The sequence below is a fragment of the Neovison vison genome, chromosome 3 (assembly GCF_020171115.1).
Source record: "Neovison vison isolate M4711 chromosome 3, ASM_NN_V1, whole genome shotgun sequence".
Taxonomy (NCBI): Eukaryota; Metazoa; Chordata; class Mammalia; order Carnivora; family Mustelidae; genus Neogale; species Neogale vison.
Genome location: NC_058093.1, coordinates 110,474,687 through 110,618,865, shown reverse-complemented (window position 1 = coordinate 110,618,865; position 144,179 = coordinate 110,474,687). Strand labels below are relative to the sequence as shown.

Here is a 144,179-nt window from a genome sequence, read left to right as displayed (position 1 = left end):
TGCTGAGGCTAGGACTTCTAGTATTATGTTGAATAGCAGTGGTGATAATAGACATCCCTGCAGTATTCCTGACCTTAGTGGAAAAGCTTTCAGTTTTTCTCCATTGAGAATGATATTTGCAGTGGGTTTTTCATAGATGGCTTTGATGATATTGAGGTATGTGCCCTCTATCCCTACACTTTGAAGACTTTTGATCAGGAAGGGATGCTGTCCTTTGTCAAATGCTTTTTCAGCATCTATTGAGAGTATCATATGGTTCTTGTTCTTTCTTTTATTAATGTCGTTGTATCACATTGATTGATTTGCGGATGTTGAACCAACCTTGCAGCCCTGGAATAAATCTCACTTGGTCGTGGTGAATAATCCTTTTAATGTACTGTTGAATCCTATTGGCTAGTATTTGGTGAGAATTTTTACATCTGTGTTCATCAAGGATATTGGTCTGTAGTTCTCTTTTTTGATGGGATTCTTCTCTGGTTTTGGGATCAAGGTGATGCTGGCCTCATAAGATGAGTTTGGAAGTTTTCCTTCCATTTATATTTTTTGGAACAGTTTCAGGAGACTAGGAATTAGTTCTTTAAATGTTTGGTAGAATTTCCCTGGGAAGCCATCTGGCCCTGGGCTTTTGTTTGTTTGGAGATTTTTGATGACTGTTTCAATCTCCTTACTGGTTATGGGTCTGTTCAGGTTTTCTATTTCTTCCTTGTTCAGTTTTGGCAGTTTATATGTCTCTAGGAAAGCATCCATTTCATCCAGATTATCAAATTTATTGGCGTAGAGCTGCTCATAGTATGTTCTTATACTTGTCTGTATTTCTTTGGTGTTAGTTCTGATCTCTCCTCTTTCATTCATGATTTTATTTATTTGGGTCCTTTCTCTTTTCTTTTGGATAAGTCTGGTCAGGGTTTATCAATCTTATTAATTCTTTCAAAGAAACAGCTCTGAGTTTCATTGATTTGCTCTGTTGTTTTCTTGGTTTCTATTTCATTGATTTCTGCTCTGATCTTTATGATTTCTTTTTTTCTGCTGGGTTAAGGGTTTCTTTCTTGTTCTTTCTCCATCTCCTTTAGGTGTAGGGTTAGGTTGTGTACCTAAGACCTTTCTTGTTTCTTGAGAAAGGCTTGAACCGCTATATATTTTCCTCTCAGGACGGCCTTTGTTGTGTCCCACAGATTTTGAAACATTGTTTTACATTATCCTTTGTTTCCATGAATTTTTTCAATTCTTCTTTAATTTCTTGGTTGACCCATTCATTCTTTAGAAGGATGCTGTTTAGTCTCCATGTATTTGGATTCTTTCCAATTTCCTCTTGTAATTAAGTTCTAGCTTCAGAGCATTGTGGTCTGAAAATATGCAGGGAATGATCCCAATCTTTTGATAGCAGTTGAGGCCTGATTTAGGACCGAGGATGTCATCTGTTCTGGAGAATATTCCATGTGCACTAGAGAAGAATGTGTATTCTGTTGCTTTGGGATGAAATGTTTTGAATATATCTGTGATGTCCATCTGGCCCAGTGTGTCATTTAAGGCCTTTATTTTTTTGTTGATCTTTTGCTTGGATGATCTGTCCATTTCAGTGAGGGGAGTGTGAATGTCCCCTACTATTATTGTATTATTGTTGATGTGTTTCTTTGATTTTGTTATTAATTGGTTTATATAGTTGGCTGCTCCCACGTTAGGGGCATACATATTTAAAATTGTTAGATCTTCTTGTTGAACAGATCTTTTGAGTATGATATAGTGTCCTTCTTCATCTCTTATTATAGTCTGTGGATTAAAATCTAATTGATCTGATATAAGGATTGCCACCCCAGCTTTCTTCTGATGTCCATTAGCTTGGTAAATTGTTTTCCACCCCCTTACTTTAAATCTGGAGGTGTCTTCGGGTCTAAAATGAGTTTCTTCTAGGCAACATTTTGTTTTTTTATCCATTCTGATACCCTGTGTCTTTTGATTGGGGCATTTAGCCCATTAACATTCAGGGTAACTATGGAGAGATATGAATTTAGTGCCATTGTATTGCCTGTAAGGTGACTGTTACTGTATATTGTCACTGTTCTTTTCTGATCTACTACTTTTAGGCTCTCTCTTTGCTTAAAGGACCCCTTTCAATATTTCCTGTAGAGCTGGTTTGGTTTTTGCAAATTCTTGCTCCAAGCTCCCCGAGCCTGTGACTGATCAAGGTAACCCCGAGCTGTGAGTTCACTCCTTGGCTCTCTCTCTGTAGCCAGCTTCCCCGTTCTAATACCTGCAAGCTCTGTGACACTCAGCCACCCCCGATCCTTCTGTGACCCTGTGGGACATGAGGCCATGCTGATCCCGCGTGGGCTTAACCTCGGTTTAGCCTCTGGAGCGATGTCCCTTAGTGGAACAGATTTTTAAAAGTCTTGATTTTGTGCTCCGTTGCTCCACTGCTTGCCAGGAGCTGGCCCCTCCCCCCGTGGTCTACTTCCCATCACTTTGGATTCACTTCTCTGCCAGTCCTACCTTTCAGAAAGTGGTTGATTTTCTGTTTCTAGAATTTCTGTTATTTTTCTCTTTGATCTCCCATTGGATTTGTAGGTGTTTGCAATCTTTAGATACGCTATCTAGCTGATCTCCTGCTACCTGAAGTAGTCTCAGCCTGCTACTTCTCTGCCATCTTGACTCCTATTCTCCCTACCCCATTTTAAACTTAACTTCACAGCCATCACAAATAAAGAAATGTGGCAGTCAGATTACATTTCTGTTAAATAAAAAGTAGCACTCTATTTCTTCTTTCAGAATGTAGAAAATAACACCATGGAAATTTGGATCCCAAGACAGAAAAAAGAGGGTGACATCACTAAGAAGGAGGGTGACATCACTAAGATGGCAATAATATACTTTGTTCCTGACTTCAGTTCCCCTCACAAGAAGACCAACTTACAACTATCCTTAAACAAGTCAAATGAAAATTCCAGAGTATGGGGATGAGACTGAAGCACACCCTTGGACAACCAAGACAAAGAAAGACTACATTGTAAGGGTAAAAGGAATGGTTGCACTCTGACCACATTCTTCCTCTACCAGGTTATCACAGGATTGCACAAAGAGGGCTCACAGGGCCTCTGGTTCTTCAGTGGAAAAACAATCCAAAGTGGACATCTAGCTCCCCTATCATTTTGGGTCACTTCCTGGGAATTTGTCACTTCCCACTCAAGTCTTGCCCTAAAGAGACAGTGGGAAAATTCTGCATGGTTTGACCACTCGAGATCAGATTGTGATGGAGAAGGGGTTTGGGGTTTTCACCAACCAATGTTCCAGTTTTGGCAAACTGAGTTCTTTCTTACAGTGGTGCCCAAGTAGAGACCCAGCAAGATGTTTTGCCCATTTTCAGAGCCAATCCAGTGATCCTGTCTGGCTAGGAAATATGGCATATAGTTCTCCTTGACTCAGGACCCCAAACGACAAGCCATGCCAGCCCTGGGAACTGTTATGCCACTCTGTATAGGCAGGAAAGGTAATTTGTAACTCCATCTGTTGCTAACTACTCTGTCCAGCCCTGCCTCATCAGGAAACCTAACTAGAATACCTGGAAAGCTGCATAGATCATCCTACCACTTCACGGACAGTATCCCTTGAGCAAAGAGCCCGGTCAGCAGCTCTGCCTTTTCCCAGAGCTAAGCTGGTGACCTTATCTGGCCAGCAAACACAATGTGCATTTTCTGATTTGGATCCACAAACAATGAGCCATGCCAGCCTTGGGGATTGTTTTGCCACTCCACCTAGGCATGATAGTGAATTCATATCCCACCCATCCCCTACTAAATACAGTTCTCAGCTCTTCCTGACCAGGAAAACTAACCAGAGTACAGCACCAGGGAAGCCCTGGAACACATCCTACAACCTGCTTATACTGGAATCTGAGCAGAGAGGTCAGCCAGTGGCTGTCCATTTGAAGACCCAAAGAAGGCCAGATCTTGGTGGACAGCTCTGCTACTTTTGGATCCATAATGATTAAGGTGTAACAGCTTAAGAGAACAGCTATAGAGCCTGTTCAGTGGTTTCTCTCAAGTAGGGAAACAAATTTTCACTCCTGTCCTGCTGCTGAGAAATAGCACTCAATCCTACTTAATTAGGAAACCTGACCAGAGAATCCAGGCAACCATGCTATAGCTGTCCTTGATAAAAAACCAACTCAGCAGTACTTTCCAACTGTTCTTAACCAGTACCATGCTCAGATATCAGTTTTCCTTTATATGTTTATATGTAAGAGATTACATTTTTTACTGTAATCAAGAAAAATCATTTCTTCCAGTAACCATTCAGATTGTAATTTCACCAAACAAATTATCCCACTTAGATTAACTCACTTTTTGGCTTTTTTTTTTAATTGAAAGAGAATACATACAAAGAAGTATGCAAAACATAGATGTATAGTGCAATTACCATAGAGATCAAGAAGTAGAATACCAGCTAGTCAAAAGACACCCTTGCCCCAATCCAATTGCCATTCCTTTCCATATTGCAAATGATAATGCCGTTCTGGCTCCTAATGTAATAGAGTGTGCCTATCTTTGAACTCCATATAAATAGAATTTTACTGTATTTATTCATTGGTGTTTATAGCTTTTCCCTCAGTGATACTTTTATAAAATTTAACTACATTTCTTATTAAGAATAGTTCATTGAATAAGCATAGCATTTTTTGTTCATTAGAGCATTATTTGTTCATTCTAACATTGATATACTTTTTTCAGCTTTTATATTGCCAATAATGCTACTACAAAGACATTTATACATTTATTGGTATACTTACTCATATATTTTATTGAATATTTCCCAGCAGTGGAATTACTGGATTATTAGTACATAATTGTTCATTTTTAGTAAACAGTATTCTGAAGTGGATAAATCACCTTATACTTCCACCAGCAAAAAGAGTTATTCATCACTTCTTATCCTCACTCACACTTTGTATTTTCAGTCTTTTGAAATATTGTCCATTCTATGGTGTATATCAGTATCTCATTGTAGATAATTCATCTTTTTTTTTGATAATAAAGTAAGCATTTTTTTCATAGAATAAGTGACTAAGAGGACATATTCTGTTGCAAGATAACTATTCAGGATTCTTCCCCATTTTTATGTTAGGTTGTTTCTTTTTGTAAGTACTCATATCTCGATGGCATTTTCAGTTATATGTTTCAAATATCATTTTTACACTCTATAGTATTCCTTTTTTTAATTTTTTTAGGAAAAACGATTTTTATTTTTATTTTAATTTTTTCAATGTATTTATTTTCAGAAAAACAGTATTCATTATTTTTTCACCACACCCAGTGCCCTATGCAATCCGTGCCCTCCATAATACCCACCACCTGGTACCCCAACCTCCCACCCCCCACCACTTCAAACCCCTCAGATTATTTTTCAGAGTCCATAGTCTCTTGTGATTCACCTCCCCTTCCAATTTCCCCCAACTCCCTTCTCCTCTCTAACACCCCTTGTCCTCCATGCTATTTGTTATGCTCCACAAATAAGTGAAACCATATGATAATTGACTCTCTCTGCTTGACTTATTTCACTCAGCATAATCTCTTCCAGTCCCGTCCATGTTGCTACAAAAGTTGGGTATTCATCCTTTCTGATGGAGGCATAATACTCCATAGTGTATATGGACACATGTGTTGGAGAGGATGTGGAGAAAGGGGAACCCTCTTACACTGTTGGTGGGAATGCAAGTTGGTGCAGCCTCTTTGGAGAACAGTGTGGAGATTCCTCAAGAAATTAAAAATAGATCTTCCCTATGACCCTGCCATCGCACTCCTGGGTATTTACCCCAAGGATACAGATGTCGTGAAAAGAAGGGCCATCTGTACCCCAATGTTTATAGCAGCAATGGCCACGGTCGCCAAACTATGGAAAGAACCAAGATGCCCTTCAACGGATGAATGGATAAGGAAGATGTGGTCCATATAGTATTCCTTTTTGTTTGGATGACATGATTTTCTAATTTGAGGAACCAATGTAGCAATATTAATCCAACTTTCATTGTTTTCATCTCATTTTAAAAATTATTCCATATTTGTGGCACCTGGGTGACTCAGTCAGTTAAGCATCTGCCTGTGGCTCAGGTCATGATCGCAGAATCCCCAGGATTGAGCCCTGCATAGGGGCTGAGCAGGAAATCTGCTTCTCCCTTTCCCTCTGCTCCTCCCCCAACTTGTACCCGCTTGCTCTCTTGTATCAATATATAAAATATTTTTAAAAATTATTCCATATTCTAAATTCTTGACTATTTTATTTTCTTTTTTCAAAGTGTTATTGTTTTGACTTTTTAAATTTTGAACTACATTACATGTGGAATTAAGTTTTGTATGCCATGGATGGATGTCAATTTATTTTTCCATATGGATATAGAAATTTCCCAGGACTGTCCCAGACTGCCTTTCCATCACTGTTTATGTTACCATCAATGTCATCAATTCAGTGTCCCTATATGTGTTTACACTTATTTCTGGCTCATTCTTATGTTATTGTATATCTCTATTTCAATCAGTTTTAGCCCCACTACTACAATGTCTTAAGAACAGTAACTTTATGGGACACCTGGGTGACTCAGTGGGTAAAGCCTCTGCCTTCAGTCCAGGTCATGATCTCAGGGTCCTGGGATCCAGCCCTGCATCAGGCTCTCTGTTCAGCAGGAAGCCTGCTTCTCTATCTGTCTGCTTCTCTATCTGCTTGTGATCTCTCTCTCTAGGTCAAATAAATAAATAAAATATTTTTTTAAAAGAAATAGCAACTTTATAAAAGATGACTTTTAGAATCTTGCTTTTATATATACATGTTATAATTAATTTTTTAATCATCAAACTCATGTACACAAAAATAAAGCCTGGGATACTAATTAAGATTGCATTGAATTTATAAATCCATTTAAGAAAATAATTCATAATTTTACACTTGTCCTTGCAATATGTGAACATAATGTCCTCCATGTGCATGTCTTCAACAATTTTTATCAAAAAATGTTGGAAGTCAAAAGTAATGTAGTGAGGGGGGACAAGATGGCGGGGTACTAGGAAGAGGCGTCTTTTCAGCTGGTACCCCAAAGTGAGCTGATTACCTACCAAAGAACTCTGATCACCCATGAAATCAGCCTGAGATCAGAATTATACACGTCTGGATCTCTACAGGGGCAGAAGACGCCAGTGAGCAGGTAAAGCGGAATGGGAACAGCGGACTGATAACAGAAGATAAACAAAAGGGGGAGGGAGCCACCAGAGGCGACCGGTGCAAAAGTAATACCCTGATACGAGCGAGAGTGCCCTGCGTCTGGGGACCAGCATTAACTCGGAGACTGGTTGAAAGCACTCCAAAAGAGCAAAGGATCGCGGGGGCAAACTGTGGGAATCGGGGCGGCTAGGGACAGGGGCTTGAGTCCCCGGTCCCAGACGGCCTCCCCGGCGCGGAGGCAGAGAGAGTGCGGCGGGGAAACCGGCTCCTGGTCCCTAAGCCGCCAGCGTGCCCCAGAGCGCGGGGTTCCGGCTCCTGTGAGGGGATGGGAGCCGGTCTGCAGAACGCGCGCTAGCCCTACCACAAAGCTTGAGATGCGCGTGCACGTCGCTCCAGCTCTCCTGGGTTTCTAAGGCCCTGGGGCGCTTCTTGACCCGGGCCATTGTTTCAAAGTCTAAGCCTCGCACCCGCGAAACTCTTCCCCGGACAGAGGCGCGCAAAAGCCCAGCCTGCGGCTTACGGACCAGCGCCCCGTTCTCAGTGCCCCAGACGCGCGCCCGACCCACAGCCGCCTCTGAAAAGAGGTGCGCGCAAGCTGGGCACTCCCAGCCCCGGCCAGCGGCAAAATCTCAGTGTGCGATCGCTGCTTGGAACTTCTCTGGCGGTCAGGAGCTCCCAGACAGCCGCCACTGCCTTGGCTTTGGGGACGAGCAAAAGATCCTGCACCCCCAGGGTCTTTAACTTGGAACCTGCACTGCCAGCATCCAAGGGGGAATTTATTCAGCTTCTGCACCCAGACTGAGGCTTCTGAGACGGAGATCAGGAAGTGTTCCAGGGTGCACCTTGACTGCACCAGAGTTGATACATCCAGCTACATCTGTTCAGTCTTCTCCCACCAAAATGACTAGGAGGAGGAATGCCCAACAGAAGAAAAATACAGAGGATGGACCTTCCGCAACAGAGCTAACGGCTATCAACATAGACAATATGTCGGAAAGAGAATTCAGGCTAACAATTATCCAGGCAATAGCTAGGTTGGAGAAAGCCATGGATGACCAAACAGAATTGATTAGAGCCGAACTGAAAGCGACCAGACAGGATGTTCACAATGTTAGGGCGGAGCTTAAAGCTACCAGGGAGGAGGTCCACAATGCTCTCAATGAGTTCCAATCCAATCTAAACTCTCTGAAAGCTAGGGTAACTGAGACAGAAGATAGAATTAGTGATCTGGAAGACAATCAGATAGGGAGAAAGGATCAGGAGGAAGCCTGGAACAAACAGCTTAGATCCCACGAAAGCAGAATTAGGGAAATAAGTGATGCCATGAAGCGTTCCAACGTCAGAATTATTGGAATTCCTGAAGGGGAGGAGAAAGAAAGAAGTCTAGAAGATGTCGTGGAACAAGTCCTTCATGAAAATTTTCCGAATCTCGCGAATGAAACCAGCGTTCATGTACTAGAGGCTGAACGGTCTCCACCCAAGATTATACACTCCAAAAAAACATCACGACACCTGATAGTCAAATTGAGAAATTATAATTGTAGGTATAATCTCTTGAAAGCTGCCAGGGCAAAGAGGCTCCTTACTTACAGAGGGAAGCCCATCAGAATAACGTCAGACCTGTCCACAGAGACCTGGCAAGCCAGAAGAGGCTGGCAAGATATATTCAGGGCACTAAATGAGAAGAACATGCAGCCAAGAATACTTTATCCAGCAAGACTGACATTCAAAATGGATGGAGAGATAAAGAGTTTCCAAGACCGGCAAGACTTAAAAGACTATGCAACCACCAAGCTGATACTGCAGGAAATATTAAGGGGGGTTCTATAAAAGAGGAAAAATCCCAAGAATAGCATTGAACAGAAATATAGAGACAGTCTACAGAAAGAAAGACTTCAAAGGTAACTCGATGTCAATAAAAACGTATCTATCAATAATCACTCTCAATGTGAATGGCCTCAATGCACCCATAAAACGGCACAGGGTTGCAGATTGGATAAAACGACAGGACCCATCCATATGCTGTCTACAAGAGACCCATTTTGAACCTAAAGATACACGCAGACTGAAAGTGAAGGGGTGGAGAAGCATCTTTCATGCCAATGGGACTCAAAAGAAGGCTGGGGTAGCGATTCTCATATCAGATAAATTAGACTTCAAACTAAAGACTGTAGTCAGAGATACAGAAGGACACTACATAATCCTTAAAGGGACTATCCACCAAGATGATCTAACAATTGTAAATATCTATGCTCCCAATATGGGAGCAGCCAATTACTTAAGAAAACTGTTAATCAAGATAAAGAGTCATATTGATATGAATACACTAATCGTAGGTGATCTTAACACGCCTCTTTCAGAATTAGACAGATCATCGAAGCAGAAAATCAATAAAGAAACAAGAGCATTGAACGACACATTGGACCAGATGGACCTCATAGATATATACAGAACATTCCACCCTAAAACAGCAGAATACTCATTCTTCTCAAGTGCACATGGAACCTTCTCCAGAATAGACCACATACTGGGTCACAAATCAGGACTCAGCCGATACCAAAAGACTGAGATTATTCCCTGCATATTCTCAGATCACAATGCTTTGAAACTGGAGCTCAATCACAAGGAAAAGTTCCGAAGGAAATCAAACACCTGGAAGCTAAAGACCACCTTGCTTAAGAATGCTTGGATCAACCAGGAGATCAAAGAAGAACTGAAACAATTCATGGAAACCAATGAGAATGAAGACACTTCGGTCCAAAACCTATGGGATACAGCAAAGGCGGTCCTAAGGGGAAAATATATAGCCATCCAAGCCTTGCTCAAAAAAATTGAAAAATCCAGAACACACCAGCTGTCTCTGCACCTTAAAGAACTGGAGGATCAACAACAAATCAAACCAACTCCACACATAAGAAGGGAAATCATCAAGATTAGAGCTGAGATCAATGAGGGAGAAACCAGAGATACAGTAGAACGTATCAATGAAACTAGAAGCTGGTTTTTTGAAAGAATCAATAAGATCGATAAGCCACTGGCTACACTAATCCAAAAGAAAAGAGAGAAATCCCAAATTCATAAAATTATGAATGAAAGGGGAGAGATCACAACTAACACCAAGGAAGTAGAAACAATCATCAGAAGTTACTACGAACAGTTATATGCCAATAAGCTTAGCAACCTTGATGAAATGGATGCATTCCTGGAAAAATATAAACTACCAAAATTGAACCAGGAAGAAATCGACAACCTGAATAGACCGATATCTAATAACGAGATTGAAGCAGTGATCAAAAATCTCCCAAAAAACAAGAGCCCAGGACCTGACGGATTCCCTGGGGAATTCTACCAAACCTTCCAAGAAGAAATAACACCTATTCTCCTGAAGCTGTTTCAAAAAATTGAAGCAGAAGGAAAGCTTCCAGACTCTTTCTATGAAGCCAGCATTACCCTGATCCCCAAACCAGGCAAGGACCATACCAAAAAGGAGAATTTCAGACCAATATCACTGATGAATATGGATGCTAAGATTCTCAACAAGATCCTAGCCAACAGGATCCAACAACACATTAAAAAGATTATCCACCATGATCAGGTGGGATTCATCCCTGGGCTACAAGGATGGTTCAACATTCGTAAATCAATCAATGTGATACAACAAATTAATAGGAGAAGAGAGAAGAACCACATGGTCCTCTCAATTGATGCAGAAAAAGCATTTGACAAAATCCAACATCCGTTCCTGATTAAAACGCTTCAAAGTATAGGGATAGAGGGAACATTCCTGAACCTCATCAAATCTATCTATGAAAGACCCACAGCAAATATCATCCTCAATGGGAAAAAGCTTGCAGCCTTCCCGTTGAGATCAGGAACAAGACAAGGATGCCCACTTTCACCACTCTTGTTCAACATAGTATTAGAAGTCCTAGCAACAGCAATCAGACAACAGAGAGAAATAAAAGGTATCCAAATTGGTAATGAAGAAGTCAAACTCTCTCTCTTCGCAGATGACATGATTCTTTATATGGAAAACCCAAAAGACTCCACCCCCAAACTACTAGAACTCATACAGCAATTCAGCAGCGTGGCAGGATACAAAGTCAATGTGCAGAAATCAGTGGCTTTCTTATACACTAACAAGGAAAATACAGAAAGGGAAATTAGAGAATCGATTCCATTTACTATAGCACCAAGAACCATAAGATACCTGGGAATAAACCTAACTAAAGAGGTAAAGGATCTATACTTGAGGAACTATAGAACACTCATGAAAGAAATTGAAGAAGACACAAAAAGATGGAAGACCATTCCATGCTCTTGGATCGGAAGAATAAACATCGTTAAAATGTCTATACTGCCTAGAGCAATCTATACTTTTAATGCCATTCCGATCAAAATTCCACCGGCATTCTTCAAAGAGCTGGAGCAAATAATCCAAAAATTTGTATGGAATCAGAAGAGACCCCGAATCGCTAAGGAAATGTTGAAAAACAAAAATAAAGCTGGCGGCATCACCTTACCTGATTTCAAGCTTTATTACAAAGCTGTGATCACCAAGACAGCATGGTACTGGCATAAAAACAGACACATAGACCAGTGGAACAGAGTAGAGAGCCCTGATATGGACCCTCAACTCTATGGTCAATTAATCTTCGACAAAACAGGAAAAAATATACAGTGGAAAAAAGACAGTCTCTTCAATAAATGGTGCTGGGAAAACTGGACAGCTATATGTAGAAGAATGAAACTCGACCATTCTCTTACACCGTACACAAAGATCAACTCAAAATGGATAAAAGACCTCAACGTGAGACAGGAATCTATCAGAATCTTAGAGGAGAACATAGGCAGTAATCTCTTCGATATCAGCCACAGCAACTTCTTTCAAGATACGTCTCCAAAGGCAAAGGAAACAAAAACGAAAATAGACTTCTGGGACTTCATCAAAATCAAAAGCTTCTGCACAGCAAAGGAAACAGTCAAAAAAACAAAGAGGCAACCCACGGAATGGGAGAAGATATTTGCAAATGACAGTACAGACAAAAGGTTGATATCCAGGATCTATAATGAACTCCTCAAACTCAACCCACACGAAACAGACAAACACATCAAAAAATGGGCAGAAGATATGAACAGACACTTCTCCAATCAAGAAATACAAATGGCTATCAGACACATGAAAAAATGCTCATCATCATTAGCCCTCAGGGAGATTCAAATTAAAACCACATTGAGATATCACCTTACACCAGTTAGAATGGCCAAAATTAACAAAACAGGAAACAACATGTGTTGGAGAGGATGTGGAGAAAGGGGAACCCTCTTACACTGTTGGTGGGAATGCAAGTTGGTGCAGCCTCTTTGGAGAACAGTGTGGAGATTCCTCAAGAAATTAAAAATAGAGCTTCCCTACGACCCTGCAATTGCACTCCTGGGTATTTACCCCAAAGATACAGATGTCGTGAAAAGAAGGGCCATCTGTACCCCAATGTTTATAGCAGCAATGGCCACAGTCGCCAAACTATGGAAAGAACCAAGATGCCCTTCAACGGATGAATGGATAAGGAAGATGTGGTCCATATACACTATGGAGTATTATGCCTCCATCAGAAAGGACGAATATCCAACTTTTGTAGCAACATGGACGGGACTGGAAGAGATTATGCTGAGTGAAATCAGTCAAGCAGAGAGAGTCAATTATCATATGGTTTCACTCATTTGTGGAGCATAACCAATAGCATGGAGGACAAGGGGCGTTAGAGAGTAGTAGGGAATTTAGGTAAATTGGAAGGGGAGGTGAACCATGAGAGACTATGGACTCTGAAAAACAGTCTGAGGGGTTTGAAGTGGCGGGGGGGTGGGAGGTTGGGGTACCAGGTGGTGGGTATTATAGAGGGCACAGCTTGCATGGAGCACTGGGTGTGGTGAAAAAATAATGAATACTGTTTTTCTGAAAATAAATAAATTGGGAAAAAAAAAAAAAAGTAATGTAGTAAAGCAAGAAAAAGAAAGAAAACCTGTATAGATTGGGAAGTAAAACATGAAAAATTTTTTTTAATTAGCAGGTGATACAATTGTCTAGGTAGAAAATCTGAAAGAATCAAAACAACAGTAAAAAAACTACAGGAACTAATAAGAAATTATGAGTAGGTTGCAGGATACTAGATTAGTATACAAAAGTCAATCACTTTCCAATATACCAAAAATGAATAAGTGGGATTTTCAATTAAAAATGCAATACCATTTAAATTAACATCCTCCAAAATGAAATACTTAGGTATAAATCTAACAAAATACGTGTGAGATTTATATGAGGAAAATTATAAAACTCTCATAAAAGGAATAAAAAAACTAAATAAATTGGTATTCCATATTCATGGATACAAAGACTCATTAATGTCAAGATGTTAGTTCTTTCCAATTTAATCTGTAGAGTCAACCCAAACCCAATCAAATTCCTAGCACATTATTCAGTGGATATTAAATTAATTCTAAAATATCTATGAAGAGGTAAAAAACAAACTAACAAAACCAAACAAAACAGAATAACCAACAATGCAAGATGAACAAAGAGGATTGACACTACCCAACTTCAAGATTTACCATATAACTACAGTAATCAAAATGGTGTATTATTAGAAAAATAATGGACAAAAAAAGAGAACCAAGAGCCCATAAATATTGTCAAATAGTCTTTGACAAAGAAGAAAAGATAACACAATGGTGACAAGATAATTTCTTCAACAAATGGTACTAGAGCTACCTATTGGATATCTGTACACCAAAAAAAAAAAAAAAAAGAAGAAGAAGAAAGGAAAAAATATAAACAAGAAAATAATCTTGATGCATAATTTACATGTTTCACAAAACTTAACTCAGAATAGATCATAGACCTAAATGTAAAAAGAAAAATTATAAACCCCCTAAGGGCAATAGAGGAGAAAGCTAGATTACCATGGATATGGCAATAACTTTAGACACAATACCAAAGGATTGTTCCAGAAGATAAATAATTGATGTTGAAATTTATTACAGTTAAAATTTTCTGCTCTGTAAAAAACCAGTGGAAAGAGAATGAGAGGATAAGGCCCAGGCTGGAAGAAAATATTTGCAAAATAAATAACTGATGGGGACGCCTGGGTGGCTCAGTCAGTTAAGCATCTGCCTTTGGCTCAGGTCATAATCCCAGCCTCCTGAGATGGAGTTCTGCATTAGGCTCCTTGCTCAGCCAAGAGCCTGCTTCTCCTTCTGTCTACTACTCTCCCTGCCTGTACTCTCTCTCTCTTTTAAATAAATATCTGGTGAAAGACTGATATCCAAAATGTATAAAGAACTTTTAGAACTCAATATTAAGAAACAAACCAATTATAAAATTGACTTAAGACCTGAAGAGACACTTCATTAAAGAAGTTTATGTTACCATCAATGTCATCAATTCAGTGATGTAAAATATGAAATGAAAAGATGCTCCATATTGTATGTCATCAGAGGAATACAAATTAAAATAATGAATATTTCTACCATCTATTAGAATGGCCAAAGTTGGAAGTGGCGGGGGGGTGGGAGGTTGGGGTACCAGTGGTGGGTATTATAGAGGGCACAGCTTGCATGGAGCACTGGGTGTGGTGAAAAAATAATGAATACTGTTTTTCTGAAAATAAATAAATTGGAAAAAAAAAAAAAGAATGGCCAAAGTTGGAACAACACCAAATGTTGGTAAGGATGTAGAGCAACAAGAATTCCCATTTATTGCTAATGGGAATGCAACTGGTATAGGCTGGCAATTTCTTAAAAACAAACAAACAAACAATATTCTTACTATATCCTTCAGGAATTGTATTCCTTAGTATTTACCCAAATGAATTAAAAACTATGTTCAAGGAGAAACACACACACACACACACACACACACACATTTTGTCCATAGCTGTTTACAGCAGCTTCATTCATAATTGTCAAATCTTGGAACAACCAAGATGTCCTTCAGTAGGTGAATGGATAAATAAAATGTGGTGCACCCAGACAATGGGATATTATTTATCAGTAAAAAAGAAATGATCTATCAAGCATGAAAACATATGGAGAAAACTTAAATGCATATTACTAAACAATAGAAGCCAAACAGAAAAGGCTACATACTGTATGATTCTAATTATATGATATTTGGGAAAAGCCAAAACAGTAAAGTGATCAGAGGTTGCCAGGAATTAGGGGGCAAGGAAAAAGAATCTGTGAAGCACAGAGCATTTCTAGAATAGGGAAACTATTCTGTATGATGCTATCAGATAGGTGGATATGACACTATTCATTTGTCAAACCCATAGGATAAACCCGCATGCAAATTATATATTTTGAGTAATAATGATGTGTCAGTGTAACATCAGTTGTAACAAATATGCCACTCAGGTTGGGGGATGTTGAGATGAGCAATGTTAACATGGCTTGGGCTAAAGGGTAAATGGGAACTCTGTTTCTCACTCAATTTTTCTGTGAACCTTAAACTGCACTAAAAAAATGTTTATTAAAAATTGTGTATTACAGCTTTCTGAAGGGAGGAAGTCTCATCCACTTTCTGTTAGGTCTCTTCCCTGGTCTGTAATATTTTTGTTACTCTTATTTCTAACCAGTGATGGCTAATACAGAAAAACAAATTTTGCGTATTATTCTTTAAGTCAACAAAATTGCTGACCCATTGTATTAAATTAATTGGTTAAAAAATAGTAGTGCTTGTATTTCTTCTTTTTAAATCTTAAATAAATATTTATTTCATTTTATCTTACTTCGGCTTATTCCACTGGCTAGTACCTCTAGTACAATGATGAAGACAAGTAGCATGTTATGAAATCCTCCCTTCTTTCTAATCCCACAAGGGAAGATTTATTTCCTCATTAAACACTAAGCATGCTATCTTTTGTTTTTGTTTTTGGTAAATTAAGGATACCCTTTATTTTCAGCTTGAAAAGTGATATTTTTAAAACTCAAGGGAAAAGATATATCATCAAATGCTTTTTTACTTCATTTATGGAAATGATCACATAAATTTTCCATATATATCAATGTTGTGTCTCTGTAACAAACCTAAATGATTCATCATGTATTATTCTTTATACATATTGTTAGTTTTTGTTTGCTCACATTTTCATGTCTATGTTCTTGGATAATACTGACTTGAAATTTTCTGTTGTAATGTTCTTGTCAAGTCTTAGACTTAAAAATACGCTGACCTTATAAAATGTGTTCTTTTGTTTTCTATCCTTGGGAAAATTTTGCGTAAGATTGATATTTTTCTTTCTTAAGCATTTAATAGTATTTGCTCATAAAGAAAAAAGAGCCTAGGGTTTCCTTTGAGAGAAGATTTTGATTACAGATTATTTTTTAAAAATAAGATAATTCTGATTTTATATTTCTTTTTATACCAAGCTTGGTAAGCAAAATTTTGTATAAATTAACCCATTTCTATTAAGTTTCAAATTTGCTGGAGCATGTTTATAATATATGCATCTGTATTTAAATAGATGGGTAAAAAGACAGATGTAGGAATAAAGGTATATTTCAAAGTTATTTGTCAGTCTATTTCTTCAAATAACTCTAGATATGTTTTTAAACATTTTTTAATGGAGGGAAACATGCATATAGAAATTGCATAAATCATAAATGTTTAGTTTAATAAGCATCTCAAAATGAAGATACTCTTGGGCGCCTGGGTGGCTCAGTGGGTTAAGCCACTGCTCAGGTCATGATCTCAGGGTCCTGGGATCGAGTCCCGCATCGGGCTCTCTGCTCAGCAGGGAGCCTGCTTCATCCTCTCTCTCTGCCTGCCTCTCTGCCTACTTGTGATCTCTCTCTGTCAAATAAATAAATAAAATCAAAAAAAAAAAAAAGAAGATACTCTTGTAACTATCAACTCTGAGAAGGAGAAAATTTCATTTCTAAAAGAACCTCTCCTCCTGACATTTTTTTTTTAGTTTTTTCCTATTATAATTTCCTCATTTTTTTCCAATTTATTTATTTTCAGAAAAACAGTATTCATTATTTTTTCACCACACCCAGTGCTCCATGCAAGCCGTGCCCTCTATAATACCCACCACCTGGTATACCAACCTCCCACCCCCCCCCCCCGCCACTTCAAACCCCTCAGATTGTTTTTCAGAGTCCATAGTCTCTCATGGTTCACATCCCCTTCCAATTTACCCAAAAGCACATACCCTCCCCAATGTCCATAACCCTACCCCCCTTTTACCAACCCCCCTCCCCCTAGCAACCCACAGTTTGTTTCGTGAGATTAAGAGTCACTTATGGTTTGTCTCCCTCCCTATCCCGTCTTGTTTCATGGATTCTTCTCCTACCCACTTAAGCCCCCATGTTGCATCACCACTCCCTCATATCAGGGAGATCATATGATAGTTGTCTTTCTCCACTTGACTTATTTCGCTAAGCATGATACCCTCTAGTTCCATCCATGTTGTCGCAAATGGCAAGATTTCGATTCCTTTGATGGCTGCATAGTATGCCATTGTGTATATATACCACTTCTTCTTTATCCATTCATCTGTTGATGGACATCTAGGTTCTTTCCATAGTTTGGCTATTGTGGACATTGCTGCTATAAACATTCGGGTGCATGTGCCCCTTTGGATCACTACGTTTGTATCTTTAGGGTAAATTCCCAGTAGTGCAATTGCTGGGTCATAGGGCAGTTCTATTTTCAACACTTTGAGGAACCTCCATGCTGTTTTCCAGAGTGGTTGCACCAGCTTGCATTTCCACCAACAGTGTAGGAGGGTTCCCCTTTCTCCGCATCCTCGCCAGCATCTGTCATTTCCTGACTTGTTGATTTTAGCCATTCTGACTGGTGTGAGGTGATATCTCATTGTGGTTTTGATTTGTATTTCCCTGATGCCAAGTGATATGGAGCACTTTTTCATGTGTCTGTTGGCCATCTGGATGTCTTCTTTGCAGAAACATCTGTTCATGTCCTCTGCCCATTTCTTGATTGGATTATTTGTTCTTTGGGTGTTGAATTTGTTAAGTTCTTTATAGATTTTGGACACTAGTCCTTTCCTGACTTCTAACAATAAATAGTGCCTCAGATCTCACCAAAGGTAATCAGCAGCCTGGATTCTAATATTGTATTATTTGTCATGGATTTTCCCTCCTTTAATGGTGCCATTTTATGAACAGAATACATTTGTAGTTCATTTTAATTTCTATAAATTTTTTTATTTCACAAATAAAAATGATTTATGAATCCATTCTAATGTTGATAGACATTTGGGTTGTTTCTAGTTTGGGACTATTATTTAAATTACGCTATGTATGTTTTTGTAGATTTTGGTGCACTCTTGTACATATAGATTGGTTATATACCCAAGAATGTAATTGGTGGTTACAAGGATAGTGTCTGTTCAATTTCAGTCAATTTTTGCAAAAAGGTTTGTAAGGTAATGGTCCTTATGTCTATTCCTATCAGCAGTAAGGGGGAAAGCTATAGGATAGCTTTACTTCCTCACCAAAAGTTGGTCTTACATACATATTAGCATTAGCCATTCTGTTGGATTTTTATTGTATCTCATTGTAGACTTAGTTTTTGTTTCCTTGATTTTTAATGGGTTTATTGGCTATTTGGATACTGTCATTTTTCATTTTCCTATAATGTTTGGAACAATTATTTATGTATACGATGTATGAACCCTATTTCAACTATATCTGTCTCAAACACATTTTTCTGCACTTTGGTTTGCCTTTTCACTTTCCCAATGGTGCTTTTATTAAGAGTTCCTTATATTAATGTGCTATAATTTATCAATTCTTTCCTTTCAGGATTAATACTTTTTAAATCTTCTTAAAGAAGTCCCTCTCTGCCTGAAATATATGAAGTTACTATCCTATGTCATCTTGCAGATGTTTTTTCTTTCAGAGTTAACTCCATAATCTCTCTGGAATTGATTAATACATAGGGCATTAAGTAGATTATCAATATCTATATTTCTTTTTAATTGAGATATAATTAATTTATAACATTATATCAGGTGTATAATGTGATAATTTGATAATTGTATATATAGCAAAATAATCATCACAGTAAGTCTAGTTAACATCTATCATCATGCATTTAACAACTTTATTCCTTATGATGAAGGCTTTAAGGTTCTAGCCTCTTAGTGTCTTTCAAATATGCAATGCAATATTATTAGCTACAGTCATTATGCTGTGCATTAAATCCCTATAACAATTATTTAATTTATTTTACAACTGTTAAGTTTGTATTTTTTGACCCTCTTAACCATTTCACCCACCTCTAACCCCCACCTTTGCCCCCCACCTATCTGTTTCCTGCATCTATGAAGTGATTTTTTTTTAATTCCACATATAGTGAGATTATATGTTTTTCTGACTTATTTCACTTTGCAGTGCCCTCAAGGTCCACCCATGATGTAAAGAAGATAAAATTTCCATTTTTTATGGTTGACTATGTATGACATATATATGTGTGTGTGTGTGTATATATATATATATATATATATATATATATATATATATATACTGGAAATATATTTTAAATATAAATATAAATACACATATATACATACCACAATTCCTTTATCCATTTATTTGTCAGTGGACACTTGGGTTGCTTCCATATCTTGGCTTCTGTAAATAATGGTGCAACAAATATGGTAGTGCATGTATTTCATTGACATACTGTTTTCATTTTCCTTGGATATACTAATTCTATTTTTATTTCTTTGAGGAACCTCCATATATTTTCCATAGTGGCTGGAACGATATACATTCCAACAGTGCACCAGGGGTTCTTTTCCTTCATATCCTCACCAGGACTTATTTCTTATCTTTCTTTTTTTTTAAGATTTATTTATTTTTTTTAGAGAGAAGGAGAGAGAAAACAGGGGGAGGTAGAGAGGAAGAGCGAGATAGAAAGAAAGAATTTCCAGCAGACTTCCCACTGAGTGTGGAGCCAGATGCAGGGCTTGATCCCATTTCCCTGGCATCACAACCTGGGCCAAAATCAAGAGTTGAAACTTTAACTGACTGAGCCACCCAGGCGTCCCTCTTGTCTTTTTGAAACTAGCCATTGTAACAGGTGTGAGGTGGTATCCCACTGTGATTTTGATTATATTTCCCTGTTGATTAGTGCTGCTGAGCATCTTTTCCTGTCTTTGTTAGCCACCTGTATATCTTTTTTGAAAAATACTAATTTTAGATTCCCTACTCATTTTTTTTCCCCCTGTGGGCCATAATGTTTTTTTTTTAATTTTTTCAATTTATTTATTTTCAGAAAAACAGTATTCATTATTTTTTCACCACACCCAGTGCTCCATGCAATCCATGCCCTCTATAATACCCACCACCTGGTACCCCAACCTCCCACCCCCCCACCACTTCAAACCCCTCAGATTGTTTTTCAGAGTCCATAGTCTTTCATGTTTCACCTCCCCTTCCAATTTCCCCCAACTCCCTTCTCCTTTCTAACTCCCCATGTCCTCCATGCTATTTGTTATGCTCCACAAATAAGTGAAACCGTATGATAATTGACTCTCTCTGCTTGACTTATTTCACTCAGCATAATCTCTTCCAGCCCCATCCATGCTGCTACAAAAGTTGGGTATTCGTCCTTTCTGATGGAGGCATAATACTCCATAATATACATCATCATTAGCCCTCAGGGAGATTCAAATTAAAACCACATTGAGATATCACCTTACACCAGTTAGAATGGCCAAAATCAACAAGACAGGAAACAACATGTGTTGGAGAAGATGTGGAGAAAGGGGAACCCTCTTCCACTGTTGGTGGGAATGCAAGTTGGTGCAGCCTCTTTGGAGAACAGTGTGGAGATTCCTCAAGAAATTAAAAATAGAGCTTCCCTATGACCCTGTCATTGCACTCCTGGGTATTTACCCCAAGGATACAGATGTCATGAAAAGAAGGGCCATCTGTACCCCAATGTTTATAGCAGCAATGGCCACGGTCGCCAAACTATGGAAAGAACCAAGATGCCCTTCAACGGAAAAATGGATAAGGAAGATGTGGTCCCTACTCATTTTTTTTTTCCCCTTATCTTTTTTTTTTTCTTCAGGATTTTCTGGCTCTTCTTGCTGACTTTTTTTTTTCCCAATTTATTTATTTTCAGAAAAACATTATTCATTATTTTTTCACCACACCCAGTGCTCCATGCAAGCCGTGCCCTCTATAATACCCACCACCTGGTACCCCTACCTCCCACCCCCCCGCCACTTCAAACCCCTCAGACTGTTTTTCAGAGTCCATAGTCTCTCATGGTTCAGACTATGGACTCTGAAAAACAGTCCCTACTCATTTTTAATCGTATTTTTTCTCTATTATCTTTTTGACATAGATCTGCAAATTACTGAGCAACATTTTTAAAAGATCACATATTTAAGTGTTTTAAAATTTCTGTTCATGATACTTTTTGACAGTTTCCATGGGGAGGATTTGCACATCTTTCATTAAATTTTGTCCTAGGTACTTAATATTATTTACACTAATTTAAATATATATAGTCTTATTTTCTGAATTTCAGCTTTCATTTATTGCTGAAATGTATATATGGTGATATTTAATCAAGTAATCTTCCCAATCAAGTAACCAAGTAATCTTGTTGATTCTACTAGCAAGTGTCTATATTCTTGTATTATTGTTTACACAATGTACTGCTGTTCAGATTTTTAGTTTTATTAATACATGACTGAACAGTGTAATAGGGAATAGATCCTGATACCTATTTCTGACTCTTTTCCAGACTCATAGGGAAAGGTTAACAATATTTCACCATAAAATGGGATGTTGCTGTGTTACATGGTATCCAATTTAAAGAAATTATGTTCTTTCTAGTTTTCTGAAAGTTTTTTTTTAATTTTTAATATATTTGTATATATTAAATCTGTCTTTGTATCTATTAACCTATTTTCCTTATTTTATTTTATATGTATTTATGATTTTCCAATGATTTTTAAGTAAGCTTCATTGAAATATACAATAAAAAGAAATGTACACAAGTCATAAATATACAGGTTACCTGGTGCTCATTACAAGAGCTTTTTCTCTCTTGGTTTCTCTCTCTCTCTCTCTCTATATATATATATATAGATATATATGACCTCCATATTGCTTTCCACAATGGCTGCACCAGCTTGCATTCCCACCAACAGTGGGAAAGTGGGAACAGGGTTTCTTTTTCTCCAAGTCCTCACCAATACCTTCTGTTTCTTGTGTTTTTAATTTAGCCATTTAGAAAGCTATGACTGGCTTTCACATGGCAGTTTTGATTTATAGGTCCCTGATGATGAGTGATAATGATTATATTTTCATGTGTCTGTTAACCATCTGTATGTCTTTTTTGGAGGAATGTCTGTTCATGTTGTTTGCCTATTTTTAATTGGATTATTTGTTTTTTGGGGGGGTATTGAGTTGTGTAAGTTCTTTATGTTTTGGATAGTAACCCTTTATCAAATATGTTATCTGCAAATATCTTCTCCCACTCCATAGGTTGCCTGTTAGTTTTATTGAGGGTTTCTTTCACTGTGTAGAAGGTATTATTTTGATGAAGTCTCAATAATTTATTTTTACTTGTGTTTCCCTTGCTTTAGAGGAACTATCTAGAAAGAATTTGCCATGGTTGATGTCAAGTAGTTACTGCCTGTGTTCTCTTCTAGGACTTTTATGTTTTCAGGTCTTACATTTAGAACTCTCATCCATTGTGCATTTATTTGGGGGAATGGTGTAAGAAAGTTGTCCAGTTTCATTCTTTTGCATGGTGCTGTCTAGTTTTCCCAATATCATTGGTTGAAGACACTGTCTTTTTTTTCCATTGGATATTTTTTTCCTGCTCTTTTGAAAATAATTGAGCATATAATTGTGGGTTTATTTCTGTGTTTTCTATTCTGTTCTGTGGATCTTTGTGTCTATATTTGTGCAGCATCATGCCATTTTAATTATTACGACTTTGTAGAATTACTTGAAATCTTGAATTGTGATGCCTCCAACTTTGTTTTCTACTTTTCTACTTTTTTAAAGATTCCTTTGGCTATTCAGGGGCTTTTGTGGTTCCACACAAATTTTAGGACTTTCTGTTCTACTTCTGTAAAAATTGATGTTGGTATTTTGATAGGGATTGCCTTAAGTATGTAGACTGCTTTGGGTAGTATATACATTTTTTTTTCCAATTTATTTATTTTCAGAAAAACAGTATTCATTATTTTTTCACCACACCCAGTGCTCCATGCAAGCTGTGCCCTCTATAATACCCACCACCTGGTACCCCTACCTCCCACCCCCCCGCCACTTCAAACCCCTCAGATTGTTTTTCAGAGTCCATAGTCTCTCATGGTTCATCTCCCCTTCCAATTTACCCAAAAGCACATACCCTCCCCAATGTCCATAACCCTACCCCCCTTCTCCCAACCCCCCTCCCCCCCAGCAACCCACAGTTTGTTTCGTGAGATTAAGAGTCACTTATGGTTTGTCTTCCTCCCTATCCCATCTTGTTTCATGGATTCTTCTCCTACCCACTTAAGCCCCCATGTTGCATCACCACTCCCTCATATCAGGGAGATCATATGATAGTTGTCTTTCTCCGCTTGACTTATTTCGCTAAGCATGATACGCTCTAGTTCCATCCATGTTGTCGCAAATGGCAAGATTTCGTTTCTTTTGATGGCTGCATAGTATTCCATTGTGTATATATACCACATCTTCTTGATCCATTCATCTGTTGATGGACACATAGACCAATGGAACAGAATAGAGAGCCCAGAAATAGACCCTCAACTCTATGGTCAACTAATCTTCGACAAAGCAGGAAAGAATGTCCAATGGAAAAAAGACAGCCTCTTCAATAAATGGTGTTGGGGAAATTGGACAGCCACGTGCAGAAAAATGAAATTGGACCATTTCCTTACACCACACACAAAAATAGATTCAAAATGGATTAAGGACCTCAATGTGAGAAAGGAATCCATCAAAATCCTTGAGGAGAACACAGGCAGCAACCTCTTCGACCTCAGCCGCAGCAACATCTTCCTAGGAACATCGCCAAAGGCAAGGGAAGCAAGGGCAAAAATGAACTTTTGGGATTTCATCAAAATCAAAAGCTTTTGCACAGCAAAGGAAACAGTTAACAAAACCAAAAGACAACTGACAGAATGGGAGAAGATATTTGCAAACGACATATCAGATAAAGGACTAGTGTCCAAAATCTATAAAGAACTTAACAAACTCAACACCCAAAGAACAAGTAATCCAATCAAGAAATGGGCAGAGGACATGAACAGACGTTTCTGCAAAGAAGACATCCAGATGGCCAACAGACACATGAAAAAGTGCTCCATATCACTCGGCATCAGGGAAATACAAATCAAAACCACAATGAGATATCACCTCACACCAGTCAGAATGGCTAAAATCAACAAGTCAGGAAATGACAGATGCTGGCGAGGATGCGGAGAAAGGGGAACCCTCCTACACTGTTGGTGGAAATGCAAGCTGGTGCAACCACTCTGGAAAACAGCATGGAGGTTCCTCAAAATGTTGAAAATAGAACTGCCCTATGACCCAGCAATTGCACTACTGGGAATTTACCCTAAAGATACAAACGTAGTGATCCAAAGGGGCACGTGCACCCGAATGTTTATAGCAGCAATGTCCACAATAGCCAAACTATGGAAAGAACCTAGATGTCCATCAACAGATGAGTGGATCAGGTAGTATATACATTTTAGCAATATTTTTTCTTCCAATCCATGAGCATGGAATATCTTTCCATTTCTTTGTGTTATCTTCAATTTCTTTCATCAGTGTTTTATAGTTTTCAGAATATAGGTTTTTCACCTCTTCTGTTAGGTTTATTCCTAGGTATTTCGTTATTTTTGATGCAATTGTAATTGGGATTCTTAATTTCTCTTTCTGCTGCTTTATTATTTATGTATAGAAACCCAACTGTATAAATGAAATTGCCAATGCATAGATTTATTTACATTGATTTTGTATCCTGAGACTTTACTGAATTGTCTTTCCAAACCATATAACAATTACTTCTTTTTCTTGCTGTTTTTGTTGTCCTTCTCCTCCTCCTTCTCCTTTTTCTCTTTCTCTTTTTCTCCTCCTCCTCTTACTCCTACTTCTCTTCCTCTTCTTCCTTTTTCTTCATCATTGCCTGTAACCTCTTATTCGATATTGAATAGAAGTGGTAGTAATTCAGATTTTTTCCTGTACCAGATTTTTTCTTTTTTTGAGACTTTAGCGTCTCACCTTTATTGGTTGCTTGTTTTCTCAAAACCAGCATTTAAAAAAAAAAAAAGTCACCTGAGGTGGTAGCTTTGTCACCGGTGGAGGTGGGGGCAGGCCAGTGGTCACTCGGGAGGAAGGCGCCAACGTGGTATGATGGTTCCTTCACATGTAGTACCAGACCAGGAGGCCAGCAACCAGGGCCACACCAGTGACCAGAATGAACTGCAGGCTGGGCTTACTCAGCATCAGTCAGGGCTATTTGGAAGGGGCAGCTGCTGCCCTCCAGGGCACCTCTGGTTTAGTAGCATAGTACGGGCATTTGCACACCTCTCCTTTCCCATCGTGCACGGGGAGCCTATCCTCCCGGGTCTCCCTGGCCAACACGGAGCCAGCCTGGTCCATTTCATCCAATATCTGCATGCTGTACTCAAAGGCCTTATTGTCCTCCTCCATAATTCTCTCTTTGGTCTTCAGGTTCAGGTCCAAGGCATTCATTCTGGCCCAGTACAACTGCTTGAACTGTTGTTCATTGTCCACATTCTCAAACAGATAGAACTGGGTCCCTTCTCCTGTGCTGGGAAGTTTCAGGGCCCACTGGGCCACCTTCTTCAGCACGTGTCCCCCTGAGAGGTCCCCCCATATAGCAGGTGTAGGCATGGGCCACCAGTAGCTCTGGCTCATTCTGCCCCACGTAATGGATCCATTTCACGTACTTTTGGGAAGCCTCAGAGCACCGCTCCTTCTCCTCCCAGTCCTCACCAAAGAAATACTCCATGTCCTTGGTCAGTGCCTCCTTCCGGTGTAGCTCCATGGGGAAGCACAAGGGAGCAAAGGCTGGGTGGTCTTTGTTGCACTCCATTTCCTCCTCGAGGGCTGAATATGTGAAGTAAAGTGCGGTAGAGACCAGCTTAAACAGTTCCTTCCTGATGTTGCCTTTCAAGAAGTCCTTGACAAACTGGGTTTGTTCCTCATCTTAAGAAGAAAGATTTTTAGGGGCTCCTGGGTGGTTCAGTGGGTTAAGCCACTGCCTTCGGCTCAGGTCATTATCTGGGGGTCCTGGGATCGAGCCCCACATCGGGCTCGCTGCTCAGTGGGGAGCCTGCTTCCCTCTCTCTGTCTCTCTGCCTGCCTCTCTGCTTTCTTGAAAAAAAAAAAGAAAAGAAAAAAGATTTTTAATATTTAAATACTGTGAATAATGTCTGTTATAGTTTTTATAAAAATTTTATGAGAATAAATAAGATTCCCTTTATCAGTTCGCTAATAGTTTCCTATTATTAAAAACCTATTTCTTTTCAATAACATGTGGAATTATACAATACTGTTTTTCTTGGCATTACCGAGATTATCATAAATGTTTTTTAATCCTTTATTCTTTCAAATACAAGGGAATATATTGAATGGTTTTTGAATATTAAAATAATCTTGCATTTCTGGGAATAGCTTAGCTTTCACAAGATAATGTGATTTTTATACACTGCAGGGTTAAATATGCTAAAATTTCATGGAATTTTTGAGTATAGATTTATGAGAGAATTTCACCATTGTTTACCTTTCTTATATTCTTATTAGCAGATTTTTTTGTATCAGCTTCTTTCTTTTTTAAAGTTTAGTAAAATTTAGTGAAACCAACTGGGTATAAATGTTATTTTCTTTTTATGAAATGAAAGTGGTGTCAGTGGACATTTGTAGTTATTATAATTTTTTTAAATATTATATGCTTTTCATTTTTTTCCTTTCTGATTAGATCACTTTTGATAAGCTGTACATTTCAAAATATTTCTTTAATTTGTCTACATTTTTGAGTTTTTTGAAATAAATTTATATTTAGTGTAAGTTTTTAATGTCTGTAGTATCTAAAATATGAGGTTATGACCTCCTTTTCATTTCTGATATGGGGTATTTATGCCTTCTCTTTCTCTCTCATGCATTTTTACCAGGTTTCATAAATTGTATTAGCTTTTCTGTGCAACCAACTTTTGGCTTTGTTTGTCTAGTCTATTTTGTTATTTATTTTTCTATTTATATTTATTTTCTGAGTAACTATTTCAAATTTCTTTATATTAAACCTTCTGTTTAAGTACCATTCTTTTTCTAACTTCTTCAGGTGGATATTAAAAGTATGCATTTTTAAACATACTTTAAGAAATACACAGGTCATCTGGGTAGCTCAGTTAAGGGTCTGACTTCAGCTCAAGTCATGACACCAGGGTCCTGAGACTGATCCCTATGTCCAGCTCCCTGCTCAACAGGGAGTCTTCTTTTCTCCCTCTGCCTCTCCCCTGCTCCTTCTCTCTGTCACTCTCTCTCTTTCTCAAATAAATAAATGAGATCCTAAAACAAACAAACAAACAAACAAACACACTCACACATATTTAAAATTATACATTTTCTTGGAAATGAAGCTTTGTTATATAGCTCTGTGTGTGTGTTTGTGTGTGTGTGCGTACATATTTGAAACACATACTAATTCCCATTCTAATATCTTCTTTGACTTATAGTTCATTATGAAGGTTGTTTCCTAACTTTTAAACCATAGACATTTTCTAGATACGCTTTGGCTATTTTTTTTTTTTTGCTTCCTTATTCTGTGATCAGAGAATATATCCTTTATGATTTAAATCATTTGGTATTTGTTAAGTCTTGCTTTGCAGCCTAGTACATAGTTAACTTTGATAAATATTCTATCCTTGACTTATTTATGGTTTACTTGTTTTGAGTAAAATAAAATAAAATGTTTTTTGTTTACTTGTTTTGAGTAAATAAAATAAAATGTTTGCAGGTATATATACATTAATACTATCATTAATACTGTCATTTTAGAATTTATATCTATAAATTTTATGCTATGTTATTAATTGTATAAATTAAAATTGTCATATTTTGACTTTGAGTTAAACTTTTTTGTTCTTTTATCCAGTTAGACAATGTGTATGTTTTAATTTGAGCTTAGTCTGCATACATTAGTTTAAATAATGGCATATGTGGACTTAAATACTCCTACTTTTTGCTCTCTGTTTGCTCCAGTTATTCTAGATTCTTCTTGATGTTTTTTCCTGCCACTTTTTTATTGATTAGAATTTTATCATTTTGTATTTCTCCTCTATTCACTTTTTAATACCTTAATTGCATTCATTCACTTTATTTAATTCACCTAATGGTTATGCTAGATATTGCAACATAGAAACCTCACTGATTAAAGTCTAATAAAATCTGTTAATATTCTCTTGTATCACATGTAAACAGTTTATGTTTTTATCATGTCTTCATTTGGAATGCAATTCTTTATGGTTATATAATTTTAAGTTGACAATCTTTAAAAAATATATTTTGAATATCCTTAAGAGACTTATGACTTGTTTAGTTTTCTGTAATTAGTGTTCCTTATTATGTATGCTTAATTTTTTTCTTTTTCTTTTTAGTTTTCAACAGATTTAACATAATTTTCTTAAATATGATTTTCTTTGAATTCATCCTAGGAGCAGCTAATAGTTTTTTGTTTGTTTTTGTTTTGTTTTCTTTATATCAGTTCTGTGAAACTTTTATCCAGTTTCTCTTCAAATACGGGATCTTCATTTATATTTGCTCTCTAGTTAACATTACTCTTTTCATTCTGTTTGTTTCTATCTCCTCTGTGCTTTATTCTATATATTTTCTTATGACCTATTTTTCATTTTAGTAATTCACTTAATCTATGTCACTTATGCTGCCAAACTTATCTTTTGAATCCTTAATTTTAGTAAGTTTATCTTTTTTTGCTAATTTTAGAATTTGAGTTGGATTAATTTTTATATTGCTTCCAGTCCTCTACAGAAATTCTCAATCTTTTCTTTAGTTTTCCTTAACATATGAAATCTAGTTATCTTAACTGATTTAGATAACTTCATTGCCTGTACTCTGGGAATCTATCTTTACTTAGAATTTATTTTCAAAGTTTACAGTCACATTATATCTTGTCTCATTATTTGTCTGTTTACTTTGATGCTGTCAAAACTGTAGGAGTAATTTAAGAACCAGAATGGTATTGTGTTCTTCTGGAGATAATTCAACTTTGGACTTAAAAACATGAAGGTAGTAACATTCCATGATCATCTTTTTTTTTTTTTTTTAAATAAGATTTTTAAAGATTTTATTTATGTATTTGACAGACTGAGATCACAAGTAGGCAGAGAGGCAGGCAGAGAGAGGTGGGGAAAGCAGAGAGCCCAATACGGGGCTCAATCCCAGGACCCTGAGCCGAAGGCAGAGGCTCAACCCACTGAGCCACCAGGCGCCCCTCCATGATCATCTGAATCTAATTTTTAGTTACTTAGTTTATTTAAAACTGGGTTTAATTATTTTATTTTTATAAGATAGTTTAATTTTCAATTTTTCAATTTTTATTCTAATTTAACATTATCCATGGGCTGCCTCTTAAAGATTTGTCAGAGCATATCCCCCTTTTTTGTATTTCCTGAGTTCTAATTTTTGTTTCTATCCCATGGGCTTCTCAAATGCTTTGTTTAAGTTTTAATTTTCTCAGAGTCTCAGTAGATTTTTCCAGATTTGACAGATGCCTCTAAAGTTAAAGGGATCCCAAATGATAGCTTATGTCTCCAAGATATTTTTTTTCCTAAAACTTGTCCAGTAATATTTCAATCTAATTTTGATTTGAAAAAATTTACTCTTGTTTTTCTTTTGGGTTAGTTGTTTTCACCAAGAGGATTGAGTCAACTTCTATAGTAAGCTATTACTGGAGCATCTGACTTTGTTAAGGATATTAGCAGAGTGTCTATATGGTCCTCTATGAAAACCCAAGTGATTAGGCTCATCAAAATCGAAGAACTCATTTTTGCAATAACTTATTTTTTTTAATTTCAAATTATTTATGATTTATTTTCTAGACAGGATCCAAAATTCCAGTCTATCACTAATTAATAAGGCAGTCAATCAGACATAAGTATTTCACTATCCTCTCAGACATACTAAAAATATACTATTACTTTTGGAAAAAGGGAGTTATTTTTTACTGGCTGAGTTACTCAGTCTTTAATTTATGATTATATTTTCATAAAATATATCTCTTTTGACAGATTTATATTTGCCACATTCAGTAGATAAACTAAAAAATGGCTAGTACATCTAAAAAGTCAGGAGAAAATATAACAGAACTTGATAGTTTTGTGCGCATATTTATGTGTATTTGTGTAGTTTTTTTTATAAGAAGTACATCAGCTGTTACAAATTTATGCATCTTGCCCAAAGATAAGAGAATCAATGCATAAATAAATAAGATTTTGAATACATTTTAGGGAAGAGGAAAGCACCAAAATACGAAATATTCAATTCTGCCTAACTATTTGAAGTGGCAATTATTTGGAATTCTAATTATGAAGCTAAAGCATCATTTTTAAATAAATTTACTTAGGAATTTTAGTGTTTCCTGTGATAACCGGAATGCAATGCAATATGTTAACTGTTATTGGCTCACAGTCCTGCAACATTTGATTGAGATTTTGAAAGAATATAAATTAATTGAAATCCAACATAATTTAAAGATATTCCAAGAGTTTTAGTGAAATTCCAGACCAGATTTTATTACTTATTTCTTTGTTTCGTCATACATCTGTTCTATAAAATAAAGTTCAAAGTTCTAATATGAATAAATGGCGAATATATGTCCTTTGTTGTATCCGGTTGTTTTTCTCTTTAATCTCACTAAGATACACAATGAGGCATTTATTATGTCGTTAATTTTATATTTTTCATAGAATGATCTGTGTGAGGCTTTATATAACAAGCCTGTTGTTTTATCTCAGTGTTCTCTCCTCTGCCATAGTTTACATAGAAACCTCAGAGTTTAATGGAATAGCATGAATTTTGTAGCTCAAGTCTTACATCTGACTCATGACTGTAGGGATTTCTTAAGTTTTCTGTTTCTTGAGAATTACCATTTGATAGAGCGTAGTAGGGTTAAACAAGTCAGTAGACACTGAAAAAACTTCTAATTCTCTATGGTTTTCCTGTCCCTAAAATCCATTCTTTTTTTTTTTTTTAATAAATATATAATATATTTTTATCCCCCGTAGTACAGGTCTGTGAATTGCCAGGTTTACACGATTCTAAGCACTCATAGATCCCTTTTTAAAAATACATTTTCTTTCTGTAAATGTATTTATTTTTTTATTTTTCATGTTTTTCTTTTTTTTTTAATTTTTATTTGCAGCCTAAAATCCATTCTTATTCTAAAATAGATGACCCCTCATTTTATTCTTTAATGAACATTTTAAAATCATTTCCTATACTTTTTGTTGCCTAAAGATTTTTGACTCTTCCAAAAGGTAAACATGGTATTACAAAAGACAGTGCTGGACTTGGAGTCAAAAAGATTAAAAAAAAAATGACTCTTCCCTCTGATACTTCTTAATTGTCTGACCTTGCACAAGTTACTTTACCTTCTTACTCTTCTGCACCTCATCTGTAAATGTGGTTGAAGATGTTTATCTAATGGGATGGCTACAAAGATTAAATGAGACACCATGTAAAGAATCTTTAACCTAGTTCCTGGAAGATTTATGAGTTCCATGAGTCCTGCTTTCCTGCCTTTCTCTCTTAAGGTCAGGGTTTATATCTTTTCCCTAAATATAATATTTGTTACTGACTTAGTCTAGATGGATTCTATCCATGGCTGATCAGGAAGAGTACCTGGTTTTTCAAATATAAATTGATAGTCAATATGTTCTTTTCCTGTTGTTTTCCTCATCTCTCATTTCACCTAAATGTTTTGAGAACATATTGCACACCATACACAACTGTGGATGCTTAGACCAGAGTGAAGAAAAACCAAAATAAAAATACTTCTCTGCCAGAACTTGAGAGTCATCTGATTAACGTATGATTTATTCATACATTTTTTCTGTAGAATAACAGACTCCAAAACTTTTTTTTTCTCAATTTATTTATTTTCAGAAAAACAGTATTCATTATTTTTTCACCACACCCAGTACTCCTTGCAATCCGTGCCCTCTATAATACCCACCACCTGGTACCCCAACCTCCCACCCCCCCACCACTTCAAACCCCTCAGATTGTTCTTCAGAGTCACTTATTTGTGGAGCATAACAAATAGCATGGAGGACAAGGGGTGTTAAAGAGGAGAAGGGAGTTGGGGTAAATTGGAAGGGGAGGTGAACCACGAGAGACTATGGACTCAGACTTCAAAACTTTAATATGAAGACATGCTCAATATATCTCTTTTGTTGTATCTGATTGTTTTTCCCTTTAATCTGAAATTTGTGGTATTTTTAAGCCACGTTGCTTCTATATGGTTGAAATGAGCATGTAGTCTTCACCCTATTAAGCATATGCATAAGTGCAGATACACAGATACACAAAATGAAAACAGAAAATAAAGCCATAGCAGTGAGCAATCTTCACATAGGTATATGTTATACTCTTCCTTTATACCCACAACCCAGTCGTGTCTCACCCTCTGAGAGAGTGATATTTTCCTTTGGATGGGTCACAGCAACAGGAAGTACTTGTTTATTTCATAGTTGGTAGAAGAGTTAGGCATAGAGATGAGATATACTTCTTAGAATGGTATACAAGACCCTTTTTCTGTGACACTCTTAGTATTATCTGTACCCCAGATGCATCCTGAACTCCATATGAAGTACTTATTATTATTCTGCATATCTGCACATGTGCGTACAATTGATGGGGTGAAGACTAAACACTTATTTCAATCACTTAGAAGCAATATGGCTTACAGATACCAGAAATCTCATACGAAACCTCAAAAAAAAAAAAAAACCACACACACACACACACACACAAAAACTTGGAAAAGAAAAACAAACCCAAAGAAAATGAAAAAACCTCACACTTTCTATTTTGAAAACTCACTACAGAGCTACAGTAATTAAAGCAATGTATTACTGGCATAAACATTAACATATAGACTAATGGAATAGAATAGACAGCTCAAAAATAAACAGAGACATGGTAAAATAATTTTTGACAAAAATTTCAAGACTTTTCAATGGGGGAAGGGCAGTCTTTGCCATAAATGGTGCTGAAAAAAGTGGATAAGAATCATGCTGACTCTTACCTAACAACACATACAAAATCTAAAAATACATTGAAGATCTGAATGTCAGACTTAAAACTATAGAATTCTTTAAAAACATAGGGAAAAAGCTATATAATATTTGATTTGGCAACAATTTCTTAAAAATGGGACTGATCGTACAGGCAACAAAAGAAAAAATAGGCAAATTGGATTTGATAAAAATTTTAAAAATTTGTACATCAAAAGACAATACAGGGCAAAAAGGTAACCCAGCATGTGGGAGAAAATAAGTGAAGATCATACATATGAATAGGGATTAATATCCAGAGAACAAAGAGAACTCCTAAAATTTACCACCAACGGGGGGAAAAAAAAAAAAACTCAATTCAAAAATGGACAAAAATTTGGATAGACATTTCTCCAAAGAAGATATACAAAAGATCAAAAGCAGATGAAAATCTGCTAAAAGTCACTGATTATTAGGAAATTAGAAATCAAAACTATGAGATACTACTTCATATCCATTAAGATTGCTATCGAAATGAACAAGGAAAAAACAAAATATCAAGTATTGGAAAGGATGTGGAGAAATTGTAACTCTTGAGCACTGTTAGAGGGAATGCAAAATGGTACAACTACAATGGAAAACCATATGGTGGGTCCTCAAAAAATTAAAAATATAATTATCACATGATCTAGTCATTCTACTTCTGGGTACATATCCACAAGAATTGAAAGAACGGATATCTGTACACCCATGTTTATAGCAAGATTCACTGTAGCTAAAACATGTAAGCAACACAACTGTCCATCAACAGGTGAAAGAATAAAAATTATGTGGTATATACATGCAATGGAATGTTATTCAAACTTTAAAAAGAAGGAATTTTTGGTTTATGATGCTACAGGGGCTATCCTCTAAGACATCATGCTAAGTAAAGTAAGCCAATCAAAAAGATAAATACTGTATGAGTGCATGTATATGAGTTATTTAGAGTAATCATATCATAGAGACCAGGAATAGAATTGTAGTTGCCAGAAACTAGAGCAAGGTGGATAGGGAGTTACAATTTTAATGAGCATAGCATTGCAGTTTTACAAGGTGAAAAGTTATGGAAATGGATGTTGGTGATGGTTGCATAACATTAGAGACAAATATAGTACCACTGAACTGTACACTTAAAAATGTTAAAATAGTAAATTTTATGTTTTGTGTATTTTACCATGATAAAAAATAGGGAGAAAATACAAGGGATTTGACTGATTGGCTCACTTTTGTATTGGTTGTATTAATGAAATTTAGATCCAGACTTGAACAATCATATATAAACAAAATATAAATTGTACCCATATTGGTCTATGGAAACTTTCTATTTCACCACCAGAGTCTACTCTAATTAACTATAAAAATAATCATATGGTTTATGTTTCAAAAAGAAAAAGTGAGCATTCTTCTTTGAAAGTTTATGTTAATGAAGTTGTTATGCCCTGAACTTCTGAGTCTAAAAAATGAAATGATATTCACTATTCTGTATATAAATCAAAACACACATTACCATGTTTTTTTTCCATGTTTTACATTTATTAACATATAATATATTATTTGCTTCAGGGGTACAGGTCAGAGAATCATCATTCTTCCACAATTCACAACATTGTACATCAAGTTACATTGTACACCAAATGTACGTAGCACATACCCTCCCCAATGTCCATCACCCAGCCACCCCATCCGATCCCTCTATCCCCCAGCAACCCTCAGTTTATTTCTTGAGATTAAGAGTCTCTTATGGTTTGTTTCCCTCCCCAGTTATATCTTGTTTCATTTTTCCCCTCCCTACCCCCCATGACACCCTGCCCTACCTCTCAAATTCCTTATATCAGATACATCATATGATAATTATCTTTCTCTGATTGACTTATTTCACTCAGCGCAATACCCTCTAGTTCTATCCATGTCGTCATTGCAAATGGCAGGATTTCATTATTCAACCTTTATTATGAATACTTGCTAAAATTTTGGGCTTGTTTGTTTAGTTTTTTTTTTTTAACTTGTTTGTTTAGTTTTGATGCTCCTTCTAATATGTTAAGATAGGTGTGTCTCTGTCATTTTCTGAAATGTGATATTGTATCGTGACAATTCTCGTGCATGTTAATTAAGTTATTCCAAATACAATTAAAACTAATGACAGGTGTTTTTATTATTATTATGACCATTTATTAAACTGCTGCATTTGTGTAATATGATCCTTTGAATAGTCTTTTGAGATAGAAAAAATAGTATTATAATCAACAATTTATATACAAGGCCCATTTGAGGATATTTATCTCTTGGCTACTTGTGCCAGACTTGAGGCTGGGTCTTTCAGCCTTTCACCTGATTTTCTTTATGGCTCATAGTTTTCACATTTTTCTTCCCCATTCTCAGAAACAAAGGATGTAAGTGTGACCCACAACATATTCTTTCCTAAGAGGTTTTGGGTAAAAATAGATATAGAAATGTCCTTAAATGTAGGTTAAGGACCTTAATAGTTCCTTTACCCCTTCCAAAGGTTAAGATTATTGTTGAAGTCTATTTCTTAACATTGTGGTTTCATTCAGTTTTGGAATGTTTCCATTAGATTTATCTTCTGGTTCTCATCCACTTTGGCCAAACTTTTATCCACTTTAAAAGTGGGGAAATACCACTTTATCTGATGCTTTGAAAAAAGTTTTTCTAATTCCTCCTCTGAGCAGGGGAGATAATGGCTTTAAGGAACGCTCAGGTCTTCATAAAAAGATATAGTATCTTCACTCTGCCTTTGCTTTATACCAGTTCCTTCCTTTGACTCTTTAGATACCCAGTCTTTACTTTCACTCTTTCTTTGCTTGACTGGAATTTTTGGAGAGGTGGTAAAATTGGAATACTTGTTTCCTGCTCAGGTATTCTGGCAGCGCTTAGATAATCTTGTCTATTTTTGAAAAGCAAGCAAACAAATAAATTAGAAATACAATTCTTTTGCAGGATTTTCTTTTTCTTTCTTTCTTTTTTTAAAGTTTCCTGATTTTGGGGCACCTGGGTGGTTCAGTCATTAAGCATCTGCCTTCAGCTAAGATCATGATACCAGAGTCCTGGGATTCAGCCCTGTATTGGACTCCCTACTCCACGGGAAGCCTGCTTCTCCCCTCCCACACCCCCTGCTTGTGTTCCCTCTCTTGCTGTCTCTCTCTCAAATAAATAAATAAAATCTTTTTTAAAAAGTTTACTTACTCTATTTATAGACCTTCTCAACATGCTCGTCCCCTTCCCCTCACCACCACATACATAGATTGGAAGCTCCCTGAGAAGAGTCTCTGTATTCTCTTCACAGACATATCCTACATGCTCCCACAGTGCCTGGCACAGAAGAGACAGAAAGGAAGTCATTTAACTCATTCAAAACATATTTGTTTGCCTCGGGGACATTCTTCGTGGAGACACCCAATCACAGGAACAGCCCCAGGTCAAGTTGTGAAAGAGGCTACCTGTGTCTGGCTGCCTCCATTCCTGAACCCCATCCTGTCCTGGCAGGCTTTTCTTGATTAGAACAACTTTTGCTTTTCTATCCTTACTCCACACTCTGATGACTTAGCACTGCTTGCCTTTGGAGTGCTGGTATATGAAATACCATGTAAGTATTTAGATCCTTGAGGTGGCAGAGGACCCTGGAAAAGAACTGCACATTTTTTAAAATATGTGTATAAAGTTCATTACTATAGTATTTACTTTGCTTAATCTCCCCAACTTGAGGGAGACATGATTTCCTGAGCCTTGGGAACAGAAAATATTTCCTTCCTCCTCTCATATTGAATGTACTGTTGTTGTGGTTCATCCTCTGTCCAGGGTCTTTCTAAACTTTGTGTCCTCTGTCTCTAGATCTGAGGTATAAAGTCACATGCAGCTTTTCCATGAGATACAGCAGTAGATGGGAACTGAAAGTAAAATAAATATATCCAAATAAATATGGAACTACCACCAATTAACCTGCATTTCAGAGGTTTCATATGATCTAAGCATTTATTTGAATATTTTCATTTTTATGAACTAAAGATCCTGAGATCCAGTGAAGTAAGGAAATTTAGCCAATTGAAAAATTAATGGAACATTCTGTAGTTGGCCTCAGGCTCATTTTGCACCAGAGTCCCCTTTCTTTTGCTCTGATACATTGCCCTGAACACACAGGGAAGATAGCATGATGAGCACGAACACATTGTTAAATCAAGATAGCCCTGGTTTAGAAAAAGAGACATCTAGATTTCAAACTCAAGTTTTGACATTACCACCTCAGTTTTCTCAAATTTTGTAATCTCTAGGGACCTCAAATATTGTCAGCTATAAAATGGGGCTAGTAGCACATTCCTGAAAGAGCTATCCTGTGGAAAAATATGAGTGAAAGCATTTTTTATGGCCTAGAAAGTGCTATAAGACCTTAAACAAGTCTTTGAGATGCAAGTTTTTCATTTTAAAACTGAAAGAACTTCTAGTTACTATTTGCCTCATACCATCCAGCTCTTAGACACCATAATTCTTTTTTATGAACCTTTGCAATGGATCCCTTTACAACTTTCTTATTCTCTGTGCTTAATTTAACTTAATCCAGGGGAAGGTGCATTATGGTGACATGTGCAGGTATATCCTCAGCCCTTGAGAACAAAGTACAGCCAGGAAACAATGGCATGCTCCTACGGGCCGGCCCCTACCAAATCTGGGAGTTGTGCAGTGACACGAAGCACTACCCACATCCTATCTCTACCAGTAACAGCTGGTAGCAGGACCAGGAGGGCCATGAGGGTCCCATGACGGTTCTGTACCACATGAGTACATAAGAAGTCAGTATTCTGAGGCATGTCATAGCAGGCTCTTGACTCCCACTGCTTGGACTCATGGTCTTATGTGGCCATTTTCTAGTTATATGACTAGGGGGAAAGTTACTTAATGCAACTTCCCCATTCGTACAATGGGCATAATAATAGTATCAACCTCACGGGATTTGGGCAAGTATTAAGTAATATAATAAATAAATACCACTCAGAAAAACATCTGGCAAATAATAAACATTGAACTTTTCTTATTTTATCTTCAAAACGATGCTAGAAGATGAGTATTACAATAGGCAAAGTGAGGATCAGAGAGGTAAAATAATATTTCCCATATTACACCACTAGTAAGAGGCATATTTAGCGTTCAAGTCCTGGTAGTCTGTTATTTAAAGCCTGGGACTATCCACTTAATCATAACACCATCTGGGCTTAATGAAATGACTCTGTATATACAGTTACATGTTTGGAAAGAGACAATCTACATGGCACAGACACCCCATTTCAAAAAATCCTCAAGAGTAAAATGTCAAAAATAAGGAATATATTCAGTAAAACCCAGACATGCCTGAGAAACAACTCTTGAGGTTGAACAAAGCCAAAGAAAATAATATCCTAACAAGTTTTCTAACTATCAGGGAGCAGAATAATATAAACACTTAACTGCTAATGGCAAGGATTATAAAATCAATGGAGTATTTCATGGCCTTCAGTGTAATGCATACACAATGGGGTAATGCTTTCTCAACTTTTCAAAGTGAACTAAGAGTGAAGTTTGCACATCATTTTATAATTAAAGACTTTGAGGAGCAATGCACATTTTGGTACCCATCTCTCATTTATGTTAGCATATTGACTGATGTCTGTGAAAGACAAATAGTTTTAGTGGTAGTAAATCATCAAGTAATAACAATTTAATGTTATTTGATGGATGAGGTTCCTGAATTAAACAAACACCCACAATGAATTAAAAAATCATCTAAGAGAAAATCCATTAGTTAATTAGTTAATGTTAGGTAAAAAGGGGTGTGACCTAACATTAACTATCTGCTCAATGTTCTAGGCTTCTTGTAAGTATTTTAGATGTGTTTCTTTATATAATTTTCACAAGTCCAATAAGTGCTGCTTTATTAACTTTGTGGTTAAGGATATTGAGATCAGAGAGATAGAGACAGAGCTCTGATTGTAAAAAAGGACCACATGAAAGTTGTATTTCCACCCCTTCGTTTACTCCCACCTTCTGTCTTTGCCCTTCTCTGTCCCTCCTTTCTTCTCTCCTCCCTTCCCTTCCCACCTTCCTGCATTAATTTAACCAACACTCACTGGATGTCTAATACATACTGGGTTCTGAATTAGCTGCTGGAGATTAAGTGGGGGGAGGGAAAACCTCCCTGGACTTTTTGAGTGAAAGTGACTCTGAAGTTGAGGAGATGAACATACATCAGGTTGTGTTATCTGTGAATGTAACATGATACATGGGAGAAGTGCCGTGGAAGAAAGAAATGGTTCTGGAGCAGAAAAGAATGTGTGATGAATGGATAAGGAAGATGTGGTCCATATACACTATGGAGTATTATGCCTCCATCAGAAAGGATGAATACCCAACTTTTGTAGCAACATGGACGGGACTGGAAGAGATTATGCTGAGTGAAATAAGTCAAGCAGAGAGAGTCAATTATCATATGGTTTCACTTATTTGTGGAGCATAACAAATAGCATGGAGGACAAGGGGCGTTAGAGAGGAGTAGGGAATTTGGGTAAATTGGAAGGGGAGGTGAACCATGAGAGACTATGGACTCTGAAAAACAATCTGAGGGGTTTGAAGTGGTGGGGGGGTGGGAGGTTGGGGTACCAGGTGGTGGGTATTATAGAGGGCACGGCTTGCATGGAGCACTGGGTGTGGTGAAAAAATAATGAATAATGTTTTTCTGAAAATAAATAAATTGAGAAAAAAAAAAAAGAAAAGAATGTGTGATTAAAGAAAACATCCTTGAAAAATAATACCTTAGCTGATATCTAACAGTTGAACAAATTTACTAGGTAAAGGGTAAAAGTGTGAACAATGGAGATGGATTCTGGATGACTGAGTGGCAGAAGCAAAGGCCTGATGGTCTAAGTGGCTGAGGAAGTACAGCATGAACAAGGGCCCAGGAGAAAGGCTGTGAGGCTGAAGCACCACAGGAGAGTGGGAAGTAGTGCAAGAAGCTGAACTGAGGATCCTTTCTTTCACTGTTTAAAAAACAAACAACAAAAAACAAACAAACAAACAAACAAACAACCTGTTACCAGGTTAAGTATTTTATCTTTATTTTAAGAAAAATAAAAATCAATAATACTTCAGCATTTTGAAAATTTGACTATGGCTGAAGTAAAAATAATATTTAGATAATTCAAGTGGGAGAGTACAGAAGAACAAAATATATCAGTGCTACAAAGAAGAAAAGGACAATTAGTATGGTATGAACAAGAAGGAAGAAATGATCATAACTAGAAGTGGATAGAGGTTGTTGAAAATGAAGGCAAAATCCTTAAAATATTATCTAGATTTTTGTGAACTCCATCTTCTTAGATAGTGAGAGTGGTATAATATATTAGCAGTGTTCTACTCAAAGATGAGTGCAACATACCTATCATTAGTTAGTATAGGCAATTCTTAGATTCTCTGTCAGTGTCCCATGGCAACCCATTTAGTCTCTAAACACCCTCTGGAATGGGGAAGAATACCAGAAAGAAGAATATGAGGGCACAATAGCAGTCAACGTGTATTATGGCAGAAAAGTACAAGGTGACTTAAATTGGGAATGAGTGAGTTGATTCCAATCTTGGCTGTTATCCTAACTAGCTCAAAGGTCTCCAGCAAGCCACTTACTTCATGAATCTATTTTCTCTTTTGCAAAACTAAAAGTTTCTTTTAGTTTCAAATATTCAACTTTGAATATTCTTTGTAAGATAAAATGCTTCTTGTAAAAAACAAACAAACAAACTGTACTTGAACTTCCAGGAAGGTGGAGCAGATGTGCATTCTCTATTCCTCCTATAAGTACAACTAAAAACCCTAAACTTTATTTATAAAACAAATATAATAAAACTCTAAAAGGTGGAAAAAGGGAGGAAGACCAGCCAGGGATCCTGGAACCTGAAGACTAATATAACAGTAAGTTTCCTGGGTTTTCCTTTTGCTTCCAATATCCCAGACACCAAGTTTGAAGAGTTAACAACATAACAACACCAATGGGAGCCAAAACACCCTAAAAAAAAAAAAAAAAAGCCTCCTCTCTTCAGCCAAAGGACTAGAAAATAAGCAGCCTAGTGGACAGAAAATTTTTAGGAAATAACCACCCCCACAGCCAAACACCTAGGAAAAAACATTGGCCCACCCTTCCCCATTTCAGCAAAGTCTGAATAGGAAGCTTAGATTTCCGTCTTTACTGGACATAACAAGACCCACATCCTTCTGGTATCAGTGGAGACTACTTAGGGGAATTCCTATGTCCACTCTCATCCTGCAGTAATGAGACATCCCTCCCATCCCTCTGGAAGTGGTATTATTATAGGAGGCCTAGTGAAAAGTCTTGACTTCATTTCCTCCCTATTGTGTCTGTGGAGGCCACTAAAGGGCCACAACATGCAAACCTGTCCTTCAAATGTCCATAGAGACAGAATATGGGCGCCTGGGTGGCTCAGTGGGTTAAGCCACTGCCTTCGGCTCGGGTCATGATCTCAGGGTCCTGGGATCGAGGCCCGCATCGGGCTCTCTGCTCAGCAGGGAGCCTGCTTCCTCCTCTCTCTCTCTGCCTGCCTCTCTGCCTGCTTGTGATCTCTCTCTGTCAAATAAATAAATAAAATCTTTAAAAAAAAAAAAAAGAATATGGAACCTAATAGAACCTAATATTCTATCCACACTTACCAATAACAAGGTGGCACCCTCTTGTTCCTTGATAGATCAGTGCCAAAGGAAATCACTTAAGACAGATGATTTAAATAATATTGAATCTCTTTACGTAATATCCAAAATGTCCAGGTTTTAATTGAAAACACTTGTCATATGAAGATCTAGGAGGGTCTCAACCTGAATGAGAGACAATTAAGATATAATATCTTTGTTGTGCTTGGGTGGTTCCATCAGTTAAGTGTCTGCCTTCAGCTCAAGTCGTGATCTCCAAGTCCTGGGATCATGCCCTGTGTGGGGATCCCTGCTCACTGGGTAGTCTTCTTTCTCCCTCTCCCTCGCTATCTGCCCCCACCCCCCAGCTCATGCACTCTCTCTCAAATAAATAAATGAACTCTTAAAAAAAGAGAGAGAGAGATACTATCTTCAAGATGATAGATGTTAGAATATCTGGAAAATATTGGTAGGAAGTGTCATAAAATTGTTTCAATGATCAATTATAAGTACACTTGAAATAGGAGAAGAAATAAAGAATCTCAACAAAGAAATAGTGTTGACAAAGAAATGGAAAATAATGCAAAAAAACTGATAAAAATCTTAGAACTGAAAAATGCAATAAATGCCATAAAAAATTAAATGGACAGATTTAATAAGAGAATGGAAGAGACAGACAAGAAAACTGGAAGATAGAGTAATAAAAATTATCTAATCTGAAAAAGAGAGAAAATAGACTGACTAAAAATGAACAGAGCTTCAGGGACCATAGAACATTACAAAATACTTACCATTTGTATAACTAGAGTCCTAGAAAGGGGGAAAAAAGAGGGTTGAAAATGTACTCAAGGAAAAATCACTGAAAATTCTCAGCTTTAGCAAAAGACATAAAGCTAGAGATACTAGAAGCTCAGTCCACTCAAAATAGAAGAAGAAGAAGAAGAAAACAAAACAAAACAGAACTACATCAAAACACATTATAGGGGTGTCTGGGTGGCTCAGGCATTAGGCGTCTGCCTTGGGCTGGGGTCATGATCTCAGCCCCTCATCTGGCTCCCTGCTCAGCAGGAAGCCCGCTTCTTCCTCTCCCACTCAACCTGCTTGTGTTCCCTCTCTTGCTGTGTCTCTTTCTGTCCAATAAATAGATAAAAATCTTTAAAAGACAAAACAAAACAAAACCAAAAAACACAATATAGCCAAAATTCTGAAAATCAAAGACAAAGAAACAAAATTTGAATGTAGTCAGTGAGAAATGACACATTCACAATAAAGGAATACAAATTTATGTGATAACAGATTTCTCATCAGACACCATGGAAGTCAAAAGAAAATGGCATAACAATTTTTCAGTACCAGGTGCTGGGGGTCAAAAAAAGACTGTCAACCTATATATGCAGCATAAACATACTTCAGTAATGGACAGAAATAAATTCTCAAATGAAGGGAAATTAAAATATTGTTGCCAGAAGTCCTACCCTAAAGAAATGGCTAAAGGAAGCTCTTGAACAGAAAGGAAATAATATGAGGAGAAATCTTAGACTATCAGGAAGGTATAAAAAAACATTGTAAGTAAAAATATAAGTACATACAGTAGACTGTCTTTCCTTTGAGTCTTCCAAATTGTGTCTGTGGCTGAAGGAAAAATCGTAATGTTTTCTTATATGGTTCTAAAAGTATGTTCTAAAAGTAAAAAGAATTTTAAGTAAAATACATTGCAGTTGGGGAAGGGGATAGGGATACATGGGAGTTATGAGAAAATATAAATCAAATGAATACAGAAGTGATACATTAGTACCTAATAAAGTAAACATCAAAGCAAAGGAAATTACAAGAGATGAAGGAGGAAGTTATATAATGAAAAAAGGGTCAATCCATGGAGACATTATAGGAATTGTAATTGTGTATGCAACAAAAAACAGAGCTGAAAAACATGTGCATCAACAAGTGATAAAACTGGAAGGAGAAACAGACAAATCCACAATGATTTTGATGACTTCAACACCCCTCTCTCAACAACCGAGAAGAGAACTAGGCAAAAAAAAATCAGCAAGAATATATGTTCTTTTCAAGTGTCCATGAAACATAACCAAAGTAGACTCTGTCTTGTGCATAAAATAAACTGCAACACATTAAAAAGAACTGAAATCATACAGAATGAATTCATCAACCACAGTGGAATCAAACTGGGAATCAATAATAAAGAAAAAAAGAAAATCTCCAAACACTTAAAAACAAAACAATACCCCTTTAAATAACTCATTGATCAAATAGGAAGATTCAAAGGAAGTTAAAATATATATATTGAAATAAATGAAATTGAAAACACAACACATCATGCCAAGAATAGACATATAGATCAGTAGAATGGACTACAAAACCCAGAAATACTCTACATAAATATGCTCAAGTGATTTTTGACAAACAACAAAAAAAAAAATTCAATGGCAATAAGTATAGCCTTTTAAAAAAATGGTCGTGAAAAAATTGGGCATCCATTAAAAATGAACCTTTATTTAAATCTCACAACTAACATAAAAATTAAATCAAAATAGACCATGGACATAAATATAAGTCATAGAACTACAAACACTTCAGGGAACAACATCTTCAGGATCTAGAGCTAGGTAATGAGATATTGGACTTGACACCATTCATTAAATTGAAAATCTTTTGCTTTGTGTAAGTCCCTGTTAAGAGAATGAAAAAAAATGTGCGACTGGCATACAATATTTGTAAACTGCATATCTGATGAAGAACTAATGTCTAGAATAAAGAACTCTCAAAAGTTAACATTAAAAACAATCCAATTAAAAAGGATGCAAAAGGCATATCACTAAAGAGGATCTATGGGTGGCAAAAAAAAAGCATACGATGATTAGCCATTGGGGTATAAAAATTAAAACCACAGACAGATATGATGACACAACTATAAGAATGGAAAAACTAAAAAATAATGGCAACACCAGATGCTGTAGAGGATTCAGAGATCAAGTGACTCATGATGCTGATGGGAATGTCACATGGTATAATGACTCTGGAAGACTGTTGGGCAGCATCTTATCCAATTAAACAAGTAACTACCATAAAATCCAACAATTGCATTTCTAAAAATTATTCCTAGGGTAATGTAAACTTATGTTCACATTAAAACCTGTTCAAAAATGTGTATACCATCTTTATTTAGAATAGTCCCAAACTATTCTACAACAAAGATATCCTTCAATATGTGAAAACAATATTTTCAAACAACAATATGTGAAACAACAAAGATATCCTTCAATATGTGAAAGGCTAAACAACTTGGGGTACATCCATACCAGGGAATACTGCTCTATAATAAAAAAGAACAAACTATTAACATGGGCAAGAACCTAAATGACATCAGGAAAACATGTTAAGTAAAAATAAATAAATAAATAAAATGCTGAGATGTTATGTACTATATGATTACATTTATATATCATTCTTAAAATGGCAAAATCATAGAAATGGAGAACAGTGGAGATCAGTGGTTACCAGAATGTAAGGGGAGGTGGGGATGCTGAGGGCAAGATATAAAGGCAACATGAGAGATCCTTGGGATGATGCAAATGTTCTTTATCTTGATTCTAATGATATCACCATTGGAATTATGATTTAGTACTATATACCTTTGCAAAGTTGTTGCATTTCCATCGAAAAAACTGAATAAAGGGAAATGGTATATCCCTGTATTATCTTTTGCAACTGTTTATGAATTGACACTTACCTTAAAATAAAGAGTTCAATTAAAACAGAAAAAATTACATCCATTCATAGGGATCTAAAAAATACCTGTATTTTATTAATAAATAACAAAATAAAATTGAAGAAATACTACACAATGTGATTCCATTTCTGATTAAAAGAAAAAGACAGGAAACATAGGAAATTATGTGTGCATATATTTATGTAAGTGGATACATGCCAGCCTCTAATTATTGGCATTGGCTTCTTCAGGGATAGGTTTATTAGGGAAAGGCCCATTCTTTTTATACATTTCTGTATATTACTATATACATCCATACTTTTGCAATTAGGAAAAAAAAATGTGTTAGAGCAATCAAACTTTATATTTTGGGGGAAAAGTCCAGTGGTTATAATGGAAAAAGTAAAAGTGTGTGTGTGTGTGTGTTTGTGTGTGTGTTTTGTTTTTCTCTTTGTTTTTGAAATCTCTGTGTGTAAGCAGGTGTGGGGACTCATACAGAGGGTGGCCCTTCTATTTGTGTCATCCACCTCTGATGTAATAGTTTTGATAAACCATACCGAGTCCCCTGAATTCTGTGAACCACTGTACTGTACAGAATCTACAGAATGAGGGTATCTTTCCCATTCTAAGACTAGTGAACAAATATGAATCTCAGAATTTGTGGGAAGACCTATGGGGTCTCGGGATGAAGATGACATTGAGGATGACCTCACTCATCTTTCTTCCACCAGTATCTGCTAAGAACCCCCTCGTACAAACCCATATAATTTTGTGAAAGGGTCAAGGTCACTCTCATTGGGTTGGGTGCTGCAGGACTAGGTCCAGGTTCTTTCTAGGAACACCATATAGCCATCCATCCTGCCAGCATCACGGACCATACAGTACCCGCACACACCAAGTTAGTATGTAATGTCTCCTCCAAAGAGAAAATCACGTCCAGTTCATAGTTGTCTTCTAGATTCAGGGAAGTCTTCTCTGTAGTGTTTCCCCAGTGAACCTCATAAATTTAATTACATAACACATTGCTCATTTAAAAACAAATAAAAACTAGGTGTTTAGGACCCCTGGTGTGTGCATGTATGTGCATGTGTGCATATATATTCCCCTAACATATGCATGTGTGTGCTTGTATACACACATACACATATATGCATGCGTATAAGCATTTGTTGTATATGTATACACTTACATACACATATATATTCTTTATATTTTTAAAATATTTTAGATTCTGGAGGAAAATGAACTGAATCCTTTCCATGGCCAGAATATTTTATTTCTTGTATGCTTTTTTCAAATAAAATCCATTTCATCTATTTTCATTACTTTCTGGAGATGGCCTTGTTGCAAAAGGGAAAGAGATCCAAACAAATATACACACAGCAGGAGCAGGGCAATTCTTTCTTGTTCCACACATAATTAAAAACATAATACATTTTCTATCCTGTGGCACTATCAACTTCTCTCTAGTCGTATTTAATCCCATGACCTTGAAAGGCTTCATTCATAATAGAAAAAGAGGAGGAGGGCTGCAGGGTTTGAGATCTTGTGAGTGGAAAGATTCTCCTGTTCCATACTGGAGCTCTGAAAGTGAATTAATCTTTTCAGTCTCTGAAGAAGCAGAGGATCCTTGGCTGCCCAAAGATGCTCAGAAATGAGTTTCTTTGGCAAGGGCAAAGCCTGGACCTTTGCAGTTGTGATTGACAATAAGGCAAAAAGGAAATTTGGGATAAGTGTGTTGGAGAATGGTTCAAAATCTTGAAAAATAGAATGGAAAACATGTCCTTTAGCCCTAATAGTTCTGTATGAACCAGTACATTTGTTGGGAATGTTTAAAAGGTATTGTGCAATATCAACTTTTGGCAGAAACCTATTCAAATGTTTTTCCATTAAAGCAAACACCTTTTTTTTTTTCCCTATTCTCTTGGGCTTTTATTTTATTTTTTAATTATTTTTTATTAACATATAATGTATTATTTGTTTCAGGGATACAGTTTTGTGTATCATCATTCTTACACAATTCACACCTCTCACCATTAACACATACCCTTCCCAGTGTCCATTACCCAGCCACCCTATCCCTCTCACCCCCTCCTTTTTAATGTTGAGAAAAGAAAAGAGGGAGAAAAAAAAATCACTCCTAAGTCTACCTTCCAAAAACAATATGCTATTAATATTTAAGACTATTTTCTTTCCGTATTTCTCAATTTGTATTTTCTACAGAATGATGATCACCTACCTCACATACCCTAGTTTACGACCAGTTTTCTCCATTTCCTCTATTTTATCACAGACTTTTGTTATGGTAGAGTTCATGGGGATAAGGAACTTGAGTTTGAATCTGAGTTTTAATCATACACTTTGTGCTTGACCTTGGACAAAATTTTAATTAATTGAAACTTACAGTTTCTTCATTTTATAGTGATAGTATGAATAATGCATTCTCTATAAGATTATTGGGATCAGCAAATGATAAATACCTATAATATGCTAAACACAATTCCTGGCACATAGCGGTTAGTAAATTTAGTTAAAATAATAACATAAGTTGATGTATGTATTCTGGTTTATTCTATGACTGTGTAACACTTTAGTTAAGAAAATCATATAAAATCTTTTCCCTTAAGAATGATCATTAAAATGTTATGTATCTAGGAGGAAGAGCCAGAAAAAAAAGATGTTCTGTATCACTCCCATTGTATTTGTGATTATTTCCTTAGGACAGTTTCCTTAAAGTGAGATTGCTGTTTCAGCAGTCATTCTATTTTTAATGTATCTTAATAAATGAGAATTTTGCTTTTTTGAGTTCATTAATCAGTATCTTGCATCAAAAACATACAAGCATATTTCTCACAAATGCCCTCAGGTAGACTGAATATTTATTTTTCTAAAATCAATACCATTTCATCACTGAAAATGAGGTCATTGTTTTTATCACTCTCATTTAATATTTCATAATTTTGTTACTTGATGTCATCAAATCCCATATGCATTTTTAAATTATTCTTGTTCAATTGCTCTCCTCTTATTATCAAATGTAGGTATCAATCACCATTTTACAGTCACATGTTCGAGTAATAGGAAGTACTATTTGACCAGTACTTCATGGACTTTTTAAAATTTCTTCCAGAAATTTGAAAGATTAGGAAGATTAAATATAGACATATCCATTCTTGTTTAGGTATATTATTTATGCTTGCATTGGACAGGAAAATGTGTTTATAAACAGAATCATAAATTGTTAATTTTACTTAACAAATAATTAAGTTTATTTATCAAATAATTTACCAAATAATAAAACCTGTCCAAGTTCCATACCTAAATTATGGTATTAGCAAAATACTTCAAAGCGGGGAGGGGACTCTCAAAATGCTTACTTAAATTTTAAAGGCAGAAGACTCCAAATTTTTATGCTATTTGTTTTACTTTTTAAATTCTTATAATGTTACCATTCTGTTTTCTATCTCTGTGAATTTGTTTATGCCGTTTTTTCTGCCTGCACCATACTTCCAACAAAATCCTGCTCACTGTCCAAACACAAATCCAACATCTTCCCTGTGCAGGTTCCTGTGAGCTTCTCCAAGCAGAGACAAGAGCCACACCCAATTCTATCACCGTATGTATACCTAGAACAGCATTTGCCCAGTTTTTGAATTACTGAATTTCGATTGTCATTCCCTCTGTTACACTGAGACAGTCTTGAAGGCAAGAATTGCCTCATTAATCTAAGTTATCCTAAGATATCAAATGAATGTTTGGCTTTGAAAATGTGTTTTGTAAGGCTTTATGTAGCTTCAGTTAGAGTTAGGAGGACTGAATCAGTCTCTCCAAGCATTTGGCGATAAACGGATGCCAGTCTTTCTCGTTCAGCATTTCTTCACTATATTTCCTAAGATTAGCTGTGATCACAGTTCTGTCCCCTTCTAGAGCCATCTAAGGCAAACCAGCATGTTCTCATGCTATTGCTGACCACTGTTGTGTAAATTTGTGTCATTTTTCCACTTGCCTAATAATGGTGGTGATTAAGTACAACCAAGTAACATGGAGATTTTTTACTATTCAGGGGTGGATGCTAATAGATAATCTGGGAGACCAAAGGAAGACAGCAATATCAAATATCTGCTGCTAAACTAACGTCAGAGTATCGGCAATATCAATGCTTCCATGTTTTCTGATAACACTCTTGCCAACTGCCATATGATGTCAATTGTCTCATCATGATGAGAAGGTTGGGTGAAGGTGTAGAAGCTGGGTGAGATGGAAGAGTATCACATAATGTTGCAGTTGGAAAACAATTATTAAATTATGCTAACCTATTTACTTTTTTGGTTAAGTTTAATGCAACCATGAAGTTTCCATGATTCCACTGGAAATTATGTGGCTAGTTAAAACCCTGTTTAATGAAAACCTAGAATTTTCTCTTTTACTTTATACTCTGTAGATCCCCAGGTGTTATGACTATGCAAAGATTATTCTGAGAAAGTTAACAGTTTGTTGAATGAGTGAATGAATGAAAGATCCAGGAAATTATGGTACTGCCAAAAATAGTAATTAACTGTGCATAATATGATTTAATTTTATTTCTACCTCTCTTATTATACATTTCGGATGGTATTTCTATTTCAGAACAAATATTCAATGAATGTTTTTATCTAAATAATGAAATCCTTTAGAACACTATTTGCACATTTTTAAAATCTTTTTTTCTGTTAGAAGGAAATCTCCATGAAGCCAGAAATCTATTTTTTAGCTTCCATTTCTGGGGAAGCATCCATTAAAGAACAGACACACAGTGAGAGGTCAGTTACTTACTGAGTGAGTAGACACTTAGATTCAAAAAGAAAACTGGACTCTGGACATAGGACAACAATGGATTCATCAGTGTAACAGTCATGCTTGATTTACTTGCTCAGCTGTGCTAATGGCTGCCTGCTTGACACATTACCAATCAGATTGATGGTACAACCATCTAAATTTGCACTTAAGACACCAGAATGACTACACTGATTATTCAGTGGTCCTTTGTAAGCTAAATTTCCAGAACATAGTCATTAACCCATTGTTTAACAATTTTTATTTACTTATTTATTTGAGATTGTTTCTTTTTTAATGATACAGGATATATTTTCGATTATTTTAAGATTCATTTTGATCTAAAACTGTAAATTAAAGAATTATTGATTAGATCAGTCAGGGTTCATCCAAAGAGGCAGAACCACTAAGTCAGGTATCTGAAGAAAAGATGTCAAGCAAACTCACACTCACAGTCACTGACTAATGCTGTTATTCACAAATAGTAAGGAAGGAATATTGTGGGAAAAATTAGAACCCCATGAGCATGGAAAAACCTGCCAAACTAAGTGGGATCTTTTCTGTCTCACAAAAAGCCACTTGGGCAACTTCCAACAGATTTAGTCAGTCCCACCCGATTACCCAGGAAAATTATCACTACTTAACATTAACTGTCTGCAAAATCCATTCACTTTAACACATAGATTAGCATTTGATTAAATAACAGGAGAATGTGTCCAAGACAGAGGGACGTATCAAAAAAGCCATCACATCTTTTTCTGCTAGCCCTGAAACTTCCCTTCTAGACACATCGCAGGACTGAGGACACAAGGAAGGGGATCCTGTCACCAAAAACATCCATCTCACGAAGTGTTCTCCATTCCCCACAGCAGGATGATCCCATCAAAATAGTCTCCTTGCCTGGGGAGTGTTATTTGTTCCTGCAGATTAGAGATTTCTTTTCCCCACCTAGAGGAACTAGACAGCTTAGCTCAAGGAGGCTCCTTTTATCCCTCAAAGCAGGGGTTCTCAGCTGCCAGCGTTGATCAGTGAGAGTCCCAGGGCGATGAGACGGACAAACTTAACATGAAATTTATATAGAAACGTGTAAGCCCTAATACAGCTAAAATTATTTTTTAAAAAAAGTGGGAGGAAACACTAGTTGATATCAATGTTATATAGCTACAGTAATAGTGTGTTATTAGTAGAGGGACAGATACAAAGATCAATGGAACAGAATTAACTTGTACATATGTGCTCAACTAATTTTTGGTGAAGATGCAAAAGCAATTCAATGGAGGAAATACAGTCTTTTCAACAAATGGTGCTGGAAAGGTTGGACATACATACTCAAAAAAACGATCATTTATCTAAATCTCATAACATGGGCAAAATATAACACAAAATAAATTACAGATTCAAATATAAAACAACAGCATAAAATTCTTAGAAAAGACGTAAAATAATATATTTGAAATCTATGCCAGGTAAAGAGCTCTCTAATACCACAAGTATGATCCCTAAAAGGATACATCAATAAATTAGACTTTATCAAAATTTAAAAGTGTTTGGTCTCTATATGTCTTTTTTAAAAAGAAAAAATGTAACTGAAAACAGATAAAATATTTGTTAGCCTCATATCTGACAAAAGACTCATCTATAATAGATAAAGAACACAACACTTAACAGTAAAAGCAAACAATTCAATTAGATAATGAACAAAAGACATGAGAGATGATCCTCCCAAAACTATACCCAATTGACAAAAAAGCACAAGAAACAATGTCCAACTTCATTAGTCATGAGGAAATGCAAATTAAAACCATGACGAGATAACATTACACAAAAAAAAGTTTAAAAAAGTATTAAAGACACCAAATGTATGTAGAGCATTCAGAGAAACTATACTAGTCATATACTACTGGTGGGAATGTAACAACGTATAGTCACTATGTAAAACACTTTGATCTACGTACTATAATCTAAACTTGCAAATACCACATTATAGTTACAGTTCTCTCATTATAGCCCCAAACCAAAAACAACCCCAAAGTCCTTCAACATGAATGGTTAAACAAGCTGGTATATCCATAATCCAGAATGCTGCTCTAAAATAAAACAATAGGAGTTGGGTGGCTCAGTCGTTAAGCATCTGCCTTTGGCTCAGGTCATGATCCCAGGGTCCTGGAATCCAGCCCAGCATTTGGCTCCCTGCTCAGCTGCAAGTCTGCTTCTCCCCTTCCCCACTCCCTCAGCTTGTGTTCTTTCTCCCGCTGTCTCTTTCTCTGTCAAATAAATAAATAAAATCTTTAAAAAATAATAAATAAAATAAAACAGTAAGCTATTCATATGTAAGACAACTTAGATGAATCTCCAGGTCATTATGCAGAGTGAGAAAAATATAAGTGGTTATATTTTATATAATTCCACTTATATAACATTCTTGAAATGACAAACCTTAGATAGGAACTGGTTAGTGGCCAGCAGCAGTCAGGGAAATAGGTGAGAGTGACTGCAGTAAATTTATTCAAAATAAATTTTCTAGATTTCCTCAAAATAAAAAGTTTAACAAAAAGACAATCACAGTAATCAAAATATTTTCATTTATTCTGCTAAGCTTTAACTTCTTGAGATATAAAATCATATGACAATGATTATAATTTTTTTCACAGTATTGGTTCCAATATTATAATGCACATATTTTGATTCACCAACATTTATTATGCTAATAAAAATATTCTGTATTTTCATATATACTCACTCCTTTGATCCTCCTAGAAACTCTGTGACTTAAGTATTACGTTCTTCATGTTAAAAGTGAGAATAATATATTCTCTGTGTTAGAAAAAGAAACAGACGGGAAGGAATTAGTTGATGTCATGCATCTAATTACCATCACAGATAAAAAACCTACATTTTGTGTTTTTATTTTCTTGCTTTTTTATTTAATTTAATTTTTTTCAATGTTCCAGCATTCATTGTTTATGCACCACACTCAGTGCTCCATGCAATACATGCCTTCCATAATACCCACTACCAGGCTCACCCAACGCCCCACCTCCCTCCCCTCCAAACCCCTCAGTTTGTTTCTCAAAGTCCACAGTCTTGTGTTTTAATGCTGGGTCTAAAGTTTCCTAACCATGGAAATGACCTCGTACTGGGGGAAAAAGAGCAAAAGAAAAAAAAAAAAAAAAAAAAAAAGAAGAAGAAGAAGAAGGAAGGGAGAAAAAGGTTTTACATTGCATTTTAGAGATCAATATTTTTTTTTCCTACTAAAATCTTCAGTGATGTTATAAAGGAAATAGACATTATGTTCCTTGACTTGGTATTTGGGGGAAAGGATGGTTATAACCAGTGGAGCACATAAGACATTTCTAGGGAGTGTCAGACAGTCAAGCAAGCAAACAAACAAAAGCTATTAGTTTATGAACAAAATTCCTTATTTCTACAATTTGATTCACTAAACTTCTATGCCACAGTATTCATTAGAGACATGCTGAGTATCCAGTAGTACACTATTCTCTGGGGATGTGAAAAGTAAAGAACAAAGACTTGTTTTCATGAAAGTCAGACTTTTAGGAACTATAAACATGCAGTCCTGCACAACAGACTATATAGGTAGACAGTACCCACAACAATGACCAAGCCTGAAAGTCGTATTCAAAGATACATCTGCAAGAATATTGGACATTCAGCTGTCTTCCTTGTTGGCCAAGCTAGCTTGAAACTAGAGAAAATATTGACAAGTTGGCTGAACTCCCTTGATATTTTTTAGTTAGGAAGTCAGAATGGAAATATAAAACTAGTCATGAAGAAAAGTCTAGCATCACTTAATTCTAAGGACTATAGTGTTGATGGATATGTTGGTCAGCATGGTTAAATCTTTGAGAACAAAGAGAAGTTATGTTGCTGTTCAATTTCAGTTTTAAAAAGTAACAATTTTCCAAGGTCCTTTTCTTCTTGAGAATGTTGGGTTGTAGGTCCCTGTTAATTAAACACATCTTAGGAAATCTTGCCTGTGGAAGCAGGACATAGTAAGGTAACATGAATTTATTCAAGAAGCCATAGGAATGAGGCAACCCACAGATTGATTTCAAGTGAAATTGATTTGTTTCATATCCTTAAAAATATCTAAAACTAAGAAAGCTGAGGTATGTATGAGGGATAATGCATTCAGATTGTCAAGAAACAAAGTGGTATTAGATTGTTGAAAATAAGTAACTCAAACTCCCAAAAGACACTTTATGAAATATGCAAAAAAATCCCCATTCCATATGTGATATGAATAAGGAGACAGTATGTTTTGTTGTTGCTGTTGTTGTTGTTGTTCTCAGTGATATTTGAGTCACACACATATACACACATACATTTATTGTCTAGACAGCAAAAGCCTTAGAATGTAAGGCATGGAGAAAATTGGAACATACATGGGTGGAGATGAATCTAGAGATATTTTGGAAGGATGAACCAAGATAAGCAAGTTTTAAATGGAGAAAACAGAGACAATGGAAAGTGAATCCTAAGTAGAGAAGGACATTTAGATTGGGGAAAAGTGAAAAACATAGTTGGTTCTAAAAACTGTGTGTGGTACATAAACATGAATTTTGGAACACTGAAAAAAAAATAAATTAATAAACACTCGGTAAAGATTAGGGAGGATTATTTGACAAAATATTTGCCAAACTGGAAAATGAGATATTATTAAACTGAATTCATGATACTGGAATCCTTAACAATTAATTTACTTAAATTTATTATATTTTGGGTGACAGGTAAAGGAACTGAAATATCTCATGTTGAAGTAGAAAGAACCCTTGGCTAGTAATCCACAGATATTGTATTTTAGTCCCCTCCATCCCTTTCCAGTGATTGAACATTGCAAAATCACATAACCTATTTAAATTAGGGGTCATTTTCTGAGCCAAATTAAGGAATTGGAGAAGTTTTTAAAAATTCCCTCCACTTCAAATAATCTGTTGACTCACACTACTGAGTTAATACAGTTCCTTTTCAGTCTGTTTTCTGGGCTTCCACATGCTTCATCTACCCCTAATTGTTAGTTTCCTTCATTTTGGCCCTATGTCCTCTTCCTATCCCATACTTCCTATGAGTACTCCCCCACTCCACCATTTTCATGCTTTAAATTAGCTCTACATATCATATATTTCAAATCTGTATCTTTAAGGTGAATCTCTTCCAGCCACCCAAGAAGATTTCTCCTTGGATATTTAATCCTTAATATTATATATCTAACTACTAATTAACTCCCCCTACCAACCACAGAAATAAGGCTTTGGATTTCTTTATTTTCAATTTATAGATGAATGCCTGGAATATGATAGATACCCAATAAATGTTTAATTAAGTGGAATGTATACTCATAATAAAATACCAGATTTTATTATACCAGATTTTATTATGAGTATAGAATGAAAATATTAACAAATGTATCCATATCTCAATTACATCTCATTTCTGTATTATGACACACTCTTCTACTGAAGCTAAGATCAAAGATGGCATATTTCTCCCAGAACCTAAAGTTAAGCAGAATGGAAATGTAATGCTTTATTCTGACCCAAGGAGTATTCTTGTATTCTCAAGGGTGTTAAAGATGTCTGGTTCTCTATTATCTCTCTTTTGCTTCAGGAGTATTTTAAGCATCAGAAAATCTCATGGGATATAACTTTAGCACTATCTCTACCATAACATTTTACAATGAACATCAAGAAGACACTTAAAACAACCAAGAATAATTCAGTGCTTTATTACCTAAGAAGAACGTATTGCTAAGGTAACTCCCCCATGTATGCTAATTAAAAGTGAATTTTCTGGAATTCCCAGTAGAATTTCATACAGTCAATTACAAATTCATTCAGCTCAATCAGTTTTTAAGCCTCTTCCCATTTATACTAACAGATGTATAGGTAACAGAATTAAAAAAAAAAATCCAAATCACAGCTGTCTTAGAAATTGACCAAAGTTGTATTTTCTATCCAGATACAATATTAAATGACTTCCAAGTTAGATTAGTGTTTATCACTCATTGTTTCTGCAGCTGGGTCACCTTCCAAACCTAACAGCATAACATATTCTTCCTCCCTTCAAACATTATAATCATACTTTTTAAAATATGACAAATATTTGCACAGTGTTTTAGGAGAGACTTTGTGCTCAATGACTTACGTGTCCTGCCCCCTTACTTCCACCGAAGCCTGTAGATAGACAATATTTATCTCCACTTCAAAGATGAAACCTGAGCTCATGGTAGAAGGTAAAAGAATTAGCATTTAATGGGTGCCTAGCTGGCTCAGTAGGTTAAGCATCTGCCTTTGGCTCAGGTTATGATCTCAGAGTAATGGATGGAGCCCTGCATGGGATTCTCTGCTCAGCAGGGAGCCTGCTTTTCTCTCTCTCTCTCTCTCTCTATCTCTATCTCTATCTCTATCTCTCTTCCCTCCACTTCTGCCCTTCCCTGTTCATGCTCTCTCTGTCCGTCCCCCCAAATAAATAAGTAAAATCTTAAAAAAAAAAAAAATAGCATTGAACCATTTTGACTAAAAAACAAAGCTCTTTTCATTGCACGGACACCTCTCTACATGTAGACACACATGCAAAAAATAAAATAAAATAAAATCAGCAATTACACATCCACAAATATTTTTCCTTTAACAAATGTTATACTGGGAAGATGAAATTATCCAAACATTTGTAGGCACCCTTTTTAAAGGATGGTAGAGACAATATGCCAACTGAGGAATTAGAAACACAAACAGAAGCAGTCATTACTCCATAACTACATTTCAGTTTTTACAAAATATGTTTCATCAACTTTGATAACTGATCTTTTTCTCCAGTCTTAGTTCTAAATGTCATCTATTTCCAAAGTCAGATTCTTCCACAGTGTTGATTCATTTAAGCAGGCATGCTGTTGATTCTGAATGCAATTGTAAAGAGAAAGTCCAAAAATATTTTGAGGTGCTTTGAAATACATAGATAATCTCTTATGTTATTTTTTAAATCTATACTGAAAATATTACAATATTCAATGTATTCAGGAAAATAGAAAACCATAACATATCATATATCAGCACATAGCTTCAGTATGAAAATTATATTTGAGTCAGGAAAATTGTCTTTTTATCTCAATTCTGTTACTTACTTGTGACAAATTGTGAGACTTTGAGGAAAGAATCAAAGATTTCCTTGTAGCCCCCTTTTCCCCCTGATTTCTAAAATGCATAAAATAAGTATAATGTTAGCCTTATGGGTTAGTGTAGGGTTAGTGTGAATATATGTGAATATTTTGTATGCATACACAATATCCTGGTATTGTGTATGCATACCTATATTCTGTCTGGCTGCATTAGTAATATGCACCCTTTTATGTTGGGAGCTACTGATTTTCAGATATATATGCTATGAAATTTTGTTTAAAAAGCATTAAGATGGATAGATGTGAAAAGGAGGGTCGTTTTCTTTATAATCTCACCAGGCTTTTAAGAGCAATTCCCAAATTGCTTCTGGGCTTTGACTTGTTGTCATGCACTCAAATAACAAAATCTTGTCCTAGAATGCCCTAGCCCTGCAGAAGTTATGATCACCACGCCTGTGGATTTATGTGCTACCTCAGGCTCCTAAAGTTTACCCACACTGAATAAATTCCTATTTAAGCTCCACATGTTCCTTTAAGATGATTCATGATGCAATGAATCTAATATAGGTAAGCATGAAAATGAAGAATTTAAGTGACTTACAGTAAGGCTTGTGTTTGGTTTCATTCAAAACTAGAATTCAGATCCACCAAATATTGGTTATGGGCGCCCTCCCCTTCCTGCCCCATAAAATGGGCAATGCTTAGATTGCTGTAAGATGAATGAGGAAGACATTACCTTTCTGAATCATGTCTCAGACCATTTTGGGTGACACTAAACACATTCTCATTTCCCATTGATAGCAATTAGAGCAGGAATTCTTCTTTTTTTTTTTTTTAAGATTTATTTATTTATTATGGAAAGAGAACATGTGAGCAGGTGGAGAAGCACAGGGAGAGAGAGAATCTCAAGCAGATTCCCCACTGAGTGCAACCCAGAGGCAGGGCTTAATTTCAGACCCCAAGATCATGACCTGAGCTGAAATCAAGAGTTGGATGCTTAATTGACTGAGGCTTCCCCTAGGCTTCCCTATGGTAGGAATTTTTTACTCTTTTATGACTCCTTTTAAAATGGACTTAATTCAGTATGTACTTTATAATGAACTCAGTCCATTATTTAAATGGCTAATATTCGTTTGAAATAAACCACTAATTTAAAATGAAACATTTATCTTTGTACATTATGTCTAGCTGTTATCACCTTTTCCATGTGTGACTTTGACAATGTAAATAAACTGGTGAGATAGGTATTATTTTCTCTAATATGTTACCTAGATGAGTAAACATAGACTCAGAAGATTTGAGTACTTAGCCACAAAAATAGCAAATGGTAGACCTTGCATTTGAATGTAAATGAACCTGGCACTTTTTTATTTTTTGGCTGTTTTTTTCTGACACCATGAGACCATGTCACTCACCTTCAATCATGAAATATGGATGGCGATCCAGATTCTTATGATTTACCTTTTGACTTTTCCTTATCATGAGGTTTAATTTCCTCTCTCTTTTGCACCTCTTAGCTCCAGTTATCCCAAATAAATCAAAACTACGTGCTATACTAGATTTTTTCATCTATTTGTCCACCCTTCCTATATACATTTCCTGACCATCCATTATGAGCTAGGCACAAAATTAGACACTAGAGATGAAGGGAAAGATACCTTTTTTTTTTTTTTTTTGTCTGTAACAATTTTATTTTTTTTAATTTTTAAAAAAATTTTTATTAACATATAACATATTATTACCCCCAGGGGTACAGATCTGTGAGTTGCCAGGTTTACACACTTCACAGAACTCACCATAGCACATACCCTCCCCAGTGGAAAGATACCTATTTTTAAAGACTTAACAGTTGAGAAAAGTACAGGCAGGTGAATCACGTATAAGTCACTGTGATATCAGCTGTGATAGAGGTAATAAGTACAGGGGGCTGTGAGGATACATAAAAGAGAAAAAGAAATAATCTCAATATCCATGTAGACATGGCCTTTATTATTGTTCAACACACAAACTGAATCAGGAAAACAGACCAAAGTGTACCTCATGAAAGTATCATCTAATTTGGAATACTTTACACTTAAGTTCTAAGTCATCAACTAGAAAACTAACAACCTAAGATTTTCCTGAAAATGGAGACCATGGAAAAGGTGATGTTACTTACTCTATAACTTGAAAGAAGAAAGACTTCATATGGTATATGTGTATGGATGTGGACTGGAATGCAAGGGAAGAGAATAAAAAAATGTGCACAAATATTTATGCCAGATTCCATTGCTTATGCAAGTTGCTTTAAACAAATCATTCAGAAAAAAAGTCCCAACCAAAAAAAAAATTTCCTTTAATTCTGTCCTCAATGCACTTTCTTTGCATAATCATATTCTCTTGACTAAAAGATACACATTTATTCCTCTCAATGTTTTTTCTTATGCTTCAAGTTCAACTTGAAAGCCTTCCACTATATTTATCTAAATTTCATTGGTCCACAAAGGTCTAGTTTAACATTCAACTAGTATTTATTGGGTGATCAGATAATGTTTCAAGTGCTGTCCTCAACTGTTGTATTAAAGGGATGAGCAAGACAGCTTGGTCCTGGTCCTAACAAAACTTTATCTTTGTGGTTGCTTCAAACATCGTGTTGCTTATTATCCACTTGCCTGACTCTAACTGTGAAAATTGCCATGGAGAAAATTGGAGTGCAATGGGGGGCGCTGATATATTATTAAGCGAGAGGTATAAGTGCCTTTAAAAAGTAATATTTGAACAGAGCTCTGAAGAATAAATTGAAATTAACTTGATTAAAAAGGAACAGTATGTGATAAGATCCTAGGGCAAAGAGCCCATTGGAAGAACCCGTAGGAAGCTACTGCTGTTGGATTGTGACTGTGGCTGACTCAAAGTTATAACTGGTGAGAAGGTAGAGGCCAGATTGGCATGGTCTTATAGACCAAGGTTAGGGCACGAAGGGTCCTTACTCTAATGAAATTTAATGTATTAATGATTTTTAAAGCACATTTATAATTGCATTTTATACAAATATATTGTTTATGGAGATAAATGTGAATTAGTAGGTACATAGGCTGATGTTGGGATAAAAAGCTAGGGGGATATTTCTACATTGCAAGAGAGTAAATATTTGTACTAAGAATTGACATCAGAAATGGAGAAAAAATAGAATTGAAATATATTACAAGGCAAAATCGACATTCAGTATTCATTAATTGGATGTGATAATTAAGGAAGTAAAAATAAGTAGAACCATAGCCTCATTGTTTGCTTGCAAGGATGATTAATGGAATGCCAAAGAAAAAGAGAACATGGAGTCGGGGATAAAGATCATAATAAGCTCATTTTTTAAAAGATTTTATATTTAAAGCAATATTACATATTCAGCATAATTGAGGGCAAGATTTCCCATGAATCCCTTCCTCCACATGTCCATAACCTCCCCTGCTATCAATATCTATCACCAGAGTGATACATTTGTTACAACTGACAAACTTATAGTAACTCTTCATAATTATCCAGAGTCTACTTCCTTGGTGTTAGTTGTGATCTCCCTTTTCATTCATAATTTTATTAATTTGGGCTTTCTCTCTTTTCTTTTGGATTAGTGTGGCCAATGGTTTATCAATCTTATTGACTCTTTCAAAAAACCAGCTTCTAGTTTCATTGATACGTTCTTCTGTATCTCTGGTTTCTACCTCATTGATCTTAGCTCTAATCTTTATGATTTCCCTTCTTATGTGTGGAGTTGGTTTGATTTGTTATTGATTCTCCAGTTCTTTAAGATGTAGAGACAGCTGATGTATTCTGGATTTTTCAATTTTTTTGAAGGAGGCTTGGATGGCTATGTATTTCCCCCTTAGCACCACCTTTGCTGTATGCCATAGGTTTTGGACCGAAGTGTCTTCATTCTCATTGGTTTCCATGAGTTGTTTCAGTTCTTCTTTGATCTCCTGGTTGATCCAAGCATTCTTAAGCAAAGTGGCCTTTCGCTTCCAGGTGTTTGAGTTCCTTCAGAACTTTTCTTTGTGATTGAGCTCTAGTTTCAAAGCATTGTGAGAAATGCTTTGTGAATGTGAATTATCACATTGTGAGAATGTGCAGGGAATAATCGCAGTCTTTTGGTATCGGTTGAATCCCAATTTGTGACCCAGTATGTGGTCTATTCTGGAGAAGGTTCCATGTGCACTTGGGAAGAATGAGTATTCTGTTGTTTTAGGGTGGAATGTTCTATATATATCTATGCGGTCCATCCGGTCCAGTGTGTCATTCAATGCTCTTGTTTCTTTATTGATTTTCTGCTTCGATGATCTATTTCTGAAAGAGGTGTGTTAAGATCTCCTACGATTAGTGTATTCATATCAATATGACTCTTTATCTTGATTAATAGTTTTCTTATGTAATTGGCTGCTCCCATATTGGGGGCGTAGATATTTACAATTGTTAGATCATCTTGGTGGATAGTCCCTTTAAGAATGATGTAGGGGCACCTGGGTGGCTCAGTGGGTTAAGCCTCTGCCTTCAGCTCAGGTCATGATCTCAGGGTCCTGGGATCGAGCCCCACATTGGGCTCTCTGCTCAGCGGGGGGCCTGCTTCTCCCTTCTCTCTGCCTGTCTCTCTGTCTACTTGTGATCTCTCTTAAAAAAAAAAAGAATGATGTAGTGTGGGGCACCTGGGTGGCTCAGTTGGTTAAGCAGCTGCCTTCGGCTCAGGTCATGATCCCAGCATCCTGGGATCGAGTCCCACATTGGGCTCCTTGCTCGGCAGGGAGCCTGCTTCTCCCTCTGTCTCTGCCTACCACTCTGTCTGCCTGTGCTCGCTCTCTCTCCCTCCCTCTCTCTGACAAATAAAAAAATGAAATCTAAAAAAAAAAAATGATGTAGTGTCCTTCTGTATCTCTGACTACAGTCTTTAGTTTAAAATCTAATTTGTCTGATATGAGAATCGCTACCCCGGCCTTCTTTTGAGGCCCATTGGCATGAAAGATGCTTCTCTATCCCTTCACTTTCAGTCTGGGTGTATCTTTAGGTTCAAAATGGGTCTTTTGTAGACTACAGTTTATATTGTTCACACATGAAGTTGTACATTCCATGAGTTTGGACAAATCTATAGATATGTATCCACCAATATGGCATCATACAGAGTATTTCCTCTGCCCTGCAAATCCTCTGTGTTTCACCTATTCATCCAAACTTCTACTCTCCAACCTGTGGCATTTATGATCCTTTTACCATAATTAAAATTTTTCCAGAATGTTCTATAGTTGAATCATACAGGATGTAGGGGTTTTTGTTTTGTTTTGTTGATTTTTTTTTAAGCTTGGTTTCTTTCATTTAAGGTTCTTCCATGTCTTTTCACATAAGTTCAGTTTTGAATATATGGAGATTGGTTACCTATGAAAATTCCAGGTAAAGTCATTAAATAGGATTTTAAAGTCTGGAACAGAGAGGAAAGGTCTAACATAAGGATATAAATGAGGGAATTTGTAAGTTGGAAATTAGAATCCTAAGGATGGATTATGATACCCTTAGTGAAAATGGTAGGAAGAAAGGAAGAGTTGAGCTAAACATCTTAAGAAGTGCGTATATATTTATCAATCTGGTAGAGGAGAATAAGTTGACAAATAAAATAAATTAGTTCTAATTTGGTCCAAACTGGATTACTTAAAATGAACATTAAACATCTATGCTGCCACTTGTATTTAACCTTGCTGAACATGATTAGTAATAGAGAGTTGTGTTTTCCTTCATGCACAAACATAACTAACTGCCTCTCACAACTTTCTGGAATTCACCACTGTATTACCAAAATAAAATATTTGAATATATATAAAATCCACATTAGTTAACATATTAGTAAATATATTATTCACAATAATAGAAACTATGTTTTCTGCCTGAGGAGCTCCCAGAGAAACAAAGTAGAATAAAATAAGATCTCAGGGAAGCTTACCCCTAGTAGTTACTTGACCAGAATCTTGACCCCTGCTTCCCTTCCTCTGATTTAGGGAGGAAACAAAACTCTCACTGTCAGAGAAGAGAATTACAAGTATATAAAAGAGAAAAGTAAAAAACTAATCCTTTGGTGTTGGATTAGAATTAAAGATATCAGTATGCACTCAGGATATTTAAGATAGACGATAGATAACTAATGATAGGTGATAGATGATAATAGATTATAGATCATGATGATAGATAGATAGATAGATGGATGGATGGATAACAGGTAGATAATTTCCTAATTCTGTGAACTTAGAGGATCATCCTTATAGCAATGAATACACCTAGCATCCAAATTTTTTTTAATATTTTATTTATTTATTTGACAGAGAGAAATCACAAGCAGACGGAGAGGCAGGCAGAGAGAGAGAGAGGGAAGCAGGCTCCCTGCTGAGCAGAGAGCCCGATACGGGACTCAATCCCAGGACCCTGAGATCATGACCTGAGCCGAAGGCAGCGGCTTAACCCACTGAGCCACCCAGGCGCCCTAGCATCCAAATTTTAATTCCTTAATATCACACTCTACTTATAGGAACCAGAGCTTTGATCAATAAATTGCTGGTTCCAGGATGAGTCAGGAAGATCTTCCTGTTCCAGAAAATTAAGAATTGCTTAACAAATGATGGAAACTTACAAGAAGAACTTTAGAATCAATTTAGGGTCTTTAAGGGGCTCTAACTGGTCAAATATAAGATAAATTGATCATAAAAAATAATAACAGTAATGGATTATAATCAATTGAATAAAATAAGAAATGATGAGTCTACTGATAAAGATACAAATATATATAAATACCTAATATAATAATACTATTCCTTTCAGGAAAAAGGAAATTACTAGGTGTAGAAGGTATAATGGAATTAGAAAATTATTAGTTGACTACAATCATAACACTAATTGTTTGAGTCAAAAATCAACAAATTATTCTAATGGGTCAAAGTTTGAGGAGTAACAAGATATTTTCAAAGTCTGTCCCCATAAGATATTTATTAGTTACAAATGGAAAATAAAAGTTTTAGCATGGAGGAACCTGATAGACACTGCCCAAACCAAGTTATTAAGCCAACATTACATGCCTATTGATACAATGCACTGAGAAAGACACATTATGACTTCTCTAATATCTTTGCCAAAAAGAATCTAATTTTGATTATATCATAAGGAAACAATAAAACTCTTAAACCAAGGGACATTCTATAAATAACTTGCTTGTATTCTTAAAAAAATATCAAATAAATGAAATATAAAGAAAGACTCCAGGACTGTTCTAGATTAAAGAAAAAGAAAAAGACATGAAAACTAAGTGCAACACAAATCAGAATTTAATTTTATTATAAAGGTCATTAGTTAGACAACTAGCAAAACTGTGATAATCTCTCTTTATAATAGTATTATATTTAGCGATTAAGAGAAATAAATGTGTGCAGAAAAATTATGCACATACATATGGAGAGAAGAGAAATAGAGTATGCTGTTAGAATGTCGGGACATCTGCATGCTACTTTTTTGAAAGTCTAAAATTATATCAAAATGAAAATTAAAAGAAAAAATACGTGATATATGTTTTTATGACTTAAAATTCATGCTCATTGTAAGAAACTTCAAATTTTACAAAAAGTAAAAGAAAAATAATCACCTATTATCTCACCAACAACATATGTTAATTATTAACATGTTAGTAATTGCAATCCAGTTTTATATTTTTCATAAAAACACATACACAAATTCATTTCAATACTGAATTTCAATACTGAATTTTCATTTAACAATGAAAAAAATCATCTGTCCATGTTGTTAAATATCTTACACATTTTAATGAATGTATATATTTCAGATATACTATGATGCACTGAATAATACTCCTCTTCAATATTTAGATTATTCCTATTTTTGCTATTATGTATAACACCACGATAAAAACATAATTATTGAAAAGTTTTGTAGGTATTCATTATTTCTCTGGAATTAGATTTTAAAAGAGGAATTCTATATAAGTATTTTTACTGCACTGAATGTTATAAGCCACATTTTCACTGTCAATTTACTGTTTCTCTGTTTTCAGGGTCTTCCTCATGTTTCTCTTCAAGCCATCCTTTCAGCAAATGTCTATACCTCCAAAGCACAGAGGAAATAAGTATATCTTTTATTTTTTAATGACTAACCTACTGATAGATTCATGCTTTGCTGCTTGTCCTTTTTTCTTCTGGTTACAATGGAAGAGTTGCCCTTTCTTATATCCAAGGTCAATTCCTCCACAAGGCCTTTGAGTATCATAACTTCCTGTCTTCTCAAAAAACTGAAATATTGACTCCCTTCTGTGTTCTTTGCATTCACTTTAAATATTTAAAATATTAAATTCACTTTAAATATTTAAATATTCAAAACACGAAAAACTTTTTCTCTCAACCAGGTACTCATTCACATCCCTACCCAAATAATAGGCAGCATCAACTAACAAGTAGGGTAAATCAAAACCTAGGAATTACCCCGATATCTTCTTTTTAATAGCTCCTATATCCATTCTATCACCAGGTCTTTATTTCATATTTTACATATTTTTTCTAATATGTCTACCTTTTTTAATTTCCACCTTTCCTATCCCTTCTAATCACCAGTCCGTATCATTTAGACTGAGACAGACTTCTTTTGTTTTTATACATTAACTATTCATCTCATCATATCCATTTTATATTTAGTTGCCAGTGTTCACCAAATGGAAGTATAATTATGTTTGGTCCATTCCAACCCTTACATTTATCTACTTCTCTCATTTAAAACCTTTTAATCATTTGCCTTTAGATAAATGCCATAATTCATAATGGATTAGACAACATCCCAACTATTTTGGTCTTATCTATCACAACTCCTCCAGCTCCTATCCTGTGCTCTCTAGTTACTCTGTAGTTTAAAATATTTCAATGTGCTCTTTTGTTTTCTCTCAGAACTTTAGACTCTACTATTCCTTTATCTAAATTCTTCCCCTGCCCCTTGCTACATAAATATTATTCCTCTTTTAAATCTTAGTTCAAACAATGTTTTCTCAAGGCATCTTTCCTTGATCTCCCAACTTAGGGAGAAATTACTCTTAAGTCTACACTTTCTCAGTGGGGCATATCTTTCTGTATTTTATACATCACAGTTGTAATTTTATATTTAACTGGTCATTGTTATGTATAAAAAGAGATAGATAGATGATCGATTGAGAGATAGATAGATGATATATATATCTTTCATATGTAGTTAGAAAATGTATAAGGAGGGACACCTAGGTGGCACAGTCCCTTAAGTATCAGACTCCTAGTTTCAGCTCAGATCATGGTATCAATATTGTGAGATCCAGCCCAGCACTGGGCTCCATGCTTAGCGAGGAATCTACTTAAGAATCTCTCTCCTTCTTGTCCCCACACATGCTCTCTCACTAATAAATAAATAAATATTTTTAAAAAGAAGAAGATGTATAAGGATAATGTGGAGACCATTCATTTCTACTTGCTATTCAAAGAACATAACTTAAACCAGGAAATCAGGAAATGTTGAATAATGAGTGAATGAATGAATCAACATGCCATTGGATTATGCTCTCTATTGTAAAATGTTTCCCAAAAAAGTTTATATCAATTTAAATGGCCTCTCTCAGTGAATCCCATTCTATTCTAGATAGGACCCCATTCTATCATATACCAGAACCAACATAGATATAATTAATTTTACTTTCTATTGAGATTTTATTTTTTCTATTAAATTGTATAAATTATTTTATGGTAAGTAATCTTATGCTTGCAACAACTTAAATTCACCTTCTATATCAGAAGCATGAAGAAATCCACTTGTTTTTCTTTTTGAAGTTCCTGAAAAAACATGAAGTGCTAACTCTTCTTTTCTTTCTTTTTCTTTTTTTTATCCGAGAGTTTGCCCCTTCAATTTTACTCAACTATAAGCCATGTGCAAAATCCTAAATTTTTTATTTCTGTTCTACAAAAAGTAGAACCAGAAGAGTCTATCTTTTGCCAGTTTGGAAGTGGCATTTCATTTCCCAAGGTCTTCTATACTTTCAGAAGTAATTTGTGCTAGGAGAGTGATATTAGCAAGATGGCGGACTATAAAGCTTCAGAGTCCTGTTCCTATATGGAAACATCAAGTAAATAACAAAACACTAATGTGAATAGCCTTATGGTAGCTATAGAAAATGGTCAATTTTCTGAAGCAGCCAAATGAAGTCCCAATCAAGGACACACACACACAGCAGTAAGAAATTGTGTGGTGTTTTCTCACTCTTTTCTCATCCCTTCCTCAGAGCAATGCGGCTGCTTTTGGGAGAAAGCCATCCAATTGCATGGTTCTCCCTTAGCAAGGAAGGAAGAGTAGAACTTGCTTGCTTGCAGTGGGGCTGCTTGGTTTCTGTTGCTCCTGACTTGAGCTCAGACAAGAATGGGAGCATGGTTTGGATATCAAGTTGAAAGCCATTGAAGGCAGTGGAAGGTGTTGTAGCATGTGAAATATGCAAGAAGATTAGAGACCCACAGGAGACTGAGAGTAAGTCTTCAAACAGAGGAACACATAGAACATCTAAGATGTGCAGAAGAAGCCGGGAGAGACTCAGGAAATTAAAAAAATGTAAAAGAGATTATGTGTATGAGTCAACTGGGAAAGAAAACCAGACACACAGACATAGAAAAGATCCATGTCCAGAACAGAAAAGAAGTTTAGCCCTCTTGATGGGCTGATTAGTGGTGCTCCATTGCATGGAGCCAATCTGCAAAAATGTGTGTGTGTGTGTTTAATTTTTATGGGCAATTTTCAACAAAATATCACAAGGCATATAAATAGGAAAAAAATAAATCTCCAGAAACTGACCAAAGAATCATAGGATTCAGACTTACTGGACAAATATTTTAAAACACTGCTCTTAAACATGCTCAAAAACCTAAGGAAAACACAAAAAAGTAACTAAGGGAAATCTGGAGAATGATATATAAGCAAAAAGAGACAATAAACAAAATGATATAAAATATAAAAAAAATTCTCAAACTAAAAAATACAATACAATAACGGATTTGAAATATTTAAGAAGGACTCAACAGACTTGGGCAGACAAGAAATAATCAATTACCTTAAAAATGGATTGCTTGAAATTATTGAGTCCATAGAGGGGAAAAAAAAAGAATGGAAGAAAATTATAGAATTTAAGGAACTTATGGGGCACCAAAAAATAGTAATGTTTGCATCATGGCAGCTCCAGAAGGAAAAGAAAGGGGCTGAGAATTTATTCATGGAAATAATGGCCAAAACTTCCCAAATTTGAGGAAAGACATAGGTATACAAATAAAAGAATTTTAATGAACTTCAAAAGAAAATTTAAAAAAATCCTACATCAAGACACATCACAACCAAACTGTCAAAGTGGAAGTCAGAGATTCTTGAAAGCAGCAGAAAAAAGTGACTCATCACGTACAGGAGATCCTCAATAAAAGTTTTAGTGAATTTCTCAGCAGAAAACTTGAATTTCAAAAGGCTGCAGAATGATACAATTAAATTGAAAAAAAAATCTGTCAACGATAATACTATATCTAGCAAAATTTTACTTTATGAAATGAGGGGGGAATTAAGGCATTTTCATGTAAAAAAAAAAAAAAAAGCCAAAAGAATTTTTTTACCTAGAGCTGCCCTACAACAAATACTAAAGGAACCCCTTCAAGTTAAAATGAGTCTCATAGGGGAAGGGAGGGAAAAATAAAACAAAATGAAACCAGAGAGGGAGACAAACCATAAGAGATTCTTAATCTTAGGAAATAAACTGAGGGTTGCTGTAGAAGAGAGGGATGGGAGAGATGGGGTGGCGGGGCAATGGACATTGGGGAGGGTATGTGCTATGGTGAGTGCTGTGAAGTGTGTAAAACTGATGAATCATAGACCTGTACCCCTGAAACAAATAGTACATTATATGTTAATTTTTAAAAATAAATTAAAAAATTTTTAAAAAGGAGTCTAGAGAGAATATGACAATATCATGTGATTTCATTTATATGTGGAATCTAAAAAACTAAGCATATAAACAAAATAGAAACAAATGCATAAATACAGAGAACAAACTGGTAGCTGCTAGAGGGAGGGAGATGGAGGGGATGGATGAAATATGTGAAGAAGAGTAAGAGGTACAAACTTCCAGAAATAAGGCACAGAAATGAAATGTACTACATAGGGAATTTAGAAAATAATATTGTATTTGCTTTTTATGGGGAGAAATGCTAACTACATTTATCGTAGTAAGTATTATTTAATGTATAGAATTGTCAAATCACTATGTCATACCCATGACATTAATAAAATATTGTATGCCAATATGCTTCAATTAAAAAAAAATAAAGTTCTCCATCTTGTTTCATTTATTCTTCTCCTACCCCCTTAACCCCCCATGTTGTATCTCCACTTCCTCATATCAGGGAGAGCATATGATAGTTGTCTTTTCTCCGCTTGACTTATTTCGCTAAATGAAACAAGATGGGATTGGGAGGGAGACAAACCATAAGTGACTCTTAATCTCACAAAACAAACTGAGGGTTGCTGGGGGGAGGGGGGTTGGAAGAAGGGGGTGGGGTTATGGACATTGAGGAGGGTATGTGCTATGGTGAGTGCTGTGAAGTGTGTAAACCTGACTTTTCACATACCTGTACCCCGGAGGCTAAAAATATATTATATGTTTATAAAAAATAAAAAAATTAAAAAAAAAAATAAAGTTCTCCAGTGAAGATAAATATATAGACAAGTATAAAAACTGGTAGAATTTAAACACTTGTTGGTATCTTCTTTTTAAATTGTTTTTCAAAAATTCAAATGTAATATGTAACACGAATAACATGAAATGGCGGGATGTTTAGTTAGGGGGAAGGGAGGTAACAATTTATTTTCTGTGCTCCTGCATGTAAACTAACTCATTGCTTTTACAATTATAGACTAAAGATTCTTTTTGCCTGATTTTCTTGATAAGATTACCTGGATAAATAATTTTGTTGAAATTATTGAAAGATTGGTGGTCCTTTAAAAAAAGATTTAAAATAGAAAGACTTTGTATCAAGTCTATTAAAATTGGATCAGGATGACATAATAATTTTAAGATAATTGATAATGATAATTTAAGAGTAATTGATAATTTGATAATTTAAGAGTATTAAGTATACCGATTCCTCACATTAAAGTACCTTAAGTAGATGCCAAAATCCCACCAAAAAGTATAGAATGTGCTTAAAGTGGCTTTGTTTTTAGAAAAAGTAGGACAAAATGTTGTAAAGACTGAAATTCAAGTTTGAGCTTTTAAAATTAACACCATTTTTTTTTTTTTTACATTAGTTAAAAGTACAGGTTTGGGGACACATTATTTATATATGACTTAATGAGGGAAGCTTTGGACACTGATGTTTGTTGGCACCTCTGCAGAATACCTTACTTTTTAATGAATAAACTGCTCTAAATCTGGTAAGCCCAAGAATTACCCTTGCAAAATGTCCTTCTTGGTCATACTATGTCTTCCTTAATAGGCAGAATGGATTAATCATCTTCAAATCATATTAGCCTTTTTTGTGGAATTATGCAAATGTTAAAGCCAACTCTGTATATATTAAGAAGAAAATTAAAAAAGAAATGGAAATAGCTTAGGAGAGCACCTGTGAGAGAATATAACACATATGTATTGGAGATTAGACTACGCTACACAGTAGGATCTTGATGAACTCTGGGATGGGAAATACATGGCATTTTGTCAGAGTGCAAAGAATCCATGCTATCTGTCCTAAATCTGCCAGTACAGAGACAGTTCAACATGAAAAGTCCTGCCTAGTTTGACAACCAAATAGAGCTCAATACATAAGCTGCATAATCACAGGGTTGAAAGAATTGGAATTTGTTCTTTCAATCAGTGCCACAATGCACTCTATTTAAACAAATACAAATGTATGTGGGGAGAAGTGGAGACAAAATATTTTGAAATGACAAAACTAAAAACAGCTGGATCATTTCAGCATGGTTGGTCCTATTTTCTTTCCTCAGAAATGTAATTTATAGTTTTGTTAAATAACTTTTGTTTATTAAAAGAATCCAGGCAGATTGCCGATTTTTGTTTCAATTGTAATAGCAATTTCACCAAATAAATGACCACTTAAAACCATACTTTCATAGGATATAATTTGTTTCCCTCCCATTCAGAGTACTACAATTTCAAGTATAGTTACATTCCCATGCGTTTTCTCACACTCGTTGGTTCAAGGACATTTAAAGATCTCAGTGAGATCTCCAAATGACAAAAATATGGAACTACAAAGAATGGCCTACTTTAATCTAGACCACAATTATCCCTAAAAATTGCCCTTTAAAGACTTTAGACATTTTCAGGTATCCACATATTTACTTTAGGACTCCTCTTCTCACTGACAGACAACTTTGGGGACCTTTCTTAGCAGATGAAGCATGAGGTGTTCTTCAAAATTCCAGTGACAAATTTCTTCCTTTCTTTGTCTTTGAAACCCGGATTTTTAACTACACAACTATGTTTCTCATTTAATCAGTGAATTTCCTTGTCATATATATATTTATGTCATATATATATATATTTAGGTACTCTCTACTTCTGTATATATGGTCATGTGGGTGCATAGGGAACCACTAAGTAATTTCTGCTTTTTAGGGGAGTGCATATCAAATGGAAAATGTGCAGTTAAGTACTAAAGTAGACAAATTAATCCTAAGCCTTTCTTGTACCTTCCAAATCTCTTCTGTAAAGCTTTATGGCATTGAAGGTATTTGGAGAAGCATAATAGTCCATTAGACTAAGAATAAATGAAAAAAGATGGGATCAGGAGGGAGACAAACCATAAGAAACTCAATCTCACAAACCAAACTGAGGGTTTCTGGGGCGAGGGGGGTAGGGAGAGGGTGGTGGAGTTATGGACATTGGGGAGGGTATGTGCTATGGTGAGTGCTGTGAAGTGTGTAAACCTGGCAATTCACAGACCTGTAACCTTGGGGCTAATAATACATTATATGTTAATAAAAAAATAAAAATAAATAAAATAAATAGTCCATTAGACTCTATTTCCTTAAAAGAAGAGGAATTGTCCTTTTCTTTCTCTTTCTTTCTTTCTTTCTTTCTTTCTTTCTTTCTTTCTTTCTTTCTTTCTTTCTTTCTTTCTTTCTTTCTATCTTTCTTTCTTTCTTTCTTTCTTTTTCCCCACCTTGGACAGAGCTTTATTTGTAATGGAGATCAGTGAACATGTGTTTCAAGAACTGTTTAAGAGAGTGCATTCCAGGTAGAAAAGCATGGATTAACTACACGGAAAGGAGATGCAAAAAAGGCAAGGCATTAATATTTATTCACTTATGCCTTCATTTACTGTGTATTTTAAGAACTGAATAAATATTTCAAACAGGAGAAAAAAAAAAGGTGGAAATATGGACATGAGAATGGGAACAGGATACTCCTGAGGTGCTGACAGTTAGGTCTGGCCTGAATGTTGGGCAGGATTTGTATTTCGCAATGAGGAGTGGTTATGCTGGGAGCTGGAGGAGGGAGATCAGTAAGCAAGGTACATAAACTTGGTGGTGTGGAGATGGCCAGTGCTTGTGAAGGCCATTTGTAAAAGAACAAAACTGACCACATAATTTGAACCCAAACCACATGCTTTCATGTCAACCAAATTTTCAATTAAATTGAAAGGTAATTTTGACAAACTGGGCTTAGTCTGAGAGTTATTTGGCTTTCTAAGCAGCCATTGTGAAAATTAATAGTTGGGTGGCACAAAGGCAAGCACATTTCAGACCCAGTGGTTTTCTTTCCATCTACAATGTTACGTATGTATTTTTTTTTTTCGAAGGAATTTTCAGAACTCCTGGGGATACTGTCTTTGGAACTCAAGTGTTGCTTAATGGAAGTTTCTGATTGACTGCCATTAAAGTCATGTCCGTATCCAGGACGTGGGAACGCATGTTGTATGCCTTATTTTTAATTTATAAATTCTATTTCAAAGTCTCAGTAAAATATGACAGGCAGAGCACTTTGCAGAAATTATGACATATTTCAAGTAGTTAAAATTCCTGACTCTATAGCTACTGTGCCTTTTTGCAGCACCTGAGGCAAGTGACACCTCGACATACTTATGAACCAGCCTGTCTTATTGCTGAAGCATGTTATGTCTGATCTCCCGTATCCCAGGCAGGCTTACTAAATGGCATGTGGGTGTGAACAATTGATGGTTAGCTCTTAAATAATCACATTGGAAATGAATCAATTTACAGAGATTTTTTACTTAGTGAATGATATCATTTTCGGTCTGTTCAAGAAGAGAAACTCAGAGCAGATACAGTTGACATTTCTATGCCAGAGTTGTTGCAAAGGCCTCCTGAGTGATTTGGAAGGTTCAGTAGGAAGCAGTACAAAAGTCACATGCAGCATGACTCCTCTTTATAATTCAGAATGGAGCAAGGCACCTGGCTTCTTTAGGTATCAGCGTCTTCACCTAATGTTGAGCGATGATACCTTTTAGGTTCTTTGACTATCAGTGAGATAACTGAACTGCACTGGGGGCATGATAAACCTTCAGTAAATAGTAGATATTTTACCACCTCATACCCTTAATTGTTTTTTTCATTGTGTCCTGTCAGACTAATAAACTAAAATATGACTAGTATCACATCAGTGTCAGAAGTCAGTTAACACCATTCCAGGATGGAAAACCTGGTCAGATATGCCAACAAAAGTGATGGGGGTGTGGGAGGAGAGCTTGAATGTTTTCTTGAAAATGTGTGTCATCAGTTTATCTGTTCATAGATATATAATATGAGAAAAGAAAACTCTAAGTGAAGTTTCAAAAATAAAGTCCAAAAGAGAAATGAAGCTGGGTTAAGAAATGTGGGTCTAGTCTTTAACAGACCTTATGGTCTGATCCTTATCTTACGAAAGGAACAAAATGGATAGTGAGATGGGTATGTAATGTCCACCTCAGATCAGTTACATGGTGTCTCTAAGGGATCTAGACCCCATGGTTCACTATGTGCATTTAGAGTTCTAAACGATCTGTCCTTATTGTTCCTTGCCAGTAGTCAGAACCTGAAGTGTTTTTTCATACATCACCTCACTCCCATCTAAATTTTAATATTATTTTCCAGTTTAATTTATTATTTACTATTTTATTTATTTTGAATACTGAAAACTGGTACTTATTGTTATATAGGAAGATTTACTGTCTTGCCTGCATCCTTTGACCTGGCCTGAACCAGTGGATTTTGGTCCTCTCCTGCATAACCAGTTCAGCCATCCTTGTATTTCATGATTTAGTCCTCGGAACTCAGACAGCTTGCCCAGTTCCTAACTTTTACCACTCCTCCATAGATCCTGTCTTCTTAACATTTTCCTTTGGCTTCATGAGAATCACATTGAATCTTTTTAAATGAACTGGCTTTCTATGAGTGCTCTCTGATTACCACAAATATCTTTCTCAGTCAAATCTCTGACCTAGATGGTGGCTGTGTTGTAGTAAATTTACCTCATGAAGTCAGTGTCCATGGGGGTAAGAGCGACCATGTGAACTCTTACATCAAGACACACACTTGGGATTCTCTACCTATGACAGGATCACTGAGAGTCATCTTAGTCTTTCTTAAACAATAAAAAATGTCCGTATGTACAGAGCCCATCATGGATCTCCAGGAAGCAGTGCATGCCCCCAGCCTCTGCCAATAGTGACTTTGCATATTCCAACACTACTTAGAATATTAAGTCATGTCTCCTTTTTGAATTTGTGTGTTCAAAACATACTATGCTAAACACATATCTTGGATTAAATCATGGATCAGAAAAAGAGATGAATAAACAAATAATAAAATTCCAAGTAAATTCTCGAGTTTTACTTGTTATCAATGTACTATCAACAGTGATATTGATTTCTAAGTCTAGACAAATGTATTATAGAAGTAGAAAATATTATAAGGAGAAGCTGAAAGAGGTATACAGGCAATCCCTCTATTGCCTTTGCAACTTTTCTCTGCATCCAAAATTATTCCAAAATACAAAGTTAATTTAAAAAAATATTACTTTGTTGGCAACCAAGATGAACCAAGACCATTGTATCATATTTCTCAGATTAAAACAATAACTGGATAAATGCAAAAAGCAACTATCTGTGGATTCTTAAAGTGAATAGCAACGAACACATTAGGAAAAGGAGTCAACACTTGAAGAATGACTAAAAGGGTGTTAGTGAATTTCCTGTTCCCTTTCTTTTTATCTCCCAGCTCTGATCATAGGGCAGGGAAAACCAGAGAAATAAAGAGTGGGATAATCAGCAAGATCTCCAAGACATTCTGTCTTTCTAGCCAGAAGACCAGGAAAAAAAGATTGATTGCCCAGACTGTGGGGGAAAATTCTCTTTTAACTTTGTTTTTCTTACTAGTCCTCCTCAAGGGCAGCTTCATTCCAGAACCATCCTCCTATGACAAGACAATGGAAATACAAGCAGTGAAACCACCCTGAGAACAATTTTCTCCATGATGGAGGGACCAGGAAAAGAATATGAGTGGCATTCTTTCTCTTGCCACATTGCCCAGGGCAGACTCAGTCTTACAGAACTGTGTCATGGAAGAGGAGACTGAAATTCTAAGAGAAACCTACCTTTGTAGACATAAAAACTGGGAAAGAGCTTCCAGTGGCTTCTTGAGAAGAGAGATGAAAAAGCAGATCCCTACCACTGTGTTTGATATAACACAAAACCTGGGGTCACTCTTAAGTTGCACATTTGTGGAACGTATACCCCAAATAGACAATAGCAAGAATTTTGACAACTAAACTACTAAATAAACATTCTACAAGGTAGAATGGAGATGGCAAAGGAATGGATATGTGAACTTGAAAATGGTCTATAGAAATTGTAGAATCAAGGAATAAAGAAAAATGTATTGGAAAAAAAAATGACCACAACTTCTGGGATCTATGTGCAACATCACCAAAACAAATAAAACCAAAACCAGACCAAACCAAACCAAACAAAACCCAGACACATTACCTTAAGTATTGGAAAATAACAATTTAAATAACTGTGAATTTCTCATCAGAAACCATAAAGAAAAGAAGACCCTGGAACCATATATTTAAAATGTGGAAGAAAAGAATTGTCTAATTCTCAGAATGCAGCAATTAAATGGAATTCAATGTGTTTGATTACTATCTATATGCTGATATAATCTCTATATATCTGTGGATCTATGAATAATATATTATTTTGCATTATTTAAACATTATGTCATTTTCTATCAAACTGATCATAATAATCTATAGTCCTGTTTATTGGGCCTCTTCTTACATGGCCCCTAATGGTGTCTGTAGCACTTATTACTTTGTTGCTTTACCTCTTATGCAGTATTCCATAATATAAACATACCATAATTTATCCATTCTCCTTCTGATGGACATTCAGTTTTCTTCAAATATTTTACAATTGCTGACATTGCCTGTACATACCCCCTTGTTCACTTATGTGAGATTTCTTTATACATCACTAAGAAATAATACCTAATTTTCAGTTTCTTCTTTCTTTCTGTATCTTATTTACATTATTTCATATGTCTTCCATATTTCTCATTTCTCTCTTGTGTAGTGTATTAATCTCCATATTCAACAATATGTATATTATTTTTCTATCAATTTATCACCATCTATCTAATTCACATGCAATTCTATATGATTTTTAGAATCAGCTCTATTTCAAAAAAAGAAAAAAAAAGAGAATCAACTCAAATTCTATAAAAAAGTCATCTAGAAGTCTGACAGGGATTGCATTGAATCTGTATGTAAGTTTGGATAGTATTGCCATCTTGTCAATGTTGTTTTCTGATCCATGATCATGAAATATTTTTCTTTTTTTAATTTTTTAATTTTTTTTTAAGATTTTATTTATTCATTTGACAGACAGAGATCACAAGCAGGCAGAGAGGTAGAGAGAGAGCAGGGTGGGGGGAGCAGGCTCCCTGCCGAGCAGAGAGCCCAATGCGGGGCTCGAACCCAGGATGCTGGGATCACTACCCAAGCTGAAGGCAGAGGCTTTAACCCACTGAGCCTCCCAGGCTCCCCATGAAATATTTTTCTAGTTATATAGATCTTTAAACAAAGCCTTATAATTTCAAAGTAGGTTTCATATTTCTGTTAAATTATTTTCAAAATTTTTTGATATCATAGTAATAATAGTAATAATGAATTTCCTAATTTTAATTTTGACTTGTTTATTGCTTGAATATAGAAATAGAATAAATATTTATGTATCGATACTGTATCTTGCAAACTTACTGAACTCATTCATTAGCTTGAATGGTATTATAGTGGATTTCTTATGATTTTCTATATTAAAAATCATTCATCTGCAAAGAGCTAGTTTTACTTTTTCTTTGCAATTTGGATTTTTCAAGTTTCCCTGATTTGCTTCACTGACTAAGTTAGTACCTCTTGTGTAATGTTGAATATAATTAGTGAATATTGAAATTCTTTTTGTTGCTGATCTTGAGGGAGAAAGCATTTAGTCTTTTTCCATTAAGTCTGAAACTAGGCTTTGAAAAAAGTTAAAGAAGTTTCCTTTTATTCCTAGTGTGTTGGGTGTTTTACTCACAAGCATGCTGAATTTTGCCAAATGCTTTTTCTTCATCTATTGAGATAATCATGTGATTTTGTTGTTGTTCATATAATGTATAACATTAATTGACTTGAAGGTCAACCTTGCATTCTTGTACAAAATCCAACTTGGTTATGTTTTATGATATATATACATTTTTATATTGCTGGATTTGTTTCTTTTTTCAATAATTTGTATCTATGTTAATATGAAATATTAGCCTGTATTTTTCTTGTGATTTACTTGATTTGTTTAAGTGTCAGAATAAAACCAGTTAAGAAGAGCTCCTTCCTCTTCTACTGTCTGTAAAACTTATAAAAATTTGATACTAATTCTTCTTGAAGTGTGGTAGAATTTAGAAGTTAAAGCCTTTGGAACTTGGCTTCTTTGGGTAGCAGGTTTTTTAAATTATTGATTCAGCATCTTTATTTAATCAGATCTATTCAAAATGTCTATTTCTTTTGATATTAGTTTCTGTACTTTGTGTCTTTTTAGGAATATGTCCACTTTATCTAAGTTGTCTTATTTAGAATTAGATTTAGTTGTATGATTTTTATAGTAATGTCTTTTAACCTTTTTATATTTCTGCAAGATAAGTAATAACATTTATTTCTCAATCTAGTAATTTGAATCTTTGTTCTTTCTCTCTTGGTCACTCTAGCTAAAGGTTGTTAAATAGTTATCTTTCAACAAAACAATTTTGGATTCATTGATATTTTTCATCCTTTTTCTTTTCTCTACTTAATTATTTCCCACTCTAATCTACTATTTCCGTTCTTTGATCTCCTTATATTTACTTTGCTCTTGTTTCTCTAGTGCTTTAATGTAGAATGTTAGGTTATTGATTTGAGATCTTTCTTCTTACCATCAGCATTTACACTGATAAATATGCATCTAAGAACTGCTTTAGCTACATGATAAACATTTCGATATACTTTCACTTTCTTTTCTCTAATAATAATTTCTGATTTTCCTTTCAATACATTTTTTGTCCCTTTGGTTATTCATAAGTGTATTGTTGAATTTCTACATAATTTTGCATCCCATATTTTTCCTACTCTTGACTTCTAAATTCATTCCACTTTAGTCAGAACATATCCTTTTTTTAAAATCCTTTTTTAATTTATTGAGGTTTGTTTCACATCTGGCTTCTGGTTTACCCTGGAAAATGTTCTTGCACACCTAAAAAGAATGTCTATCATAAGGTTGTTGTGTGGAATGCTCTACAGATATCTGTTAGTTCTGGATGGTATATAGTGCTGCTTAAGTCTTCAGTTTTCTTTTTGATTTTCTGTTTAGTTGTTTTATCTATTATTGAAAATGAGCTATTTTATGTTATGATTATTATAATTTAATTTTCTGTGTTTTTCTTCATCACTTTTTGTTTGACATAACTTTGATGCTTTATTATTTTTTTAAAGATTTTTTTTATTTATATGACAGACAGAGATCACAAATAGGCAGAGAGGCAGGCAGAAAGAGAGGAAGGGAAGCAGGCTCCCTGCTGAGCAGAGAGCCCGATGCGGGGCTTGATCCCAGGACCCTGGGATCATGACCCGAGCTGAAAGCAGAGGCTTTAACCCACTGAGCCATGCAGGCTCCCCAGATGCTCTATTATTAAGACATATATATGTATAATCGTGGTGTCTTCCCAATAGATTGATTATTTTATTGTTATAAAATGTACCTCTTAGGATGTCTGAATGGCTCAGTCAGTTAAGCACCTGCCTTCGGCTCAGGTGATGATCCCAGGGCCCTGGGATAGAGTCCTACATCAGGCTCCTTGCTCAGAGAGTGTGTACTTCTCCCACTCTCTCTCTCTTTGACAAAAACAAAAACAAAGCAAAACAAAAAACAAAACAAACAAAAAAAACTCCTCTCTATTTTGTCTTATATTAGTGTAGTCATGTTAGCTTACTTATGGTTGCAATTTGCATGATATTACTTTTTCCAAGCACTATTTTAAATCTATTGTATTTTTTTTAAGATTTATTTATTTATCCTAGAGAAAAAGAACAAGTGGGGTTGGGCGGAGGGAGGGGCAGAGGGAGAGAGTCTTTTTTTTTTTTTTTTTTAAGATTTTATTTATTTATTTGAGAGAGAGACAGTGAGAGAGAGCATGAGCGAGTAGAAGGTCAGAGAGCGAAGCAGACTCCCCATGGGGCTGGGAGCCTGATGCGGGACTGCGGGACTCCGGGATCGTGACCCGAGCCGAAGGCAGTCGTCCAGCCAACTGAGCCACTCAAAGTCTGACATGGACTCAATCTCATGACACTGAGATCATGACCTGAGTTGAAGCCAAGAGTTGGACATTTCAATTATGCCACCTGGCACCCCATCAACCTACCGTATCTTTGAGCCAAAGTATTTCTCCTATAGACAGCATATAATCAGATCATTTTTTAATTTTTTTTTAGATTCTTTTTTTTAATTCAGCCTTCCAATCTCTCTCCAATGATTGAATAGTTTGGTACATTTCATTCATTGTTATTGTTATCTGCCCTTTTACTGTTTCTTATAACTTTTTTGTTTCTCTATTCCTCTTTTACAAAATTTTTACAAAATTCTTTCCCATTAGTAAATGTTTTCTAAGGTGGCATTTAAATTTCTTTTCTTGTTTTTTCACTAATATCTCTTAAATTTTTATAGTAATTGCTCTAGAGTTTACCATATACATCTTAACAAAATCAACTTTTTTTTTTTCAAAATCAACTTTAGATTTATACTAGTTTAATTCCAGAGATATAAACATTTCTTCTGTATAGCTCTATTCCCTCCCCTACTTTATTTTATTGTTATGCATATCACTTCTGTTAATGGTACAAACCCAAGGATACATTACTATAAATATAACATCACCATCTGCAGTCACTTCCTTAGTTCTGTACAGTTTCTTCCACTCACCTCCTCTATGCTGTTATTTACAAATATATTATACATATATATTATATTTCTCTATGTTACAGATCTAACAATATATCATATACATATTTCATTCAAGTGTTTTTAAAATAAAAGAGGAAAGAAGGAAAATAAACATTTAAACTGTCTTTTATAATTACATTCACCAGTGTTCTTTGTTTTTTGTTGTGGTTGGGAATTACAGTCTGAGGTTACCTGCTTCCAGCCTGAAAAACTTTCTTATGGTTCCTGTTAAAGCATGTCAGCTATCAACAAATTATTTTTTTTTCTTTATCTGGGAAAGTATTTTGCCTTTATTTTAGAAAGAAAGCTTTTCTGGACCCAGGATTTTTGGTTTATAGTTTGTTTTTATTTTTGTTTTGTTTTGGTTTGGTTTGAGCACTCAGTAAGTTTTCCCATTGCTTTGTGGCCCCTAGCATTTCTGATGAGAACTCAATTGTAAATCTTATTGGAGCTCCCTTGTAAGCAACATTTATTTTTTACTTTCTTGCTACTTTCAAGATTTTCCCTTTGTCTTTGACATTCAGCCTTTTTATTATGATGCCTATGTTTGTGGATAACTTTGATATTATAGTGTATTTGGAATGTATTGACTTTCTTGGGACATGTAGGGTATTATTTTTCGATAAATTTGGGAAGTTTTCTGCCATTATTTCTTTGCAAATATTTCTTCTCCTTCCTCTCTGCTCTTTCTGGTTCTTGTATTATGTCTATGTTGGTGTGCCTAATGGTGTCCCACATTTCTCTGAATCAGTCTTCATTTTTCTTCATTCTTTTACTCTGTGTTCTTTGGTTATTCCTTCTTCCACCAGCTCAAATCACTGTCACCTCTACTGAGTGTGGAGCCTGATATGGGACTCTATCCTATGAATCAGAGATCATGACCTAAGCCAAAATCAAAAGTTGGTTGCTTAAGTGACTGAGCCATCCACATGTTCCATTATTGTTTTTGGTTTTTTTTTTTTTTTTAATTTCTCTTATTGTACTTTCAACATCAGAATTTCCATTTTGTTCTTTCTGTAATCTCCTTCCCTTAATTAGTATTTTCTATTTGGTGGAACACTGTCAATTTACATTCTTTATTTCTTTAATAATGGTTACTTTTAGTTCTGTGAACATGTTTATAATGGCTATATGTTTATAACAGCTATGTTGAAGTTGTTTTCTGATAAATCCAATGTCTGGCTACTCTTATAGTCATAAATCTTTATATATATATATATGTATATATATATATATATACACACCCACACACACATATATATATGTATGTGTGTGTGTGTATATATACATTTTTTTCTCTAGCATGTGGACCATAATGCCCTCCTTCTTTGCATGCTTCATAAAGTTTTTTTTTAATTAATTAATTAATTTTTAAAATAATCATATATTTTTAGCCCCAGGGGTACAGGTCTGTGAATTGCCAGGTTTACACATTTCACAGCACTCACCACAGCACATACACTCCCCAGTGTCCATAACCCCCCCTCAACCCCCCTCCCCCCAGCAACCCTCAGTTTGTTTTGTGAGATTAAGAGTCACTTATGGTTTGTCTCTCTCCTGATCCCATCTTGTTTCATTTATTCTTCTCCTCACCCTTAACCCCCCTCATGTTGCATCTCCATTTCCTCATATCAGGGAGATCATATGATAGTTGTCTTTCTCCAATTGACTTATTTCACTAAGCATGATACCCTCTAGTTCCATCCACGTCGTCCCAAATGGCAATATTTCATTCCTTTTGATGGCTGCATAGTATTCCATTGTGTATATATACCACTTCTTCTTTATCCATTCATCTGTTGATGGACATCTAGGTTCTTTCCATAGTTTGGCTATTGTAGACATTGCTGCTATGAACATTTGGGAGCATGTGCCCCTTCGGATCACTACGTTTGTATCTTTAGGGTAAATACCCAGTAATGCAATTGTAGTTATAGGGTAGTTTTATTTTAAACTTTTTGAGGAAACTTCATGCTGTTTTCCAGAGTGATTGCACCAGCTTGCATTCCCACCAACAGTGTAGGAGGGTTTCCCTTTCTCTGCATCCTTGCCAGCATATGTCATTTCCTGACTTGTTAATTTTAGCCATTATGACTAGTGTGAGGTGGTATCTCATTGTGGTTTTGATTTGTATTTCCCTGATGCCGAGTGATGTGGAGTACTTTTTCATGTGTCTGTTGGCCATCTGGTTGTCTTCTTTGCAGAAATGTCTGTTCATGTCCTCTGTCCATTTCTTGATTGGATTATTTGTTCTTTGGGTGTTGAGTTCGCTAAGTTCTTTATAGATTTTGCACACTAGCCCTCTATCTGATATGCCATTTGCAAATATCTTCTCCCATTCTGTCAGTTGTCTTTTGGTTTTGTTAACTGTTTCCTTTGCTGTGCAAAAGCTTTTGATCTTGATGAAATCCCAATTGTTCATTTTTGCCCTTGCTTCCCTTGCCTTTGGTGATGTTTCTAGGAAGAGGTTGCTGCAGCTGAGGTCGAAGAGGTTGCTGCCTGTGTTCTCCTCAAGGAGTTTGATGGATTCCTTTCTCACATTGAGGTCCTTCATCCATTTTGAGTCTATTTTCATGTGTGGGGCAAGGAAATGGTCCAATTTCATTTTTCTGCACGTGGCAACACCACTTATTGAGGAGGCTGTCTTTTTTCCATTGGACATTCTTTCCTGCATTGTCGAAGATTAGTTGACCATAGAGTTGAGGGTCTAATTCTAGGCTCTTGATTCTGTTCCATTGATCTATGTGTCTGTGCCAATACCATGCTGTCTTGATGATGACAGCTTTGTAATAGAGCTTGAAGTCTGAAATTGTGAGACCACCAACTTTGGCTTTCTTTTTCAATATTCCTTTGGCTATTCGAGGTCTTTTCTGGTTCCATATAAATTTTAGGATTATTTGTTCTGTTTCTTTGGAAAAAAGTGCATAGTATTTTGATAGAAATTGCATCAAATGTGTAGATTGCTTTAGGTAGCATAGACATTTTCACAATATTTGTTCTTCCAATCCAGGAACATGGACCATTTTTCCATTTCTTTGTGTCTTCCTCAATTTCTTTCATGAGTACTTAACAGTTTTCTGAGTATAGATTCTTAGCCTCTTTGGTTAGGTTTATTCCTAGGTATCTTATGGTTTGGGGTGCAATTGTAAATGGGACTGACTCCTTGATTTCTCTTTCTTCTGCCTTGTTGTTGGTGTAGAGAAATGCAACTGAGTTCTGTGCACTGATTTTATATCCTGACACTTTACTGAATTCCTGTGCAAGTTCTAGCAGTTTGGAGTGGAGTCTTTTGGGTTTTCCACATAGAGTATCATATCTGAGAAGAGTGATAGTTTGACTTCTTTGCTGATTTGGATGCCTTTAATTTCCTTTTGTTGTCTGATTGCTGAGGCTAGGACTTCCAGTACTATGTTGAATAGCAGTGGTGATAATGGACATCCCTGCCGTGTTCCTGACCTTAGTGGAAAAGCTTTCAGTTTTTCTCCATTGAGAATGATATTTGCAGTGGGTTTTTCAAAGATGGCTTTGATGATATTGAGGTATGTGCCCTCTATCCCTACACTTTGAAGACTTTTGATCAGGAAGGGATGCTATACTTTGTCAAATGCTTTTTTAGCATCTATTGAGAATATCATATGGTTCTTGTTCTTTCTTTTATTAATGTGTTGTATCACATTGATTGATTTGCAGATGTTGAACCAACCTTGCAGCCCTGGAATAAATCCCACTTGGTCATGGTGAATAATCCTTTTAATGTACTGTTGAATCCTATTGGCTAGTATTTTGGTGAGAATTTTCGCATCTGTGTTCATCAAGGATATTGGTCTGTAGTTCTCTTTTTTGATGGGATTCTTGTCTAGTTTTGGGATCAAGGTGATGCTGGCTTCATGAAATGAGTTTGGGAGTTTTCCTTCCATTTCTGTTTTTTGAAACAGTTTCAGGAGGATAGGAATTAGTTCTTCTTTAAATGTTTGGTAGAATTCCCCTAGGAAGCCATCTGGCTCTCGGCTTTTGTTTGTTTGGAGGTTTTTGATGACTGCTTCAATCTTCTTACTGGTTATGGGTCTGTGCAGGTTTTCTATTTCTTCCTGGTTCAGTTTTGGTTGTTTATATGTCTCTAGGAATGTATCCATTTCTTCCAGATTGTCAAATTTGTTGGCATAGAGTTTGCTCATAGTATGTTCTTATAATTGTTTGTATTTCATTGGTGTTGATTGTGATCTCTCCTCTTTCATTCATGATTTTATTTATTTGGGTCCTTTCTCTTTTCTTTTGGATAAGTCTGGCCAGGGGTTTGTCAATCTTATTAATTCTTTCAAAGAACCAGCTCCTACTTTCATTGATTTGTTCTATCGTTTTTTTGGTTTCTATTTCATTGATTTCTGCTCTGATCTTTATGATTTCTCTTCTCCTTCTGGGTTTAGGCTTTCTTTGATATTCTTTCTCCAGCTCCTTTAGGTGTATGGTTAGGATGTGTATTTGAGACCTTTCTTGTTTCTTGAGAAAGGCTTGTACAGCTATATATTTTTATCTCAGGACTGCTTTTGTTGTGTCCCACAGATTTTGAACTTTTGTGTTTTCATTATCATTTGTTTCCATGAATTTTTTCAATTCTTCTTTCATTTCCTGGTTGACCCATTCATTCTTTAGAAGGATGCTGTTTAGTCTCCATGTATTTGGGTTCTTTCCAAATTTCCTCTTGTGATTGAGCTTTATCTTCAGAGCTTTGCAGTCTAAAAATATGCAGGGAATGATCCCAATCTTTTGATACCGGTTGAGACCTGATTTAGGACCCAGGATGTGATCTATTCAGAGAATGTTCCATTTGCACTAGAGAAGAATGTGTATTCTGTTGCTTTGGGATAAAATGTTCTGAATATATCTGTGATGTCCATCTGGTCCAGTGTGTCATTTAAGGCCTTTACTTCCTTGTTGATTTTTGCTTGGATGAGCTGTCCATTTCAGTGAGGGAAGTGTTAACTTCCCCTACTATTATTGTATTATTGTTGATGTCTTTCTTTGATTTTGTTATTAATTGGTTTATATAGTTGACTGCATACATATTTAAAATTGTTAGATCTTCTTGTTGGACAGACCCTTTGAGTGTGATATAGTGTCCTTCCTCATCTCTTATTATAGTCTTTGGCTTAAAATCGAATTGATCTGATATAAGTATTGCCACTCCAGCTTTCTTCCAATGTCCATTAGCTTGGTAAATTGTTTTCCACCCCCTTACTTTAAATCTGGAAGTTTCTTCAGGTCTAAAATGAGTTTCTTGTAGGCAACATATAGATTTTTTTTTTTATTCATTCTGATACCCTATGTCTTTTGATTGGGGCATTTAGCCCATTAACATTCAGGGTAACTATGGAGAGATATAAATTTAGTGCCATTGTATTGCCTGTAAGGTGACTGTTACTGTATATTGTCTCTGTTCCTTTCTGATCTACTACTTTTTGGCTCTCTCTTTGCTTAGAGGACCCCTTTCAATATTTCTTGTAGAGCTGGTTTGGTGTTTGCAAATTCTTTCAGTTTTTGTTTGTCCTGGAAGCTTTGTATCTCTCCTTCTCTTTTCAATGATAGCCTAGCTGGATATAGTATTCTTGGCTGCATGTTTTTGTCATTTAGTGCTCTGAATATATCATGCCAGTTCTTTCTGGCCTGCCAGGTCTCTGTGGATAAGTCTGCTGCCAATATAATATTTTTACCATTGTATGTTACAGACGTCTTTTCCCGGGCTGCTTTCAGGATTTTCTCTTTCTCTCTAAGACTTGTACATTTTACTATTAGGTGATGTGGTGTGGACCTATTCTTGCTGATTTTGAGGGGTGTTCTCTGCACATGCTGGATTTTGATGCTTGTTCCCTTTGCCATATTAGGGGTCCAGTAGCCGTTTGTCCCTCTTTTTTTTTTTTTTTTTTTTTTAGATTTTTTATTTATTTTATTTGACAGAGAGAGATATCACAAGTAGGCAGAGAGGCAGGCAGAGACAGAGGGGGAAGCAGGCTTCCTGCTGAGCAGAGAGCCTGATGCGGGGCTCGATCCCAGGACACCGAGATCATGACCTGAGCCAAAGGCAGTGGCCTAATCCACTGAGCCACCCAGGTGCCCCTATTTGTCCCTCTTTTGCTTGACATCTTTATTCTCTGTCATTTGGTCTTCTATATTACTAATTCTTTCTTCTGCCTCATTTATCCTAGCAGTGAGAGTCTCCATTTTTTATTGCACCTCATTAATAGCTTTTTGATTTCAACTTGGTTAGATTTTAGTTCTTTTATTTCTCTAGAGAGGGCTTTTATATCTCCCAAGAGCGTTTCTAAAATCCTCCATGACTTTTTCGAGCCCAGCTAGACCCTTGAGAATCGTCATTCTGAACTCTAGATCTGACATATTACCAATGTCTTTATTGATTAGGTCCCTAGCTTTTGGTACTGTCTCTTGTTCTTTTTTTTGTGGTGAATTTTTCCAGATAAGAGTGTATGAAAGAGCAAGTAAAATACTAAATGAGTGGCAAGGACCCCAGGAAAATATGTTTTAATCAAATAAGAAGAGACCCCAAATCATGGGGGGGAGAAAGGGGATAAAAATAGGTGCAGAAAGGACACCTGGGTGGCTCACTGGGTTAAGCCGCTGCCTTTGGCTCAGGTCATGATCTCAGGGTCCTGGGATCGAGTCCCATATTGGGCTCTCTGCGCAGCAGGGAGCCTGCTTCCCTCTCTCTCTCTCTGCCTGCCTCTCTATCTACTTGTGATCTTTCTCTGTCAAATAAATAAATAAAATCTTTTAAAAAATAGGTTCAGAAAAAAAAGGATACAATTAAAAAAGAAAACAAAGAAAAATATAAAAAAGAAAATATATATATATATTACATAAACTAGTTAAAAACGTTAAAAAAGAAAAGGGTAAAAGTTAAAAAAAAATTTATCAGAAGAAGAAAAAAAAATTGAAGAAAAATTTAAATTAACTGGAAGACTAAAGAATCATGGGGATAAAGCCATGAGTCCCGTGCTTTGCTTTCTCCTCCTCTGGAATTCCACTGCTCTCCTTGGTAGGTAGGTGAACTTGGTCCTGGCTGGATTTCTTGTTGATCTTCTGGGGGAGGGGCCTGTTGTAGTGATTCTCAAGTGTCTTTGCCCCAGGTGGAATTGCACTGCCCTTACCTGGGGCCAGGCTGAGTAATTGGCTGGGTTTCCTTTTTTCGGGAGCTTTTGTTCCCTGAATGCTTTCTGTAGAATTCCTGAGGACAGGAATGAAATTGGTGGCCTCCCAGTCTCTGGCCCAGAGGAGCTGAGGGCTCAGAGCTCCACTCCTCAGTGCACCCTCAGAGAATAGCACCCAATCACTCCATCTTCCTGGCTTCCGGCCGCACTCCAAGCTCACCCAGCCTGCGACTGGTTCAAGGTAACCCTGAGCTGATAGCTCACTCCTCGGCTCTGTCTCTGTAGCCAGCCTCCCTGTTCTAATACCTGCAAGCTCTGTGACACTCAGACACCCCCAATCCTTCTGTGACCCTGCAGGACCTGGGGCCACGCTGACCCTGCATGGGCTTCACCTCGGTTTAGCCTCTGGAGCAATGTCCCTCAGTGGAACAGATTTTTAAATGTCCTGTTTTAGTGCCCCATTGCTCCGCAGCTTGCCTGGAGCTGGACCCTCCCCCCATAGTCTATCTTCCCTTCTCTTTGGATTCACTTCTCTGCCAGTCCTACCTTTCAGAAAGTGGTTGATTTTCTGTTTCTAGAATTGTTGTTGTTTTTCTCTTGATCTCCCATTGGATTCGTAGGTGTTTGCAATGTTTAGATAAGCTATCTAGCTGATTTCCTGCTACCTGATGTAGTCTCACTCAGCCTGCTACTTCTCTGCCGTCTTGATTCCTCCCATGCCTCATAATGTTTTGTTAGAAATTGAGCATTTTAGCCATCAGAAAGGATGGATACCCAACTTCTGCATCAACATGAATGGGGCTGGAGGATATTAGGCTGAATGAAATAAGTCAAGCAGAGAAAGTCAATTATCATATGGTTTCACTTGCTTGTGAAACATAAGGATAACATGGAGGACTTTAGGAGATGGAAAGAGAAGTTAATTGGGTTAAATCAGAGGGGGAGATGAAGCATGAAAGACTGTAGACTCTGAGAAACAAGCTGAGGGTTTTGGAAAGGAGGGGGCAGGGGTGGGTGAGCCTGGAGGTGAGTATTAAGGAGGTCATGTATTGCATGAAGCACTGGGTGTGATGCATAGACAATGAATCTTGAAACACTGAAAAAAAAAAATAAACAGAAAAAAATTGAGCATTTTAGATAATATATTGTAGCAAATCTGAGTACATCCTCCCAATCCTGGGAGGGGTTATTATTATTATTTTTCTGTTTCTTTGTTGTGTCTTTGGTTTCCTCATTTCAGTGTTGTCTATTTCTCCTCCCACTGTGTTAAGCCTTTGTTGTTGCTCCTCAGGGAGGCAAGCCTTTGGGTATGCCCACAGAGCTTTTGGGAAGACAATGGTTTTGGTAGTGCTCTTTTCCACTACATTCCTTTATTACGACCAAGTGTTAGGAAAATCAGCCATTTGCTGGCTGATTATTCAATTGTTTTCAACATTATTTTGTGGCACAAATTGCTTACAAATTAATAAATTAAATTGTAGTTTCTTCACAGGGGTAGTTTTTGATGTCAGTGCTTGATATCTTTTCTGATATCAGGAGGACTGGTCTCAGCTAACTTACTCCTTAGCTCTCTACAGCACACTGGTTGGCTTAACTTCAACCTCTATATTGAATCTCCTACCAGTTGTCCTTCTCCACAATCTCCACTGTACTTAAGAGTGTCTTTAGGCTTGAACTTCACTCTGTTGCAAATAAATTGAATTCCTTTGGTAAGAGATTATGAGCTATCTTTTTTATAGTCTGGATCTCCTCTATCTAGGCAAAATCTCTCAACCAGAGCTCTAGAGTAAGTGAAAGGATCATGGCAAGCTTTTTTCTGAGCAACACTCCTGCTCTAGGAGGGTTGGTAAGAGGGCGTGGCATGAAACCACAGCCTCACAAACCAGGGAAAAGATGATGAGGGCCTCAGTCTTCTCAATGTGCTATGCCCAAAGAGATTTGTAAGGTAAGTCTACATTAAATGAGTTATGGCAAAGCAGCAGAAGAGAACCCCCACCTTTTAACTGCACTCAGCAGGACTTGTCCTGTTCTATCTAGGAATAAAGTCCTCTCCTTGAGAGATAGGGGAGATGGAGACTTCTGTTCTTTGCTGAAATAACCTGGAGTTTAGTATCTACCTAAGATGGGAAGGAATAGAGAGAGGGCAGTCTTAATTCAAATACCACAAACTTTCACCTTTCTTACCAAATTTTTATTCATGTTTTTGAGTAGGTATTTATCCATTGGCTATTTATCCTTCAGACTTTCCCATAGGCTTTAAATGGAAAAATTTAAATATACCTTTTATTTGTTTCAATGGGAAGAAAATCCATGGAACCCCGAGCAATGTCATAATAGTGGTAGATCTGATATGATTATATCTATATGAATCTTATTTTTGTACATATATACTGAAATAGTTATAGCAGAAATTATATGGTGACTAAGAATTAATTTAAAATGTTCTAGGAAAATGTTTAGGGTTGTAGATGCAATAGGTTTGGGTATATTTGAACTGAGTAAGAGATGAATTAAGTTTATTAAGTTATTCTTTCTTTCTCTTCCTCTCTTTTTCTCTCCAAATATGTATGCTGTAGGTGTGAGTTAGTGTGTGTTTATGTGCGTCCAATTTTAGACAATATTTGGAGTATATATAAGAAACTGTTAGCAGTGGCTAAAGTGTCTTGTAAAGGACAGTGTAGAAGAGAGACTTCATTTTTAGAATTTATCCTCCCCCTCAATTTTTTTTTTGATGATTCTGAAATATGGTCATATCTTCAATTTGGAATCTATTGATACGATGCAGTTTATTATTTTGTTAAAAAAAAAAAAAGACCTGTTCAAGATCAATCAGTAAGTTATTGGCAGGGTCAGGATTTGGGATTAGATTTTTCCAACATCTAACTTCTAATACAGGGTTCATTTATGTAATGACATTCTTCCATTCTGATTTTAGGTCAAGTTTATCCTATTCTTCAGATAAGCAAGAAAATGATTATTTACAATTATCTGAAAGCAGGTGGTTAAAAAAAAAAAAAACATTTTGAAGGATCCAAATTAGTGTGTACCTGCTTCATGAAAAGGTATAACTAAAGACTGACTGATTTAAATCACTCTTAAAAGAAGAAATGTGCTTGTGAGCAGGGAAACTAAATCATCTTATCAAGATGAAACTACATCATGACATCCACTGATTGTGATCCATATCTGTCTAGGTAATATATTTATTTAACTTAGGCCTCCAGAGTAAAATGAATCTTTTTTGTAATTTTTCCAATAATAGCAATAATAATGATATATGTGTTCATAAGAAGTATAAATGAGTAGGTCATGTATTATAAAATCACAGACTGAGCAAAAATGGGATATTTAAAAACTTTAATAAATCTCAAATATCTCATAAAAATTTTCATCTCTCACTGCTCCTTAGACATCATAGCAGCACCATAATGTTTAATAATCAGTCCTCTGTGTTTGAAAAGAAAAAGGCTCTGATTTATAATATTTGTCAAATTTTGTGGTATCAATACCTTGTGCTCAAACTCAATCTACTAACAGATTAAAAACTATCCAACACAATTCCTGAAAATGTTGTAATTTGTTCTCACTAGCCTGGTTAATCGGCTCCTACAAAGCATTGAGCCTCACTGCCCAATGGCAACATATGCATTTGAAAATTAAACCAATTAGTGCTAGATTTTCAGAGCTAAGTGATTATAAACTGAAGGTTTGAACATATATATGGTGGCTAATTATATATGTCAACTTGACTGGGCCATGGAGTGCCCAGATATTTGGTCAAACATTATTCTGGGTATTTTGGTGAAGGTATGTTTGGATGAAATTAATATTGGAATAGATAGACTAAGAACATAACCTTCCCTATTGTAGGTAGTCCTCATTCAGTTGCAGACCTGCATAGAGCAAAAAGTCTGAGTAAGAGGGAACAACTGCCTAACTGTTTGAGACATAGGTCTTTTCCTGTCTTTGGACTTGAGATGAAAAATTGGCTTTTCCTGTGTCTCAAATCTCCCAGCTTCCACAGAGAAACTTATACCATTGGCTCTACTGGTTGTCAGGATTTTGGGCTTGGACTAGAATTACATCATCAGTCCTGAATCTCCAGCTTGCCAAATACAGATCTTCAGATTTCTCAACCTCTATAATGGTATAAACCAAGTGTCTATAATATATATGTATGTATGTATATAATATATATTATATATTATTAATTAATATTAATTACTATTAATATTATACATTAATATTATGTATAATATAATATATAATATTAATATTATACATTATATAATATATATAATGGTATAAACCAAGTGTCTATAATATATATGTATGTAACTACCTATCTATCTCTCTAATCTATTATCTATCATCTATCTATCTGCATATCATCTACTATCTATCATCTATCTATTATCTGACTATCATCTAACTATCATCTGCTATCTATCTATCATTATCATCTATCATCTATTATCTATCATCTATCATCTATCTATCACCTATCATCTCTCTATTACTTATCTATTATATCTATCTATTGTCTATCAATCATTTATCTATCTTTCTATCATCTATCTATCATCTACCATCTATCTATGATTTATCTATATATCTATCATCTATATTTCTATCATGTATCATTTAACTATCCATTTATGTATCTCTTTCTTCTGTTTCTTTACTCCACTCTCTCTGCTAGTCAGGACCTACCAAAAGGATTTTAGATACCAGTGTATTGTTCACAATCTGCAAACACTGTCCTAGTCTATCCTAGCTCTTTGTTTATTGTTGGGGAGATAATAATGGCTAAGAGATTGAAGTGTTGACAGCTTGACAAGGAACTTGACAAGAGTTCTGGATTGAGGAGCAAAAGACCATAACTCTCTGGGACAAGGGACTCAGATTTACCTTTCTTACGGTTCTAACTTAAGTGTGAGTTATTTTATTTATAAACAAATAAAAGTAAGGTCATGCCTATAAACTGTTTAGATATCACTTTTCATATTTAATAAATTTAACATCTCTCTTTTCCTGGGTAACATTTAATTGCACCTGTTTGTATCTCACCATTGAGTGTTCATTAGAGCACTGCTTCAGCATGACCTCTGGAGACTGTTGGACACACAATCTAACCATTCTGGCAGAGAGAGAAGGTCCCAAGTCTTCCTTTGTATATTATCTATAGAGTAAAAGTCAGAGATGACACCAGGAAGATGAATGGGCATTGTCTGAGTCTTAGGTAAGGAAGAGAGAAAGAAAAACTTTTCTTCCTTCTCCCTTTATTTCTCTTTTTTTTAACTAGAGGACTTAGGGACATCCCTTGCTTGACAGCAGAAGAGATAAGGACCCATTACTGAACCTCCTGCTGGTAATCAAAATTGTACATTTCCTGCAACATTTTGTAAACTCCCTTTTGGCAGTCAAGAGCATGAAAGGTGACCTAACAGGCCATGTGCAGTTAGGTAAGGGAACAGTAAACTCCAGTCCCACAAAAGAGCAATTTTTCATACCTATGTCTTACTTCTCTGGCTATGTTATAGAGAATTTCCTTTATGGACAAACAAGAAGTAAGCCATTACAATGTTTGAAAACACATTTTAAAAACTGAGCATAACTTCTTAAAGCATTTTGAAACTTGGAGTTCCAAAAGCTTGCAAAATGGTGACTTTTGTATATAATAGTGTTCTGTGGGGAAATGTAATTATGTTTCTAAGGAACTTTTATAACTACAATAAATGTTGCTTTTGAAATCTATTATAGTGGTTGGGCATAGAGAAATCAAAATCATAAAACTTCTCACTGAATGGTCTCTTTGGAAATAGAATTTCCTTTTCTAAGTAGACCTCTTTGTATGTCAAAGAGAGAAATTTTACTGTCCTTGTCCATGGGCTGAGAAACATAGGACATTAGAAGAGGTCTGAGCCTATTAGTAGATTTCGTTGTTTGCCCAGGGTCACACAATGCATCAGCATAACGAATTTGAACTCTTGGTTTTTGATCTCAGACCAATGATCCTTTGATGACTTCTTGTCATAAAATACAAACAAATCACCTTGTTTACATAAATAAATTTGCCTCAATTAAGAGAGATATTTATTTTTAAGATATTTTATCATACATATTTTATAGACTTCTCATTATGCAAATGAGAAAAATATGACCAAGAATGGCTAAACAGATTGCCCAAATCAAACACCTAACACGTGGCAGAGATGATGCAAAAATTTTAGATTTCATGTTTTGTTCCTTTTCCAAAATATCAGGAACAACACTATCTATTATTAGAGTTGAAATATTTAGCTCATACAAAATTAATCCAAATAGAAGTTAGCAGTCTTGGTAAAAATGTAATATATGCAGGACACAATTTGTTAGGATTTGTATTTTTTGGATCTTTTTCCCAATCCATTTGCTGTCTTTGAGAATATAAATTTAAAAGAAAAATGTATTAAAATCCATTTAATTATGCTAATGTCTTTTGCTTGCATTATTTGCTTTTTACTTCAAAGACATAATTAATATTTAAATTTTATTATGCAAACTTCACTTACCCATGCTAAATTCCAGCTGCCAAGTGTGTACTTCTGATCAAAATCTTGGCAAAGTCACTGACTTGTGCAGCATCTGGAGTCCAATTTTCTCTGCTTAGCCCACTGATACCATTTGCAGTGTTTTGAAAGGTAGCCTGTTAGCTGTTCATATAAGTAATTGATGCAGGTAAGGCTCAGATGAGCCCCTGCATTTGCTTCTTTCACAAACCATTAACCAGGGCAACTTTACTCCATTTCCCTGCTAACTTCTTCTTCAAGTTGCTGATTTCCTTAGCAACTGTATTTAGTAGACACAGGTGAATGAAAGATGATGTTTATTTTATGAAACTCAAATTCAGCCTTCAATTTAATTCTGTAATGTTAAATGTGGTATCTACGCTTTTGGGGAAAAATTTGCTTAGAAATAATATTTCCTATCTTTTTAGTCTAATTATGTTCATAATAAACATAATTAGTACTAGAGATGAACAGTATGGTGAAGGTAAACATCTCCAGATATTTACCCACATTAGTATAGCTTGCATCTTCCAATCTATTTCAATAAATGACAAAAATGTTTATTTGTTATGGTGTAAAATTAATATATTTTATTAAGGGTGCTACTTTGTGAAGAGTAATATATTTCATATACATTATTCTTATATTTAGGTTTTGGCTGTGTGACTGAGTTATGAAGATCCATATGAAAATTAATGGCTCTATAACGTGAATTAGCATCAGAACAGGGATTATGTCCAAGAGAAATTCATAAGAGAAGGTAAGAGAATTAGCATACCAATGCCATTACTTTTCTGGTCTCAACTTCTTAATTAATTATGACAATTGTGACAATTAACTGAGTCATATTCAGCGTGAATGACTTCATTATTTCACACTAGAAGAAATGCTGATCAGGAAGATTCTGCAATTTATCCAAGGTCACACAACTTTTTAGTGTGAGCAACTCAAAGTTCCTAACCGCAGGAGTTTATGTAATTAAAATCATTGTTAATTAAAGGTAATGTGGATATTTAAACATAGAATGGCTAAATTGCTGTGTGTATTTGTGTATGATTTTTTTGCTTGTTTGGGTTTTTGTCTGTTTTTGTTTGTGTGTATGTAAAATTTTATCTTTAGCTTTTGTCAAATACAGAATCCAAGTGGTATTTCTTTAAAAAAGAGTTTTGTTTCACTACTTCTTTACATTTGATTACATTTGATTGAGTTTTAGAAAAGATCTTAGAGTCTTAGAGCCTGGGTTTGCATAGAAACCAACATTCTATTATTTTTCTTGCTGCCCATTTTACTCTAAGGTATTGATGTTATTCTCATATTCAATTTTGTTGTATTTTTTTTCTTCATACTCTTTATCTTAAATATTTTCATATTTACCAAATTCTCCTTTTCTGTCTTCTTGGTCACTCCCTGCTTTGCCTATCTTCAATAAATATTTTTCTATAATGCTCTCCTTGGAAAGTTTTTTCTTTTAATCCCCATTTTTTTTTTGGTGATTTTAAATATTCTTATTACTTCATAGATAACTCATGTGCTTATGATTTCAAAATGTATATTTGTTTTCATCACTCATTTCCATACTTACTTAGTTTTTTCCCATCAGTTTCTTGACAATAACTCAAAATATCCTGTTAGTAGTTTTATCCATATCATGCTTCTCTCATGGACCCCATCTTGACTGATGTTTAAGTAGTATTTCAATAATTTATGTGAGAAAAGATGGAGACATCTTTTACCTCTCTCTGTCTCAGACACTTGTTTTTTAAAACCCTATTCTTTTCTGGTCTGTAGATGATGATTTTTCTACTCATGCATGTATATACAGTTGGCTCACTATTCTGCACTCTCCTGCTAAAATGTTCAGCTTCTTCCCTTTTATTTAGTCCTTAAAAACCATCCCTTATTTGATCTTTTGCTTGATCTTTAATCAGCTGCTTTTAAACTTAAGCTTCTGTGTATGGTTATAGAGATGATAAGAGGTGTGAATCAAAGCCTCTATACCTTGGGTTGCCTAGAAATTCTATGAATCAAGGAGAGTGTTCTCACATTTCTGATTTTTCAGACTTCACCATGCAGCTCAACTTTTTTGATTCCTCTTACTCTCAGTAGATGACTTTTGACTTCTGCCCTTGAGACACTAGAAATCTTCAAGCAGAAGCTCTGCAATCTTGGGACCACACCACTACAAACTTAGTCAATACATCTATTCAATCCTGACTCCTTCCCTCATTCAACATATTCCTTTGTCCCTTAAATATTCATATATTTAGGTTTTAAACACATAGTATACCTCACAAATATTATTAGCACAGATTTTTAACCAGATTTTATTATGTCAGATTTGTCTTTTTCCAAAAAGGTCTCTTACTTAATTTGGTGAGTTAGTACAGAGAATCAGATTATCAAATTCTGTTAGTTAATTTTTAATTAACAAATCAAACTCTATAATTTATATGATTGAATATTGAACACATTTTTAAAGGCATGCTAAAGGAATTTATATATATTTAAAAAAAGAGAACACTGTTGAATATAGTAAACAAAGAGAAGTGCTCATCAAAGCAAATTTTGCTTGTTAAAGTTCATTCTCTTTTTGAGGTACTTCTGGCATAAGTGGGACTTAGTTTTCATTGATGTTTACTTCTGCTGAGTGGGCAGTTTGCACAGTGGTGGTACAACTTCTTGGTCTTGTTTAGAGAACAATATTTTATAATATTTAGAAAAATATTTTCATGACCAGGTTTTACTGACCAAGTTCAAAATAATTATGAAGGATGAGATTCATCATTTTGCAAAGGATCTAATTATGATAATATATTTTTACAAAAGTATGGTTCATGTATTCTATCCTTTCTTCATTTATAGAGATAAATTTAAGGAATGAGCCATTACTTCAAATTGAATCCCATGTTGCTACTAGAAAAATCATGCTAAAACACAAATGTGATGATGAACCTGTTTATGTTCCCTATAAACCTCAGAATAAATTCAAATTCAGTATGACTTACTAAGTCTTTCAAATCCAATCTTTGCTTTGTCAAATATTGTCAGTATTTGTCCACTCCCAGCTCTTGAAATGGTGTGTTTTATGGCTCAGAAATATCCTTTGCCCTACTCTACTTCCTGATCTGCACATTTTAGCTTCTTTTGCAATGAAAGAAGCTAAGTCTTTTCTTCAATAGTTAACTCAAATATTTTTAAGTGAATGAATAAATGAGTGAATAATAAATTGATTTTTTAAGACATTCTCACATTCTCTGCCTCTGTCCTTTCTCCTCTGTATCACCTTTGTCATGGGTATGCTTCATAAATTGCATGAATTAATACCTTGCCACCTCTTTTCCTTTCCTCAAACTCTTGCCTTTCCATCCATCATTCTATTCCAAAAGAATGATTTTTTTTAACCTAAAAAGATTAATCTATTCTCTCTTTAAAAGTATACACTAGATTACCATTACTTAAAGAACTTAACACAAAGTTCTTGGCACTCCAACCAAAACTTCCACAATGTAATTTTAAACTGCCTTGCCATTCTTAATTTATGTATTCCTATGCCACCAAAATAAATATCCCTCCATGAATTCAAATCCAAAGAAGCCCAGGCTACTCATAGCTTTTCTGAGCACTTTAAGATTCTATTATTGTTTCATGTTAAAATTGTATTGTTGTTAAAATGTCATTCATTCCTCAAGTTGCACCTTAAATGTTACCTGCTTCCCAAATGGTAAGGCTTCTATGATCCCTCAGAGAAGTAGAAATCATTTCCTTTTTTAAAAAAAAAATATATTCTATTATAGATATTTGTTTGCATATCAGTCTATTTATGAAAGATCTGGACTGATTACTGCTCTCTCTTTCTGGAAAAGGGACTAATACTAATACATACTCCTCATTAAATGTAGGAGACAGAGAGAGAGAGAGAGAGAGAGATGGAGGGAAGAGAAATAAAAACTATAAAAATGAAATAATAAGTATCTCCAGGAATCTTCATGGCCAAAATTAGTAAATTTTATTATTTTAGAAAAATACTTTCATAGGCTTATTTAATTCAAATTTTACAGTTCTAGTGTCCCTTCTTCATATAAAATCAAGCTGTAAGATTTTATAAAATATTTCAAAATATCCTTTTTTTTTCCTGAGATCTTTTTTTTTTTTTAAAGATTTTATTTATTTATTTGACAGAGAGAGATCACAAGTAGGCAGAGAGGCAGGCAGAGAGAGAGGAAGGGAAGCAGGCTCCCTGCTGAGCAGAGAGCCTGATGCGGGGCTCGATCCCAGGACCCTGAGATCATGACCCGATCCGAAGGCAGTGGCTTAACCCACTGAGCCACCCAGGCACCCCCTCCTGAGATCTTTTTAACTTATATTTCCCCCTGAAGATCTGACACCCAGTGTGTGTTTTTCATCACACAACCAATTCTCCATGTTTCCAGACACAAGAGGGTGTTATATAGCTCACTTCAACTATAACATTTGCTGCCTTGGGCTAGCACAAACACCACAGTGTAAGGGCTCAGGCCCACAAGATTGTCCCCACTCCAGGCTGCATTCACAAGTCCCAGCCACCTACACCTCACGAAATTCTCATAACCCCTTCAGTAGTTAAATAGAACAGCTCACACAACTCAGAGAAATGCTTTACTAACATTGACCAGTTTATTGTGAAGGATATAGCTCAGGACCAGATGGAAGAGATGCATAGGGCAGATGGGGGGGTGCAAGGAGCAGAGCAGACTTTCCTCATCCTCTCCAGCACTTCACTGTATTCACCAACCTGGAATCTGTTCACCAGTCTGGAAGCTCTCCCAGCCCAGGGATTTTTATGGTGGTTCCATTATATAGGCATAATTAATTAAATCATTCATCATTGGTGATTGACTCAATCTCCAAACACTTCTCCCTCCCCAGAGGTTGGGAGTGGAGCTCTAAGTTCCAACTATCTAATCACATGGGAAACAGTGTCCTTTCTGATGGTATCTAAGGGCCACCAAGAGTCACCTTATTTGCATTAACTCAGGTATGGCTGAAAGGGGGTTATTATGAGTAAGGAAAGATGTTATCACTCTCATCATCCAGTAAATTCAAGGATCTGTCATGAATGAGGGACAAAAACTCAATATATAATTCTTGTTGTCACAATTGATTTAAACAATTATGAATTAAATGTTTAATAATGTTTGCCTATTTCAATCTATCTTCTGTCATCCAAGTCACTTGCTAAATTCTTAACTGGGAACAGCAATAATAACAACAGTAGAGGTTCTTTTATGTAGCTTTTGGGGTGGGTCAGCTATTGTGAGAGTTCAGTCCTGGCCCTGCTGCTCCAAAATAAAGTTTTAATGGCTCCTCTGCACTGTCACTCAAGGCCCTTCTGGTGACTGAAAGCAACATACAACAGGGGAGGGGAGGAGAAGCAAGGGAGAATATCCTGTCTGCTTTCCTTGTGGGCTTGCTCCTACTGACAGATCAAAAGGCACAAAAAGAATCCCTGTTTTTAGTAAGTTCAAGAGTCTTCTTCCTTTTCATTTTTCTCCTTGTGAAATGAGTCACTTCTATATGTGTTTTATACTGTGGAAGTTCCTACTTCAGAAAACAACACAGGTCCTTGTTGTGCTAAAGTACTGATGGACTCATGTTTACTCTTACCTTTAAGTTTTTGCCTGCTTCTCACAAAACAAGCAGAAATAAAGAAGGTTGATTCTTTTAAAGTTCTGTTGCAATTCAAATGAACACATTCTTAAATAATTTGAATTAGCACCTTTTAAATTTTTCCAAAATAAAATCTTTTCAAATTTGGAACACACACAATTTTTATTTCACAAAAATAGTCATATATGTAAAAGATACCTAAATGAGAGGGTTATACGTTTTCCACAAATCAATGTTTTCTCCATAAAAAGTAACATTTTTAAAATCCATCTTTCCCACACCACTTCCATGCAACACAAACAAGTGCTAAGTAGCGAGCAATGGTCAAAGGAAGAATTGTATTAAAGACAGAATCACAGGTGGAGGCTTGTTCGTAACTCTTGGGGATCTGTGTGACTTGGTTAATCACTCTGAACTTCAGTTCTTTCATCTGGAAAGTAAGAGTGACTTGGTGACTTCTAGTGACCTTTCCAGCCCTAAATGCTATAATCCCATTGTAACAGAAGGAAAGGTTAGAATTCTAGGTATATACACTTAAAGATAAGGATGATCAGGCACCTGAAGTCTGCAGACCAGCAATGCTCAGAACCCACATGAGGAGGTTTATCACTACCCCCCATCAATGAAGTTCTGTAGCAGTGTTGCTGTTGTGGTTAGTCAGATCCTGCCCTCGGAGCAGTAGTGAATGATGTGGGAGACAAAGGCAAAAGAAAAATTAAATTTTCTTACCACTTAGAGCGCACTGATAAGTCCCTGAAACAGGAAGAGTGACATTCCTCTAGAAACTGAACTGCCTCTATGTTAATACTTTGCTAAGGGCAAAAGACAATCTTAGCCTAACCCCCAGGATCCTGTGAGTCTCCTTTAACATATAAAAATTCTTTGGAAACTTCATCTCTACCTCCCAAGACACATGTTGGCAATCATTTCCCAAACGTATGACCCATCGATAACATCTGAGGGTCTTGTCACGGCCAGTGCCACGAATCGACCAGGGTAACTGTGAGGGCTAAGAGGATGATGAAAAGAAATTAAGAGACAAAGAGATGGGGGCAGGAGGGACACTGAAGATGATGTCCAACAGTGCCAATTTTATTCCACATCTTACAATCATTTATAAGGCAGACCAGAATAGAAGGAGCATTACATCAGTACATAGTCAGATGACTGCAAGTTCCTATAACAAGTTTACATTTACTACAAGCAAACCTCATGACACCAGATAGTTTTGGCTAAAGCCATTAGCAAGACAATCAACCAGGGAGTGGTTATGGGAGGTACAGAACAACAAGGACTGAGAACTCAGGACTCTGGCCACATTGTTCCCTACTGCAGGGAGAGTGTGTGGGAAGTCACGTAGGCAAGCGCACGACACATAGCACAGACCCTTTCTCAGTGCACTCAACTTTCCCGTCCTTAACCTTGTCAAGGTGTCCGGACTTTGAAGGAGACACAAGTCAGGGCCTGGTTTGGTCCTCGACTCCAACCATGCTGTAGCCTCCAACAAGGTCTCATGACTAAGGTTTTATTAGACAGTGAGAAATGACCTTTTCCTAACAATACTTAAACCCTCAAGGTCCTGGAAACCTGCTTGCAAGATTCCTTAGAGTCTTATGCTAACACCAACACCCTCCCAACTTGAAAGTACATAATGGGTCACTCCTTAGGACCCTTGCACAGTTCTTTCTGCCCAGAGGTCCCATCCCAGGGCTTTAATAAAATTACCTTCTTGCAATGAAGATGTCCCAAGAATTCTTTCTTGGCTATTGGCTTCAAACCCCATCATCTTTCCTTCATCAGTGAAGGATACACTGGGTTAGAAATCCTAACTCATAGTCTAACTATGTGTCTTCAAGCAAGGCACTTTATACTGAAATCTTCAATTTATCATCTAAAGCTTAGGATTCCACAAGAAATTCCACAAAGGAAAAGTAAATGATAACATTATTTGTGATGCAAAATGGGGCCTTATATTATCATATGTATGATAATATATATGATAATAAAAATTATCATTCATAATGATAAATAATCATTTATCATTATAAATGATTTATGGAGAAGAAACAGAGTACAGTCATCTTGCCTTCCAGTTCAACCATATTAATGATGAGAATAACTCAATTTTATTTTATTTTTATTTATTTTTTTAAGATTTTATTTATTTATTTGACTATAGAGATCACAAGCAGGCAGAGAGGCAGACAGAGAGAGAGGGGGAAGCAGGCTCTCCACTGAGCAGAGAGCCCTATGGGGGGCTTGATCCCAGGACCCTGAGATCATGACCTGAGCCGAAAGCAGAGGCTTTAACCCACTGAGCCACCCAGGCGCCCCGGGAACAACTCAATTTTAAAAGGAAAATTTTGGCCATCTCTTGTCTGGAATTTGAAACCTTGAACATAGTCTCAGACTTTCTCCTTAAGGAAGATTTAACAAATGTAATTAGCATGGACTTTGAATTTTATGTAAATGTCCAGGAGCAGAGCAGGAATTTAGCACACTTTAAAGAAATGGGCAAATTAAATCTCATAAATAAATGGATGCTCCAAGATCCATTATTTTCTACTTCCTTTTTTTTTTTTTTTTTTGCAAGAAGAGAATCATTCTTGACATTAAAGAGATAGATCTTCCTCTGGCAAAAATCATTACTTTTTAGAGTAAATAAAGGCTAAGTGTTTCCAATTAAAAGTTAAATAAGAGAGGAATAAAAGCTTGGCTTTTAAAAACCCACTTTTGCTATTTGTTTCATCTTATCAGCTATTATAATTCTTAAGGCAATTATAACATCACCTCATCTTTCTACAGCATGTCAGGTTACCATCCATATGTTATTAAACATTGACAATAAGATGAAGAAAGCAAAAGAATGGCTCATTAAGAATCAGGGACTTTGGGGCGCCTGGGTGGCTCAGTGGGTTAAGCCTCTGACTTCAGCTCGGGTCGTGATCTCAGGGTCCTGAGATCAAGCCCCGAATCGGGCTCTCTGCTTGGCGGGGAGCCTGCTTCCCCCCCTCCCCCACCTGCCTCTCTGCCTACTTGTGATCTCTCTCTCTCTGTCAAATAAAAATATAAAAAAAAAAAAAAAAGAATCAGGGACTTTGCATATGATCAATAGTTGAGTAATTCAAAAGTGTCTAAAAATCATGCACACAATTGGTATCAGCCAATCACCCCCTTTTATTTCCCTCCATTCACAGGCTGTACCAGCTGCTTCACACCATTCTTCTGTCTATCTTTGTCCATCAGTTTCAGCCTGCCCCCCCACCCGCATATCACGCCATAAGACAATTTTCAGTGTCACAAATTGCCCTAAGTGCAATCTTTTGTAATTTTCTATCACTTAGGAGTTTGTGTTGCCTGAGTACTGTCCACACTCGTCATTCTGCTAATGGTTTAAATATCAAATTTCATCCAGGAGGCACCAGAATAAGGCTGCCAGAAGTACATGCAGAGCATGCATTGCAAAAGGGCTTAGCTGGTGAAGCCTTCCTCTAATTGCAAACCAGCTTAGTGTGCCATGGAAGTAAGAATAACATGATGTCTTTGAAAAGGAAGACAGATTTAATGCCCTGTAATTCTCTCTCCTTTCTAAGGATGCTAAATTCCTTAGATTCATTTGAATCCAAAAGAAAGCATTAAGAGGGGAAAGCAGCCTTCTAAATTTAGACCACCAAATTTGAGGTGCTCAATCTTGCTTTCTCAAACAATTAAGTTTTAATCAAAAGAGCTGGTGGTTTTACTGTAACTTCCAGCTTTGCATCGCCAGCCAAGGACATCACCTTAACTTATTTATCCTTTCTACTTTCTTAATTTGTAAATTCTTATGCTAAATAATTGCTTGGTATAGGAAGTGGTGGCCATGGACACATTAAATAATTTATTCCTCTAAGCTGTATTTGTATAAATTTCTACCTAAGAGATCAGTCACTAAAATGGATTAAAAAAAAATGAAAAGTAGAGTGAATGAATTGTTCTTCACAGTCATGTTTTCTAGAATATAAACCAGAGACAACTTCTAAATGACCCCAAGCTCAACATCAGAGCCAAATTATTCTCCTTCAACAATATGAAGTGAGTTATACATTCATTCCAAGAATATGACTTTGTTATTAGTTACTATAAGTTTACCAAAGGAAAACGCAGAAGCAACTGGGATTTCTATGGTTTCAGGTAATGTGGATTGTCGTGGAAACCCAGCAGCTCATTTGGGACATCCTGTTACCACTTGCAGTAGGCCAAGACCGAAGAGCAGTGGCTCTACTTGCAGTAGCATAGCTATTCATTTATTTAATTTTATACAGAATGGCCATTTTTGCTTTCCTGTGTGTTTATCAAAGATTTTATTTCCACACCCTTTGAGATTAGAGAATTGAATGACTCAGTGGCAGGCTAAGTTTTACCCAAATAAAAGTTTAATTCTATAAATTTAATGAGTTTAGTAGGTAATATAACACTTCTATTATTAGAAAACTACCACGTAAATCAGACAAAAAGAAACTAACGTTCTGGAGGTAATGATAAGGTGAGACAACTCTGTAAAATCTCTAGCACTCTCCTTGCTGTTCTAAATCATATACAATGTGTGCACATATGTAATTTGACATATGTAAGTAAATATATATATTTTTTGATAAGTATGTGCCAATTTCCCTAATATGGATGGCCAAACACCATGATTTTCTTTTTATTTAGCTCTTCAACGTGACTATGAGTATTGGATAATCCAAGGAGTATGATATCTAAGAAATTAGAAGACATAGCTATTAAGGCATCATGAAGACTGAGAAACTATGGTGGAAGTCTGGGTTCAGGCAAATAAAGAGCCCTTGCAAGTAGATACATATTAAAGTGTTTTTTTGTTTTGTTTTGTTTATTTGTTTTTATTATTTTATTCTACCAATCAAGGGTAAGATTCTATGACCTAGATTGATAGAGGTCATCCAGATGATATGACTATTGCTTGACCTGTGAGCTAATCCTGGGCCATCAGAGGCTCCTGTGCACTTGGCTTGTCTTTCTTGTGGTCGAAGTTAGCCAAATACACTGCATAGTATATGTGACTGAACCCAGGTAAGGCATCTTTGTAAACTTCTACAATTTGGCAGTCTTGTGCAAAGATCTAATAATTTTATGGGCAAGACTTTTATGTAGATTTCCTTTAGTAAACCTGCCACCTACTAAGTTAAAGTGGTCTGCCTCTTTCTTGGGTCTCTCCCCATCCTCAATGTACAGAGGCCAGTTTCAGATTATACCTCAAAAGTGAGGTATCTCAAGTACCTCTGGTACTTGACATTGTACCAGAAAATGGGGTGACTAGATCTGGAGCAGAGACTTTTCCTTTTCTGGATCAACTATGGAAGACTTTCTACTGATGGTCCCCTAATACCTTGTGTATCTCTGCCAACCACACTGTTCTTGACTAGGTAGTATACAATCTTGGTTCTATGGGTGTTTAGAAATTCCATAAGCTACAAAATACCCTAAAATAAATATATTTTCTTTAAAGAATCTATATGACTTGTTTTCCATTTATAGCTAAGAACCTTTATCAATATAATTGCCATATTAAATGTATACTTTGTGAGGGCTTAGGACATTTGCTTTTAATGAACAAGGAGAAATTATTTCAAAGTTAGCTGAGAAACTTTTTTGAATATTCATTCTTCATTCTTTTACCAAATTGTATTTCTGTATTTTATTATACTGCCTGTTATACTGATATGACAGTATTAAAAAGGTTAAACCATTAATTCCAATATGCCAATATAATTAAGAATCACTGACATAAATCAGTCACCCAAATATGACTCATATTAGACTCTAATCAGAAATTGAGCCTATGAAACATAGAGTCTCAGATATATAACTGATCTACTAAATAGATTTCCCTTAGGTACAGATGAGGAATCAGTATATTTATTAAATTCTTCAGATGATTATAATACTGCCAGAAAAGAACTTTTCCAAGACCCAGTGTTTAGAAGTCACTGACATTGAAAATAAATAATTTCTCAATGGGGCCTAATGTAAGTTCATTAAAACAACTTTATTCTTTTCCTGATACTATCAATGGATTACCTCAGCAAAAGAAAGTTGTGCAAAACTTAGATCTGCACTTCAGGAAAATATCTAATGAAATGACTCATGATATCTTTGTGAAGAAGGCAGCTAAGTCAAATGAATGCAAAAATCAGTTGGGTGGTTTATTTAGTAGTGCAATTCTATCACAAAAGATACTAATTGATGGAATAATATCCTTCATTTAAAAAAAAAATTTATAAACATATATTTTTATACCCAGGGGTACATCACCAGGTACATAACCAGGTGATGCACATCACCTGTGCATCACCAAGATACACACTTTACAGAACTCACCATAGAACATACCCTCCCCAATGTCCATAACCCCACCCCCATCTCCTGACCCACTTCACCCCAGCAACCCTCAGTTTGTTTTGTGAGATTAGGAGTCACTTATGGTTTGTCTCCCTCCAGATCCCATCTTGTTTCATTTATTCTTTTCTACCCCCAAACCCCCCATGTTGCATCACCACTTCCTCATATCAGAGAGATCATATGATAGTTGTCTTTCTCCAATTGACTTATTTCAATAAGCATGATAACCTCTAGTTCCATCCTCATTGTAGCAAATGACAAGATTTCATTTCTTTTGATGACTGCATAGTATTCCATTGTGTATATATACCACTCTTATTGATCCATTCATCTGTTGATGGACATCTAGGTTCTTTCCATAGTTTGGCTATTGTAGACATTGCTGCTATAAACATTTGGGTGCACGTGCCCCTTTGGATCACTACGTTTATATCTTTAGGGTAAATAATCAGTATTGCAATTGCTGGTCATAAGGTAGTTCTATTTTCAACTATTTGAGGAACCTCCATCCTGTTTTCCAGAGTGGTTGCACCAGCTTGCATTCCCAAAAACAGGGTAGGAGGGTTTCCCTTTCTCTGCATCCTCGCCAGCATCTGTCATTTCCAGACATGTTAATTTTAGCCATTCTGACTGGTGTGAGGTGGTATCTCACTGTGGTTTTGATTTGTATTTCCCTGATGACGAGTGATGTGGAACACTTTTTCATGTGTCTGTAGGCCATCTGGATGTCTTCTTTGCAGAAATGTCTGTTCATGTCCTCTGCCCATTTCTTAATTGGATTATTTGATCTTTGGGTGTTGAGTTTGATAAGCTCTTTACAGATTTTGGACACTAGCCCTGTACATTGTCTTTTGGTTTTGTTAACTGTTTCCTTTGCTGTGCAAAAGTTTTAATCTTGATGAAGTCCCAATAGTACATTTTTGCCCTTGCTTCTGTTGCCTTTTGCAATTCCTAGGAAGAAGTTGCTGTGGCTGAGGTTGAAGAGGTTGCTGCCTGTGTTCTCCTCAAGGAGTTTGATGGATTCCTATCTCACATTGAGGTCCTTCATCCATTTTGAGTCTATTTTCATGTGTGGGGTAAGGAAATGGTCCAATTACATTTTTCTGCATGTGGCTGTCCAATTTTCCCAACACCATTTATTGAAGAGGCTGTCTTTTTTCCATTGGACATTCTTTCCTGCATTGTTGAAGATTAGTTGACCATAGAGTTGAGGGTCTATTTCTGGGCTCTCTATTCTGTTCCATTGATCTATGTGTCTGCCTTTGTGCCAATACCATGCTGTCTTGATGACGACAGCCTTGTAATAGAGCTTGAAGTCTGAAATTATGAGGTCACCAACTTTGGCTTTCTTTTTCAATATTCCTTTGGCTATTCGAGGTCTTTTCTGGTTCCATATAAATTTTAGGATTATTTGTTCCATTTCTTTGGGAAAAAATGGATGGTATTTTGATAGAAATTCATCAAATGTGTAGATTGCTTTAGGTAGCATAGACATTTTCACAATATTTGTTCTTCCAATCCAGAAGCATGGACCATTTTTCCATTTCTTTGTGTCTTCCTCAATTTCTTTCATGAGTACTTAATAGTTTTCTGAGTATAGATTCTTAGCCTCTTTGGTTAGGTTTATTCCTAGGTATCTTATGGTTTTGGGTGCAATTATAAATGGGATTGACTCCATAATTTATCTTTCTTCTGCCTTGTTGTTGGTGTCGAGAAATGCAACTGATTTCTGTGCACTGATTTTATATCCTGACACTTTACTGAATTCCTGTACAAATTCTAGCAGTTTTGGAGTGGAGTCTTTTGGGTTTTCCACATATAGTGTCATATCATATGAGAAGAGTGATAGTTTGACTTCTTCTTTGCTGATTTGGATGCCTTTAATTTCCTTTTGTTGTCTGATTGCTGAGGCTAGGACTTCTAGTACTATGTTGAATAGCAGTGGTGATAATGGACATCCCTGCCGTGTTCCTGACCTTAGCGGAAAAACTTTCAGTTTTTCTTGATTGAGAATGATATTTGTGGTGGGTTTTTCATAGATGGCTTTGATGATATTGAGGTATGTGCCCTCTATCCCTACACTTTGAAGAGTTTTGATCAGGAAGGGATGCTGTACTTTGTCAAATGCTTTTTCAGCATCTATTGAGAGTATCATATGGTTCTTGTTCTTTCTTTTATTGATGTGTTGTATCACATTGACTGATTTGCGGATGTTGAACCAACTTTGCAGCCCTAGAATAAATCCCACTTGGTCATGGTGAATGATCTTTTTAATGCACTGTTGAATCCTCTTGGCTAGTATTTTGGTGAGAATTTTTGCATCTGTGTTCATCAAGGATATTGGTCTGTAGTTCTCTTTTTTTGATGGGATCCTTGTCTGGTTTTGGGATCAAGGTGATGCTGGCCTCATGAAATGAGTTTGGAAGTTTTCCTCCCATTTCTATTTTTTTGAAACAGTTTCAGGAGAATAGGAATTAGTTCTTCTTTAAATGTTTGGAAGAATTCCCCCGGAAGCTGTCTGGTCCTGGGCTTTTGTTTGTTTGGAGATTTTTGATGACTGCTTCAATCTTCTAACTGGTTATGGGTCAGTTTTCTATTTCTTCCTGGTTCAGTTTTGGTTGTTTATATGTCTCTAGGAATGTATCCATTTCTTCCAGATTGTCATATTTGTTGGCGTAGAGTTGCTCATAGTATGTTCTTATAATTGTTTGTATTTCATTGGTGTTGGTTGTGATCTCTCCTCTTTCATTCATGATTTTATTTATTTGGGTCCTTTCTCTTTTCTTTTGGATAAGTCTGGCCAGGGGTTTGTCAATCTTATTCTTTCAAAGAACCAGCTCCTACTTTCATTGATTTGTTCTATTGTGTTTTTTTCTGTTTGTTTGTTTGTTTCTATTCCATTGATTTCTGCTCTGATCTTTATTATTTCTCTTCCCCTGCTGGGTTTAGGCTTTCTTTGTTGTTCTTTCTCCAGCGACTTTAGGTGTAGGGTTAGGTTGTGTATTTGAGACCTTTCTTGTTTCTTGAGAAAGGCTTGTACCACTATATATTTTCCTCTCAGGACTGCCTTTGCTGTGTCCCACAGATTTTGAACCATTGTGGGATTTTTTTTTCTTTGTTTTTGTTTTATTTTTTAAAGATTTTATTTATTTATTTGACAGACAGAGACCACAAGTAGACAGAGAGGCAGAGAGAGAGAGGGAAGCAGGCTCCCCGCTAAGCAGAGAGCCTGATGTGGGGCTCAATCTCAGGACCCTGAGATCATGACCTGAGCTGAAGGCTTAATCAACTGAGCCACCCACGTGCCCCTGAATCATTGTGTTTTCATTATTATCTGTTTCCATGAACTTTTTCAATTCTTCTTTAATTTCCTGGTTGACCCATTCATTCTTTAGAAGAATGCTGTTTAGTCTCCATATATTTGGGTTCTTTCCAAATTTCCTCTTGTGATTGAGTTCTAGCTTCAGCGCATTGTAGTCTGAAAATATGCAGGGAATGATCCCATCTCTTGATACTGGTTGAGACTGGATTTAGGACCCAGGATGTGATTTATTCTCGAGAATGCTCCATGTTCACTAGAGAAGAATGTGTATTCTGTTGCTTTGGGATGAAATGTTCTGAAAATATCTATCATGTCCATCTGGTCCAGTGTGTCATTTAAGGCTTTTATTTCCTTGTTGGTCTTTAGCTTAGATGATCTGTCCATTTCAGTGAGGGGAGTGTTAAAGTCCCCTACTATTATTGTATTATTGTTGATGTGTTTCTTTGATTTTGTTATCAATTGGTTTATATAGTTGGCTGCTCCCACGTTAGGGGCATACATATTTAAAATTGTTAGATCTACTTGATGGACAGAGCCTTTGAGTATGATGTAGTGTCCTTCCTCATCTCTTATTATAGTCTTTGACTTAAAATCTAATTGATCTGATATAAGGACTGCCACCTCAGCTTGATTCTGATGTCCATTAGCATGGTAAATTCTTTTCCACCCCCTCACTTTAAATCTGGAGGTGTTTCGGGTCTAAAATAAATTTCTTGTAGGCAACATATAGATGGGTTTTGTTTTTTCATCCATTCTGATGCCCTGTGTCTTTTGATTGGGGCATTTAGCCCATTAACATTCAGGGTAACTATGAAGAGATATAAATTTAGTGCCATTGTATTGCCTGTAAGGTGACTGTTACTGTATATTGTCACTTTTCTTTTCTGATCTACTACTTTTTGGCTCTCTCTTTGCCTAGAGGACCCCTATCAATATTTCTTATAGAGCTGGTTTGGTGTTTGCAAATTCTTTCAGTTTTTGTTTGTCCTGGAAGCTTTGTATCTCTCCTTCTCTTTTCAATGATAGCCTAGCTGGATATAGTATTCTTGGCTGCATGTTTTTGTCATTTAGTGCTCTGAATATATCATGCCAGTTCTTTCTGGCCTGCCAGGTCTCTGTGGATAAGTCTACTGCTTACCATTTTATGTTACAGACTTCTTTTCTCAGGGCTGTTTTCAGGATTTTCTCTTTGTCGCTAAGACTTGTAAATTTTTTTTTTTTTTTTTTTCCCAATTTATTTATTTTCAGAAAAACAGTATTCATTATTTTTTCACCACACCCAGTGCTCCATGCAAGCTGTGCCCTCTATAATACCCACCACCTGGTACCCCAACCTCCCACCCCCCCGCCACTTCAAACCCCTCAGACTGTTTTTCAGAGTCCATAGTCTCTCATGGTTCACCTCCCCTTCCAATTTACCCAAATTCCCTACTACTCTCTAACGCCCCTTGTCCTCCATGCTATTGGTTATGCTCCACAAATGAGTGAAACCATATGATAATTGACTCTCTCTGCTTGACTGATTTCACTCAGCATAATCTCTTCCAGTCCCGTCCATGTTGCTACAAAAGTTGGATATTCGTCCTTTCTGATGGAGGCATAATACTCCATAGTGTATATGGACCACATCTTCCTTATCCATTCATCCGTTGAAGGGCATCTTGGTTCTTTCCATAGTTTGGCGACTGTGGCCATTGCTGCTATAAACATTGGGGTACAGATGGCCCTTCTTTTCACGACATCTGTATCTTTGGGGTAAATACCCAGGAGTGCAATTGCAGGGTCGTAGGGAAGCTCTATTTTTAATTTCTTGAGGAATCTCCACACTGTTCTCCAAAGAGGCTGCACCAACTTGCATTCCCACCAACAGTGTAAGAGGGTTCCCCTTTCTCCACATCCTCTCCAACACATGTTGTTTCCTGTTTTGTTAATTTTGGCCATTCTAACTGGTGTAAGGTGATATCTCAATGTGGTTTTAATTTGAATCTCCCTGAGGGCTAATGATGATGAGCATTTTTTCATGTGTCTGATAGCCATTTGTATTTCTTGATTGGAGAAGTGTCTGTTCATATCTTCTGCCCATTTTTTGATGTGTTTGTCTGTTTCGTGTGGGTTGAGTTTGAGGAGTTCATTATAGATCCTGGATATCAACCTTTTGTCTGTACTGTCATTTGCAAATATCTTCTCCCATTCTGTGGGTTGCCTCTTTGTTTTTTTGACTGTTTCCTTTGCTGTGCAGAAGCTTTTGATTTTGATGAAGTCCCAGAAGTCTATTTTCGCTTTTGTTTCCTTTGCCTTTGGAGACGTATCTTGAAAGAAGTTGCTGTGGCTGATATCGAAGAGATTACTGCCTATGTTCTCCTCTAAGATTCTGATAGATTCCTGTCTCACGTTGAGGTCTTTTATCCATTTTGAGTTGATCTTTGTGTACGGTGTAAGAGAATGGTCGAGTTTCATTCTTCTACATATAGCTGTCCAGTTTTCCCAGCACCATTTATTGAAGAGACTGTCTTTTTTCCACTGTATATTTTTTCCTGTTTTGTCGAAGATTAATTGACCATAGAGTTGAGGGTCCATATCAGGGCTCTCTACTCTGTTCCACTGGTCTATGTGTCTGTTTTTATGCCAGTACCATGCTGTCTTGGTGATCACAGCTTTGTAATAAAGCTTGAAATCAGGTAAGGTGATGCCGCCAGCTTTATTTTTGTTTTTCAACGTTTCCTTAGCGATTCGGGGTCTCTTCTGATTCCATACAAATTTTTGGATTATTTGCTCCAGCTCTTTGAAGAATGCCTGTGGAATTTTGATCGGAATGGCATTAAAAGTATAGATTGCTCTAGGTAGTATAGACATTTTAACGATGTTTATTCTTCCGATCCAAGAGCATGGAATGGTCTTCCATCTTTTTGTGTCTTCTTCAATTTCTTTCATGAGTGTTCTATAGTTCCTCAAGTATAGATCCTTTACCTCTTTAGTTAGGTTTATTCCCAGGTATCTTATGGTTCTTGGTGCTATAGTAAATGGAATCGATTCTCTAATTTCCCTTTCTGTATTTTCCTTGTTAGTGTATAAGAAAGCCACTGATTTCTGCACATTGACTTTGTATCCTGCCACGCTGCTGAATTGCTGTATGAGTTCTAGTAGTTTGGGGGTGGAGTCTTTTGGGTTTTCCATATAAAGAATCATGTCATCTGCGAAGAGAGAGAGTTTGACTTCTTCATTACCAATTTGGATACCTTTTATTTCTCTCTGTTGTCTGATTGCTGTTGCTAGGACTTCTAATACTATGTTGAACAAGAGTGGTGAAAGTGGGCATCCTTGTCTTGTTCCTGATCTCAACGGGAAGGCTGCAAGCTTTTTCCCATTGAGGATGATATTTGCTGTGGGTCTTTCATAGATAGATTTGATGAGGTTCAGGAATGTTCCCTCTATCCCTATACTTTGAAGCGTTTTAATCAGGAACGGATGTTGGATTTTGTCAAATGCTTTTTCTGCATCAATTGAGAGGACCATGTGGTTCTTCTCTCTTCTCCTATTAATTTGTTGTATCACATTGATTGATTTACGAATGTTGAACCATCCTTGTAGCCCAGGGATGAATCCCACCTGATCATGGTGGATAATCTTTTTAATGTGTTGTTGGATCCTGTTGGCTAGGATCTTGTTGAGAATCTTAGCATCCATATTCATCAGTGATATTGGTCTGAAATTCTCCTTTTTGGTATGGTCCTTGCCTGGTTTGGGGATCAGGGTAATGCTGGCTTCATAGAAAGAGTCTGGAAGTTTTCCTTCTGCTTCAATTTTTTGAAACAGCTTCAGGAGAATAGGTGTTATTTCTTCTTGGAAGGTTTGGTAGAATTCCCCAGGGAATCCGTCAGGTCCTGGGCTCTTGTTTTTTGGGAGATTTTTGATCACTGCTTCAATCTCGTTATTAGATATCGGTCTATTCAGGTTGTTGATTTCTTCCTGGTTCAATTTTGGTAGTTTATATTTTTCCAGGAATGCATCCATTTCATCAAGGTTGCTAAGCTTATTGGCATATAACTGTTCGTAGTAACTTCTGATGATTGTTTCTACTTCCTTGGTGTTAGTTGTGATCTCTCCCCTTTCATTCATAATTTTATGAATTTGGGATTTCTCTCTTTTCTTTTGGATTAGTGTAGCCAGTGGCTTATCGATCTTATTGATTCTTTCAAAAAACCAGCTTCTAGTTTCATTGATACGTTCTACTGTATCTCTGGTTTCTCCCTCATTGATCTCAGCTCTAATCTTGATGATTTCCCTTCTTATGTGTGGAGTTGGTTTGATTTGTTGTTGATCTTCCAGTTCTTTAAGGTGTAGAGACAGCTGGTGTGTTCTGGATTTTTCAATTTTTTTGAGCAAGGCTTGGATGGCTATATATTTTCCCCTTAGGACCGCCTTTGCTGTATCCCATAGGTTTTGGACCGAAGTGTCTTCATTCTCATTGGTTTCCATGAATTGTTTCAGTTCTTCTTTGATCTCCTGGTTGATCCAAGCATTCTTAAGCAAGGTGGTCTTTAGCTTCCAGGTGTTTGAGTTCCTTCGGAACTTTTCCTTGTGATTGAGCTCCAGTTTCAAAGCATTGTGATCTGAGAATATGCAGGGAATAATCTCAGTCTTTTGGTATCGGCTGAGTCCTGATTTGTGACCCAGTATGTGGTCTATTCTGGAGAAGGTTCCGTGTGCACTTGAGAAGAATGAGTATTCTGCTGTTTTAGGGTGGAATGTTCTGTATATATCTATGAGGTCCATCTGGTCCAATGTGTCGTTCAATGCTCTTGTTTCTTTATTGATTTTCTGCTTCGATGATCTGTCTAATTCTGAAAGAGGCGTGTTAAGATCACCTACGATTAGTGTATTCATATCAATATGACTCTTTATCTTGATTAACAGTTTTCTTAAGTAATTGGCTGCTCCCATATTGGGAGCATAGATATTTACAATTGTTAGATCATCTTGGTGGATAGTCCCTTTAAGGATTATGTAGTGTCCTTCTGTATCTCTGACTACAGTCTTTAGTTTGAAGTCTAATTTATCTGATATGAGAATCGCTACCCCAGCCTTCTTTTGAGTCCCATTGGCATGAAAGATGCTTCTCCACCCCTTCACTTTCAGTCTGCGTGTATCTTTAGGTTCAAAATGGGTCTCTTGTAGACAGCATATGGATGGGTCCTGTCGTTTTATCCAATCTGCAACCCTGTGCCGTTTTATGGGTGCATTGAGGCCATTCACATTGAGAGTGATTATTGATAGATACGTTTTTATTGACATCGAGTTACCTTTGAAGTCTTTCTTTCTGTAGACTGTCTCTATATTTCTGTTCAATGCTATTCTTGGGATTTTTCCTCTTTTATAGAACCCCCCTTAATATTTCCTGCAGTATCGGCTTGGTGGTTGCATAGTCTTTTAAGTCTTGCCGGTCTTGGAAACTCTTTATCTCTCCATCCATTTTGAATGTCAGTCTTGCTGGATAAAGTATTCTTGGCTGCATGTTCTTCTCATTTAGTGCCCTGAATATATCTTGCCAGCCTCTTCTGGCTTGCCAGGTCTCTGTGGACAGGTCTGACGTTATTCTGATGGGCTTCCCTCTGTAAGTAAGGAGCCTCTTTGCCCTGGCAGCTTTCAAGAGATTATACCTACAATTATAATTTCTCAATTTGACTATCAGGTGTCGTGATGTTTTTTTGGAGTGTATAATCTTGGGTGGAGACCGTTCAGCCTCTAGTACATGAACGCTGGTTTCATTCGCGAGATTCGGAAAGTTTTCATGAAGGACTTGTTCCACGACATCTTCTAGACTTCTTTCTTTCTCCTCCCCTTCAGGAATTCCAATAATTCTGACGTTGGAACGCTTCATGGCATCACTTATTTCCCTAATTCTGCTTTCGTGGGATCTAAGCTGTTTGTTCCAGGCTTCCTCCTGATCCTTTCTCTCTATCTGTTTGTCTTCCAGATCACTAATTCTATCTTCTGTCTCAGTTACCCTAGCTTTGAGAGAGTTTAGATTGGATTGGAACTCATTGAGAGCATTGTGGACCTCCTCCCTGGTAGCTTTAAGCTCCGCCCTAACATTGTGAACATCCTGTCTGGTCGCTTTCAGTTCGGCTCTAATCAATTCTGTTTGGTCATCCATGGCTTTCTCCAACCTAGCTATTGCCTGGATAATTGTTAGCCTGAATTCTCTTTCCGACATATTGTCTATGTTGATAGCCGTTAGCTCTGTTGTGGAAGGTCCATCCTCTGTATTTTTCTTCTGTTGGGCATTCCTCCTCCTAGTCATTTTGGTGGGAGAAGACTGAACAGATGTAGCTGGATGTATCAACTCTGGTGCAGTCAAGGTGCACCCTGGAACACTTCCTGATCTCCGTCTCAGAAGCCTCAGTCTGGGTGCAGAAGCTGAATAAATTCCCCCTTGGATGCTGGCAGTGCAGGTTCCAAGTTAAAGACCCTGGGGGCGCAGGATCTTTTGCTCGTCCCCAAAGCCAAGGCAGTGGCGGCTGTCTGGGAGCTCCTGACCGCCAGAGAGGTTCCAAGCAGCGATCGCACACTGAGATTTTGCCGCTGGCCGGGGCTGGGAGTGCCCGGCTTGCGCGCACCTCTTTTCAGAGGCGGCTGTGGGTCGGGCGCGCGTCTGGGGCACTGAGAACGGGGCGCTGGTCCGTAAGCCGCAGGCTGGGCTTTTGCGCGCCTCTGTCCGGGGAAGAGTTTCGCGGGCGCGAGGCTTAGACTTTGAAACAATGGCCCGGGTCTAGAAGCGCCCCAGGGCCTTAGAAACCCAGGAGAGCTGGAGCGACGTGCAAGCGCATCTCAAGCTTTGTGGTAGGGCTAGCGCGCGTTCTGCAGACCGGCTCCCATCCCCTCACAGGAGCCGGAACCCCGCGCTCTGGGGCACGCTGGCGGCTTAGGGACCAGGAGCCGGTTTCTCCGCTGCACTCTCTCTGCTTCCGCGCCGGGGAGGCCGTCTGGGACCGGGGACTCAAGCCCCTGTCCCTAGCCGCCCCGATTCCCACAGTTTGCCCCCGCGATCCTTTGCTCTTTTGGAGTGCTTTCAACCAGTCTCCGAGTTAATGCTGGTCCCCAGACGCAGGGCACTCTCGCTCGTATCGGGGTATTACTTTCCCACCGGTCGCCTCTGGTGGCTCCCTCCCCCTTTTGTTTATCTTCCGATCTCAGTCCGCTGTTCCCATTCCGCTTTACCTGCTCACTGGCGTCTTCTGCCCCTGTAGAGATCCAGACGTGTATAATTCTGATCTCAGGCTGATTTCATGGGTGATCAGAGTTCTTTGGTAGGTAATCAGCTCACTTTGGGGTACCAGCTGAAAAGACGCCTCTTCCTAGTACCCCGCCATCTTGTCCCCCCTCAAGACTTGTAAATTTTACTATTAGGTCACGGGGTGTGGACCTACTCTTATTGATTTTGTGGGGTTTCTCTGCACCTCCTGGATTTTGATGCTTGTTTCCTTTGCCACATTAGGGAAATTCTCCCCAATAATTCTCTCCAATATACCTTCTGCTCCCCTCTCTCTTTCTATTTCTACTGGAATCCCAATTATTCTAATGTTGTTTCATCTTATGGTGTCTTGAATTCTCCCTTCGTGGTCCAGTTGCTGTTTGTCCCTTTTTTGCTCAACTTCTTTATTCTCTGTCATTTGGTCTTCTATATCGCTAATTCTTTCTTCTGCCCCATTTATCCTAGCAGTGAGAGCCTCCATTTTTTATTGTACCTCATTAATAGCTTTTTTGATTTCAACTTGGTTAGATTTTAGTTCTTTTATTTATCCAGAAATGGCTTTTATATCTCCAGAGAGGGTTTCTCTAATATCTTCCATGTCTTTTTGGAACCCATCTAGAATCTTGAGAATTGTCTTTAGAACACTAGATCTGACATAGTACCAATGTCTGTATTTATTAAGTCCCTAGCCTTCGGTACTGCCTCTTGTTCTTTTTTCTGTCGTGAGTTTTTCCACCTTGACATTTTGCCCAGATAAGAGTATATGAAGGAGCAAATAAAGTACTAAAAGGGTGGGAAAGACACCAGGAAAATGCACTTTAACCAAATCAGAAGAGACCCCAAATCTTGGGGGTGAGAGGGGATAAAACGAAGTTCAGGAAAAAAAAATTAAAAGAAGAAAACAAATAAAGAAAAAAAAATATAAAAAAGAAAATTATTTTTATATATTAGACTGGTGACTGGAACAGGGTCAACCACTTAATTTTGGGAGTATTTTGGTCTCTTAGAAGAAGCTACTTCCTAAAATTTTAAGGAATGAAAAATGTATATAAGGGTAAACAAAATGAAGGGATGGAATATGCCTATAAAGATGAAAAAAAATTTTTTTTAATTTCTAAGTAAGGAGTTTATACAGTAAGTTGATTGGGAGAATAAAGAAAAAGAAAGTGGAGAGAATTTGCTCTTGCTGGAGACTACAACAACCCAGTGTTAGATTTAGGTTTTATTTTGATCTATTAGAAGTTGTACCCCAAATTTTTTAGAAGAAAAAACCCTATGTGTGTACAAAAATTAAAGTTAAATACAAGGAAGGCTAAAATATGACTATAATAATGAAGGTTCAAAAAAGATTATTATTTTTTTTAATGAAAGGTATTGTTAAGATAATATGGTTTAAAAATGTTAAAAAGAAAAGGGTAAAAGGTAAAAAAAAATTAGCAGAAAAGAAATAAAATTTTAAAAAAAAATTAACTGCAAGACTAAAGAATCATGGGGAGAAAGCCATGAGTTCCATACTACGCTTTCTCCTCCTCTGGAATTCCGCTGCTCTCCTTGGTAAGTGAACTTGATCTTGGCTGGATTTCTTGTTGATCTTCTGGGGGAGGGGCCTGTTGTAGTGATTCTCAAGTGTCTTTGCCCCAGGCAGAATTGCACCATTCTTACCAGAGGCCAGGCTAAGTAATCCACTCGGATTCGCTTTCGGGAGCTTTTGTTCTCTGAACGCTTTCTATAGAGTTCCAGAGGATGGGAATGAAAATGACAGCCTCCCAATCTCCAGCCGAAGGAGCCAAAAGCTCGGGGCCCCACTCCTCAGTGTGCCCTCAGAGAAAAGCGCTCAATCACTCCTGTCTCCAGTTGCACTCTGAGCTCACTCAGCTTGTGACCGGTTCAAGGTAACCCTGAGCTGAGAGCTTACTCCTCGGCTCTGTGTCTGTAGCCGGCTTCCCCACTCTAATACCTGTGCACTCTGCGACACTCAGACACTGCCAATCTTTCTGTGACCCTGTGGGACCTGGGCCATGCTGACCCCGTGTGGGCTTCACCCCAGTTTAGCCTATGGAGCTATGTCCTTCAGTGGAATAGACTTTTAAAATTTCTGATTTTGTGCTCCATTGCTCCGCCACTTGCTGGGAACTGCCCCTCCCCCCCACACTCTATCTTCCTGTCACTTTGGATTCACTTCTCTGCTGGTCCTGCTTTTCAGAAAGTGGTCAATTTTCTACTTCTAGAATTGCTGTTCTTCTTCTCTTCAATCTTCCATTGGATTTGTAGGTGTTTGCAATGGTTTGATAAGCTATCGAGCTGATCTCCCGCTACCTGATGTAGTCTCAACCTGCTGCTTCTCTGCCATATTGACTCCTCCCTCAGAATAATATCCTTCTAACAAAGAAGTTTCATCTGTGAAACGGTCAGTATCATTTATGTTGTATTACAGTATCAACAGTTTTTAAGTTCTTTCTCCTAACACATGTTCATTGTTTGTTTAATTGGGACTCTTGTTCACAACATTTTCACTAGAGCTCTAGGCTGAAAGAATTCCCACAATCTGGGAAACCTCTGTTGGGATTGGGTGGATAATAGATACAACAAGTTTTATACTAGCCTATTGGATAATTGTTCTCCTACTCTCAACACTTTTGCTGCCAGACGTATAAAATTTTATTTTCCTCACACTAAACAATTCTGACAGACTATCTGGTGTTAATGCAGACCACAGGTTAGTAGTTCAGTCCCACAAGACTGCCTTCCACTTCAGATACCAATTGTGAATTCAGAATATCTGTATTTCTGACTAACATGCTATAGATAAGGGGTTCCCACACCTTCCCCTCCTTGGATTTGATGATTTTTTAGCATGGCTCACAGAATTCAAGGAAAGAGTTTACTTACTATCACGAGTTAGTTTTAAGGAATATTAAAAAGGATACAAATGAACAACCAGTTGAAGAATTTCACTGGCAAGGATCCTGAGTGCAGAAACTTTTTGTCCTTAAGAGTTTGGGGTATGCCACACTCCCAGAATGTTTACCAACCTACAAACTTTCAGAACTCTGAACCCCATCATTAAAAACATAGGCATGATTAAGTCATAGATGATTAGTGATTAACTCAGTCTCTATCCTCTTTTTCTTGACCCCAGTTCTCCAATTCATTCAATGGGATGAAGGTCAAATGGCATAAATCTCTGATGGCCCATGCCATTATATATATATATATATAGAGAGAGAGAGAGAGAGAGACAGAGAGAGAGAGACCAATTGACCCCAATTCTTGACCCCAATTCTCTAATCACATGGTTGATACTTCTGACAACATGCTCCCCTTCTGAAACTATGGAAGTACCCACCAAGAGTTCCCTCATTAACATAAAAGAGTCCTCTCATTAACATAAATTCAGGTATAGTTGAAAGGACTCATTATGAAAAACAAAAGATGTTCCTATCATCTCTATCACTCAAGAAGTTACAAGGATTTTAGAAGCTTGGGCCTAGTAACTGGGGTCAGATTATAGATACAGATAGAGTACAGATAAAATTGTACAGATATCCTCTCTCTCTGTCTCTGTCTCTGTCTCTCTCTCTCTCTCTCTCTCTCTCTCTATATATATATATATATAATGGCATGGGCCATCAGAGATTTATGCCATTTGACCTTCATCCCATTGAATGAAGCAACTAGTATGATGATGCTTAACTTTGAAGGACTGGAGTAAACATTCTAAGTCTAAAAAGAGGTACATTGAAATATAAGAACTTTTTATATTAATAGATGGGTCATGTCTATTCAGTATTATTTATTGAGGTAAATAGTTATTATACTTTTATATTATTTTTTAGTATCCAATCAAGATACTGAATCTTGAATTTCATTCCACTTGATCTGGTACACTGGATTAAAGGTAGTAGTGGAAAAGAGTGACTAAAATATAAATCTTGAAAAAAGAAAAAAATATTTTGGAGGATTGGACTGAAGGACAAACTGCTCATCCATTCTTCTAGATCAGTGTTTACCATATGGGCTGCACATTAAAATTGCCAGGGGAGTTTTAAAAAATCAGATGTCCTGATCATACCACAAATCAATTAAATCAGAATTTCCTGGAGTGGTACCAGACATAATCATTTTTATTTAAATTCCTCAGGTAATTAGAATGTGCAGCCAAGGTTAAGAAGTACTGTTTTAGATCAATGGTTCTTAAACCTGTGTACATATGGGAATTGTCTGTAGTGTTGTAAAATTTTAGATAGCCAGCAGCCCCTCTTCTAGGCTCTATGTAGTAAAGTTGTACAAAAATAGGTTTCAGTTGAGTATCAGAAACATTTCAAGTATAGAATGGTCCAGAGATAAAAGAAGTTCTTTCTGTAGAAATTAAGGACAGTCTTAGTGACCCATTGGCAAGGGCTCTAGAGAAACATGTTTCAAATGGGCCTAATTACTAGTCCTACTTTCCCTGGTGCTGCTTCCAGCCAGCGATAGGACAAGAATTAGGCACAAACAAGTCAGCTGCAAGAGACTGGGAGCAGGGGACAACAGTCAAAAAGGACTGCTGCCAGGAGCAGCTCCACAGTCTCACTTTTATTAGATAGAAAACAGTAGCCAACAGAAGGATTGATGAAGGTCAAACGTTAATCCCGTCTTGCAGACAAGCAAGAAGGAGGATAAAGTTTATAGTTAAACAAGCACATTCAAAGGACTCATCTAACTAACTACGGGCGCTTTTGGGAAGAGAAAGGAGCGATAATGGATAAGGGAAGCAGGCGGGAAGCAGGCGGTTTTCGTTCCACCCTGAGCTGACCGGGCGTTCCCGGGTGCTGGGTTTCCCTGAAGCAGGCAGCATTCTGCCCTGGGCGGACCGCGCATTCCTGGCTGCCCGGCTTCTGTGAAGGGGCAGCATTCCGCCTTGAGTGAGCCAGGTATCCCCAGCTGCCCAGCCTCCGTGAAGGGGCGGCGTTCCGCCCTGAACAAACCGGGCATCCCCAGCTGCCCAGCTTCACGATTGTATATCATCCTTCTCCCCAAAGACCTGTGCCAGTATATGAATTTCTTAAGGCCATATTTAAATGTGCTTGATAACTAGTAAAATCCTCCAGGGGTTACAGTTTAAGTAACAAATTGTTCCAAGGGGCAGCAGCACCTAGATACTGGTCTGTTTGCCCACCTGTCACTTTCACAAACAAGCATTAGTTGTTGTCCACACCTGGTGAGAAAGCCTGAGTCTCCCAAAAATGAGGTGATGCCAAGGGTAAAGAGCCTCACAGACAGTACTATCCTCCATTAACAGCAACCTCTCTTTCACTGGAGGTATCTTTAGGAGCTGTAAACACCCAAGAGGATATGCCATTATGTGCTCTGCTTCCTGTAGCTCATACGTGTATTTTGTATCTTTAATTATATTACAGGAACTTTTTAAAAAATCATTTTACATATAAAATTTGGTGTCCTCATATCAATCACTGTCACCATTAGGACAAATACATAAATGTTCTGGAGGGGAGCCAAGTTTCTGTCCCACTTGATGATCCTTGAATCTAATAGTAATGTTAATTATACATATTTTAAAAAAATATTGATTTCATTGGCATTACCTAAATATCTTCTGTCCTTACATGTAAAATAATGGGAGACTAACAAAATGGGTTGAGGGGTGCCTGGGTGGCTCAGTGGGTTAAAGCCTCTGTCTTTGGCTTAGGTCATGATCCCAGGGTCCTGGGATCGAGGGGGCATCAGGCTCTCTGCTCCGTGGGGAGCCTGCTTCCTCCTCTCTCTCTCTCTGCCTGCTTGTGATCTCTGTCTGTCAAATAAATAAATAAAAAATCTTAAAAACAAAAACAAAAAAACAACAACATCAAAATGGGTTGAACTCTAGCTTCCACCACTAACTACCTTTATTATCTTAGTCAACTTCTCTGAGCATTGTTCTCCTATTTGTAAAATGCTGGTGATAGCATTAACAGAGACAGCATACCAAATGTAAAAGTCATTTTCATGATCTGGGTTCAATAGGTATTACATATTTTCATGTCTTGCATATTCCAGTTAAAAACAACTCTGTGTGAGCTATTTATTAAATTATATGTTTTATTTCAGATTGTTAATTCTATGAGGACTATATATATTCACATTTTTATTGTTTGTGTGGCATGCAAATAGTTTTGAAATATTGATCTATATTCTCCACTACATCACCACCCTCTTTTTTTCCCTCCAGTGATTATCTTTTTTATAAGATTTTATTTATTTATTTGAGAGAGAGAGAGAGCCTGAGAGTGGGGTGAGGGACAGAGAGAAGAGCAGACTCCCTGCTAAGCAGGGAGCCAAGTGGGACTCGATCTGAGTCCAGGATCATGACTTCAGCAGAAGGCAGATGCTTAACCGACTGAACCACCCAGGCACTCTCCAGTGATTATCCTTAACCTTACTCAATTGATTTGGTATTCTGCATTCATTAATTATACAGAATTCTGTGTCAAATTGTTGGGTTGTCAAGTAGGCTTAAACATTACAGAAGAAAATTAGATGTATAAATAACAAACTAAAGCAATCTTTCCTACTACATATGATATCCCGGATGGGTTAGTGAGCAAATCAGAAAGTCATTAGGGTTTATATATTGATGGGCTGCTGAGAAGAGGTACTATGCACTCCTCTTAACCCTAATCAGACTCACATATTATTTACAGACAGGTCTGAAAACACTACTACACCTCTGTATGGTGTAGAAATTGTTGCTTCCACTAGAGAATTGACTTAATATCTTATGCATCTAGAATGGTACTAATTATGTATCAGGCCTGGGAAGTTCAGAAAATAGTTACTCAAGTCATTTACTGATATGCAGTCCAGATGAGAAATCCTGATTGAGAAAGCCTAGTCTAGGTAAATGGAGGTTGAAGCATTTCCCTGTGGCTCCAAGGTGGCTTGAGAGAACCAGAATAATCTCATGTGGCCTCCAGACCTCAGGAGGCTTGATGCTGGAATAAGGAAGGCTTCAGGAATGGTATCTGTAAATTAACAGGTTATTAAAGCTTAATAGAAGTACTATGCATCTCAAGAGACACCATAGTGGATGGATGACAAACAAGGATCACACAATCCCCCAGTTCTCAAGAGCCAGTCCTCTACAAGAAGCCTCCTTACCTCTTAAGGTCTGGAAAGGTAAAAGAAAATCCTTTATGTATTTTGGGTAAGCCCAAAGGGAGGCTGAGATAGAGGTAGTCAAAGTAGAAATTAAAGTTTATACAAAGAGTTATTTTTCTTTGTCAACTTGGATTTTTATTTGTTAAATTGAATTTTGTAGTACTCATAATTGAAGTGTGTCTTTATTATGGCAGTGAATTGAATGGATTAGTGTGAAGGTATAAAGTTATCTTAGAACCAAGTTTCTCAAATAGTTGGTATTTTCCAATAAGAAAATACAATCCAGAAATCTTTATTTCATTTTAAATGTGATAAAATTCTAGAAATATTTTACCCATAAGGAAATTAATATATGGATGCACAATGTTGGTCAATGTTGGGAATATGATATTCATACAATGGAGTTTATTTCATAAATATTAAATTAAAGTCAATTTTATAAAATGTAATATTTTCTTTCAGTTCTTTATTTTTTATACAGAAGATGTAAAATATAGAGACCTAAAGAGAGTTTTAATATTAGAGAAATTATATTTTTGGATTTGAAAATAACTCTGACAATCAATTCCATTAGGACTTTTTAGCTCTCTTCCATAGGAATATAAAAATGAAATAAAAGAGTTTTATTAGTAATTATAGGGATATTAAGCACCATTTGCTATAAATCAAAGCACATTAATGACTAATGTTCAGCAATATCTTCCCTCATGTCATATCTGGAGCAGAACTGATTTAAGTGAAGGTAAAAGTATGAAGTATGTGCAATAATTACTGAACTTATTAGAAAAATAATTCAACAGTTAGGGAATTTAGAACATTATTTCAGATTCTTGTCAACCTCTCCTCCAGTGAGCAGAAGCATTGAATCATTAGTACATTTCTCCATAAAACTGATTAATTTTGATGGACAGAACTAATTTTATGGTTTCCAATTCTGTGACACCTCAAATAAGCTGTTTCCATTAGGAATCTGGATAGCTTGAAGAGTCAGCTTTGTTGTTTTTTCTTTTCTTCCAACAATAAAGTTGAGAACTCTCAAGCTTCACCATCAATTATCACCAAATCACTTTTCATTTACTATTCTCCTGTTTTACTACTTGTTATTCTTGATTCATGAACAGTCTTAATTATTTTTTCAGTTCAAAGCACCCTCCACTGACACCTAACCGTATTTTCTGAATTCATAAAAAAATAATTAATTCACCATTTTTTTTTACAATTTTGTATATATATTATGTGTGGATATATGTATGTGTGTGTGTGTGTGTGTGTGTGTGTATTTGTATGTACATTCACACTGGCCTCACACACACTCATTTATTAATCAAGGACATAACATGGTGATAGAAGAGTGAAGAGCAATACACATTTGGGCTCTGTACCAGCATATTCTAGAACTAACTAGGTATTCAATGATTGTTTTGGATTTGTACTGAAGAGCTCAGAAGGTGTCCTGTGAAAAGAGGTGAATTAGGTTATTTTAGGGATTAAGAAAAATCTTCAGATTGTAAAAAATACATATTTTAAACTACATAAATTTTACTTTGAATAATCTTGGAAATTATTAACTTCTAAAATTTCTTTTTAATGAAATGAACAATAATGAAGTAAATGAAGTGTATTATCTGTGTATATTTTTAACTCATTTTTTAAAACTTATATTTATTTATTTATTTATTTTAAAGATTTTATTTCTTTATTTGACAGAGAGAGATCACAAGTAGGCAGAGAGAGGCAGGCAGAGAGAGAGGGGGAACCAGGCTCTCCACTGAGCAGAGAGCCTGATGTGGGCTTCAATCCCAGGACCATGAGATCATGACCTGAGCCAAAGGCAGTGGCTTATCCCAATGAGCCACCCACACACCCCTCATTTGTTTTTGTTAAACCAAAACAAATAGCTTGTTTGAGGATAAAGTCAGTTCCCATTTGTGTATGCACCAGAAATGTAGTCATGGCTTACTTCCACCTCCACATACAATATGTAAAAACACATAAAACAAGGTAAGAGCCCCAAGGTTAAAGCTAAATCCATTATAATTATAGTGACAGATGCATATATTAAGAAAATGGAAAGATCTCAAATTAAAAGAAAAATCTCATACTTCAAGGAATTAAAAACAGGAAAAACTAGGCCCAAATTTAGCAGAAGGAAGGAAATAATAAAAATCGACGTGCAAATAGATGGGAGAGAGACCAGAAAAGCAATAGAAAAAATCAACATAATTAAGACCTCTTTTTTAAGATAAACAAGATTAACAAATTTATTTTATTTTATTTATTTATTTGACACAGAGAGAGAGATCATAAGTAGGCAGAGAGGCAGGTAGAGAGAGAGGGAGAAATGGGCTCCCTGCCAAGCAAAGAGCCTGACATGGGGCTTGATCCCAGGACGCTGAGACCATGACCTGAGCCGAAGGCAGAGGCTTAATCCTTTGTGCCACCCAGGCACCCCAACAAATTTTTAACTAGATTAATGAATAAAAAGAGAAGGCTTAAATAAAATCATAAATGAAACAGAACACATTGCACTGAATCTACATAAATACATAGAATCATAAGCGACTGCTATGAACAACACATGAACAATTTGGATTAGCTAGAAAAAATGCATACATTCCTATAAACATTCAACCTATTAAGACTGAGTCAGAAAGAAACAGAAAATCTAAATATACCAATAACAAATATAAGGGGATTGAGTCTAAAACCTCTCAGCATAGAAAATTCCAGGACCAAATGGCTTCACTAGTAAATTCAACTAAACATTTAAAGAATAATTCATGTCATTCCTTCTCAAACTCTTCCAAAAAATTGAAGGGAGAGAACACTTCCAAACTCATTTTATGAGGTGAGATGTATAACCTTAAAGTTAAGTAAGAACATTACAAGAAAAGAAAATTCCAGGACAATATCTTTGTTGAATATACATGCAAAAATTCTCCAAAACCTTGAAATTCTCCAAAAAAATTGTCCAAAAATTATCCAAAAAATATTAGCAAACTGAATTCTATAGAACATTAAAAAGATTATACACCATGACCTAGTGGAATTTATCTTTGGAATGCAAGGATGGTTCAATGTACACAAATCAATAAATGAGATACACCACATTCATAAATTGAAAGATAAAAATCATAAGCATTATGATAGATGAAAAAGAAACATTTGACAAAATATAAGACCATGTATCCTCATGAGTATATTAATGTATTTCATTTGTATACTAAACAAATTGGGTATAGAAGAAACATACTTCACCATAATAAAAACTATATATAACAAACTCACAGTTACTATTACACTCAACAGTGGAAATTTGAAAGTGTTTTCCTCTAACAACAAAAATAAGACAAGGATACCCACGCTTGCCATTATTATACAAGCATAGTACTAGAAGTCCTAGCTAACGCAATTTGGTAAGACAAAGAAACAAATGATATCCAAATTAGAAAGGGATAAGTAAAATTGTCATTATTTGCAGATACAATTGTATATATGTGTATATATATACACATATATATATAATATTAAAGACTCTACAACTAGAATATACAATCTTAAAGACTATACAATTTTATATATATATAAAATCTTAAAGACTCCATCAAAAAACTGTTGGAACAAATCAAAGAATTCAGTGAAGTTGTAGGATGTAAAATCAACATCAGTTATGTTTCTGTAAACTAACAATGACACCTCTGGAAAAGAAGTGAAAATCTCATTCACAATAGCATAACAAACAAACAAAAATACCTAGGAATAAATTTAACTATCTACATGGGACCTAGAAGTCAAACTGTAAACTGCTTGTGATTATAGATGACTTTGTTTTTTGGTTTCCTTTTATGCACATATTAACTTTTTTTTTTTTAAGATTTTATTTATTTATTCGACAGAGAGAGATCACAAGTAGGCAGAGAGGCAGGCAGAGAGAGAGGGGGAAGCAGGCTCCCTGCCAAGCAGAGAGCCCAATGCAGGGCTCTATTCCAGGACCCTGAGATCATGACCAGAGCTAAAGGCAGAGGCTTTAACCCACTGAGCCACCTAGGTGCCCCTGCACATGTATGTAAAGAACACACAATTCAATAACAAAAAACAACCCCCTAGAAAATGGGCAGAGGATCTAAACAGAGATTTTTGTCAAAGAAGACATCTAGGGGTGCCTGGGTTGCTCAGTGGGTTAAAGCCTCTGCCTTCGGCTCAGGTCATGATCCCAGGGTCCTGGGATCCAGCCCCGCAATGGGCTTTCTGCTCAGCGGGGAGCCTGCTTCCCTTTCTCTCTGTCTGCCTCTGCCTTGTGATCTGTCAAATAAATAAGTAAATAAATAAAATAGATAAATAAAATTAAAAAAGAAAAAAGAAAGACATCTAAATGGTCAACAAGTACCTTAAAAAGATGTTCCACATCACTAATTATTAGGGTAAAGAAAATCAAAACCACAATGAGATATTACCTTGCCCCTGTATGAATGACTATTATCAAAAAGCCAAGCTATAGGGCGCCTGGGTGGCTCAGTGGGTTAAGCCGCTGCCTTCGGCTCAGGTCATGATCTCAGAGTCCTGGGATCGAGTCCTGCATCGGGCTCTCTGCTCAGCAGGGAGCCTGCTTCCCCCTCTCTCTCTCTGCCTGCCTCTCTGCCTACTTGTGATTTCTCTCTGTCAAATAAATAAATAAAATCTTTAAAAAAAAAAAAAAAAAAAAAAGCCAAGCTATAACAAGTGATGAACCTGAATGAGGAGATACTGGAACCCTTGCACACTGTTGATGAGAGTGTAAATTGGTTTAGGCACTATGAAAACAGTATAGAATTTCATCTGAGAGTTAAAAACAGAACTGCCATGTGATTCAGCAATTCTACATATGGATACAAATCCAAAGAAAATTTAAACAGGTTATCAAAGGAATATATTCACTATATTTATGTCAACATATTTATAATAGCCAAGTATGAAAACAATCTAAGTGCCTATCAATGGGTGAATAGATAAGGAACACATGGCATGTATATACAATAGGATATTATTCAGCCCTGAGGAAAAAGGAAATCTGTTCATTTATTGAAGGGTCTTGAGGGCATTATGCTAACTGAGATAAATCAGAGAGAAAGACAAATATCATATGATATTATTTATATGTAGACTCAAAAAACTGAACATGTAAAAGGAGAGTAGAATGGTGGTTAATAAGGGCCACAGGGTGGGAGTTTTGGGGGAGGTGTTGTTTAAGGGTACAAACTTGCAACTACTAGACAGATAAGTCTAGCATCTAATGCATAGCATAGTGATTACAGACAATACTGTACTATAAACGTTAAAGGTGCTAAAATAATAAATATTAATTATTTCCAACACACACACACAATGATAATTATGTGATGTGCTAGAGGTGTTAGCTAGGACTACGGTGGTAATCATATTGCAATATATAAATATGTCAAATCAGCACGTTGTGCACCTTAAATCTTATACGTTATATGTCAATTGCATCTCAAGAAAAATGAATTAGAAATAAATCTGTCATTATTCAAAAATGAATTGAAAATATACTCTAAGGATAGAGAGTTTACTTTTTAATCTGAGTCTTCACATTTCCTTTTGTAGCTAAGTTTCATTTAATTTTTAAGAGTGTTTTATTTAAAACAGAAATTACTACAAACTAACTTAATCTTGTTCATGCTTTAGTGATCCAAGTATCTTCTCCATTTGGAAAATTCCCTAAGGAGTTATAAATTATGGTCTCTATTATCTGTAATGCACATTTTCATCACTAAACATTTAGTCATCAACATTGCCTTTACAATATTGGGGTGTGTGTGTTTGTGTGTGTGTGTGTGTATGCACTTGTGAATTTGGCTGAACATAGTTAAGTATACAGGTATTTATTTAGGACAGAAACTATGTCTTCATCTAAATATTCATAATTCTACTTAATAGAGTATGAAAATTTACCACTGTCTGAATTAAAGGTATTAAAAGGCCAATAATAATGATAATAATATATATTTATTTCAAATGATATATTAGTATGATCAATTAATAAATTGATACAATCAAAACTTGTATACTATTAAATTTTCAAAAGCTAAAGAAATAAAAAGGCTCAAGTTCTTAGTCATCCAAAAGGTAAAATAAAATTGACTCCTTGCCATCCAGGGATTTTAAAATATTTGAGAGGCCATTAAAAAAGGAGACCTTATGCACATCCTCACCAGATAAAACCATGAACTTTGAGACAAACTGTAGGTACTCCAAGGGTTCAGCCTGAACACTGGCAAATTGCTTCAAGAAACTTTGCTTAATAATAGCCTTAGCAATGAATTTTTAAAAATCCTTGGCTTTTATTTTGGGTGGGGGGGCCACAGTTTGCATTGTTACCTGAATCTGTGCCCCCAGAATTGCAATTCTGAGATCCCAAACAAATATTTTTATTTTATTTCAGCTATCCCTTTCCTTAGTCAACAGCTTGTGATATTCACTACACAAAAGTCTGGGAAGCACCCACACAAATTATTGATATTACAAAGTTCAGTGCTGTAACAAACTTGTAATTTCTGGTAGATGTGAAAGAAAACTTTTTTTCAGAAACACCTACGACACATGCACTATGAATTCCTATAGGAAGATCTCCAGTGATGACGAATTCAAATACAAAATGCATCAAGAAACATATATTTATATGCTAGAGGTTCTTTAATATAGGAGATTAATCATTTATTAGATATTAGAACAATCTGTAATGTATAATGAATGGATATAAAAATATATAAAGACATTAAAGATATCTAAAACCTTAGAAAAAGTAACAGATTAAATAGAATTAATAGGCATTGAAAAAAAGGGAAATTGTCACAAAAATAAACTCAATGAAGAATAAAAACATGAAATTTAACAAAGCAAAGCTGAAATTGAGTTGAGGATATTATGATTGATACTAGTATGGAAAGAAAGGGAGATGGATAATTTTCTCAGATAAAACTTTGACAGATTAGACTACTGTATTTAACTAAATTGTTACAAATACTAATAAAGGGTACAGCCCAGAAATTGAAGTGCTCATTTGGGTGAGGGGGGAGGCCACACACACAACCCTCTAAAAGTGACAGAATTTCAGTGATTAATGATCATCAAAGCAAGGGTAAAAAACATGGGTGATGAAAACAGAAGGACAAGCTGAAATCCAAAGAAAAAGAGGTGAGAAACCCACATCCGTTCACCAATTGTATACAATAAGCCGTCTGGAACCATAGCCGAAGCAGGATGACTATTTCTGTAAGACTAATAGCATATTTGCTATAAATGCCTTATGGAAGTCAAGAAGGAAACCACTGGGCCTGGCATCTTTGGTATGTGTTGTTTCTTTTTCTACATACAGACCATTCAGGTATTTCACTTTTTCTAGAGTCAGGTTTGGTAAGTCAGGTTTTTCAAAGAATATATCCATTTCATTTATCAGATTTCTAGAATATTTCTTTATAATATATCCTCATTGTTTTCTAATATTTATGGCATCTATACTGATATAATCCTGATCATGAGAATTTGTGTCTACTCTCTTTTTTAGACTGAGCAATCTTACTAGGAGCTCAGCAATTTTTAATCATTAAAAAAAAAAAATCCAGTTGTTGGCTTTGCGAATTTTGTCTATTGATTATTTGTTTTTTGGGGTGTTGAGTTTGATAAGTTCTTTATAGATTTTGAATACTGGCCTTTTATCCAATATGTCATTTGCAAATATCTTTTCCCATTCTGTCGGTTGTCTTCTAGTTTTGTAATAGGTATTACTTTTAAACATATTTATTTTCTTATATAGGCATTTAAAACTATAAATTGCCCTCTAAGCATTGCTTTAACAATATCACACCAATCAATTTATTTGATATATTTATTAATTTTCCCCATGATTTCTTTTTGACTCATGAGTTGGTTAGAAGTGTAATATGTAATTTTTAAATATTTCAGAGTTTTCTAGATAACTTATTGTTATTCACTTGTAACTTAATGCTACTATAGAGAACTCTCTGAACTTTGTAGTCTTTTGAATTTTAGTGAGATTTAGTGAGATTTATCTTATGGCAAACATATTCCATATTCACTTGGGAAGAATACATAGTTTGTAGTTGTGCAGGGTGGAGTTCAATGATGTTAATTAGATCACAATGTCTGAGATTTTGTTGAGATTTCCTGTATATTTATTGAATATGCCTAATTTTTCTGCTGCTGATACAGAGATGCTAAAATCTAAGTCCATGATTTTTGTATTTGTCTATTTCTTCCTTTGGCTCTACAAGTTTATATTTTATTTATATTAAAACTTGATATGTACTCACTTCAATATTCTCATAATTTTCTAATTTATCATTATGAAATTATTCTTTTACTTATTGTAATACTATTTGTATTGACATCTACTTAATATGCTGCATGACTATTGTGATGCTTACTCTTTCTATGGTGTAGTTTTTCCATATGCTTACTCTTACCTATTGCTGTTTTTAAATTTCAAGTGCAGTTTAAATAAAAATGTATTATTAAATATTTCCTTCACCAATGGAACAATCTCTACATTTAATTTAACTGCTTAGTCTACTTACATTCAATATGACTATCTATATATTTGGGCTGGAGACTACACTCTTCCATTTCTCTTCCATTTGCCTCTTTTGCTTTTCCTTCTCGATGCTCATTTTGTCTTTAATTAATCAGTTTTGTTAAATAATTTCACTTTATCTCCTCTCAGCTTCCTAGTTATGTCTTTTTAAACATTCTGTGTTTATTTATATGTAAATATATACCTTTTTAAAAAATTTATTTGACAGAGAGAGGCAGAGCAAGAACACAAGCAGGGGGAGTGGGAGAGGGATAATCTCCCGCTGAGCAAGGAGCCAGATGTGGGCCTCGATTCCAGGACCCTGGGATCATGATCTGAGCCAAAGACAGACGCATAATGACTGAGCTACCCATGTGCCCAATATATATCTTTCTTATATGTTTGGAAGAATTCCTCAGGTAAGGTACCTGGACCTATAATTTTATTGCAAGAATATTTTTAACAATATTTTTCATTTCTTAAACATACAGGAATAGTTATATCTTCATCTCATTGTAATATTTAGTAAGTTAGTAATGTAATATTTTTCAAATCTTTTTTCACAAGATTTTCAGATGTGCCCTTTTTTGAACTATTATTGATACAAAGAGTTGCATTTCATTTATTTCTTTTATTCCTCAGTTTTACTAGGAGCTATTCACTTTTATTAATTTTGTCAAATAACCACCTCTTGGAATTTCTGATTTTCCATATTTATAAGTAATTTTCAAATTCAATGACTTCATCTTTTATTTTTGTATTTTTTTCTATTTTCTTGAGGTTTAATATGCTGCTCTTTTTCTAGATTTTTGCAAATGAATTTTAAATTGTGATTTTTAAACATTTCTTCTGTTCTAACATATCTATTAAAAGAGATATGCTAGCTGGAGGCATCATAGTTCCAGACTTCAAGTTATATCACAAAAGTGTAATAATCAAAACAGTATGGTACTGGCACAAAATTAGAGACATAGGTCACTAAAACAGAATAGAAAAACAAATAATCCAGTTAAAAATGGATAGAAGACATGAATAGACATTTTTCAACAGAAGACATCCAAATAACTAACAGGTAATGGAAAGATGCTTAACATCACTGCCATCAGCAAAATGCAAATCTAGACTACAAAGGTAAAGATTGTCAAAGTAGATAAAATCTATATACCGTCTACATGTAATCCACTTTAAATATGAAGACACAAATAGAAAAATGTAAAAGATTGAAGAAAGATATGTCATGCTAACCCTAAATTAAGAAAAAGCTTATATAGCTATATTGCTATTAGACATAATAAAGGAAATACATTAGCAGGGATAAATAGGGTAACTTCATAATGATAAAAGTTCAATTTTTGTAGAACACATACAATGTTAAATGTTTATGTATATGATAATAGAATTTTGAAATATACAAGGAACTAACAAAACTGTAAGGAGATATAAATAAATTGACAATTATAGCAATGATTTCAACATATAGTTTCAATAATTTATTAAACAAGTGTTTATAAATCAGTTTAGATTCAGAAAACTTGAAAACATGATTATCCAACTTAATCAAATTTACACTTATAGAATACTTCATCCAATAACAACAGAGTACACATTCTTTTCATATTCACACAAATCATTTACCAAATGATAAGATCTATCATATCCTATTCTATCATATAACATCATATTATATCATGTAAATGTGACCTATTGATCATATGTTGAAACAATATAAGTTACAATAATTTAAATTGAATCATGTAACTAAAGTTTTGTTTTTTAACTGATATGGAATTTAATTAAAAATCAATAATGGAAAGATATCTGGAAAGTTCCTAATTAAAAACCACTTCTAAATAATGTATGGTACAAAGTTACATTCAAAATAGAAATTAGAGGAGTGCCTAGGTGGTAGTCAGTTGGGCATTGATTGTTGGTTTCAACTGGAGTCATGATTTTGGTGTTCTGGAATCAAACCCTACATTGGGCTCTGTGCTCCGTGTAGAGTCTGCTTGAGATTCTCCTGCTCATGCTGTTTCATGCACTCTCTCAAATAAATAAATAAATCTTTAAAAAAGGAGAAATCAGAAAGTATTTGAAATATATTATAAAACAAATCATGTCAAAATTTATGGGATTCAGGTAAAGCAAAACTTCTCCAGTCAAGTGCAAAGTTTATTGCACTTAATTAAACACAATATTCAAAAACAGTGTTTCCAAACAATGGCCCTCATTTCTACAATAGGAAACTGCAGAAAGAATAATAAATAAAATCTCAAGAAAGGAGAAGAAAATATATACAGATCAGAGTAAAACCAATGAAATAGAAGACAGACAAATAGTCCAAAAAAACTCACAAAAAACAAAAAAACTATTGAATCCAAAAGCTGGTTCTTTGGTAAGTTTAATAAATTGATAACCGTACTCACATTGATCAGGGAAAAGAGAGAAGACAGATTTTTAACATCAAGAATTAAAGAGCTGATATCAAAAGAATTTACCATGCTAATGGACATCAGAAAAAAGCAGGAGTGGCAATCCTTATATCATTTCAATTAGATTTCAAGCCAAAGACTATAATAAGAGATGAGGAAGGACACTATATCATACTCAAAGGGTCTGTCCAACAAGAAGATCTAACAATTTTAAATATCTATGCCCCCAACGTGGGCGCAGCCAACTATATAAACCAATTAATAACAAAATCAAAGAAACACATCAACAATAATACAATAATAGTAGGGGACTTTAACACTCCCCTCACTGAAATGGACAGATCATCCAAGCAAAAGATCAACAGGGAAATAAAGGCCTTAAATGATACACTGGATGAGATGGACGTCACAGATATATTCAGAACATTTCATCCCAAGGCAACAGAATACACATTCTTCTCTAGTGTACATGGAACATTCTCCAGAATAGATCACATCCTCGGTCCTAAATCAGGACTCAACCGGTATCAAAAGATTGGGATCATTCCCTGCATATTTTCAGACCACAATGCTCTGAAGCTAGAACTCAACCACAAGAGGAAGTTTGGAAAGAACACAAATACATGGAGACTAAACAGCATCCTTCTAAAGAATGAATGGGTCAACTGGGAAATTAAAGAAGAATTGAAAAAAATCATGGAAACTAATGATAATGAAAATACAATGGTTCAAAATCTGTGGGACACAACAAAGGCAGTCCTGAGAGGAAAATATATAGCGGTACAAGCTTTTCTCAAGAAACAAGAAAGGTCTCAGGTACACAACCTAACCCTACACCTAAAGGAGCTGGAGAAAGAACAAGAAAGAAACCCTAAGCCCAGCAGGAGAAGAGAAATCATAAAGATCAGAGCAGAAATCAATGAAATAGAAACCAAAAAAACAATAGAACAAATCAACCAAACTAGGAGCTGGTTCTTTGAAAGAATTAATAAAATTGATAAACCCCTGGCCAGAATTATCAAAAAGAAAAGAGAAAGGACCCAAATAAATAAAATCATGAATGAAAGAGGAGAGATCAGAACTAACACCAAAGAAATACAAACTATTATAAGAACATACTATGAGCAACTCTACGCCAATGAATTTGACAATCTGGAAGAAATGGATGCATTCCTAGAAACATATAAACTACACAACTGAACCAGGAAGAAATAGAAAGCCTGAACAGATCCATAACCAGTAAGGAGATTGAAACAGTCATTAAAAATCCCCAAACAAACAAAAGCCCAAGGCCAGATGGCTTCCCCGGGGGAATTCTACCAAACATTTAAAGAAGAACTAATTCCTATTCTCCTGAAACTGTTCCAAAAAATAGAAATGGAAGGAAAACTTCCAAACTCATTTTATGAGGCCAGCATCACCTTGATCCCAAAACCAGACAAGGATCCCATCAAAAAAGAGAGCTATAGACCAATATCCTTGATGAACACAGATGCAAAAATTCTCACCAAAATACTAGCCAATAGGATTCAACAGTACATTAAAGGATTATTCACCACGACCAAGTGGGATTTATCCCAGGGCTGCAAGGTTGGTTCAACATCCACAAATCAGTCAATGTGATACAACACATCAATAAAAGAAAGAACAAGAACCATATGATACTCTCAATAGATGCTGAAAAAGCATTTGACAAAGTACAGCATCCCTTCCTGATCAAAACCCTTCAAAGTGTAGCGATAGAGGGCACATACCTCAATATCATCAAAGCCATCTATGAAAAACCCACCGCAAATATCATTCTCAATGGAGAAAAACTGAAAGCTTTTCCACTAAGGTCAGGAACACGGCAGGGATGTCCATTATCACCACTGCTATTCAACATAGTACTAGAAGTCCTAGCCTCAGCAATCAGACAACAAAAGGAAATTAAAGGCATCCAAATCGGCAAAGAAGAAGTCAAATTATCACTCTTCGCAGATGATATGATACTCTATGTGGAAAACCCAGAAGACTCCACTCCAAAACTGCTAGAACTTGTACAGGAATTCAGTAAAGTTTCAGGATATAAGATCAATGCACAGAAATCAGTTGCATTTCTCTACACCAACAACAAGACAGAAGAAAGAGAAATTAAGGAGTCAATCCCATTTACAATTGTACCCCAAACCATAAGATACCTAGGAATAAACCTAACCAAAGAGGCACAGAATCTATACTCAGAAAACTATAAAGTACTCATGAAAGAAATTGAGGAAGACACAAAGAAATGGAAAAATGTTCCATGCTCCTGGATTGGAAGAATAAATATTGTGAAAATGTCTATGCTACCTAGAGCAATCTACACATTTAATGCAATTCCTATCAAAGTACTATCCATCTTTTTCAAGAAATGGAACAAATTATTTTAAAATTTATATGGAACCAGAAAAGACCTCGAATAGCCAAAGGGATATTGAAAAACAAAGCCAAAGTTGGTGGCATCACAATTCTGGACTTCAAGCTCTATTACAAAGCTGTCATCATCAAGACAGCATGGTACTGGCACAAAAACAGACACATAGACCAATGGAACAGAATAGAGAGCCCAGAAATAGACCCTCAACTCTATGGTCAACTAATCTTCGACAAAGCAGGAAAGAATGTCCAATGGAAAAAAGACAGCCTCTTCAGTAAATGGTGTTGGGAAAATTGGACAGCCACGTGCAGAAAAATGAAATTGGACCATTTCCTTACACCACACACAAAAATAGATTCAAAATGGATTAAGGACCTCAATGTGAGAAAGGAATCCATCAAAATCCTTGAGGAGAACACAGGCAGCAACCTCTTCGACCTCAGCCGCAGCAACATCTTCCTAGGAACATCGCCAAAGGCAAGGGAAGCAAAGGCAAAAATGAACTTTTGGGATTTCATCAAAATCAAAAGCTTTTGCACAGTAAAGGAAACAGTTAACAAAACCAAAAGACAACTGACAGAATGGGAGAAGATATTTGCAAATGACATATCAGATAAAGGACTAGTGTCCAAAATCTATAAAGAACTTAACAAACTCAACACCCAAAGAACAAATAATCCAATCAAGAAATGGGCAGAGGACATGAACAGACGTTTCTGCAAAGAAGACATCCAGATGGCCAACAGACACATGAAAAAGTGCTCCATATCACTCGGCATCAGGGAAATACAAATCAAAACCACAATGAGATATCACCTCACACCAGTCAGAATGGCTAAAATCAACAAGTCAGGAAATGACAGATGCTGGCGAGGATGCGGAGAAAGGGGAACCCTCCTACACTGTTGGTGGAAATGCAAGCTGGTGCAACCACTCTGGAAAACAGCATGGAGGTTCCTCAAAATGTTGAAAATAGAACTGCCCTATGACCCAGCAATTGCACTACTGGGAATTTACCCTAAAGATACAAACATAGTGATCCAAAGGGGCACGTGCACCCAAATGTTTATAGCAGCAATGTCCACATCAGCCAAACTATGGAAAGAACCTAGATGTCCATCAACAGATGAATGGATCAAGAGGAAGTGGTATATATACACAATGGAATACTATGCAGCCATCAAAAGAAACGAAATCTTGCCATTTGCGACAACATGGATGGAACTAGAGCGTATCATGCTTAGCGAAATATATCAAGCGGAGAAAGACAAATATCATATGATCTCCCTGATATGAGGGAGTGGTGATGCAACATGAGGCCTTAAGTGGGTAGGAGAAGAATCCATGAAACAAGATGGGATAGGGAGGGAGACAAACCATAAGTGACTCTTAATCTCACGAAACAAACTGTGGGTTGCTGGGGGGAGGGGGGTTGGGAGAAGGGGTGTAGGGTTATGGACATTGGGGAGGGTATGTGCTTTTGGGTAAATTGGAAGGGGAGATGAACCATGAGAGACTGTGGACTCTGAAAAACAATCTGAGGGGTTTGAAGTGGCGGGGGGGTGGGAGGTTGGGGTACCAGGTGGTGGGTATTATAGAGGGCACAGCTTGCATGGAGCACTGGGTGTGGTGAAAAAATAATGAATACTTCTTTTCTGAAAATAAATAAATTGGGAAAAAAAATAAAGAGCTGATATCATGAGAAATTCTGAAGATATTAAAATGACAATAAGGGACTACTTTGAATTTTTAAAAATTTAATAATATTTTATAGTAGGTTTTATATTTATAGAAAAGTTACAAGAATATTACAGAGACTCTCCATATACCCCACGACCAGTTTAATAATTAACATTTTGAAAAATATTATTTAAAGATAAAGTGATTCCTCATAGATATGGGGAAAGAAGGTTTTTTTAAAAACCAGAACACAGAGAAGTGGCTGGTTTAAATTAGATCCCCAATAAATATTTTTTAATTGAGTTATAATTGATGTATAACATTATGATAGTTTCAGGTGTATAACATAATGATTCAATATTTTGCAAAATGATCTCCACAATAATCCTAGTTAACATCTATTACTATATGAAGTCAAAATTTTTTTCATGGGATGATGAGAAATTTTAAGATCTACTCTCAGCAATTTCCAAATTTACAACACAGTATTAGCTATAATCACTATACTGCATGTATGGGTTTAGTTTTTTTCTTTTTTTTCTTAAGTAGGCTACCTGTCCAACGTGGAGTTCAACATGGGTCTCAAACTCAGAACCCTGAGATCAAGATGTAAGCTCAGATCAAGATTTGGATGCTGAACTGACTGAGCCACCCATGTGCCCCCATCTTTTTTTTTTTTTTTTTTAAAGATTCCACGTATAAAGCAGATCATGTAGTGACTGTCTATTTCTGTCTGACTTATTTCACTTAGGGTGATGTCCTCAAGGTCATTCATGTTGCCACATATGGCAAGATTTTCTTCTTTTTTCTGGCTGAGTAATATTCAGCTCTCTATGTGTGTATGTGTGTTTGTGTGTGTGTGTGTGTGTGTGTGTGTGTGTGTATCTCACATATTTATCCATTCATCCATTGATGGGTGGTTAGGTTCTTTCCACGTTTTTCCTGTTATAAATAATAGTGCAGTCATAATTGAGGTTTCATAGGTTTTATTTTGAATGAGTGATTTCATTTCCTTTGGATAAATATACATAAGAGGAATTGATGGGTCATATGATAATTCTATTTTTAATTTCTTTGTTTTATATTCTATTATTTTATTTTATTTTATTTTGAGAGAGTGAGAGAGAAAGAGAAGGAAGTAGGAGGAGAGAGAAGGAATCTCACATCTTACTAATGTGAGGTAATATCTCATTGTGGTTTTGATTTGCATTTCCCCAATAATCAGTGATATTGAGCACTTTTTTCATTACCTTTGGGTTATCTGTATGTCTTTTTAGGGAAAAAAAAAAGTCTATTCAGATCCTCTGTTTATTTTTAAATTGCATTGTTTGAGTTGTATGTATTGAGTTGCACTGAGTTGTATAAGTTCTTAAATTTTTTTTTTTTTTAGATTTTTATTTATTTATTTGACAGGCAGAGATCACAAGTAGGCAAAGAGGCAGGCAGAGAGAGAGAGAGGAGGAAGCAGGTTCCCTGCCGAGCAGAGAGCCCGATGCGGGGCTCGATCCCAGGACCCTGAGATCATGACCTGAGCAGAAGGCAGAGGCCTTAACCCACTGAGCCACCCAGGTGCCCTGAGTTGTATGAGTTCTTTATATATTTTGGATATTAACCACTTATCAGATATATGATTTACAAATATTTATGTCTATTCAGTATGCTGCCTTTTAATTTTGTTGATGATTTCCTTTGCTATCCAGAAACTTCTTGGTTTGATGTACTCCTACTTGTTTATTTTTGTTTTTGTTGCCTTTGCTTTGGGTGTCGCATCCAAAAACTCATTGCCAAGACTAATGTCAGGAGCTTACTGCTTACATTTTCTTATAGGAAGTTTATGGTTTCAAGTCCTAAGTTCAAGGCATTAATTCATTTTCAGTTAATTTTTTTATATGACATAAGATAGAGGTCTAGTTTCATTCCTTGCATGTGGCTGTCCAGCTTTCTTAACACGATTTATTGAAGAGACTGTCATTTTCCAATTGTATATTCTTGCTTCTTGTGACATTAATTAATTGAATGTATATGCATGGGTTTAGTTCTGGACTCTATATTCTATCAATCAATGTATCTGTTTCTATGCCAGTACATACTGTTTTGAATAATATGGCTTTATGCTATAGTTTGAAGCCCTCAGGATGTGTGATGTATCCAGCTTTGTTCTTTCTCAAGGTCTTTTTTGTTTTCATAGAAATTTTAGAATTGTTTTGTTCTATTTCTGTGAAAAATGCCATCGGAAATTTGATAGTGATTGCACTCACTCTAGTTCTTCCAATCCTTCAGTTCTAAATATTTTTTTTCCGTTTATTTGTGTCTTCTTTAATTTCTGTCATCAATGTCATAGTTTTCAGTGTACAGGTCTTTGTCCAAATTTATTTCTAAGTAATTTATATGCAATTCTAAGTGAGATTACTTTCTTAAATTTTCTTTCTGATAACTCATTACTAATGTATAGAAATGCAACAAATTTTTCTAGTAAGATTTTGTATCTTATAACTTTAATGAGTCCATTTATTAGTTGTAACAGTATTTCAGTGGAGTATTAGGGTTTCTATATATAAGATCACACCATCTGGAAATAATGATTTTTTTTAATTTCTTTTTTTCCAACTTTGATGTCTTTTCCTTTTTCTTTTTCCTTTTTTTTTTCCCCTTCCCTAATTGCTCTGGCCAGGATTTCCAATACTGTTGAGTAAAAGTGATGGGAATGGCCACCTGTGTCTTGTTTCTGATCTTAGAGGAAAAACTTTCAGTTTTCACCAAAGAATATCAAGTCATCTGTGAGTTTGTCATATATGACTTTGATTATGTTGAGGCACATTTCTTCTGCAACTACATAGTTAAGAGTTTTGAATATTTTAATGTCAATAAAGTCCAAACTTACATAAATTAATGAATTTTTTAAAAGACATTAACTAGCAAAACTCATGAAGAGTAAGGGATAACTTGAATTGTCCCAAATCAGTTAAAAAAACTGAGTTTGTAAGTTGAACTTTTCAACAAAGAAAACTCCAAGCCTAAAAGTGTTCACTACAAAATTCAACTAAATATTAAAAGCATAATAATTCTTTTTCAATAAAAATCTTGTTTATGGACATTGGGGAGGGTATATGCTTTGGTGAGTGGTATGAAATATATAAGCTTGATGATTCACAGACCTGTACCCCTGGGGTAAATAATACACTATATGTTAATAAAAAATAAAAGTAATAAAAATAATCTTTCAAAAAAAAAAGAAGTGAAGACTTCTCAATTGTTTCATGAGGTCAGCATAATTCTAATGCAAAAACAAATAAACTACATGTTGGTGAAAAAATAATGAATAATGTTTTTCTGAAAATAAATAAATTGGAAAAAAAATAAATAAAGATTAAAAAAATTTAAAAAACTACATATTGGTATCAAATTCAAAGTACTCAAGAGCACAAATTTAAAAATTCTTAACAAAATCTATCCAGTTGAATACAGCTATTTGTAGAAAGATAATAACACCACCACCAACTGAGGGTTATCTTGGAGCTGCAGGACTGATTTAACATTCAAAAACCTATCACTATACTTCACAATATTAACAAAACTTATCTCAACATATGCAGGAATATCATTTGTCAAAATTCAACTTCCATTCCTGATAAAAATATTTCAGCAAACTATAAAAAGAAGAAAACTTTCTTCAACTAGAAAAAGGTCTTTTATGAAAAGTCTGTAAGCTAACATTTCCATAATGAAAGTACAAATTTCTCCTCTCACTACTTTGACTTAGCCTAGTGTTGAACTTTCTAGCCATTGCAATAAGACAAAAATAATGATAACAATAACAATAAAGAAAGAAAACAGATGAAAGGCATTCAAACCAAAAAGATATGACTGTTTTAGCTCATAAATAACACAATCATTTATGAGGAAAATCCTATGAAATTTACAAAAAAAAAAGTCCTAGTAGAAAAAGTAACTGAATTTTAGTTTGTGTAGAGAATCCTAGATCATTAAACAAAAACAAATGCAGTTTTATAAAACCCAACAATCAACCAGAAATTTAAAGTAAAAGAAAAAAAACAAAACACTGTTTACAACACTATCAAAACTATGAAATAATAGGGATAAATATGATAAATGACGTTTAAGACAAGTACAATGAAAACTA

At 36.0% G+C, this 144,179-nt stretch overlaps 1 pseudogene; it reads right to left on the bottom strand.

Annotated features, from left to right (window-relative positions):
* Nucleotides 1-25,632: 25,632 nt before the first annotated feature.
* Nucleotides 25,633-122,814, bottom strand: LOC122903540 (annotated as a pseudogene).
* Nucleotides 122,815-144,179: the final 21,365 nt, after the last annotated feature.